At 44.8% G+C, this 142,496-nt stretch overlaps 3 protein-coding genes across 8 annotated transcripts in view; 2 read left to right on the top strand and 1 right to left on the bottom strand.

The window, feature by feature from the left end:
• Window positions 1-7,342, bottom strand: part of ENTPD3 (ectonucleoside triphosphate diphosphohydrolase 3) — a 41,986-nt gene extending 34,644 nt beyond the window's left edge. The window contains exons 1-3 of one of the 3 annotated variants that reach the window (XM_074266865.1): window positions 6,652-7,342; window positions 3,867-3,920; window positions 2,736-2,780 (exon numbers count right to left, since the gene is read on the bottom strand). In XM_074266865.1, the coding sequence (XP_074122966.1) occupies window positions 2,736-2,780; window positions 3,867-3,906 (85 nt within the window). In that variant the 5' untranslated portion in view covers window positions 3,907-3,920; window positions 6,652-7,342. The remainder of the gene's footprint in view (window positions 1-2,735; window positions 2,781-3,866; window positions 3,921-6,651) is intronic. The other 2 variants (XM_074266863.1, XM_074266866.1) reach the window with 2 other exon arrangements.
• A 61,492-nt stretch (window positions 7,343-68,834) lies between these two features.
• GGCT (gamma-glutamylcyclotransferase) lies at window positions 68,835-76,230 on the top strand. Its single transcript, XM_074266810.1, has 4 exons — window positions 68,835-69,223; window positions 70,604-70,749; window positions 72,274-72,409; window positions 75,537-76,230. The coding sequence occupies exons 1-4, from the start codon at window positions 69,095-69,097 to the stop codon at window positions 75,672-75,674; spliced, it is 549 nt and encodes a 182-aa protein (XP_074122911.1). The 5' UTR covers window positions 68,835-69,094; the 3' UTR covers window positions 75,675-76,230.
• Window positions 76,231-79,416: 3,186 nt separating this feature from the next.
• Window positions 79,417-131,052, top strand: NOD1 (nucleotide binding oligomerization domain containing 1). Of its 4 annotated transcripts, XM_074266804.1 has the most exons (13): window positions 79,975-80,584; window positions 105,287-105,385; window positions 105,618-105,922; window positions 111,049-111,223; window positions 113,646-115,464; window positions 116,660-116,743; window positions 118,379-118,462; window positions 119,748-119,831; window positions 121,495-121,578; window positions 122,186-122,269; window positions 122,653-122,736; window positions 125,066-125,149; window positions 129,881-131,052. In XM_074266804.1, the coding sequence occupies exons 3-13, from the start codon at window positions 105,722-105,724 to the stop codon at window positions 129,948-129,950; spliced, it is 2,853 nt and encodes a 950-aa protein (XP_074122905.1). In that variant the 5' UTR covers window positions 79,975-80,584; window positions 105,287-105,385; window positions 105,618-105,721; the 3' UTR covers window positions 129,951-131,052. The 4 variants fall into 4 exon arrangements, with proteins under 4 accessions (XP_074122907.1, XP_074122908.1, XP_074122905.1 ...); XM_074266806.1 differs by lacking the exons at window positions 79,975-80,584; window positions 105,287-105,385 and adding an exon at window positions 79,417-79,601; XM_074266807.1 differs by lacking the exon at window positions 105,287-105,385 and having other exon boundaries at window positions 79,972-80,584; window positions 111,121-111,223.
• Window positions 131,053-142,496: the final 11,444 nt, after the last annotated feature.

The following is a 142,496-nucleotide window of genomic DNA, read 5'->3' as shown; positions in this document are numbered from 1 at the left end:
GAATAAATTAGGATTCTAGAGTTCTATGGCTGGTGAAGTATATCTAAGTATGGTGGATTAAGGGCATGAAAAAGATCTTAGAAGGTCATCTAGACTCATCCTTTCGTTTTACAAAAGAAGAAACAGAGATCCGAGTTCACGGCTGTAAGTGGCAAGCAATGTCTTCAATCTTTTCTGGATATCCCATGGTACCTAGCTCCAAATGAGGCACGTAATGGCCATCAGTAAAACTATCAATGGAAATGAAGGATTTTAGCCTGCTTTTGTTAGGAAACAGACCATCTAAAAGACATTTCTATAAAGCTTTGTTAAAGTCTTCAATTCAGGAAGTCAGTCTGATCAGTTTTCACCTGAATTATCACCTAATGTTTTCTCAACATTTATCCCACTAGACAGCTAGAATTATTGGGAATGGTTCTTCTAAGGAATCAAGTCAAAATAGCGCTTAGGGCTCTTTGCTTAACTTCATCTTTCATTACCCTTCCTTTTCCTGATCTTCACTGTAAAGGGATCAAGGTATTTGAGCAAGGTTGGAAGTCCTTTCAACAGATAGATCAATGGAGTGAGGATGGAATATACTTTTTTTGTAAATATATTCAACAATTCTTGGCATGTAGTAGGTGCTTAATAAATGCTTGTGGGTTGGTTGATATCAAGTCAATGATCTTGAGCAAATCACTTCCTTCCTTTTCTAGAGCTCTGTTTCTTTAAAAGGTTGTAACATAAAGGTTGGACAAGGTGATTCCCTAGGGCACTAGAAAATTCAGATCTTTGAAATGATACAAAGAAAGTAATAATGATGGCAACTGAAAAATGGTTCCCTCATCTAGTGGTAGGATCATAGATTATGTCTATAGCAAACAATCAAGAATTGAACTTTCTTTTATCTCTTTTACTTTTTAAAAGAGATTCTTTATCTCTTTTTAAGATATGGTCTTTATAGCATGGCTCCTTGACAATGAAAGTTAGGGGGAAAGGGGAATAAAGGATGACGTTGAATAATGAGGCAGGAATGGATAAGTTGTGATTGTGAGGTTGGAGGACCTTGGAAACCAGCTGGACCAACTCACTCATTTTGAATTCCAGGAGATGCCCGAATCTTGCCCAAGGTCATATAACCAAATTGGTTTTTGCACATAGGCCCTTTGACTCCCAAACCAGTACTTTCTCCCATTGTATATATCACCTCCTTTCAAAATATAGTCTTTTAAATAAGAGTTGGGGAATCTTTGGAGAGGTCATTCATAAGCTCCTTGTTCCATCAGCTCTCTGTCCACTTACCCACCCCATCCCTACTTCTCCATGTCCTGGGGACCATTTCACAAATTTTTCCTGAGTTTCTCCTCAATCCAAGGCTCTGGACTTGACACCAATGCCAACTCTTGCCTTTGATTTTACGATTTTGATAATTATTTCAATAGAATTTATTTCCTCTGCAATCCTATACATTTTGTTTTATGCACTTAAAAACATTCTTCTGAGAAGGGGATCTAGACTTCTCTAGACTTCCAGGGGGCTCCATGACACATAGAAAAATTAAGATCCCTCACAACTGCCTCATTTTATCAATAAGGAAATGTTAAGTGACTTGGGATTTGAACCCAGGTCTTCTGACATCTAAATCACAGTTCTTTCCAAGACCATTCACTGCCTCTTAGATTGCCATATTCCAATGTAGCTATGCGCTCATCTAATTCTCATTGTCTCATATGATAACAGAAAGCAGGTCAATCCTTGGGATGAACCAGCCCTGGAGATGCCGCTCCCTGAATCCTCCCAAATTGGAAGACTCACTTACTAAAAGAAATAAACTCTAAATCATTTCCTAAGGTAAGGAAATCTCAATCAAAGACCAAAAGTACCAGAGAAAATTTGCTTAATGTGGAAGGTACTAGCATAGTATAATGGGGGATGGGGGAAAGTTGATCTGGGAGTCAGAACCTTTGGGTTCAAGTTTCAGGTTCTTGGGCAACTCACTCTGTGGGCCTCAGTTTATTTATGTGTCAAATGAGGAAACTGGAGTCCATGGTCTCTAAGATTAACCTCCAGACCCCTGATTCTGCCAGCTGACTTGCCCGGCCCGTCTCATGAGGAGAGCTACCAGTCCAGTAATGGGCAACATGAGGGGATAAAGGAATTGGGGGAATATTAGCTCAGAGAAGATTCAGGAGAGGCTTGACAGCTATGTTCTAGTAATTGAAGGGTTGTCTTTTGAAAAAGAGATTAGATTTGGTTGGTTGGTTTGTTGTGTTCATTCTCAAAGGGGACCAATGATGTTAGGAGGGTGCTGTCTAGACTTGCCAGTGAGTTGGATTTAAGTGAGGCAGATTTTATTTCACCTTAGAGGGAACAACTAAGAACAATGGGAGGAAGTGGAGGAGAGACAGATTTAGACTAATGTCAGAAAAAGCTTCCTAATCATCAGAGTTATCCCGAAGAAAAAGAGGCTGCCTGGGAAGGTGGACCTTCCTGGAGGTGCTCAAGCAAAGCCACTTGTCAGGTACCCCACTGGGGAGTCTTATATGTGCATGGATTAGGCTAGATGGCCACAGGGTCCTTCCCCAAACTCTCTGGTAAAAACTCCTCTTTTTAGCAATTTCCACAGAAGAGTAATTTTTTTTTCCCTTCTCTGGTTGAGAACATCTCACCAAAAAACTTCTATGTGGAAAGTGCCTTACAGGTTATGCAGATAAATGTGGAGGTTTAACCAAACATTTTAATTATATATTTCATACCTGACTGGGGCAGAGCTTGAGATTTCCATGATACTGGAACACCAACTGTAAAAAATAATAAATAAAAATAAAGAGCCATCTCCTATGCCGGACATACTCACGCCCAGCTCGGCACCTCTGGCCAAGTATTTTGTGTGAAGGATGTAGGTGTGCATTTATTTCCCATGGACTATGCAAATAACTTATTAAAAAAAACTGGGATTTAGCAAGTGCTCAAAAGTGTGAAAAGCTCCTTACATAAAGGGGAGTGTGTAATGATCTCATCTGAGCCTCACAACAATCTGGAAACTATGTTCTATTAGCTCCAGTTTACAAATGATAATAACTGACATCCACATATGATTTAAGGTATGAGAAACACCTTACAGACATTATCTCATTCGATGCTAAATAGGGAGGCCTCTTAGTACAGTGGGAAGTGTAGAGAGTTTAGAGCTTTAAAGAGGGTGTGGGTCCCAGCTCTGCCTCTTCTCTGGATCTCAGTTTAGTTCATCTGAACATGGGGTGATAATTGGACTTGCTGATTTTCAAGACTCCTGTCCTTTTTCAATGTGAAATCCTGTGAGTCTCATAATACCAAATTCAAGTAAATACCATTAGTATCATCAGTCTCATTTTACTGAAAAGGAAATTTAGGATTGAGCAAAACGAGAGGTTGAATGCTTTGCTTCTGGTCACACAGTTTTCAAGCTGGATTCAAAATCAGATCTTCCTGATTCCAAGTCCTATACTCTCTCTAATATTTCCTAAAAACTCTTTCACATCCCATTATCCTAAAGCACAGTATTCTAGAGCATAGTTTCTTACTCTGGAGTCAATAATTAATCAAGGGATCAATTAGATGGAAAATGTATGGATATCTTGATTTTCACTCATCTCTTTAGCATTTTCTTCAATTTTTAAAAACAGGACTTTGAGAAGTCTTAACTCTGCCAAAAAAGCTCATAATCCAAAAATCTGGAACTTCCTCCCTGTTCTTCAGCCACTTAAGCTAAAATTCATTCCCCTAAGGCTGAAAGAACTTTCTTTTATCTCTTTTAGGAATGGTCTTCATATTCTGGCTCCTTGACAATGAAAATTAGGGGAAAAGGGGAATAAAGGCTGAAGTCCTTCTGTCTCACAGATACTAACCTGCTTGTTCACAGGGCTGCCGAGAAAGAACAGTAAACATCTTCCCTTTTTAAGCTGTAAGTGAGACAAAAACACATCAAGACAATTTCCATTTATGTAGACATCAACTCAATGATAGTCAAAGTAACTTGCACACATTAAAAAAACACAAACACTCTGAGATTTCCCTCTAACCTCAAATCAAAGCATCAAGGAAATGTTTGGTGACGAGTTATCGGGACCAGGTGAAATAGATCAAGAATCAGTGCAGAAAGAATGTTTGTGGCAGCCGTCTTTGTGGTGTCCAGAAACTGGAAACTGAATGGATGCCCATCAATTAGAGAATGGCTGAATAAATTGTGGTTTATGAATATTATGGAATATTATTGTTCTGTAAGAAATGACCAGCAGGAGGATTTCAGAGAGGCCTGGAGAGACTTACATGGACTGATGCTGAGTGAAGTGAGCAGGACCAGGAGATCATTGTATACTTCAACAACAATATTGTATGAGGATCAATTCTGATGGACGTGGCCCTCTTCAACAATGAGATGAACCAAATCTGCTCCAATAGAGCAGTGATGAACTGAACCAGCTACACCCAGAGAAAGAACTCTGGGAGAAGACTATGAACCACTACATAGAATTTCCAATCCCTCTATTTTTGTCCACCTGCATTTTGGATTTCCTTCACAGGCTAACTGTACACTATTTCAAAGTCCTATTCTTTTTGTTCAGCAAAACAACTGTTGGTCATGTATATATATAGTATTTAATTTATACTCTAACATATTTAACATGTATGGGTCGACCTGCCATCTGGGGGGGGGGAGGAAGGGGAGAGATTGGAACAAAAGGTTTGGCAATTGTCAACGTTGTAAAATTAGCCATGCAAATATCTGGTAAACAAAAACTATTTTAAAAAAAGAAAAGAAGAAGAAGAATCAGTGCAGAGTCCTCAGGAGATCATCAAGTCAAACCCCTTTTCTTTTAAGAAGAAGCTGACTTACAGAGCTAGGGTCCCACCACCAACAGGTATCAGCGTCCAGGCCTTCTGAGTATTTTTGCTACCACTCCATGCTATTAGCACGCGTTGTAGGGTAAAGTCCTACCAGACAGGAGAGTTCAAAACTATTTGGAATACTTCATTTTCTGAAGCTGTTGTTCACCTCTCTGCTATTCATGGCTATTTTGTTTAAATTCCAAGCAATCACTAATTATAGTTTAAGAAATCAAGAACTTGTGATTTCAAACTCAGGGGAAGCTGAGTTCAAATTATCCTCGTTAACTGGGCAACCATGAATCAGTCATTGAGATCTCTGTTCACCTACATTCCTATAAATAGACCCCAAATTGGAGAATATCTCTCATTTTGACAGGGGACAAACCCGCACCCACTGGAATGTAAGCTACCTGGGGACTAGGATTTGTACATTTTGTGTTCCTTTCCAAAGTGCTTAGAACCAGGTAGACATTGAATCTTTTTTTTTTTCCCCTGAGGCTGGGGTTAAGTGACTTGCCCAGGGTCATACAGTTAGGAAGTGTTAAGTGTCTGAGACCAGATTTGAACTCGGGTCCTCCTGAATTCAAGGCTGGTGCTCTATGCACTGCGCCACCTAGCTGCCCCCCACATTGAATCTTTCTTAAAGAATTGACATTTAAGGAGAGCACTTGAATCTGGTCAAGAGTTTCTGAGTCCATCCCACTTTACCTCTTAACTCTTGTGAGCCAAGGCTTCAGTTTTCTCATCTATAAAATGGGGATAATAATAGTCCCGTCTCACTGGGTTGTCGGGAGGATAAAATTAGATACAATTTGTAAATCACCCGGCAAACTTTAAAGCATTATGTAAGTGCTAGCTGTTATTACAATTATTCACACAGATCGTGCTTCTGGAATTGAGGAAGATTCAGAGTATGTCCTTAGGGGAGCGCAGTGACCCTGTTAGCTCCCACCTCTGGGGGAGATTTGCAGATTGGAATCTCCCGCAAATCCTGAATTATTGTCAATGATTTAGAGCTAGGAAGTAGATTGGAAATGAGCAAGCCTCGGACCAGCCTTTTAAGAGTGAGAAACTCCTGCTCGGAAGGGAGTGACTAAAGCAGGAAGTCTGGGCTTTGAACCCAGAACTCCGAGTCCACGTGCCGCGGCCATCCTGGGCGCTCTCCCAGCGTCGATCTCTAAACTTCCTTCCCCCTCAGACGGTCCGGGGGGCTGGAATTTTAGGCAACGTCCAAAAACCTTCGAAAGCCTAAGGGGGGGGGGCGAGAAAACCCTTTCTCCTCGAAGGTTCCAGCGTCCTACAGGGAGACTGAGGCAAGACTTCTTTCCCGTCGGGAAGGGAGCGCAGCTTTTGCCTCTGTTGGTTCCCTGGCTCCCAGAAGGGCTTGGGAGCCGCGCTGGCCAGCGGCACTTGGGGCCGGGCTCAGATCTCAGCCGCTCCTCCCAGCTCAAGATGCAGGGAAGGACATTTTTTTCCATTTTTTTCCATTTTTTTTTCTCCGGGGGCAGAGGGCGCCGCAGTCCCCCCGGGCCGGAGACCTTTCTCCCACTTCTCACGCATCTAGCCAGCCTTTACGCATTCGGCAAAAGTCCTGATCTCCCTCCCCCGACCAGGACCCCCTTTCCCTCCCCCCCCCCGGGGCTCCGGTCTGCTCTGACCCCTTTCCCCTCCCCAGGACCCTCGGGGATCACGTTCACTTTCACTTGCTTTCCGGGGACGCTCCGAAGCCGAGGCCCAGCTCCGGAGCTCCCCCGCCCCGCGCCCAGAAGGCGCGCGCTCTCCGCCCCCCAGGGGCCGTCTGACCTTCCTTACCGGCCCGAAACGCGAGGAAGGTGCCGAAGGCTCTGCCGGGGCGGTCTGCTCTGCTGCTCCGCTCCCGGGCGGGCGGGGCGGAGGCGGCGTGGGAAAGCGAGGTCTGGCGGCCGGGCTGGGGGCTGCCTGCCTCGGGCCGGAGCGACTGCGAGCCGCCGGGAGTCGCTCTGCGGGGAGCGCGTGGCAGCCTCCGGGAAGAGGCTGGGGCTTCCGCGCCCCCTCGCTCTCGGGAGGCGCCCCAGGGGTTTCCTACAGACGGCCGGACCGGGCAGCCCACCGCCAACTCTCCGGCCCCAGCGCAGGGCGAGGCAGTGACCTCCCGAATTCCCCGCCCTCCCGAGCGGGCTGCACCTGGTCGTCCGGCCAGGGGCCGCGAGTGATTTTTTGGCAGCTTCTCGCCAGACTCCCTCGCCCCGGATCTCCTCAATGCGAGCGGCTGAGGATGCTCCCTGGCCCCGCCCCTACATCCCTGGCCCCGCCCCCACCTCCCTGGCCTGCCCTGGGAAGGCGCTGCATGAGTGCTGGGTGCGAGAGAATATGGCACCCAGGAGATGGGGGTGGGGGTGGGAGTGGAGGCCAGGCCAAGCGGAGGGCACCGGAGGACGCCCAGGGCATCAGCCAGGTGTGCGAGGAAGCGCCCCTCAGAGCCGTCTGACAGACTCTCCTGCTTTCCCCAATCTGAGGACCTCTGGGAAAGGCTCTCTGCCAGTCCCGCGGGCACGAAATCGCAGGGTTGGGCTTCAGACCCAAGTTCGCAGCCTCCAAAATCCCCTCCCCCCAGGCTGCCCTCCCTTCTCCCAGGGCACCCTTCCCCCAGCACTTTTATAGAAGTGGAATCGTGTTAGAAAAGCAGTGTCAAGTTAGAGCTTGAAAGGGAGATGTCAGAATGACAAGGGGGCTTGGAGGAAGGGCTGGGAGCTCCCCAACTCGCCCTACCAGGCTGGTTCCCAAGTGGGGATGGGGGATGGGAGGAAGGAGTCCCACTTCTAGTAACCCCTCCCCACTACGGCTTTACATTTCTACTTCTGGGTCCTAAGAGCCCAGAAACTCCTGTAGTCCCTGAACCATGTAGGTACAGGCCCACGGACATCTGAGCTCCCAAGGGAGGGGCATCCACTGCTCTCCTTTACAGAGAAGACAACCCTTGTTCAGAGAGAGGAAGGACTTTTCCCAAGGCTGCACAGCCAGGAAGTAGCGGGCCAGGTCTGAACCCAGACCCAAGCTGGGACCCCCGCAGTTGCACTTTGAGGCGGCTCTCCCAGCACTCCTCTGGGGGAGGTGGGCACAAACCTAGGGGAGGGATGGGAGACCTCTGGAAATAGCGGCCAGCCCCAGCTGAGGGTGCAGGTGAGAGCTCAGACACGGCTGTCCGCCTGGCTTCTCCGTGGCGGGTTCCTTTTAGGCAAATCCTTTCTCTCCTCTGTGACTCAGAATCAAACTGGTGTGAAAGAAAGACTAAAATATCTGTTTTCTGGGGAGGCTGCAGGATGGGGTCTGTAAGACACCTGGAGGAGCATGGGAAGGAGCGCCTCTCCCACTCCCCCTCTTCCTCCTCCCTCCCCCTCCCCCAAGTCCCTGCTAAAATCCTGCCTTCCAAAGGAAGCCTTTCCCCACCCCCCTTGGTGCTGGTCCCTCAGCCATTTCGTCTCACTCAGCCTCTCTGGCTCTTTGTCACTTTGTGAAGTGAAAGGGTCGGTTCCGGTGACCCCTGATGTCACTTTTAACTTGAAACCTCTGGTTTTAGGATTTCCCTCCAAAAGCCCCCACAGAGAGAGTTGACCACCATGCTGGAACCTGCCTCTGACTCCCCCAGAGTTGTGGGATAACCAGGGAACACACAGACTCCTCACTGTCTCCCTTTCACTACCTAACTTCTTTGAGGCAGACAATTCTTGAGAGAGAATTTGGTAGACATTTGCTCAGTTCTTTGTGACTACAAATGAGATAATATCTCTCTGTAATCACTCAGCACCGTATCTGGCACATTGTAGATTCTTTTTTTTCCCCCTGAGGCAATTGGAGTTAAGTGACTTACCCAGGGTCATACAGCTAGGAAGTGTTAAGTGTCTGAGACCAGATTTGAACTCAGGGCTGGTGCTCTAATCACTGCACCACTAGCTGCCTACATTGTAGATTCTTAATAAATGTTTCCTCTCTTTTCCATTTCTTTCCTCCCCTATTCCTTTCTTTCCTTCCCTCCTTTCTTTCCTTTCTACCTTCCCTTCCGTTCCCCTTTTCTACTTTCCTTCCTTCTTTCTCTCCTTCCTCTCTTCTTTCTCTCTTTTCTACTTTCTTTCCTACTTTCCTCCCTTCTTTCCTTTTTTTCTCCCTCCCTCCCTCTTTCTCGCCTTTCCTTTGTCTTCCTTCCCTTCCTCTCTCCCTTTCCTTTCTTCCTTCCTGTTCAGCTATTAAACAGTTTGCTCATGTTCACCCTATAGATTTTTATTGACTTCAGGTGACTCTCAATTTTAGACCTTTGGCGTCCATGGCATTGTGTGACTCAGTCACACATCGCCAAAAGAATGCTATTATTAAAAGGAAAGACCTTTCTTTTGAGGAAAAGCTTGGGATCATTAGCAGCACTGTGCAATTTCCCTAAGGTAATCCAGCCCATTTTCCTCCTTTTTTGGCCCCAGCTCATTGTTCGTCTGCCTTACTGTGTGATGACTGTCCAGGACTGAGGTACTGAGGGTTCATTACAGCAAATGTTCATCCATCATATCATTGTTGGACGACAAACGTTCTTCACACATTGGTTTCTCCTGTGTCTATTGTTGGATTGCCGTCTTCTGAGTGATTTTTTCAGGCAGCTGGATAGTGCAGTGAATAGAGCACTGGACCTCAAAGATCTGACTCAAATCTGCCCTCAGACACTTCCCAGCTGGGAGCTAAATCATTTGCCCCCAATCCTCCCTTGTAACAAAGAAAAACGAACACCATCTATGGTTACAACCTTTATATCTGTTCCCATCTACCATGTTAGTCATCCAGTATCATCTGTCCTTAGGATTCAGAACCAGTCACTGAATGTATTAATAATTCTATTGCCTGGAGCAGCTAGGTGATGCAGTGGAGAGAGCACCAGCCCTGAAATCAGAAGATCCTGAATTCAAATCTGACACTTTACACTCCCTAGCTGGGTGACCCTGGGCAAGTCACTTTTAACCCCAATCACCTCAGGAAAAAACAAAACAAAACAAAACAAAAAACTGCTGTCTTTTTGTGGCACTTTCCTTCATATCCCTGCAGGTATTATGTATATTGTTTACCAGTTATGCTTACTTTAATCAGCAGATCAACACAGATATATTAAGTATCCAACCAACCAATTTGCTAGGTGCCGAGAATGGAAAGATGAATAAGGCCATCTCTGCCCTCGGGGAGCTTATATTCTAGGAGAGAAGGCAACATGTACACATATAAGTATTTACAAAATATACACCCAAGAAAAAAAAAGCTAATTTTTTTTTTGGGGGGGGAATGCTTTCAAAGCTGTGGAAAATCAGAAAAGGTATCAAGTAGAAAGTAGGGTTTCACTTGAGTTGTAAAGGTCACTGGGAGACAGTGAATTCTAGGCATGGAGATACAGCTTATACAAAGGCATGGAAGGAAGAGGATGGAGTTTCCTATGTGAGGAAAAGTAAGATGGCTGAACAAAGAGCTGGGAAAGATCATTTAGAATCTGGCTGGGAAGGTCTTTAACTGTCCAACAGTCCTTCAGTCAGTCAACGCACATTTCTTAAGCACTATGTACTAGACACTGTGCTCCAAAGAAAGGCGAAAGACAACCCCTTGTTCTCAAAGAACTCGAGGTTTAGTGTGGGGAGACAACATGCAAAAAGCTATATTCAGGTTATATTGGAGGTGACCAGCAGAGGGAAGACACTGAAATTAAGAAGATCCAGGAAAGACTTCCCGTAAAGGTGTTTTAACCCAGATTTCATTCTAAGGTGATAGGAAGCCCCTGAGGTTCACCGGGCAGGAAAATGACATGGTCAGATCTATGTACCAATTCCTCCAAGTTTCCCCATATTTCTTTGAATTCCTCCTAGTCTTCTTTTCTTAGGAAAATATAATAAGACATCACATTCAAAGTCTATAAAGTCTTCAGCCTTTTGTAATCAACAGATTTCCCTCTAGATCTCTGTGATCACAAAATGTATTGCTATGGATATTGAGGGCAAATGAGACATGTTTAACCATGGAGTTTCAGTATTTTTTCATAGAATGTAATTGCTTTTATTTAAATGATTCCTGGCTTATAGTTTCTTCACTTAATTTGAATATTATTTAGAGGTCAAAGAGCAGCGTCTCTGCTGTGGATAAAATTAGTTGTCCCTTCTCTAGAAGTTACGAAAGAATCTAAGATTTTATTTTTATCATTGTTTTTGATGATGAAGTAGAACATTCCATGAAGTTTTTGGAGACCATTAGATTGAGAGAAGTCACTAACGAGTTAGAAAGAAATGGGAAGAAAATGTAAAAATAAATAAATATAAGAATTATTATCAGTTATGAGTCAAATGTTTTTTCCTATGAACATTTTTTAGAGTACATCTTTATTGAAGTATTTCATCTTTACATTACCTACATTTCACAACATATTGGTCCCCTCTTTCATTCCTGGAGATCTAATACTCAGAACACAGAATCAAAGATGGTTTTAGTAAAAGTATGATTCACTATTGGGCCGACCTAGAATACGCTTCTCCCTGGCCTCCCTAACACCCAGAGCTACAAATGACTAGCACTCTTCTATATTGTATGTTTCTGAATATTCTGTTGACATTTCCAAGTTGGTTGATTGGTTAATTGGTTGTTGTCCTTTGTACTTGAAGAGGACCAAAATGACATCACTACGTTAGAGTGGAGTTACACTGTGTCCAACTGTGGCTGATCAGACCAGTCCGAGCTCAGAATGCTCTGCCACAGGTCGGACACAAATGGTCCTTATGGGAGGCTTCCCTAACTTTGTGCATCTCACATTTCTTTTGGGCTAAACCAGTTCTGCTTTGCTCATAGAGTACAGCATAAGGACTAAAATAAATAGAATTCTAAGAATCATCTGGTTCAAAGTTTAGCAAACTACATCCGGGAACTAAATGTGCAGATGACTTTTTTCCCTAGGGAAATTTTATTATATCTGAATGTAAAAACCATTCTTAACTCTTGAATAACAAAAAAACAAGTTATTGGCCACATCTGGCTATAATTTCTAACACCTCTACTGGAGGAATATCAGTAATAATGGCAATAATTTTGTACTGCTTTAAGTTTTACAATGTACTTTAACAATAATAACAATATTTATGTACACTTTTAAGTTTCACAAAGCATTTTTTTAAGCAATCCTTTTTTCATTATAGATTTTTATTTACAAAACATATGAATGGGTAATTTTTCAGCACTGACCCTTACAAAACCTTCTGTTGCAACTTTTCCCCTCCTTCCCCCCACCCCCTCCCTTAGATGGCAGGTAGTCCAATATATGTAAAATATATTAAAGTATATGTTAAATCCAATATATATATATGCATATCTACACCATTATCTTGTTGCACAAAAATATTGGATCTAGAAAGTAAAAACAAAACAAAACAAAACAAAACTGAGAAGGAAAACAAAAATGCAAGCAGACAAGAACAGAAGGAGTGGAAATGCTATGTTGTGGTCCATATTCATTTCCCACAGTTCTCTCTCTGGGTGTAGATGACTCTCTTCATTACTGAACAATTGGAACTGATTTGGTTCATCTCATTGTTGAAGAGAGCCACATCCACCAGAATTGATCATGATATAATCTTGTTGCTGCCGTGTACAATGATCTCCTGGTTCTGCTCATTTCACTCAGCGTCAGTTCCTGTAAGTCTTTCCAGGTCTTTCTGAAATCATCCTGCTGATCATTTCTTACAGAATAATAATATTCCATAATATTCATAGACCATAACTTATTCAGCCATTCTCTAATGCATGGAATCCACTCAGTTTCCAGTTTCTGGCCACTATAAATAGGGCTGCCCCAAACATTTTTGCACATGTGGGTCCCTTTCCCTCCTTTAAGATCTCTTTGGGATATAAGTCCAGTAGAAACACTGCTGGGTCAAAGGTATGCAGTTTGATAACTTTTTGAGCATTGTTCCAAATTGCTCTCCACAATGGTTGGATACATTCACAATTTCACCAACAATGTATCAGTGTTCCTGTTTTCCCACATCCCCTCCAACATTTATTATTATTTTTTCCTGTCATCTTCGCCAATATGAGAGGTGTGTAGTGGTATCTCAGAGTTGTCTTAATTTGCATTTCTGTGATCAATAGTGATTTGGAGCACCTTTTCATATGACTAGAAATAGTTTCAATTTCTTCATCTGAAAATTGTCTGTTCCTATCCTTTGACCATTTATCAATTGGAGAATGGCTTAATTTCTTATAAATTTGGGTCAATTCTCTATATATTTTGGAAATGAGGCCTTTATGAGAATTTTTGACTGTAAAAATGTTTTCCCAATTTATTGCTTTCCTTCTAATTTTGTCTGCATTAGTTTTCACAAAGCATTTACAAATATTTATTTTATCCTTCAAATAATTCTAGGAAGTAAGTATTTTTAATCCCCATTTTCCAGACGACCCTAACTAGCCAGAGATGGGAAGTGCCTTTCTTTCCCAGGCCATATGACTCCATGACTCACGTGCAGAGCTACCACTAGCAGTTTAGTTCCAGAGAAGAGCAGCACAAGACATGATCTCCAATCAACTTTTAAAGATAAATTTAGTGGATTGGAAGGTCAGGGTTGGGGGAAAGAACTCAAGGTTAGGATGAACTAGTTGCTCTAGAGATAGCCATCTAAGAAAACTTCTTGAAGCAAGGACATTTCACTTCTCTATTGTATTATCACTGCTCAAACAGTACTTGAGATTTGATTGATACTTAGTCAATGCTTGTTTGGGAAGCAGGGAGCAACTAAAAAGAGGAAATGTGTCATCTTCTGGCTTCTTGTTTAGATGATTTATTCTTGTTAACTAGAGTTATGGGTGGGGTCATAGCTCACATACTTGATGATTTCAGTGAAATCATCCTGAAATCAAGGAGACCTGAGTTTAGATTTTACCTCTGACACTATAATAGTGTCTATAATAGTGGACAAGTCACATGTGCTCCTTCAGCTCCTGTGCTCTATCTGGAGAGAATGTCAAGTTCAGACTGGAGTGAAAATCCCTTGATATTATCTTCCTCACAACAAGTCTTCAAAGAGTTTTTCTGTTTCCCATGAAGCATTTGGATAGTTTCCCATTCTCTTTTATAGGCATCTGGATAATATTGTTTGGTGCTGTATACTTGAGAGTCCAGATAAATAGACAGCCAGTTTTCTTTTTTCCCCCCCTCTGTGGCAATTGGGGTTAAGTGACTCGCCCAGGGTCACACAGCTAGGAAGTGTGACGTGTCTGAGACCGGATTTGAACTCAGGTCCTCTTGACTTGAGGGCCAGCATCCTATCCACTGCGCCATCTAGCTGCCCCAGCCAGTTTTCTTTATAACTACACACTGATAAGAACATCTCATACAGCATTCGATTGATCTTTCCTAGAACATTAACTTCCTGTGTTTTCATCTCCCCTCCAAAGGGAGAGTTGGTTTTTCCCTAATACAAACAGCCATCCTCACAGTGTCATATCCTTATCATCCTTTTTTCCAGCAACCCTGCAACAAGTTTTCACTCATCATTTGCTTTGGATTTGTTCCTCCTTTGTGATAATGGTCAGTACACACCCCAACACATACTGTGTGTGGTAAAACACTGGATCTCTGGCATAATTTATGGACTACTTTTCAGAATATTGTTTTTAAATGTATAAAGTAAAATATAGAGGAATATAAAGGAAATCATACAAAGGAAATCAGTTTCATTAAATTACTATTACCTATATTTTTTAAAGAACAAGTTCATATACACAAGTCCTTTTCATACTTAAGCATTCTCCAATGCTCCAGTCCCTGAGATTTGAAGTTCACTTCACAAACTGTCTGCTTTTCCACTGTTCTCTGGCACAACAAAGTAAGCAATCAGAACTGACATGAATGTTTTCAGATCTCTTAATAAGTTGGGTTCTTTCATCATGGCAAATATTCCCTTAAGAATCTTTTTATTTGGCCAGATTTTCTTGGTTGGATAGGAAGATGGCAGTCTAAAAGATCACTGAAATCATCAACAAATATTTATTGAGCACTTTTAAGGTATGAATCTGAGGCTTATCTTTGATCCTTAAAAAAATAGGAAGAGGAAGCTCTTGTCCAAGTCTCCTAAGGACACAGAGTAGGTCTTTTACATCTTTTGTATCTCCTCCCCTATTGCACCTCCCCTCCGAATCCATTTAGCCATTGAAAGACAACCCAGCATCTGAATCCTCAGCTTGATAGGGCTGAGGACTCCCTTTTCCATCTCTTCTTTTACTTTTTGATGCCCTCAAATTTGTATATGCTAAAGTAAAAGTATGTCCTAGGAGACTTTAGCTAAAATCATGAAACCTAGATCTTGAATTCAGTTCAACAAGCATTTGTTAAATATCTACTGTGTTCCAGGGGCTGAGAACATAAAAACAAAAATGAGACCTCTGTGCTGCAAATAACAGAGAAGCTAGCAATAGCTAGTATTTAAACTAGCCTCTGAGGCCAGGACTTTAGATATGTTATTTCACTTATGCCTCAAGATAATCATAAACAAAAATTACTCTCACCCAGAAATTATTCCATATTTAGTTTTCTATCCAGATGCATGCCTTCACCTCCAATTTAGTAAGCTCCCGAAGTGCAGGGACTGGTGCATTTTTATCTGTATCTCCAATACCTTGAATAGTGCTTGGGCCATAGTTAATATTTATTCAATGAATGAAATAAGGTTAAGAGAGTAAAAATACAGAGATTAAAAACATGTTTTACCAAATGCTGTGCCTGTCTGAAAATCAGCATAAGAAATAAGCAATAGTTGCTTCTTTAATTAATAAATAAAGAATAAATAGTTAGCATGGAGGTAACATAATAGTTCTAACACACCATTATTAGGCGCCATATTGAGTTTGCAACTGATAAAATTGGAATATTACTTATTAAACTTCCTCTAAATTCCTTCCAAATTCTGCAAGAAGTGGCACTGTAAATACAAATGAATGCTGCTTTCTCTTGCCTCACCTAGCACAAACCATTAGCCTTTCAGCATGGTCAAGTTTATGAAGGGCTTCCCAGAACAGCTGTGCAAATGTCATTGCTCTATTTTACAAATGTGGAAAATGACTGCATTGCAAGACTCTCTGCAAAATTGTAACAAGGGAGTTTTTTCTAAGGTGGCACTTTACTAGATGCCTGAATTCTTGGCCTAGAGAAAGTTCACTGAGAAACAGGCACGTCCCATGTTCTAGTCCTAGCTCTTTAGTCTGCCCCGCCTGACAAAATTTTGTTGGATGTCTTGGAGAAACTTGGGGTCCCTCAACAGCATCTCCTCCCTTCTTCCTCTCTGGTCATGGACCCATCTGGGTCTCAGTCATTCTCCTGCAGAGAAATAAACAAAGCTAATGCCAAAAACAGAGATGGCCCTCTAAATCTGCAATAGCTCCCTAATTTCTCAAAGAAGAGGAGGAAGAACTTGGCTCCCTCTGATCTGAGAAGTTCTCCAACAAATGTTCTTAACAATTTCCTCCACCCTTTGGGAAATTAGTCTGAACCTGTCCAAGTTGGTTATAGTGGCTAAATCATTGAGAGGTGTACCTCTGGATTTCTTTTGCTTCTATTCACTCCCATCATTCCTTGCACTGCCCCATGCTTTAAACTCCTTCCTCTTTGTTAATGGCAAGTCTGATCAAGTTTTCTTATTATACTGTGGTTTATACACAATTCCTTTCTCTGAAGAACAGGGGATACATTTCACATTCCTCAAGGCAGAATAAAACAAAATGAACAGATGTAGAACACGTAGAAAAACCAGTTGGGTGTGCTAAGAAATTTAAGGATAATTGGCCTGTTTGACAGGTCTGCTTATGTAGACCCTTATGTTCAATTCTGGGCAAAACATCTTAGGAAAGAAAGAAATGAGTTGGTGTTGGCAACCAAGATGGCGGGAGGCCTGGAGTTTAGACCACATGAAAATTAGTTGGGGAAATTGGGAATGAGGAAACTTGGAAAGAAGAGACTCAAAAGAGATGATTATGATTGATCTTCAAGTATTTGAAAGATGATCATGTGGAAGAGAGATGAGACTTGTTCTTTTAAGCCCCAGAGGGAAGAACAATGAGGAAAAGTTAATAAAAGTAAGAAGTAAGGAAGAAAATTTCACCAATTACAACTAGTTGGAGGCAGGGATTGGGTTTGCCTTCTTTTGAGTTCTTTATAGAAAGGCTAGATGACCACCCAACAGAAATAATGTACAGGGGAATCTCTTTTCCAGGTGGGGCTGAAACACATGATTTTTAAGATCCTTTCTGAATTTCTATGTTTCAGTGATCCTGAGACTTTTCCCAACTGGATCTGGTCACAACTGAAATCTATAAGCACTTTTCTTCTGGAATAATTCTACTTTTAGCTATAGAATATCACCTTTCCCAGGCCTTCTAAATGCCCACATTGGGAATTGAATTTCTGAGTCTTAAAATTCACCTAGGTATTGTTTTTAATGCTTTGTTGCTTATTCCTAAGGAAATTGTTGCATGTGGAGTCTTAGTAGGTTTTATTTTCTTATTTACCTACAGTTTTTCCAGGATGTTCATTTCGTCAACAAGGAATTAGGAAGGAAGGAAGGAATTAAGCACCTATTATGTGCTAGTCACTGTGTTAGGGACTAGGGATACAAAGAATAATCCCTGGCTCCAAAGAGTTTACATTTTACTTCAAATGGCAGGGGCATGGACACAAGTAAGTAAATTTTAAAATGTGTACAATAATCTGAGGGAGGGAGCACACTAACAAATGGGGAATCGGGAAAGGCTTCCTGTAAGAAGAGGCATCTGAGCCATGAAGGAAACTAAGATTCAGAAGTAAAGGAGAACGTTGTAGGCAGCTTGTACAAAAATACAAAGATGGGAGATAGGGGCATTTTGTACAAGTAACCCCCTACCAAAAGAGAAAAAAGAAAAGAAAAAAATGACCTCTTTATACAAAAATATTAATAAAAAAAACCTTCTCTGGGATCAGAGAATTGGAAATTGAGGGATTCCCATCAATTGGGGAATGACTGAACAAAATACAGTATGAGATTATGATGGAATACTATTGTGCTATAAGAAATGATGAGCAGGATGCTCTCAGAAAAACTCAGAAAGAGTTCCATGAGTTGATGCAAAGTGACATGTATTGTGCACAAAGTAACAACAATGCTGTAAAATGATCTTCTACAGATGACTTAGCAATATAATGATCCAAGACAACTCTGAAGGATTTAGTATGAAAAAATGCTCTCCAGCCCCAGAAAAAGAAGTGATGTGTGTGAAAACAGATTGAAGCAGACGTAAAAAAAAACATTTTAAAAAAGCTTTATTTTTCTTGAGGTTTTTTTAGGGGGAGGTCTGTTTTCTTTCACATGACTACACATGTACAACATATCATATTGCTTGCCTTCTCAATGAGTGAGAATGGGGAGAAAGGAAGGGAGAGAATTAGAAATTCAAAATTTAAAAAAATGTTATTTATTTACATGTAAGTAGGGGAAAAGAATATACTATGTAAAGTTAAAAAAATAACATTAATATCCCTTCTTTAGAGTAATAGTCTCATTTATATAGAATTAGAAGGCGCTTCAGCAGTCAACTTCAACTGATCCCCTCATTTTACAGATGAGCTCTAGAAATCTTATTTAACTTGTCCAAAGTTGCAAGGAAATAAATAGCAGAGGAAGAATTTGAACTCAGGTCCTCCAATTCTAAATTCAGTGTCCTTCCATTCTCTGATTGGCAAATGGTCAGAGGTTAAGAACAGGCAGTTTTCTAATGAAGAAATCCAAGCTATCTACAGCCTTTTGAAAAACTGCTCTCAATCACTTCTAACCAGAAAAAAATGCAAATTAAATAATACCAAAGTTCTATCTCAAATCCATCAATTTGCAGCAGAAAATGACCAAAAGAAAAACAACAACAACAACAGGGAGGGGGTGAGGGAAAGGAAGGGAAACTTTGGAACACAAGGTTTTGCAGAGGTCAGTGTTGAAAAGTTATCCAAGCATATATTTTGAAAATAAAAGGCTTTAATAAAAAAAAGCAATTTGAGAATATGCAAATAAAGTGACTAAAATTTCCAGAAAAAAGAAAAGAAAGAGAGAGAGGAAGGAAGGAAGGAAGGAAGGAAGGAAGGAAGGAAGGAAGGAAGGAAGGAAGGAAGGAAGGAAGGAAGGAAGGAAGGGAGGGAGGGAGGGAGGGAGGGAGGGAGGGAGGGAGGAGAGAGAGAGAGAGAGAGAGAGAGAGAGAGAGAGAGAGAGAGAGAGAGAGAGAGAGAGAGAGAGAAAGAGAGAAAGAAAGAAAGAAAGAAAGAAAGAAAGAAAGAAAGAAAGAAAGAAAGAAAGAAAGAAAGAAAGAAAGAAAGAAAGAAAGAAAGAAAGAAAGAAAGAAAGAAAGAAAGAAGGAAGCATGGGCTGTAGGACAATAGGCATCTTAATGGGACTGTTGATAAAGCTGTGAAGTGGTCCAGCTCTTTTGGAAAGCAATTGGGAACTCTACTCCAAATCTAAACCATGCGTACTCTTTGACCCAACGATACCATTACTAAGACTGTATCCCAAACTGGTTAAAGAGGGGAAAGATCCATATGTATTATAATGTGTATATATATATATATATATATATATATATATATGCATATGTACACATACACATATACACATTATATATATATATATATATATATATAATACATATGCACCTACACATGCACATCACCTGTATGTGGATAAACTCTTTTTGTGATGGCAAAGAATTGGAAGCCGAGAAGGTGCCGTCAGTGGGGAGAAGCTGAACAAATTGTGGGATGGGAATGTAAGGGAACACCCATGTGCTGGAAGGAATGGGGAGGGGGATGGTTTCAAAGAAACGCAAGAAGACGAGAACTGATGCGGATTGAGGTAAGCAGAACCAGGAGAGTGGTTTATACAATAGCAATGGCACTGCAAAGGCGGGTCACTTTGAAAGACTCAAGAATACTGACTGGCGCGATGACCAATCATGATTCCAAGGGACTGATGAGGAAGTGTGCTACCTATTCACCTCCTTACACAGAGAGGATGGATTCAGGCTGCAGACTGAGATGTTTTTCCGGCTAGGGAGACTTGACTTCCTATGTTTGTTATGAGGGTTTTGCTTTCTTCCCTCCCCCCCTTTTTTTAATAGGAGAGGGAAGGTAGGTTGAAGGGAAAATAGATTTATGTTCATTGAAAAAAATTAACAGAGGGATCCCCATTTATCTATGTATTGTGTGTGGTTTTTTAAAATTTTAATCCCTGATGTTTCCAGAGAAGGTAAATATTGTCTCAGATGCACAGATTCCACCTATAAAATAGAAGTGAGTCACTGGTATGTAATAGTTTAACTTTAAAGAACACTCTGCATGGGAGACTGCAATGAGTTTGTTTGCTAATAGGAAGCAAAGGTCACCAGCTTTGCAGCATCCATTGGCCCTATCTGGACCCTTTCAGTCTTTCTCCCAAGTTGATTTGCATGTCAACCAGGGGGCATTATGGGACTTAAAAATCTCTTCACCCCACCCCCACCTAGCACCTTTCTGCCAGGTAGTTAGTGATGAGAGGAGTTCAAAGGAATTTTGGATTATAATTCAGTTGACTCCGGACTGAGAAACTGAGCAGCTGCCAAGAAGAGCTGAGCCCTTCCCCTGAGAGGGAGCAGTTCCATGACCTGTAATATCCAGCAGGTGGCAGCAGAGCTCAGCAGAGCAGCCCAGCCACAGAGCTGAAGAGAGCAGCAGCCCATCACTGTTCACTGGCCAGAGCCAGAGCCCATCGCAGTTCACCGGCCAGAGCCAGAGCCCATCGCAGTTCACCGGCCAGAGCCAGAGCCCATCGCAGTTCACTGGCCAGAGCCTGTCCTCAATGGGAACGAAGCTACATCAGATCTGGAGTCAGGAGAGCTGAGTTTAAGTCTAATCTCAGAAACTCACGAGCTGTGAGGCCCTGAGCAAGTCACCTCAAGTTCTTCATCCGCAAAATGGGCTGGGGAAGGCAACGGCAAACTTCTCTTTGCCAAGAAAATCCCACATGAGATCATGAAGTCAGCCATGACAGAAACCACGGCACAACCACAGAATTTTACTTTTTGACTTTTTCTGCCATTTACTTGCCATGTTGTTGTTTTAAATGTCTGACTTTTTACTAAGTCAAAGAGAAATTCCTTGAGAACAATTTTCTTCTGCCTTCACACTCTCAGTACTTAGAATAGTGTCTGGGACCCAGCAACTATTTTACATGACATGGAAATGATGGAATCAACACGATGGCAGACTGGACGCTTTCTCTGAGCCGCAGTAACTCTCAAAAATTTCCCCCAAAGAATTATGGCTCACTTATGGTACAGTTACAGCTCTGTCCACGTTGCCATAAGAGGGAACCCTGAGAAGGCAAAATCCAGAGGGTGCTGCTGCTTGAAGTGTCGGTTCAGATCCTCCATCATCACCCTGCACTTTCTCCTCCGTGGGTATAACTGAAACACAATGTTGGATGGGGCTCACATTGGGATCCCCTCTCCTACATATACTTATATATATATATATATATATATATATAAAACTAGATATGTTACTAGTTACTAGATATAGATACTAATATATATATATACTCAATAATCTAATAAAACCCACGGGAGGCCCTCCAAAGTCTGTTATTTACAAGAAACACATCTAAAATTCTAAAATTTACATTGAATTAAAATGAGAAGCTAGGACAAAATTGAGAGTAAATCAGGTAAGTCCAAAAGACCTGCCATTGTGCCTATAAAGCAAAGATAAATATTCATGATAGCAATAAAAAAGCAAGGAAATTAAATTATCCCTAAAATAACCTAGAACAATGAACAAATATCAATATAAAGTGCCTAGACTACTCAACATTGTCTTATCCACAAGATAGATGAGGGGGAGATAGGAGATAGTAGAAGTTCCTCCCTGTGTGTGTGGACATTGTGTTCCATTTCTCACTGGCTGCATAGAACTCCCTGGGCTTTTTTGGAGCCTTTTGCTTTCAGCAGGTGACTCTATGCACTAAGGGGGGGGGGGGTTGACTTGAAGGCAACCCACCATCTGTTCCTGAGAGACAGCCCTGAGAAAATGCACTAAGGGTTTTTGGGCCTCTTTTTGTTTGTCCTTTCCAATTGTAATCATTTATCAAGTGTTCAACCTGGAAGCTCCAGCCATAGGGATACTGGAGTCTAGGAATCCAGACCAGACAACTGAAAGTGGGGGTCATGAAATTATGATCGATTATCAGTAAATGTTTGATTTGTTTGCCTATTTTATTTACCTACATTCTCAGGTTGTGTAAAAATTTCTTGAGCAAAAAGGGATTGCAAGTGGAAAAAGTTTGAGCTTCTTAAACTTCTTAAACGGTTGTATCACCCAGAGTGCCACACCCAGAAGACAGGTCCCTCAGATCTGATTAACTGTGTGATTCTGGGCAAGTCACTGTCCGCCTCCATTTCCTCATCTGTCAAATGAGTTGCAGAAAGAAATGACAAATCATTCCAGTATCTCTGCCAAGAAAACCCCAGATGGGGTCATGGAGAGTCAAACATGATTAAAACTCAAGAAAAATCCAAAATATACTTCATTCCTTAGGTAGCTTTTTGGGGATCCAGGCCCTTGATGTCCTACTGGAGAATCCTAGAGAGCTCCGGCCATCATTCTCCCTGCAGCTGATTTCTTGAGTATTTAGGAACTGCCATATCATAGGAAAAGATGCCAGGAAATCGTGTTATGGTTGATCAGTGGAGACTTGCGTGGGTGAGGAGACCGAATGGTCTTAGAGCATTTTGTGAGGCTGTGCCAATGATTTTTGGTCTTGGGTATTTTCCTGTTGTCATTCTGAAGACATTTGCCTGTGGGGAGGATGTATTCACAAAGTGTTTACATTTGTTCTTGACTTATGGGGCTGCAATACTCACAAACACCCGTGTGCTCCCAGAAGGAGGGAAGCCACTTAGGATAACTTTGGCCACGCCCTAGCCCATTCTGACTCTTGTTAGACTTGCTTCCAGCTTCCTGACCATAAGCAGGACAAAGTGACCCAGGACCCTAGGCCATCTGATACGTATTATCTCATTGGATTTTCACAACAACCCAGTCATATGGATATTATATATCCCTAACACACACACACACTCTCTCTCTTTCTTTCTCTCTGTGTGTGTGTGTGTGTGTATATATATAATGATTCTTACATAAACCATGAGGAAATCAAAGCCCCAAGAAACTAAATGCTTTGCTCAGTGTCCTATAATTTGTCATTGGCAAGCAGCAGAACAGGCTTTCTGACTTCCTACTCCAGTGCATTTTCTCCTATTCTAGATGACCTTTTAATATTCCCACCATTGAGCTAGAGTTAACCATCATCGTGGCCACGGCATCATTAAAAATTGAATTTCAAATGCTGAATTACAAAGGAAACAGGAATGGATTTGTATTTGGCAGCTGAAATGGAATATTAATTATAGCACTTAGAGATAATGCAAAATTCTTCAGTGACATTCTTCAAGCACTTTCCATGAGTTCCCGGAATCTCCAAATTAAAGAATCACAGAAGCCCAGAATTGGAAGGGAATTCTCAATTTCAGATTCCTTCTACACCATGTTCAGTTGAGTTGGATTGAGTCAACAAGCATTTATTAAACACCTATTATTTGTCAGATACTGTGATAAGTGATGGGGATTTAAAAGATGGTAAAACCAGTCCCTCCCTCAGGGAGCTTATAGTCTAATGGGAGAGACAACACATAAACAACTATGTACAAGCAAGATCTAGAAAGGAGAAACTGGAGATAATTTAGGAGGGAAGTGGCCAATTCATTTATCTGCATGGGCAACACATTGTACTTTTATTTATTTTATTTTATTTTATTTTTTTCTGAGGCTGGGGTTAAGTGACTTGCCCAGGGTCACACAGCTAGGAAGTGTTAAGTGTCTGAGACCAGATTTGAACTCAGGTCCTCCTGAATTCAGGGCTGGTGCTCTATCCACTGCACCACCTAGCTGCCCCCCCCCCCCCCACCCACACATTGTACTTTAAATAGTTCTAAATGAGGAAGTTTTCCCTCAGGTCTAAATCCAAGTGTATGGTATATAGAATTGTGCTAGGAAACAGGAAGATCAAATCCAGCCTCAGACACTTGCTAGTCAGGTGATTATGGGCAAATTATCTCTATGAGATCACCCCTTAAAAGACTATAAAATGCTGCCTGGATCTGAGTCTATGGAACTTCCACCCATTATTCCAATGGGACAACACTAAAACCAAGTAGAACAATAATACCATTTATGTGGGTAAGGTCTGCGAAACACTCTTCATGCATTGTCTAATTTAACCTGTAGAACCAGTGAAGCAGGTTACATTACTGTTCCCATTTTAGAGTTGAGAAAATTGAGACTCACATAGGGAAGCATGAATTCACAGCTGGTAAGCATTGGAAGCAGGATTTGAATCCATGTCTCTCTGGCTCAAAGAGAGGAGCCTCTGACATCAGGGGGAAGTGGGGTGGTGGTGGTATGTTTGTGTATTATGGAGGAAAGACAACTGTGCTGAAATAGGGTCTGTGGGGGAGAGGGGAAAGGCTCAGCCCTAAGACACGGGCCAAAGCAGCTCAGTAGCTGAATGCTCTCCCAGGTGGAATATAATCCCTGGGGGGCTAAATTAGAGGGGGGGCCTTTCCCATCATTAACTCCTAAATAAACTGGTGACTCTTCTCACAAAGATCTAGAAATAATGGTCTTTTTTTTTCTTTTTAAGATCTTAAAAGATGAAAAGGGAACCAGAGTAGCAGGAGACCAGTCCTGCTATTGATGAGCTCTGGGAACTGGGCCAAACCTCTTCTATCTCTGGGCCTGGGTATGCACTTATAAAATGGTCAGTGGTAGGGGGCTGGGCTGGACCAACAGCTGCTAAGATCTTCTTCCACAGGCTAAGTCTCTGTCTCTAGGATTTCTTCTTAGGCACTCTGGGCAGACCATGTGTGTGTGGGGATGGATGATGGCAGCGATGTGGCAGAGGGCCATAGACAAGACAGTCTGTGAAGAAGAAATTGGTCAAGGAGGGTCAGGCTGGCAGTCCTCAGGCCTGGTAGAGGCTCCAGGTACTGTGGGACTGGGAAGTTTCCTTGCTCTGTGAAAAGGCAAGGACAGGACCAGGTATCTAATAGATGCTTACTAAATGCTTTTCGAAAGACTAGAGAGGATGAAGGAAAGAAAGAAGAAGGGGAAAGAGCAAGAGAGAGGGAGAGAGAGAGAAAAGGGAGAAAAAAAGAAAAAAGAAAAGGAGAAGGAAGGGAGTAGGGAAGAAAGGAAGGAAAAAAAGAAAGAAGGAAATAAGAAAGGGAGGAATGAGGGAGGAAGGAGAGGGAAAGAGATGGAGGAAGAAAGGAAAGGAGGGAGAAAAAAGAAAAGAAAGAAGGAAGGAGGGAGAAAAGAAGGAAGAAAGGGAGAGAGGAAGAAACAAAGAATGAAGGCAGGGAGGAAAGAAGGAATGGAACAAAGTATAAAAAAAGAAAGGAAGAAGAAAAGGAGAGAGGAAGGGAGGAGAAAGGAGAGAAGGAAGAAAAGGAAGGAGAGAGGAAAAAGCCGTATATTAGAAGGCAGTGGAGAGAGGGTTCTATGTGGAGTCAGGAGTAAGGGGGCCTTCTAATGCTCAGCTCTTAGGTGACAGGCTGGTAAGACAGGAGGAAAGGCAGGTACAGGATGAAGACAAAACCAGGTGGAGCCGGGGAAGGGGGGTTAGGAGGCACTTCAGACCATTCAAGATCGACCAAGCAGGTTTCCTTCTGGCACTGTTTCCATGGTAACCTCATACTTCTGATGGAGAGGCAGCCACTCGCTTAGGGAGTCTCATCTATTCCGAGAAGCACACTTCCCTCATCAAGTGAGAAATGAAAAATTCAATCTACTTCAAAAACCAGGAGGAGGAGCCTTTTTTTTTTTTTTCTTTTTCTGTTGAGGGCCACAGACCCATAAAAAAACTAGTGTTTCAAGGCCATGAAACTAAATGTGTGTGTGTGTGTGTGTGTGTGTGTGTGTGTGTTCGGGAGGAGGAGGAGTTTTCTTTGTTTTAAGAGAGGAAAAAAATTTCCACTTTTAAAATTAAGAATTGAGAACACAAAATAGTATGTAATAAATATAATAAAACATGCAACGTCTTTGGCAATTTTCAGCCGTAATAGCATGCCTTGGATACTCTTCCCCGCCCCCTCTTCCTCTACCTTGGAGATTTTCCAGATCTCTCACCTGTGTGGTATTTTAAGATTAGCCAAGCCCTAGTCACATGTAATCTTCCTCTGACCTTCTCAATAACCCTGTTTTTTTTACAGATAAAGAAGTGGAGACTGAGAGATTAAGTGAACTGACATGGGGAACGTGGTACGTGGTAGACACAGGATCTGGAACTTGGAACTCTCTCCTCACTGACTCCACTCTTTCTGTGACTTCATTCATTGATCTCTGCTAATAAAAAGAAAGTCCTGGGCCAATGGTTGGGACTGAGATTACAGATTATTACACAAAAGACCAAAATGAATATTGAATTGTCCGTAAACTCATTTATCCAAGAAGATAACAGATAGAAATCAGATCTCTACAGATTGGGCTATACCAGAACATACAGAAAGTGAAGGGAGAAGTTGAGATCTCTGCCCCAAAAGAGAGAATGTTTGGGGGAAATTACCTGAAATCTTTAGGGAAGCAAGCTAGATCTAGGGATCCAGTTTCCTCCTACGTGTTTGCCTCCCATGTCTGAGCTCTCCCTGCACAGATCTTTCCCGGAAGATAGCCTGAAACCATACATGATCTCTCCAGGGGGAATAATGGAGAACTTCTCTCTTTTCCAAAGCTTTCTGGCCAAGTCCACCCATCATACAGGCAAGCATTGGAAGGTCATCGTTGCTTCCACTAATAAACAATATTTGATGCAAATGCTACAGGATTGAAGCCTTTGGTGGATATTGAAATAAAGATGTAATTAATTCCTTATCCAAGTTCAAGGGACTTCTGGAATCTTTCTGGGGATTATGGATCGTACTTTAAAGTATCACTAGAAATCATCTAGTCCAGCCCCCATCTGATAGTAATGAGGGAAAGGAAAGGGGGAACCCCATTTCTCGGCGCATAGATAATCCCATGAGGCGCAGTGTCCCCTGTAAAATGAATTTACAGGCCCGAAAACCTAGATTGATAAATAAATGGTTAATTGTAGGAATTTGGAAGTAAAGCTCAGTTAGAAAGACACCAGGGCCAGAGGTGGCCGCTGGGCGGGCAGGGACCCTTACATGGCTGGAAGGATACCATGTGTTGGCTGGGAGGGCTCCTGCAATGAGGGCGTTCTGGCTCACCTCTTTTATACCCAAAAGATGGTGGGCAGTTCCCAGTTCTGGCGGGCTTTTCAGCTAGCTCAGATCAGGTGAGGGCTGGGGGAAGCTGAGCTGATAGTGGGGCTGGGCCCGGATATTCAAAGGGTGCCTGTGACCAGGATTTGTGAATCAAGGTCAGTCATGGGTTGGGCAATTAGGAGTCTTAAAGGGACCCCAACCCTCATCAATAGGAATCCTTTTAATAAAAATGGCTACTAGAAGGTGGAAAAAAAGTGAATTGTGTCGAAGAAGGAACCCAGTTTTGATTTAAGTTGGGGAGGAACATGGAATGGAGTAGGGTTTTCCCTCTGCTGTCAATTCTCGTCTTGCTCCAATACTAAAGGAGAAAAATTGGTGGGAAAAAAGCACAGAAAGAAGGAAGGAGGGAGTGTGGAGGACACATATCGAACCAGTAAAGGCTTATTGCACATTACTGAGAGGTCCTGAATGGTGTTTTGGACCAAGACAAACTAAAGAATTGATCTCTCCTGCTTGCTTCAGGCAAGAAGAGAAGGGAGAAGGCACTGAGGGAGATGAGTTTAGTTCCCCAGTCCCACCCTCTGGGGAGGTTGTTCAGTCTGAAATTCAAGTCACTGAGAATGACATCCTGAAAGTTTTCTTCTGTGAGGGAACATTATAAGTTAGTAGCAGATCTGGGACACTCAAAACCACATGTTCTAAAAGTGCCTTATACATTTATTGTATCCCTTCATTTTATAAAGAGAATGGCCATTGTGAGTTCTTCACGTGACCATGTCCCAATATTTGGTGCCTACGTTATCCACGTCATTTTGGTCCTGGGACTACATCATGACCACGTGTAAGGGGAAGGGCAGCTAGATGGTGCGGTGGATGGAGTGCCAGGAATCAGGAGCACTCTTCTTCCTGAGTTTAAACCTGCCCTCAGACCTTCCTGGCTGTGCAGCCTTGGGCAAGTCACTTAACTCTGCTTGCCTTGGTTTTCTCATGTATACAAATAAGCTGAAAAGGGAAATGGCAAACCCCTCCAGCATCTCTGTCGAGAAAACCCCAACTGGGGTCACCAAGGGTTGGCCATGACTGAAAAGACTAAACAGCCTAAGGAAAGATGCTGACCATGATGGAGGCCGGAGGGCACAAAGAAGAATAAGACACAATACCTGCCCTCAAGGAGCTAATAATTCAGTTTCAAGCTTCAAAGAAAAGCAAGAGAATTAAAGCCCCTGTCAAGCAAAAATGCCCTAATGCATCCTTGTCTCCCTTTCTCCTATGTCAAAGAGGGAGGGGATGATGAAGGACAGGAAGAGGAAGAAAGAGAGGGAAGAAAAGTGAATAAAAAATAAGGAAGAGGGAAGGAGGGAGGGAAGGGAGAGAGGATGTCACTCTGGCAGCCACATCCAAGAGCCACTTTCCCTTCTGAGTGCACAGCTGATGTTCTCCCTAGCCCTCATGAGCTTACTGTTGATTGTGATAGATGAAGTAGCCATTTGTGATGAATAAAAATCTTCCAACAGAGTGAAAGGAAGTGAAAGGGGAAAAAGGCTCAACCTGGCCTTAGAGCCTAATCCTGTCCCCTCGGTCATCATCTTTTCATCACTGACTTGCCAATTATACGGGGAGCTTTCACCTCTGATTTTATTCAGTTACCTATGATTAAAAGCTTTTTTTTTTTTTTTTTTTTTTTGAAACCTCATTTAAAAGCTAATTTTCCAGACCACCAGAGAGCTTTTTCAGTTTCAAAAAAGCAAAGCGGATCAGCTTTCTTGGCAGATATGGTAATTCCCCCTCTGCTTTCCACAGTTCACAGCTCCCAACATCATTGTGCTGACAGACTCTGACAGGGCAGAGATGTGAAAGAATAGGTGAGCAGCATGACTGAGACAATTTGACATTTGGTGTAGAAAATGGTATCCAAGATCCGAAATAGAAGCAGGGAATAATAATAAGGTTTTTAATGATGAAAAGGAGGAGGAGGAGGAGGAGGAGGAGGAGGAGGAGGAGGAGGAGGAGGAGGAGGAGGAGGAGGAGGAGGAGGAGGAGGAGGAGGAGGAGGAGGAGGGGGGATATTGCTGATTTTAACTCTCAAAGGATATGATTTCATAAGCATGAAAACATCTCTCCATCAAGGCAAACAGCAACCCTCCCAAGACTTAGTAGATAATATCTCCATAGTTATCTGGGGCATCAGGGTTTGCAAAGTACTTTACATGAATTATCTCATTTGATTTAATTATTGTAACAACTCTGTGAGGTTGGTGCTATTATTATCCCCATTTTCCAGATGAAGAAACTGAGGCTGATGAAGGTCAAATGATTCAAGGCTAGCTCTTTCTGATCTTCCTACCAAATTTCCACTCAAGTCCTTGGGAGCTGCTTGAGGCATGTGGAAATTAAAAGACTTACCAGATGACATGATGGTATACTTAGAGAACCCCAAAGACTCTGCTAAAAAGCTATTAGAAATAATTCAGAATTTTAGCAAAGTCGCAGGATACAAAATAAATCCACATAAATCCTCAGGATTTTTGTACATTACCAACACAATCCAACAGCAAGAGATACAAAAAGAAATTCCATTCAAAATAACAGTCGATAGTATCAAATATTTGGGAATATATCTACCAAAGGAGAGTCAGGAATTATATGAGCAAAATTACAAAACACTTGCCACAAAAATAAAGTCAGATTTAAATAATTGGAAAGACATTCAGTGTTCTTGGATAGGCCGAGCGAATATAATAAAGATGACAATACTCCCCAAACTAATCTATTTATTTAGTGCTATACCAATCAGACTCCCAAGAAACTATTTTAATGACCTAGAAAAAATAACAACAAAATTCATATGGAAGAATAAAAGGTCGAGAATTGCAAGGGAACTAATGAAAAAAAAGTCAGAGGAAGGTGGTCTAAGTGTACCTGATTTAAAGCTATATTATAAAGCAACAATCACCAAAACCATTTGGTATTGGCTAAGAAATAGACTAGTTGATCAGTGGCATAGGTTAGGTTTACAGGGCAAGATAGTGAATAAAAATAGCAATCTAATCTTTGACAAACCCAAAGATCCCAAATTTTGGGATAAGAATTCATTATTTGACAAAAACTGCTGGGAAAACTGGAAATTAGTATGGCAGAAATTAGGCAGGGACCCACATTTAACACCACATACTAAGATTAGATCAAAATGGGTCCAAGATTTAGGCATAAAGAACGAAATCATAAATAAATTGGAGGAACATGGGATGGTTTACCTCTCAGACTTGTGGAGGAGGAAGGAGTTTATGTCCAAGGGAGAACTAGAGACCATTATTGATCACAAAATAGAACATTTTGATTACACCAAATTAAAAAGTTTCTGCACAAATAAAACTAATGCAAACAAGATTAGAAGGGAAGTAACAAATTGGGAAAAAATTTTTACAGTTAAAGGTTCTGATAAAGGCCTCATCTCCAAAATATACAGAGAATTGACTTTAATTTATAAGAAATCAAGCCATTCTCCAATTGATAAATGGTCAAAGGATATGAACAGACAATTTTCAGATGATGAAATTAAAACTATTTCCACTCATATGAAAGAGTGTTCCAAATCACTATTGATCAGAGAAATGCAAATTAAGACAACTCTGAGGTATCATTACACACCTGTCAGATTGGCTAAGATGACAGGAACAAATAACGATGAATGTTGGAGGGGCTGTGGGAAAACTGGGACACTGATGCATTGTTGGTGGAGTTGTGAAAGAATCCAACCATTCTGGAGAGCAATCTGGAATTATGCCCAAAAAGTTATCAAAATGTGCATACCCTTTGAACCAGCCATACTACTACTGGGCTTATACCCCAAGGAACTACTAAAGAAGGGAAAGGGTCCTGTATGTGCCAAAATGTTTGTGGCAGCCCTTTTCATAGTGGCTAGAAGCTGGAAGATGAATGGATGTCCATCAATTGGAGAATGGTTGGGTAAACTATGGTATAGGAATGTTATGGAATATTATTGTTCTATAAGAAATGACCAACAGGAGAAATACAGAGAGGCTTGGAGAGACTTACATCAACTGATGCTGAGTGAAACGAGCAGAACCAAAAGATCATTATACACTTCAACAATGATACTGTACGAGGATGTATGCTGATGGAAGTGGATTTCTTCAACATAGAGAAGAGCTAATCCAATTCCAATTGATTAATGATGGACAGAACCAGCTACATCCAGAAAAGGAACACTGGGAAATGAATGTAAACTGTTATTTTTACCTTCTGAATCCAATTCTTCCTGTGCAACAAAAAATTCGGTTCTACACACATATATTGAATCTAAATTATACTGTAATATATTTAACATATATAAGACTGCTTGCCATCTGGGGGAGGGGGTTGGGGGAGGAAGGGAAAAAATCTGAATAGAAGTAAGTGTAAGGGATAATGTTGTAAAAAATTACCCATGCATATGTACTGTCAAAAAAATGTTATAATTATAGAATAAAATAAAAAATTAAAAAAAAAAAAAAAAAAAAAAAGACTTACCAGAGCTCCACATTAATTAAGGAGGAAAGGGCATTTGAGTCCCCACCTTCCTAGACCAAACCCTGGACCCTCTCCTCTGTGGATTCTCTCCCTATTACTTTATTTCCTATTCAGAGTTGGCAAGCAGTCTCCACATTTGTACCTGCGATAACAGACATATTAACTATGTAGCCAGACATTTGAAGTGTCAAGTGATGGAAAGGAATCGTTTCTGCTTTTTCATCCTATTCATTGTTGTGGATGGATTTTTACTTTTGTTTTCAAAGCTAAAACAGGATTTTCTAAGTCAGGTTTGAGGAGGGGTCAAATACTCTATAAGCATGGAGTGTTAATAGTTAAACCAGCCAGCATTTTTTCCCTGAGGCAATTGAAGTTAAGTGACTTGTTCAGGGTCACACAGTTAAGTGTTAAGTGTCTGAGGCGAGATTTGAACTCATGTCCTCCTGACTTCAGGGCTGGTGCTTTAGCCACTGCGCCACCTAACTGCCCTGGGTCAGATCTAGGAGTATGGGAAAAACACAAAAGTCCCTGCCTTTAAGGAACTCACAATCTATCATGGAGGACTGCATGCAGACAAGTATTCACTAACAAGATGGAGGAGATGAATTGTCGCTGACAGAAGGAAGGCACTAGGATTAAGGGAGACAAAAAAAAAAAAAGACTTGTGTAGACAGGCTTTACCTGAGACTAGAAATGAGTGAACAGAGAATTCCAGGCACAGGAAGAAGGGCAGCCAGGGAAGACCCCTGGAATTGGGAGGTGGGACATTTTGTTCAGGGAACAGTTGGAAGCCCATAGTCACCAGATTGGAGAACTCTAGTGGACATTCAATAGTTGATTGGAAACACCTCGTGGTCAAGGGACCTCCAGGAAGGAGGCAAGGCATTTCTGGATTGGGGCCAGTTCCAGATACCATGCTCCGAGTCCAAAGCTGGAAGAGAAGAGAGAAGGGACATCTCTGGCCCGTTTAGTAGCAGAGCAGGGGAGGAGGAGGGATGACTCCCACAGTCATGATTCCCTCCCTCGATGGATATTTCCCATATCTGTTACTGACCTCATTTAGGCAAAGCTAGCGAGGGGAAGGCTTATCTCTCGTGTCTCGTGATTCATTGAAATGGAACACCAGGCGGTAATTAGGGAGTGTTTGGAAAACAATTAGATGTTTAGAAGATGTTGATTAAGAATGTCCAATCCCACCTGTCATCTAGGGGAGGGAGTAGAGGGAGGGAGGGAGGGGAAAATCTGGAAAAATGAATACAAGGGATAATGTTATAAAAAAATTACTCATGCATATATACTGTCAAAAAATTTATAATTATAAAATTAATTTTAAAAAAGAGATTAAAAAAAAAAAAGAATGTCAATCCCCTTTGGAGTGAATTCAGAGGATACTAGCATCTCTTTGTACAGGCAGATTTTTTAGCCTTGAATTCTCTTTGTTTCTATCTCTGTCTCTTGTCTCTGCCTCTCCCTATCTCTCTATCTCTGTCTTCCTGTGTGTCTTCTCTTTCTGTCTGTTTCTCTGTCTTTGTTTCTCTCTTTCTGTCTCTGTCTCTCCCTCTCTTTATATCTCTTTGTTTCTCCCTCCCTCTCTTTCCCTCCCTCCCTCCCTTCCTCCTTCTCTCCCTTCCTTCTTCTCTCCCCTTCCCTCTCTCTCTGTGTCTATGTGTGTCTCTTCTCCCCATTTTATTTTTTTCAATTAACAAGCATTTAATTTTTCTCTATTTCCCACCCATCAATTTATTCCCAAATTAAAAAGAAAAAAAAATCATGTAACAAAAACCACACAAACAAAATAAATTTCCACAAGAAGTATGTTAAAAAAATATTTTGCATCTTGAATTCACCTCTGTTCTTTCTGAAGATGGATAGCTATTTTCATGAATTCTCTGGAAAAAATGGTTGGTCAAAGCTCTAAAATCCTTTAGAAAGACTGTTTTTCCCTTTCCTTTCTTCTTTCTCTTCCCTTCCCTCTGTCTAGATAGAGTCTCATATCTTACCTGTGAGTGCTCTACTTAAAGGAAAGTAATTTTAGATCACCGAAACCTCACAAGGTATTTTAGGGTTTAATTGCTAAATGGTCAAAAGATATGAGCAGACAATTTTCAAATGAAGAAATTAAGCTATCTAAAGTCATTGATAAATTCTCTAAATCCCCATTGATAAGAGAAATGAAAATTAAAACAACTCTGTAGTACTACCTCTCCCCTATCAGATTGTCTAAGATAGCAGGAAGAGATAATGATAAATGTTGGGAGGGATGTGGGAAAACTGGAACACTAATACACTGTTGGTGGAGTTGTGAACTGATCTAGCCATTCTAGAGAACAATATGGAACTATGCCCAAAGGGCTATCAAATTATGCATATCCTTTGATCCAGCAGTGTCTCTACTAGGTCTGTATCTCCAAAAGATTATAAAAAAGAGAAAGGAACCACATGTGCAAAAATGTTTGTGGCAGCCTTCTTTGTAGTGGCCAGAAACTGGAAACTGAGTGGATGCCCATCAGCTGGGGAACGGCTGAATAAATTATAGGATATAAATGCTATGGAATATTATTGCTCTGTAAGGAATGGCCAGCAGGATGAATACAGAGAGGCCTGGAGAGACTGACAGGAACTGATGCTGAGGGAAATGAGAAGGGCCAGGAGATCGTTGTACACGGCAAGAACAAGATTATGTGGTGATCAGCAACTTGGTGATCCTAGACAATCCCAATAGACTTGGGACTTGGCCAATTGCATCCAGAGAGAGAACTATGGAGAATGAATTCAAATCCAAGCATAGTGTTTTCACCTTTTTTTGTTGTTTTGTTTGCTTTTTATTTCTCGTGGTTTTTCCCTTTTGTTTTGATTTTTCTTTCACAACACAATTAATGTAGAAATATGTCTAACTGTATGAGATTGCTTAGTTCTTGGGGAGGGGGAGAAGATAAGGGAGGGAGAAAATTAAAATCAAAATCTTACAAAAATGAATGTTAAAAATTACTTTTACATGTAATTGGGAGGGGAAAAAAAGATGTTTGGGAGTTTGGGGGCTAGATTTCTTACCTTAAACCCAAATTTCTTTGGCTCTTATTGATTGGCCAACAATAGGATGCAGACCAAGCCCCATGGAACCTAATTGGCTCAGAGTAAATAAAAATAATAATCATTTTTGTTTTGGCCAGAAACCTGGAAGTTCTTTTTCTCTTAGATTGATTTTTTTGGACTAGGTAAAAGAGTCCATTCTCTGCCTCTTTTCTTATCTTACCTATCTTTATCACAGATTGGGCATTGCCTCAGTTGAACTGAGACCTGTTTAAGACCTTGCCTTAAAAAGGGTAAGGTTTCCCACTGCATCGGAGGCCACTGGACGGCTCCAAGAGGGGAGAATAAGGCTGGTGACTTTGCACAGCCCCCCTCACTTAAATCCAATACACTTGCATATCATGACATCACCTCCCTGATGTCATGTTCCCCCCTCAAGAATGAAGGACCAACAACAAAGTCTTTTAAAGTTGTTCATCTTTAAAATGTTAATAATGTATAAATTTTACTCCTGGTTCACTCTGCATTAATTCATTTCAATCTTCCCAGGTTTTCTTTGAGATCCTCTTTTTTTGATCATTTCTTGCAGCATGATAATATTCTATCGCCTTCTTACACCATGATTTGTTCAGCTAATCTCTGATTTATAGGTCCCTCCTCCTTAGTCCCTGCATTTATTTATTGCATTGCAAAAAGGGATGCTATAAATATTTTGGTACTTAAAAGGACCTTCTCCTCCTGTTTTGCTCTCTTTGGGGGCACCGGTCTGGTAGAGCTATTCTTGTAAGGTCAGAGTTTAGGGACTTGGAAGGCATAATTCCACATTGCTTTTCAAAATGGTTGTGCTAATTCATAGCTCCAGCCACCGTATTAATGTGCCTGCTTTCCCACAGCCCCTCCAACATTTGTCATTTTCCTTATTTGTTGTTGGTGTTAATGAGATGGGTCTGAGACTGCATCCCCTTCTCTTAGGAGTCTGAAGTTCTTTCAAAGGAGGGCTTAGGACCCAGCCACCACACAAGTTTTGTTTTACTTTCTTTTGGCTCTTCCCCCCCCAGCTGCTAATAACCTCCCAGACTCCCCAAATTTATTTGTGTCTATTTTGTATAACTTCATATTTGAGAAGTAGCAGGGAATAGTGGGTAGAGGTAGCCGTCAAACCAGGAAGATCTGGGTCCAAGCCTTACCTCCATTACAGACATTACAGATAACTGTGTTACCTTGGCCAAGTCATTTAACCTCTTGATGTTTTGGGGAGTTCTCTAAGCCTCTGCACAGTTGCCAATCTGCCTTGGTGAAGGATGTGTTTCTCCCTGGGAGTTCTCTATACAGATGAAATTATAGATTTATTCCCATAAACTGGACACTCATGGGTCCTGCTGAGCAACGGTCTCACCTTCAATACCTACAGTGTCTGTGGCCTGGGAACAAGTGCTCTGCTGTTTCTTCGTTTCCTCCTTTTTCTCCTCTGCCTTCTAGCTTGGCCCAGGGAGTATGGGCTCCCTCCATCAGTCACCTCAACAACAGCCCAAGCCCAGGATCCTCTGTGGACTTAGCCAGGAGATGATGTTTAGCTTGTGAGAGACAATGTGACTCTCCAGGCAACAAGTCTGTCTTTTGAGCTAAATTCACAGAAAACGCACTGGATCCAGAATCCAGAAGAATAGGTTCGAATCCTGCCTCCTACTCCTCCCAGTTGTGTGACTGGACAAGTCTTCTTGTCTCCAAGGACTCAGGCTCCCCATTTCTAACACCGAAATAATGGTTCTCTCCAGGCTGTCACCCAGGAAGTGCTTGTGGACTGTTACAGAGATGGAGCCCTTGTTCTCGTTTCCACATTGTCATAGAGGGCTTCTTCATTGATTCCCAAAGATTTGTCCAAGCAGATGAGGGCACATAGGCCCTTGCTGATTCATCCATCGCACTAATACAGCTGGGGAAGGGTTCCATTTCGGAGCCCCCCCCCCCTTCATGCCCTCCCCCAGTTTCTCCCATTTCCTCTAAGGACCTTTAAAGAGATGGGCAATAGGTACCCCTGTTCCCATTTGAGTCCAGGTGCCTGAAACAATTAGGCAGCTATAACTGGGAGTCCTTGCTTGAGCTCAGGCAATGGAGGATAATATTCTCATAGAGAGAAAAGGGCTATTTTTACTGCTTCAGGCCTCCATGTTTTCTTTTGGGACTCTGCTGGCAAGAACCCAGAGGGCTAATAGTCCCATTCCCCGCCAGTAGGAACCCTTCTCACCAGGGCCTGGTAAACTTCACTTACCTTTTGTGGACAAGTTCCATGGGAAGCCGAGGGACTCCAAGTCCCTTTTTTGGGTGATGATTTCACTCTCATCTGCTCTCCAAAGGTTTGGCCTTGAATGCACCCAGCCTAAGTCAAGGCCCCTCCAAGCTGCCATGTTTTGCTTTGTAGAAACCGTGTTTGCTGCTGATTTCTAAGAGCAAAGTTAACAGAAACAAAAACAACAAAGACAATATCAGCAGGGAGGAGGACTAGCATTTATATAGGGCTTTGTAGTTAGGAAATGCTTTACATAATAAGAATGAAAACTAATAACATTATCAGACAGGGAGCCTTATAAAGTTTCAAACATATGCTGATCTGATCTGCAGAACAACCCTGTGAGAGAGGGATTATTATTATCCCTGTGTTACAGAAGAGAAAGCTGGGATACAGAGAAGTTACCTGACTTATTCAAGATTACCTGAGGCTAGATTTAAACTCAGATCCTGCTGATTCCAGGGTTATCCTGGAGACCACCCTTGAATAAAATCCAATAGCTAAGGGGTCTAATAGATAGAATCCTAGCCTTGCAGTCACAAGCATACACAGTCCCTTTTGTTCTGAGATTCCCAACATCATTCATAAGGAAATATGCCAGAAAAAGAATGTAGGTGTGTAACCAAACAATGTGATTGAGGAAAATTAAAATACCCCCCCCCCCAAACCAAGAGCAAACATGGGCAGCTCTATGGGAAAGTGAGTAAAGAGCAGTACCAGAGGTTAGAGGAGGGTCCTGGCAGGAACACCACCTTACCAGGATGAGCTTCCCAGCTATGTATAATTTTCTTTCTTTCTTCCTTTCTTCCTTTTTTCCTTTCTTCCTTCTTTCCTTCCTCCCTCCCTCCCTCCCCCCTCTTTCCTTCCTTCCTTCCTTCCTTCCTTCCTTCCTTCCTTCCTTCCTTCCTTCCTTCCTTCCTTCCTTCCTTCCTTCCTTCCTTCCTTCCTTCCTTCCTCCCTCCCTTCCTTCCTTCTTTTCCTTCCTTCCTTCCTTCCTTCCTTCCTTCCTTCCTTCCTTCCTTCCTTCCTTCCTTCCTTCCTTCCTTCCTTCCTTCCTTCCTTCCTTCCTTCCTTCCTTCCTTCCTTCCTTCCTTCCTTCCTTTCTTTCTTTCTTTCTTTCTTTCTTTCTTTCTTTCTTTCTTTCTTTCTTTCTTTCTTTCTTTTTCTTTCTTTTTCTCTCTTTCTTTCTGTTTCTTTGTTTCTTTCTCTCTTTCTTTCTTTCTGTTTCTCTGTTCCTTTGTTTCTTTCTCTCTTTCTTTTTCTTTCTTTCTCTCTCTCTTTCTTCCTTTCTGTTTCTTTCTTTCTCTCTTTCTCTCTTTCTTTCTCTCTTTCTCTCTTTCTTTCTTTCTTTCTTTCTTTCTTTCTTTCTTTCTTTCTTTCTTTCTTTCTTTCTTTCTTTCTTTCTTTCTTTCTTTCTTTCTTTCTTTCTTTCTTTCTTTCTTTCTTTCTTTCTTCTTCCTTCCTTCCTTCCTTCCTTCCTTCCTTCCTTCCTTCCTTCCTTCCTTCCTTTCTTTCTTTTTCTTTTTTCCCCCTGAGACAATTGGGGTTAAGTGACATGCCCAGGGTCACACAGCTAGGAAGTGTTAAGTGTCTGAGATCAGATTTGAATTCAAGTCCTCCTAAATTCAGGGCTGGTGCCACCCAGCTGCCCCTCCGTGTATTTTCTAAGCTTTGCCAAACTCAAATAGAAATGGGGTCCATCTCTAACAATCCCCATGGACTAAATATTGTCTTAATTTTAAATTGTAATCTTATCTGTGTTTTATTGAATTTGTGTTTATTTTGTTAAATGCTTCCCAATTACATTTTGATCTGATTTGGGCTGCTCTGGAGAGTATTATAGGCCCGTGCAGTCAGTGGGTGGCTACAGATTTGATATCAATGCTCTAAATCTTTATCTCCTCATCTACATTTACGATTTTGTGTGTGTGTGTGTGTGTGAGTGTGTGCGTGTGAGTGTGTGCGTGAGTGTGAGTGTGTGTGTGTGTGTGTGTGTGTGTGTGTGTGTGAGTGTGTGTGAGTGTATGCGTGTGAGTGTTCTGATGTTTGTTTGGAAATACTTTTGAGTATTAAGTTCAGAATAACTGAGGATCTTCCCTTGTAGTTTTGTGGAGAGGAAGTTCTTTTTTATCACTTATATTGTGATGTTATTGAATAGTTCCATTTTGCTCTGAGCTAACATACCCTCTGGTTGGCTTACGAAATATTCACTAGTGGGGGCTCAAGGACCTACACTGTTCCTCCACTCTGGGGCTAACTGTCAGGGCAGCGTGTGAGGGGCATTAGCTAGTAGAGAACATGAGCATGGGAGTTAACTGCCCTGTACTCCTCGTCCGGCCCCAAATGATTATGGGAATTGAATTTCAATCAGGTTAAAGTCACCCAGCATGGATTTGTGCAGAAAAAACTTCAAGGAATTGTTTTTCTATAGGCTGTTTTGGATAAAAGGAGCAACAGCAGGAAGGGCTCGTGTAGAAGGATGAATGGGGGAAAGACTCATTAAAGGTGAAGCTCCTGAAGTGAGGAGATAAAGGCGCAGATCTCTCCATTCCCTGGTGGATAATTAGTGGAGGGAGAAGTCGAGAGCCTCTCTGCTGTCTGATCCCCGTCCTAGGATGCTCCTGTGAGGATCGGCACTCTGGGATGTATTTATCGTGTCCTCGGCCCAGCCCTAGGCCCACCCTCCATCAATAGCCAGAACAAGGGAGAAGCTGAGCACAAAGGCACTGGCCCTGCTGGAGGGGTCTCCAGGATAAGGGGGAGCAGACGTAGGGCAGCTTCCTCTGGGTTTTTAATGAGATTTTTGGCAATCTCTGCTTCCAAGTCTCTCTAAGCCGTAGCCTGTGTTTAAATCCTCAATCCCCTGGGCGGTGACAGTTAAAAGGCCTTCACTGAAAAATGAAAAGCAGTTCTCGTGAAGCTGTAGCTCCATAAAGCAAGGTCTACACCTGGGTCTGAGTGCTTTTCCCCAGGATAATCACTGGAGCAGGAGTCAAGGGAGCTGGGCTTCTCTCCTGCCCCAGAGGCCTTGGCCAAGCCACCCACCTTTCCAGGCCTCAGTTTCTCTATCTGTGAAACGAAGGGATGGGACTTGATGCCACTCTCTAAATCTGCTCCTTATGGCTAAAAGGGGGAGAAACACTTGTGTGTTTCTGTTCCTGGGCGCTCATATATTATGGGCTTGCTTTGTTGGTGTTTTGGGGTTTTTTGTTGCATTTGTAATAATGGGGATGCCGCCAGCTCCCTCCTCTTCCTCCTGCAGCTTTTAGCCCCAGAAAATCCCTGGAGACAGTCCCACAGGCCCCGGTCCACCACAGGGATGTGTTTCCCTGGCCTTGGCGATGGGTCCTTGCCTTTGAGGAGCTTCCACTCTTCTAAGGAGATCCAGTGCATCCAGAGAAGTGAATCAGAGCATCCAGGAGGGCTTGACACAAGAGGGGCCCTGAGCACAGCAGGGAGGTCGAGGAAGGCCCCTCTGAGATGCAGATGAGTTTGGGACCTTGGTGAGGAGGAGGAGGAGGAGGAGGAGGAGGAGGAGGAGGAGGAGGAGGAGGAGGAGGAGGAGGCAGAAGCATAGGAGTTGTTTTTATGGATGGGTTTTGTTTTTATACATAGGACACTCACTGACAAAGAAAACTACTGCCCCCACCCCTATATTTTGGGTGTTCTCTGACTCTGCCCTCCCAATTCGCTCTGCTCTCCTCAGCTCCCATGGGTTTAATTATCAGCTCTTTGCAGCTAATGCTCCATCTCTCTATCCAGTCCTGGTCTCTCCTAGAGTTTAATCCCATATCACCAATTATCCACTGAATAGTTCAAAGAGAATGTTCCACAGACAGACATCTCAAATTTGGAATAACAAAAGTGGAATTCGTCCTCCTTCTCCCCAAGCCTCCTTTCTTTCCAAATTTCCCCGTTTCTCTCAAAGGCTCTGCCCAGGGCTGTCTCTTCATCCACTCCTCCCTCTTACTCACCTATATTTCCATTCATCGGCCCAGACTTGCTGTTGTTAACTCCACAAACTCTCTCAAATGCAGTCTCTTGCCTCGGCTTCTGGCTTAGACTGTCAGCTAAAATCCCTCCTTCTGTAAGAAGTCCCCTGGCTGCTGGAGCCTTCCCTCCAGGACTGTCTGCCAGCTCTTCTCACTCTGGCTTCTTCCCAGAGTCCTTTCTGCCCTGACCTCGGCTCTCCTGGAGCTTATTCTTCTTACTCAAAGGCCCAGGCTCTTTCCATTGGACAACTCCCTATCAAGAGGCCACCAGGTGAACACATCCAATCATGGAATTGTTGATTTGGGGCTAGAAAAGGCCTTAGAAATGAGCATGTCTGACCCTCTTATTTTTAAAATAAGGAAACTGAGTCTCAGATGGCTAAAGGGACTTCTCCAGGGTTATAAGGTCATGTTGATCTTCTTCAGGAACAAAGGAGAGCCATATGCTGGAGGATTTGACCTTGGGTCTTCTTGATTCCCGGGAGAGCCTCTTCAAGGTAAGGAAACTGTCCCGCTAACTTAGCAGGCCCCTGGCCCCCAGGGTCTCAGCACGCCACATTCTCCTCTTCTTTGGGTGCTCCAAATAACCCACCTTTTCCATTTGGATTATGTGATCCATCTCCAGGTATCACAAATCTTCAGGTAGAATCCCTGGGAAGTGCCAGACTCTGCTTTGGTATTTTGTCCCTCATCATGGAGGATGGGGCTCCTAATTTTACCATCTTGGGTGAAGGTGACACAAGAGCTTATACTTGGGACCCAGACCAATCAAACCTTGTCACCCACCTGCTCCCAGGAAGGTCTAAGAGGGAAAAATCGGATAACGAGATGAAGCCTTGAAAAGGGATTTGGAGTCAAGAAGCTAGGTTTGAAATCCTGCGTCTAAAGGTCACTTCTTAGCCTTCTCTTTTCTGGCCTGTTTCCTCATCTGGAAAATGAAGTTTGACAAGCTAGCCTGTGAAATCTCAGGGATGGCATTTCTTCCCAAGATGGCTTACCAGCTGCCTTTAAGGACGTACAGGCTTGTGATGGAGAAGGACGTAACCAGTTTTCTTCAGTGAACAAAGGGCACTGAATTCCAATATGGGCAATTTCAATTAGAGTCCAATTCTTCCTTCAAGGCCCATCCTGAGCTCCGCTTCCTCTAAGAAGCCTTCCCTTCCTCTTCCTGGGAATCTCTTCCTCACCCAGTTTGTCGTAAGGCTTTATTTGAAACTTTCCTCTTATTTCTTAGTCCTTCAGAGCAGAATTAGAACTGTAGGCTCTAGAACCAGATAGGACTTTGTAGTCCAGATTTCTATCATGCATTAAGGTTGACAAAATACCTTTCTCACAATAACCCGGTAAGATAAAAGCAAACTTTATTACCCTCGTTTTATAGATGAGAAAGCAGAGACCTCCATGAGATGACTTGGCTAAGGTCATGCTGAATGGTGCTCTGATTTTAGATGAGGAGGGATCTTAGGTTGTTCCAGTCCTGTGGTTTCTTTGGTGGGGAAACTTCCTGCCCCAATGCACATTGCAACCCTCTACACTTATAGACCAAGAGAGTTGTCTAGGCTCAGGGGGCGTAACAGATCCAGGCCCACCCCATGGTCATGGAATTGTAAAACAAGTCTTTCTGACTCCAGAGTTCTTCCCATTTTCAGTCATGTCTGACTTTTCGTGACCTTGTCAGGATCTTCTTGGCAAATATCCTGGTTTATTTTTCCCTTCTCCAGCTCATCTTACAGATGAGGAAACAGAAGCAAATGGGATTAAATGACTTGCCCAGGTTAGAGTTGAACTCACCGATGCAAAAAATCTAAATAAAATATTAGCAAAGAGATTCCAGCAACTTATCAGCAGGACAATACACTATGAATGACCAAGTGGGATTTGTACCAGGAAGGCAGGGCCTGCTCAACATCAGGAAAACCATTAGCATAATTGACCATATCACTAACAAAACCAACAGAAATCACATGATAATCTCAATAGATGCAGGATTTGAACTCCCAGAGATGAATCTTGCTCACTCCAGGGCCAGTGCTCTCTCCAGTGGCTGCCCGTTACTTCAGCAAACACTTATTAAATGCGAAGCAGAAGGGCACTATTCTCTAGTGGAGGAAGAGCCAGCCTGGAAACCAGAAAGTCCTGGGTTCAAGTATTTCTACATTATCCCAGCAAGTGACTGTAAGCAAGTGAACCTGTTAGATTCCTAGTTACGGGGAAGGTGCCCATCTGTGTCGGAAGAAGGCATTCCCTCACTTGGGAATTCCCTATACCAATGAAACCCCCAGCCCCGTCTCCAAGCCTATCTGTTCTAGACTCCCAATCCAGTACCCTGCACTGCTCTCCCTCTGCCTCATGCACAGTATTTTGTAAATGCCTGTGGACTGACATACAAGGACATGTGTCTCAACTTGAAAAGTTACTAAGCCCAGGACAGACTTCCAGGGCAGGAACGCTTCTACTTTGGGACATCATACAGATGTGGGACAAGCCCTGCTCTTAGTTCTAGATAACGGGGAGGGGAGCGAGGTTGAACGGGAAGGAAGGCCCTTCCAGTCAGTTGTTTGCCGGCCTGCTTGACCCACTGCCATTGCGGCATTTTCCAGCCTTAGCTGGTGAGGTTCTTCAGCGGCTCCTCTGTGCTGATGTTTATTTTCCTTCAGGGTCCCTGGGGTATTGGAATCCCAGGAAAAGGGGCTGATGTCATGGGGTAACTTCATGCTTATTTTTACTTCATCTTATCTGCAGGACCCAGGAGCACAGCTCAGCCTGAGGACCCTCAGAATCATACCATATTTAGATGCAAGAGTGACCGAAGGCGAACTTTCCCACATGCCTTTGCTCCAAACAAGAACCTTTCTCCGACATGGCTGTATTAGGGATTTCAAAATCTTTTTTTTTTTTTTTTATCCTGTACTAAAACTAAGTTGGTCTTTTTGCAAAAGATTAGCCTCCTTGCAGTTCCCTCACACAATATTCCATCTCTCACCTCCATGACTTAGTACCAGTTGTACTTGCTATGTCTCATTTCTGTCTCCCTCTAAGATCACTTCAAGTGACACCTCCTACCTGAAGCCTTCCCTGATACCTCCAGAGTCCCTCTAGAACCCCCCAACAAATTACTTTGTGTATATATATGAAAATTATAAATCCATCTGATAGAATGTAAGCTCCTTGGGGGCAAGGCCCGATGCATTTTTGTCTTCCCATTGCCGCACCTAACACGGAAGTCATCAATCAGGGCTTATTTAGGCAGCTGGGGGTCCATAGTGCAGAGTGCCAGCTCTAAAGTCAGAAAGACTCAGTTTCCTGAGTTCAAATCTGTCCTCAGACACTTTTTAGCTGTGTGATCCTGGGCAAGTCACTTTAACCTGTTTGCCTCCGTTTCCTCATCTGTAAAATGAGCTGCACACAGAAATGGCGAACCGCTTCGGTATCTCTGCCAAGAAAACCCCAGATGGGGGTCACAAAGAGCCAGACTTGACTAAAATAACTGAACAACAATGACTTTCCTGAGTTCAGCTTTAAGAAAGTCACAAAGAGAAGACAATGCCCTCATTAGTTTAGCCTTATTTGATTTTGATTCCTAGTTGATTCATTTAGACCATAATGGAGCCTTAAGCCTGTGGTTATAGCTCCAGATCCAGAGTGACAACTGAAATGTTATTAGTGGAGACTATTTCAGGGCTCTCAGTCACCTAGCTACCTTGGAAACTCAATTATGCTCCCTGCAGGCTCTCAGGAAACAGTATTAGTCAGAGAAAATGCTCCCCATTCAAGGCTCTGAGACACATACTGAGGGGTAAGAGTGTTACTAAAAACTCATCCTTCCATCTAGAAGAATCTTCTTAACAACATATGGATGGGGTGGTGTCCATGGTGGGGAGTGGGATGGTATATTTTTTACAGTTCCAGTCTACCCAGCCTAAAAATGTTAGTCTTTATTCAAGAGCCCGTTTGCCTGCAATCTCCCTTCTCCAGATAATAGATTTTGATGAGTCTGATTCTACTTCAGGGGTTTAAAAAAAAAAAAAAAAAAAGAACCCATCCAGTTCACCAGAGTCGAGCATCGTGTTTAAACATACTTGGTTTTAATGACTGCGTGTCCAAAGTGCGTGTGCTGGGCTCCGTTGGGTGGAGCAGTGGAGAGAACATGCTAGATTTGAAGTGAGGAAGACCTGATTTCAAATCCTGCCTTAAATACTTAGCTAAGTGACCCTAGGCAAGTCACTTAAACTTTAGCCATTTCAGTTTCCTCATGGGGATCTCATGGGGACCAACTTGCTATTGCTTGCCTCTCCCATCTCTGTGTTTTTGCATTTTCCTATAATGCACTTCCTCTTCATCTCCATTCCTATCTTGTTTCTTTAGAGCTCAGCTCAAGTGCCATCAACTACACAGGCCTTCCTGTTTCCTATAATGCCTGAAAAATCATAATTACTGATGATGCGAGAGAGACATGGGACTGGGTTAAGCAGACTGCAGCATGTCCCCGGTGATGATCTGGGCCTAAGAAGGGGTATAAACAATTTCATCTGAGGAATAAGTGGTAGGAGAATGAGTTGGACCACTCACATAGGAAAGTGAGAGATAAGAGTGAACCCTACAAGCCCAGTACAGATGCCTATGAAACGTTAAGGGATGCAAAGGGAGGCCCCCAGAAAGGTGATGGAATCATCCATAGTCTTGTGGGAGGTCAGGGACGTAAGTCACAGAGAATGAAAGGTGTGGATAAATAGCAGTTTGTCCTTCCCACACTCTTTGGCTCAGCCCAAGGGGCTATCTGATTCTCTTCCCACATAACTTCACCTCCATACCTTTATCCAAGCTCTTCCCTCTTTTGGGATGGCACCCCTTCCTCACTTCTGCCTCCTAAAATCCAGAATTTCCTCTAAGGTTCAGCTCAGCCCAAATGCTAGCTTCTACATGAAGCCTTTCCCGCTCTTCCCAGTTGCTACAGTCTCCCCTCTTCCCCAAAGTTACCTTCTTTAAAGGGGGAAGATTTAGTTCTCCCACCCACTTGTTTTAAGATAAAATCACAAGATGACATAAAGGTCAACCCCTGGATTGTCCAGTCATATCTGACTCTTTGTGACTCCCGGGACCATAGCTGTCCATGGAGATTTCTTGGCAAACCTTGGGATTATGGCCCAGGATAAAATCACAAGATAATAAAGAAAATTTTTTAGGAGTCTGAAAACCTTAAGAAAGTTAAACAGCCAGATCTCCATTCACTGGCTGAAGAGAGTCATGTACTTGGGGCATACATTTAAAAGTCAGGCCACTTAATTTGAGGATGAGCAGCAGCTGAAGGGACTCAGTAAGATGGAAACCAGCAGTCCAGGAAGAGTCTGGACCTTGGGGGAAGGGAGAGGAGGATACAGGAAAGAGAAATACCCTTCCCCACTCCCTGCCATTGACCATGGCACTGTTCACCCAAGAGGAGACCCTTACTCTACAGTTGTAAAGTCAATTCAAGAAATTTCAAGGCACAGTTGAGGACTCTAGAAAGCCAAGAATGCAGAAAAGTAGTCACTCTGGGACAGAAATGGCTTCTAAGCATCCAAACACTTCAAGTCAAAAAGAGCTGGTTGTGGACCAGAGAGAAAGCTAGCATTGGATAACAAGACTAGAGCTCTCAAGGACTCCAGAATTGTAGTAGCTCAAAAGAAATGAGATACTGGCTGAGTGACCCTGGGCAAGTCACTTAACCCCAACTGCCTCAGGGAAAAAAACAAGAAAGAAATGAAAAGAAATGAGATGCATAAACTTAGAGACACGTCCACTTCCAAAGTTCACGTGGACTACTTATGCCCAGATGTGGTAGAGTCTTTTGAGCTTGTATTGGTCTGATCAGCCATAGCCAAATATATTGTACCTTGACTCCAACTCAGTCTTGCCATTTTGGTTCTCTTGGAGAACAAAGGACAACAACCAACCATAAGTTTATCTAGCTAAGAGATAATCAGAACTTGGCTCAGAAATGCCCCTTTTCAACAATCACACAAGTATCTCCATAACACAGCCAAGGGCTTTTGTGTTCCCTCTCCTATCTTTTCCTCTCTTATTGTTATCCCTTCTGTCCTGGAAAATAAATATATTCATAATCGTTTTGGCTTCTCCTTCTATTTGGCTCAGGCAGATGGAGGCAACTGGAAATAGCAGCCCTTGGGATGTCTCTGTGGCTTGGAAACCCAGGCAACGAATGGAAAACCAGTCCAAAATGAACTAGACAGAGTTGGTCATGAGGAAAGTGATCCCAAAGGGCTTCCTAGTTAATCCAATTTAATGCTTCATTTTTAAAATTAATGATAAGAGGAAGAAATAAAAATATGTACTGTATGCTGGATCTGTTTGCCAACTTCTATTAGCCTCTTTTTAGACTTTCATGTAGAAGTATCAAGACAATTCTTCTTGTGACCATCCTTCATGCCCCTCACTTATCATTTCTAACTCTATTATTCCTCATTGTCCTTTAAGGCTCAGCTAAGGTTCTTTGAAGCCTTTCACGACCCTCCCCCCCCCATGGAATTATCTTCTTCAAATTATCTCTAAGTTACCAGTTGAAGTTACAAACTGCAGCCCCCATTACCCTATATGCCTTAAGGATAGAGACAGTCCCATTCCATCCATGTATCTCTAATGCCTGGCAAAGAATTAATGATTTATAAGTTGTATCTGCCTACTTGGTCCTATTTTATTCTGTGTCACTATTTGCCCCAAATAAAAGACAAAGAAACATACCTCCCTCCTCTTGAAGACAAGTGGGGGATTACTAGAGCCATCTACATTGTCAGATGGGTTCACTGTCTGATTTTGCTTTATTCTTTTTCTTTGTTAAAAGATAGGGCTTAAACTCACTTCCAGTTGATCAATGATGGACAGAGGTAGCTACACCCAGAGAAGAAACACTGGGAAGTGAATGTAAATTGTTAGCACTAATATCTGTCTGCCCAGGTTACATGTACCTTCGGATTCTAATGCTTATTGTGCAACAAGAAAATGGTATTTACACACATGTATTGTATCTAGGTTATATTGTAACACATGTAAAATGTATGAGATTGCCTGTCATCGGGGGGAGGGAATACAGGGAGGGGGGGATAATTTGGAAAAATGAATACAAGGGATAATATTATAAATATATATATATATAATAAAAAATTATTAAAAAAAAAAAAGATAGGGCTTAGTCTGGAAGTTGGCTTTAGTCTGTTTCCAGAAATGATTGGGATGCAAAACCAAACCCCACTAATAGAAACACTAAAAGAGAAAAATGAAACTGGAAGATACCAATGAAATAAGCTATCAAGACTTTCTCTTACCTGTCTCTGAGAATGACGATCAACCACCCTCATTTTCAGCCTTTCCATTTTTCCATTTTCCATTTCCACTTAAAAATTGGGATTGTTTGTGCAAATGCAATTTCCATCAATGTTCAGTAATTTTTAAAACTTCATGCTATATCCTGGTGACTCTCCTGGATGCCTTGGGGGATGCAGAGATGGATGAGCCACAGTCATTATCGTTAGGGCTTGTATTTTTATCACCCTAGGAGTCAACATAAGTTGTCCAGTCCAGGTCATCTTAATTTACATTCAGTTACCGACACCAGTTCAATTCAACACCAGAAATACAACTTCAACCCCATGCACAGCTCCGGGCTTAGCTAGAATTTTTATCCTTTCTAGGCAGCTCTCTCTCTTTTGGGGGGAATGTATTTTCTGGAGCTCAGGGGATCTCATCTGTAAGATCAGTAAACAGAAAGGGACCAAGATGGAATAAGATTTAGAGAAGTCTTAGAAGAAAAAACTAATGTGATGAAAGACTCCAAAAACATGATCCACCTGGAGGAGAATGAAAGGAAATTGAAGCTCCTGATTCACTTAGCCTGGGGTACCCTGTGTAGAAATGGATCCTAGAGCTGGAATTAGAAGTCATCTCAGAGGGACAAGGGAAGGGAATAAGCATTTCTTTGTCACATATTGTGCTAAATGCTTGGCAAATATTATCCCGTAGCAGTAAGTGCTATTATCATAATAACATTTTACAGTTGGGGAACCAAGGCAGAGGTTAAATGATTTGTCCAAGGATATCATATAGCTAGGAAGTGTCTGAGGGTAGACTTGAACTCAGGTAATCCTGACCCCAGGTCTAGCACTCTATCTACTCTATCACCTATCTGCCTCCAAGGACGGTCTGGTGTAACATCTCTCATTTTACAGATGAGGACACAGACACAGAAAGGTCAGAGACATCCAAGATTACAGATGACTCCAGAATTGCACCAGGCTTTATGGGAAGAGGAACCCTAAGACAATGGGATGGAACATCCAAGCAAAGGGACTAAATTCTTTGGACAGCAAAGGATCAAACAAAAGTGGTCAACAAAGAGCTCACATGCAAGACATCCAAGAGACAACTGGGCAATTGAGCTCCATTCACTAAGCTTGGATGGACTGCCCTTAAGGGAACTGAAAAATAGATAGGACTGCTGAGCTGCTGTCAGCGAGCTCTGAAACAAAGATGAAGAACAGGAGATGTACTCCAGAGCTGAAGAGGGGCAAATCTGCTCCACATTCTCATAGAGGGGAAGAAGGGAGTGTCTGCCAGGGAGCTTGACCATAAATCCTGGGAACCCTGGGATTTATGAGGGAGTTACTTGTTTTGTGAGAATTTAGAGAGGGAAGCTGCTATCACTAGAAGTTTTATCAGGGATGGGCCAAGCCAGACTCAACTCATCCAATTTTGTCAGTGTTACTTGAGCAGGAAAATGTCAGCTCTCACAAATATGTAGTTTTTAGCAAAGTTTTGACAAAGTTCCTCTGATTATTCTTGTGAACAAGGAGAAATGCAAGCCAAATGATAGTCCAACTAGTGGATTCCAAGGTGGTTGAATGGTGAGACCCAACGAGTAGCTATTCATGGATTTCAGAGAAGATCCCTCGGAGTGTTTCCAGAATCCATACACGGCTCTTGGCTTGGCTTATCAGAGCCAGGAGGGGTGAGTAACTCATCGGCTGGCTGAGGCAGGATCCAAAAAATTCTCAACAGACTAGAATGTTGGCTCAACTCTTAAAAATAAAACAACTAGATAGCATAATTGGTTTCCAGTTTAGAATTGCAATTGTGTGTGTGTGTGTTTGTGCATATAACTTTCTCCAGTCAATATGAACTTTATTTTTTTTTTCAGCCAAGATGAACTTAGAAGCAAGGAAACCTGAGCTTAAATTCTGCCTCAGACTAATGATTCTGGATAAATCATTTAACTTTTCTCAGCCTCAGTTTCTTCATTTGTAAAATGGGGAACCTACCTCACAAGGTTGTATGATCAAGTGAGATCATCTCAGGAAAGTGCTTTGCAAGCCTAAATTGCAATCTAAGTATTAGCTGTTATTATGATAAGAGGAGAAGGTCACTGATTTAGAGATCTTAGGGGTCATCCAATGACAGGGATCGGTATAAAGTCTTAAACCTCGCTTCAAAAAAATCAATTCCCAAGTCACAAAAAAGTGGTGGTGTCTCAATAGCAGTTCATGTTTTAAAAATACAGGGATTGTTAGTAATCTGCAAAGGCCAACCCAGTAAAAGTCTTCCCCCTGGGACTCTTAATTTTGTGGGTATACCAGTACCTATCTTCCTCCCTCCCTCCCTTCCTTCCTTCCTTCCTCCCTCCCTCCCTCTCTCCTTCTCTTTCTTTCTTTCTTTCTTTCTTTCTTTCTTTCTTTCTTTCTTTCTTTCTTTCTTTCTTTCTTTCTTTCTTTCTTTCTTTCTTTCTTTCTTTCTTTCTTTCTTTCTTTCTTTTCTTTCTTTTTTACTCTTGCTCTCAAGGGGTGTCACCTCTTTTCTTCTCATTTATGTATTGATGATGACTTTGTTTTTTTTTTTTTCTTTTTTCTTGTTCTTTCTCTCTTTTTAAAAATGATAGTTTTTATTTTTAAGTGACTGGGCAAGTCATTTAACCCCAATTGCCTCAGAAAAAAAAAAAAAAGCTATTTATTTTCAAAATACATTGCAAAGCTAGTTTCCAGCATTTACCTTTGCAAAACCCTGTGTTCTGAATCTTTCTCCCTCCCTTCCTCTTAGCCCCACCCCTAGACAGCAGGTGATCCAATATATGTTAAACATGTATAATTCTTCCACACATATTTCCACAATTTTCATGTCACACACGAGAAAAATCATTCTAAAAAGAGAAGAAATGATAAGGGGAAAAAAAGCAAGCGAACAACAGTAGAAAAGGTGAAAACCTTGCGTTGTGATCCCCACTTGGTCCCCAGAGCTCTCTGTCTGGATGCAGATGGCTCTCCCCGTTCCAAGTCTATCGGAATTAGCCTGAATCAGCTCTCTGCCGAAAGAGCCGCGTCTGACGAGGACTTTTATTTGCTCGCAGACACGACTTCTTTGGGTACAAGACAGGGCCTGCCCCGCTCTCTGGTCCAATGTCACCAGCCTCCCTTCAGAGATCCCAGGCTGCCTCTGGAACCCAGCGGGAAGCTCACGGAACCCAACCAGACGGAGGACGGCGGCCACGGTTCTTGTGGGACAAGCAGGACACTAGGGACGATGTGGGTTTGAAAGCAGAGGGGCTTTTTTCACGCTCCCCTTAGGGCTGCTGGATCCTCTTAAGAATAAAGACGAGAATTAGTGGCTCATCTGGGTGTTCAGTGGGATTATGACCATTTTATGGCTCTAGGACTGGAAGGACTAAGGAGTCATCTAGTCCAGTTCTCTCATGTTACAGAATAGGAAACTGAGGCCCAGTGTGGTGATGTTACTAGAGTCCCAGGAGCAGAGGCATCCCCCTGTGGAGATGGGACAAGTCATTATTGGGGAGGGGGTCTCTTGTTCTCATGGAGCAATCTTCCTGAGAATACCTCCCCCCCCCCCCGCCCCAGCCCTCCCACCAGGTCCTAAGAGAAGCAACTAATGATGATGGATTCTCTCCGCAGCAAATCCAATCCAACCTTTAGGCTTTCAAATGGCTTTCTGAATTTAAAAAAAAAAAAAAAAAAAAAAGATTTAAAAAGAACATGGATGCTCTTTATTTCACAGTGGAGTGCGGGCACCCCCTGGTGGCCGCAGGGTATTAAGGCAAACTCTGCTGGTTGGCGAGTCTCCTGGTCAGGGTCCCCTGCTCCAGCAGTGTCCCCCCAGAAAACGGCCCCCTTCACGACGCCTCCTTGTAGTGAGTGCACATTTGGTGCACCAGCCCCAGCTGTTCCCCCTGCCTTCCTCCCAGACTCAGCTCGGAGCCTTTCTGCAGGAAACCTTTCCTGGTCCCGGCCTCCTTCGCTTTCTGGGACTGGCTTTTCTTTCTGTTCTCCACGGTCCAGGCTTGGCGCCTGCTGGGTGGGAAGGGCAGGTGCTTGTCGGTACCCTGAGTCACTGGGTCCGCTCTGCTGCGGAACACAGTCAGGCCCAGGTGCCGGAGTCTCCGCAGTCCAGGATTTGAATTTAAGAGCAGATCACCCAGAGCGTGGCCACGGGAGGCAGCCGGGCCATTTCTGGGTCATGCTCCTTCCGCCGGGACCAGGTAGGCTCTCCCTGCCCCAGTCTGAAACTGCGTTTCCTGCAACTATTTGAAATGTGACATAGTGTGGTGCAGTGGTTAGCGCTAATCCTGGAGTCAGGAAATCCTGGGGTTAAATCCCGTCTTGGAGAAGAGATCTTTCCCTACTCCACTGCCCCAACACAAAGTCCTTTACTCTTCTGCATCATTCCAGTCCCAGCGCTATTTGTAGTGATTAATACTAACAGCCAGAGAGGCAATGGGGAGTCGTGCACAGAACACTGGGGGGAGGGAGACCTGAATTCACGTTTACAGTCCCCCATACTCCCTGGCTGTGTGATTCTGGACAAGTCATTGAGCTTCTGCCCGCCTCAGTTACTTCAGCTATAGAATGGGAATAATAATATCAGCTGCCACAAAGGTGGATGTGAAAATCAAATGAGATAATACATAAAAAAGTTTAGCACACTGCCTGGCATATAAGAACATAATAATTTCTTCCTATGTTGATGAAATCATAGATTCTGGGTTTTTTTTTTTAAACCACAATTAGCTAACTACTATATAAAATACTCTCCAAAAAAAAAATACTCTGGTTTTTCCCCAGCTTAAATTCATAGGTGTGACATTCTCCCTGGTACTCAGCTTTTTCATCTGGTTAGTGTCTGAGTCTCCTAAGCCAAGCAGACCAAGTTCCTGGACTTCTGGCATTTTGCATGTCCCATGCATAATAAATCATCCCTCCGGCAAACTGACTCTCAAATCTGAAAAAAGCCAGTAAAAGATTCTGTGATAAAGCAAGGTTTGTGGTTCAGAGAGAAAAGAGAAAGTTAGAGTCATTAAAAATAGACCCAACAGGGCTGAGTGATGCTCTCCTTTCCTATCCCACATCAGTAAAATTTGCCGTGACACAGGCAGATTATGGGGACGGGGAAGAATCTGAACTTGTTTCCTTCATTCCCCTTTTAAAGCTCTGGTTTCCTCTGCGCTCAGCACAAAGTATACTTTCTCTGGGAGGCTTTTCTTGATCTGCTACAGCGCCAGTGTATTCCACCACCCCAGAATCTTCTATGGACTCTGTCTATCTTTTGAATATAACTGTGTAAGGTCAGGGGCAGGGGGGTGTTGATAGAGAAAATCAACCAAATTACCTCTAGAGCTCAAAATAACTAAGAATAAGTGAAATCTTTGAACAACTGAATTAATCCATCAAATATCAGCTGACTGTGAAGGGGGTCTAGCTTTCTCCCTTCAAGGGTGTTTTCATTAGATGACAGAAATCTTTTTGGATTGATCAGGAAATTTGGTCTCCTGGGTCTGTTTAAAACAGGAGTCTAGTTTGGACTCAAGATATCCAGGGGAGGGTAGCTGAAGATGGAGGCTCCAGCCAAGTTCCTGAGAAGGGGCTTTGATCTTCTTCCAGTTTTCCTTGTCCGGAAGGACCTTGGGAACTTCAAAGAACCAGAGGATTTATTCTTTTTGTTGGCATTCTTTGTGGTTGTGCTTGCACCCAAGCTAAACATAGACTAGATATAGGGAGGAAAAGTAGATTCAAGACTCTAAAGGGGGGGGGGCAGTGAGGTAGTGCAGTGGATAGAGCACCAGCCTTGAAGGACCGGAGTTCAAATCTGGTCTCAGACACTTAACACTTCCTAGCTGTGTGACCCTGGGCAAGTCACTTAACCCCAGACTAAAAAAAAAAAAAGAAAAGAAAAAAAGACTCTACATGGGATGCAGCAGGAAAGCTATGCTGTATCTAAAGAGAGCACTCAACTCCCGATAGAAGGACTTCTAAGAACCATGTTACTCTTTTACTATATGTGCTCTCTAAGCTAGAATCTACTTTCCTCTGCATGGACTGGTGGGAAAGTGTGCTACAGACTTTGAGATAGCGATGGGTGATTGCTCCAGCTTTCCATTTAGTAAATAACCTTTTTAAACTCTAAGTAAGTCTGATTAATTGATATTCTCAAACAATCAAACTGGGGAAACACACCACTGGGGGCTCAGGACATACAGCATCAGAAAATCTCATGCCCTTAAACTCTGAAGAGTTCTCGAGGAGGCAGAGCAGCCTCCTCTGGAGGCTCAGCTTACGCTAAATGGGAGCTGGCAAAATCCACTCCAGTGTGTAATGTTGCTTCTCCTGATATAGTGTAAGCTCCTGAAATAGAAGTTGTTCATTCTTGTCTTTGTAGTGTCAGTGCCTAACCCATAAGGATTCTGATTGCTAATTGGCAAATAAGTGAAAACAAAAAGCTTTGCAAAGCCAATCTCCGCTCTTCCTTTCTTCATTTCCTCCCCCCTTCCAATGTCCATTCACTTGTCAAATTTGTGATTCTGCTTCCACAACATATCAGTACTTTTCTCTCCACTCTCATACTCACCACCCTAGTTCAATCTCTTACCTATTCCCCACTAAACTATTTAAAAATACACCTTTTACTCATCTTTTTTATTTTTACTATGCCAAAGTTTCCCCCATATTCCCTTCCTTCTCCTCCCTCCCAAAGAACCATCCTTTAAACAGAAAATTTCCCTAGATTATTAACTAGCACATCATACTTTTTTGCAGAAGGAAACATAATAGGAATTTCACTGACTACTTCTAGAAACTGCCCTCTCCAAACCATTCCCAACCAGCTGACAAAAGAATATTCCTCAAGAACAAATCTGGCCTTCAAAGGTTTGCTATTGGCTCAAGGACAACACATAATCTCCCTTATTTGCCATGTTATCTTGTAACAATTTCCAACTTGGGTTTCTAAGTTTATCTTATATTGTTCCCATCAAACGTTCTATGCTGCAGCCATATTAGCTTGCTTGATGTTCCCCCAACTTGGCTTTCTACCCCTGGTCAGCCCATGACTTTGCACCAGCAGCCCATCAGGGAGCTCTGCTTTAGAAAGGTCTCAGCTCATAGATATCCTACGAGGAACCTTTGCTGATCCCACTCGGTGACTGTTTCCCCCAAACCCCTCTTCAATTTTTTTGAGGCAATCAGAATAAGTGACTTGCCCAATGTCATAAAGCGGATAAAGGTCTAAGATCAGATTTGAACTCAGGTCCTCCTGACTCCAGGAGGGTCATTGCTCTCTCCTAGCCACCTAGCTGCCTTACCCCTCTTCAATTAAAAAAAAAAATTATTGTGAATCTATCATCAAAAAATACAACTTCAAGACACAACGAATAATAAGAAGATTCTATAAGAAATTTCGAACCTTTGTGACATTTACCTTTGTTTTGTTTTAAAGAAATACATATATGTATTGTGTTTATGTTTTTATGTATGTATGCACGCATGTATTTGTGAAATGCTCTTGCTTGGTAATGTTTGTCAAGCCAGAATAACAAAACATTGAAAAGTCATAGACATAATCAAGACTGAAGTTGGAAAAAATAGACCATTGGCTAAAACTCTTTGTCTCCAAGAGAACCATGACATCAGGGAGGTGACACCGTGACATGTAAGGTGAGTTGGATTTGAGGGAGGGAGGGAGGGCTGGGCAGGATTACCTGCCTCACTTTCCCCTCCAGAGGCATCTGGGTCCAGTGGCCAGAGATAGAGCAGGAAGACTGGAAATGGCTCCCAGTGGGAGACCTTGATCTTTTTAAGCTCAGGTCTTCAAGTCTGAGGCAACACCCATTTAGTGATTAAGGCTAAGTAGTAATTGAGGCAAAGAATCTCCTCTTTCACCCAGTCCCCCCCCAAAAAAAAAAATCTAAATAAATAAATCTGGGAGGGTGACTCTGGGTTTCTGGCCAAAGCAGAAATGATTGCTATTTACTAAATTGCCAAAAGCAATAAAAAGTGTGGCTCCCTAACAAAGCCCTAAAGACGGGTCCAAATCTTGGGAACTCAATGCTGACACATATTACGGCCAGAGATTGCAGGACAGGACACATCACATAGTGAGTCGGCTTTTTTTAATGTAAAAAAAAAAAAAAGAGATATACATCTAGCTTCTTCATATATATGTATGTGTGTATCGTATATATTTAGGTAATGTATATGTATAAAATGTCTGCATATGACATAAATATATGTATAGATTCTTATATAATATAATATAATATTCTATCATAAATATTATATAATATATTCTATAAATAATATAACATATTATACACATGTTATACAATATAAATATATACATTATGCAATATAGAAATATTATAAATATTTCCCCAAATATTATATTATACAATATAATAAATAAAATATGTGTGTATATAAAGTACCCAGATAGCCACAAAATGGCTCTGTTATGTTCCCCTCTGAGACTTAGGCCACAATGGATAGAATATGGGCCAACCTCAGGGCAGGGGCAGATGGAACCTCTGAATGGTTCCTTCTGGCCATGATGTCAAGTTGCTTTGGCTACTGAGGCAGAACTCCATTTATCTATTAAAGACAATCTCCTCCTCTCAGGCTTCTTCTTTCTGCTGATGTCAGGGAATAAGGAGGCCCTGGGGGTGGGAGGAGTGGGCAGGGAGGGGTGTGCCCTTCTCCCCATCACGTCCTCAGGTACTTGGCTTCCTAGACAAGTCTGTACCTGAGATCCAGCCATATCCTGTGGTATCCGCTTTCCTTTGGTACATGGTTCTTGTGAGATCCCACACTGGACACCGTCCTCCCTTCCAGGCACCTGAGCAGCAGATTATTGGTTACCAGAACCAAACTGGCAGCTGAACAAGAAGCAATTATATATCTCCTACTGTATACCAGGCACTGTGCTAAGCTCTCTACCAATATTGATCCTCATGCTAGCACTTCGAGGTCAGCAGAACAGCAAACCAGGAAAGACACTCACACAGAGAGAACCAGCAGAAAGAAAAAAGTCCACTTAGTGTTGACCAGGATGCATTTAGAAGCAATGAAAGGGAAAATGGCTAGCCAGCAGCCCTCCAAAGAACCCCACAGGGTTTGAATACAAGTCTCCATTTGACTATAATAATTTTATGGTTCTTTACTTAGGCTTCTCTTTTCTGCATGGGAATAAAACTGTTTCTTCCACACCTGACTCATGTGAAACCTCTGGATACCTTTCTTCCTTCCTCTTCCCCTGCTGAAGGGACCTCTCAGACCAGAACCAAAACCAGAATCGTTCCCAAGAATCTGAGTCGGGGAAGGGTGTGGAGGCAGGGGACTAGTTTCCCTATTGAGAAACCAAGCAATCTCCAAGAAATGATTTAAAGCAAATTGGGGGTGGGGGAAAAGGACAAGGATTGGTGAAGAACTCCAGTTCCTGTGGCCTCAGTTTGCTGAATATGCAAACATAGGAAAAGAAAAGTTTTTTTTTTCTATGTCAGTGCAATAATTTATAATCATTAGAAGCAGCAAATACAACTGATACTCCCAAGAATCAAGTTTCTCTGAAGGCTGGTATTCTTATTAGAAAGCCTTAAAAAACCCCAAACCAGTCTGTTCATGATTATATTATGTAACTCATCTAAATGTCAGTCTCATATTACCTGGCTGGAGACTGCACCCCAAATTCTGGAAAATAATTCCATTGGACAGCCTAATAAACTGGCTTCCTCATTGGCAAAAATACAACCATAATATATTCAAAAGAAGATTTACCAAAAGAAAAATCAACATATCTAATATATAGCAATAAGAAAATTCTTGTTCAGTTATATCTGACTCTGCCTAATTCCATTTGGGGTTTTCTTGGCAGAGATACTGGAATAGTCTGCTATTTTTTTCTCCAGCTCATTTTACAGATGAAGAAACTGAGGCAGAGTTCAGTAACTTATTCATGGTCACACAGCTGGTAAGTATTTGTGGCCACATTTGAATTCAGGTTTTTCTGACTTCAGGTATTCTATCTATTATGTTACCTAGCTGTCCTAACCAGAAAATCACTAGACCCTAAACTCTCAGTTTCTTTGGTCCTATATTTTCCCTTAAGGAGGAGATATGGTTATTGTTGTTGTTATTAATAAAATGCCTCATTGTGGGAATAAGATCATAGAGAAGACATTCTCTATGCTTGAGGACATCACCCTTCCCACCTTTGGAGGATGGTGAGGGAGAGGCTGGCAGGGGCAGCTCTAAATTCTAGATAACATTGTCTATCCTCCCACAGGCTCTAGCTCACTTTGCTCTTGTCTTGGGTCACCTGAGATCTCTGCCTACCCTGCATTTCTTTCATCTGGACATCTCTTCCCCACTTGTTCAAGGCTTGATGTGAGCCCTACTACAATCTGTTTATTCTCATTAGACTGTGGACAGGAATAATTATGTTACTTGGGGATCTTGAGGCCTAGTATTGGTCAAAACCTCTGCCCCAGCTTTTTAAATAACTCCAAAAAACAGAAATGGCCCGGAAACTTGCCTGTATTTTTACTAATCAGAATAGCTGCTGTGGAGGAGGCCCAGAATAGCTCAGTTAAAAAAGTCCTACCCGGCCATTGCTGGAGGGGAATTCTCGGAACTTTCTTTTCTAGCAAGATCTTTCCTGTTGGGTTAGTCTAGAATAGTCTGGTGTCTTGCAGCAGGTGATATAGCAGATAGACATCCTGGGCCCAGTCAGGAAGACTCCAAACTTACACCTACACGACTCCTTCAGCTACTAGTTACACAAAAGACCATCACAAACAGTGAGTAGTAAGGAAACACATTTATTCCAGTAAATTAAAAAATGTAGGGCAGCTAGGTGGTGCAGTGGATAGAGCACCAGCCTTGAATTCAGGAAGACCCGAGTTCAAATCTGGTCTCAGACACTTAACGCTTCCTAGCTGTGTGACCCTGGGCAAGTCTCTTAACCCCAGCCTCAAAAAAAAAAAAAAAAAAAATGTATATAGACAGCAGAAAATAAAGTGAAAGAGCTCTCCCATTGAGAGAAAGCTCTCAGCCCCAACAAAAAAGCCCCCTCATCTACAGAGGAACAAGCTGCATATGGTGGAGGTTCAGTTTCACATGCAGTCAAGGTTTTCTTTTCTTCCTACAGAGAAATGCTCATGTTTGCAACATTCATAATAATAAAAGGGAATTTTTTTTTTAAAGAAAAAAGCTAGGGGAAATATGGGACTTCTTTAAGGTAGAATTTTTTTAAAAGAAAATAAATGTTTCATTAGAAATTTAATAATGGGGGGCACCTAGGTGGCGCGGTGGATAGAGCACCAGCCTTGAATTCAGGAGGACCTGAGTTCAAATCTGATCTCAGACACTTAACACTTCCTGGCTGTGTGACCCTGGGCAAGTCACTTAACCCCAGCCTGGGGGGGGGGGGGAAGAAAAGAAATTTAATAATGAAAATCAGTATGACTAAATATGATTAGTGTCTATTTATATTTAAATAAGTTCACTTCATTTATAAAATAATAGTGAAATATTTCAGTCACTCTTTCTAAATCCCAATTAGGATTCTTTGTTTGTTCATTTCTCTTTTATTTTTCTTCATATTTGGGTCAAGTATAATTTTTTAAAGATTTCCAAAACGTTGGTTATTTTCCAAGCCAGGTAAAGGAAGCCTTTTCCAAGTATAAGCTATCCTATTGACTTTAATCCATACAGTCCTGGCCCCTAGAAGTTATCACTCACTCAATCCAGGCCTGCTTAAAGTTCACTGTTCTCCCAAGACTTTCAGCAGAATGGAAAACTATCAAATGTTACATACTAAGTCCAAAGGGCACATCATCGTTTAATTTGCCATGTCAATGCATTAGTAACTAAATCTAATTTAAAAAGCTAATTTGCTTGGAAGTACTCAAAATCAAGTTACAGTGAAGGAAAAGGAATTGTCCCATGGACCAACACTCTAAAGAGGAAGTTTGGAAGGAAAAAAAATTCTTTAGGCCGAAGAATTATTCATTAGAACTTTCAGGCACTAAAAACGCCAGTATTCAAATGTTAAAAGTTTACTGGTCTAACAAGATCTACCAGTATTGCTAAAGACAGTTGGGAAGGTTTCCATGTGGTTGCCTAATCATTAAACATGTAAACTACTTTAGTGATTCTTTGGATTGGGGATGGGACATAATGAACATCTGTGATTTCATCATCATGATAAACTCTTGGTATTGGAGGGAAGTTTCTGGTGCATGACCTGGAAATGGTGTGGAAATCTTGTTCTGGACAATAGAAAAGTTCATTTCTCAGAGCCAGAGAGCAAAATGGGGTGGTTCTGACAGGAGATGATTGAGGAAAATGGCAGGAGCAGAGGTGGTATGATCCAGAAGATCCAGTTACAAAGGATCTTCTACACTGGATCAGGATCCAGTGATTCTGGAAGCAGCAGTTCCCCCCAAAAGCATGCATTTCTAGGTGACCATAAGGGACAATTAGACTTGAAGTGATAACTGCTACCTCTTGGTTTCCAGGGATACTGCCAACTCAAAACAAAGTGTGGGATTGGAGGCAGGTTTTTTTTAGTTGCCAGATCTGTAGAAATCCTTCTCCATCTGCATTACCCCGCTTGATTTCTTGTGACCTGACATACATTCTTGAAACTGTTGTATTGCCCCTGTGTAGGAAGCACAGTAGCTAAGGTGTTCCCTTCTCCATTCAAACCCTGACACATTGCCTTCTTAGGCTCCTGTCAGACAGGGCTGATGGAGAGAGTAGGAGGTCATTCTCTGGATGTTTTAGAGATTTCTTTTCCATGAGCACACCAGCTCTGATACTCATTTGTCCACTGCCTTGTCATGACAAAGATGAAGACTGATGTACTTGACTCATTATGCAACTGAAGGCTGAATCATAGGAGAACCACAAAAATCAAAAATGTGTAATTCTCTGCCATACTCTTCTGCAATCCATCTAGATGATCGACAGGCAAATGACAAATACATGATAGCATTTTAAGGTCAGACCCAATATTATAAAAGTCAGCTACCATGATAATGATGAAAACCTTTGCAGCTAAGTTGTTCAAAGGGTAAGACATCGGGGGAGAAACCCCCCAAGAGGTCCAACTTGGAGGGAATGGTAGATTGCTGGTACATTGGAGATGAGTCTATAGCTACAATGAACACCTGTATATCTAGGACTGAAATCAGCCCAGCAACAGTAGAAATCATTTATTATGCACTTACTATGCACCCAGAACATACTGTGCTAAGCACTAGAGACACAAAGAGAAGCAAAAACAATCTCAAGGAGCTTACCTTCTAATGAGCAAAATAATGTGCAAAGAACTATATCCAACATCCCTTCTGTTTTTTGAAGGGAAGATCCATTTAGGAAGTTTGTGTGTGTGTGTGTGTGTGTGTGTGTGTGTGTGTGTGTGTGTGTGTGTGTGTTTAACATTTTCACACCTTTATTTCCCCAAAACATTTATTATGAACATTTCTTTTTTAATAGTATTTTCCCCAGTTAATATATCAAAAAAATTTTAGCATGGCAAAAATATTTTAGCCTTCATTTTTACAAAGTTTTAAGTTCCAGTTTTTTCTTTCTCCCTCCCTCCCCTCCCCTTTTCTGAAGATGGTAGGTTATACATACATTATCATGCAAACATATTTCCATAATAGTCACTGTTGTGAAAGAGGAAACAAATCAAAAGGGGAAAAAACATGAAAAAGAGTAAAGTAAGTGGGAAAAAGTGTGCTTTGATTTACATCCAAAGCCTATCAGTTCTTTATCTGGTCATGGATAGCATTTTCCTTCATGAGTTCTTTGTACTTGTCTTGGATCATCGTCTTGCTGAGAAGAGCAGAGTTATACATAATTGATAATTACACAATGTTTTCCTGGTTCGCTCACTTCACTTTGCATCAGTTGAGACAAGCCTTTCCAAAATCCACATGTTTGTGATTTCTTCTGGAGCAATGTTTTTATCAGATGTAAAAGAAAAGTGAGTATTCATAAACTGCTTTAGCTTTCAAGTAATTGTTGCATCCTATAAAATTAATAGTTAACATTTAGATAATGCCCACTATGAGTCGAGCACTGTGCTAAGTAGTTTAAGCCCCTAGATGCTAAGGGGTGCTAGGAGAGTGCCAGGTTTGGAGAAAGAAAAAAGTGAGTTCAAATCCAGTCTCAGATACTGACTATATGACCCTGAACAAGCCATTTAACCGATTTCTCTCAGTTTTTCCTCATCTGTAAAATGGGGATAATACTATAGCACCTATCTGCCAGAGTTGTTGTGAGGATCAAATGAGATCATCATAAAGTGCTAAGCACACAGTGACTGGTGCATATTGGTGCTTAATAAATGTTAACTATATGTATATGGAGAATTTACTGAGATCTCTGAGGAAAGAAATGAGGAGGAATGGTGAAACCCTTTTTAGAAAGGTGGTTATCTGTTCCCTCCTCTCAAAGGCTCATCAATCAGTCATCAGATTGGCTGCCCTTGCTCCTGCAACCCTACAACTTTCCTTGGGATCCTATAGTAGGAAGGTTCTGCTTGAGGGAAATTAATAAGTGCACAGTGGGTTTGAATCAACTTCCTGACTTTAAATATGGCCTCAGACACTTACCAGCTGTGTGAGCCCGGGCAAGTCACTTAACCCCTTTTCCTCAGTTTCCTCATCTGTCAAATGATCTGGAGAAAGAAATGGCAAACCAGTCTAGCCTCTTTGCCAAGAAAACCTCACAAGGGGTCACACAGAGTTGGACACGACTGACCAACAACAACAAAATAAATGAACAAGAGTAGTGCTTTTCAGTCAGAAAAACCAGCAGGGGATGTGCTGGATTGAGCTCCAATCAGAAAGGCACAAACTAGAAAGGGAACAACAAATAAGATGAAGATGGTCCAAAGAAAAAGGAGAGATGGTAGGAGGATCTCTAATGGCTTTAAACTCATCAACAAGCTTTTATTAAAAAGCCTACTATGTGCCAGGCACAGGGATGCAGATACAAGAGGTGGTACCAGACTTTGAGGCGTTCTGCTTACATTCTACTGATGAACTAGGTCGTCTCTAAGGTCCTTTCTTAGAGAAGGAAATGGCAAACCAGGCCAGGCTCGCTGCCAAGAAAACCCCAAATGGATTCACGGAAAGTTGGTCACAACTAGAAACCCACTCAACAAGAGAGTCTTTGGGGCTGTTATGAGGATAATTTTTTTTTCCCCTGAGGCTGGGGTTAAGTGACTTGCCCAGGGTCACACAGCAAGGAAGTGTTAAGTGTCTGAGACCAGATTTGAACTCTGGTCCTCCTGAATTCAAGGCTGGTGCTCTATCCACTGTGCCACCTAGCTGCCCCGAGGATGATTCTTAATGATTCATTATCATGTTTTTTTTTTTAGCAGACCTATGATTTCATTGGCAGAGGAAGATCCTGGTAGGGAACTTCTACAAATGGGGATCAAGCATTGCCTCAGTCAAACTGAGACTTGTTGAAGACTTCTCTCTCCATCTGGGGCCATCTCCCAGCATCCTGGCCTATATCTGGCCACTGGACCAAGATGGCTCTGGAGGGGAAAGTGAGGCAACCCTCCTTCACTTCTTTTTACTGAGGCAATTGGGGTTAAGTGACTTGTCCAGGTTCCCACAGCTAGGAAGTGTTAAGTGTCTAGGGATGGATTTGAACTCGGGTCCTTCTGACTTCAGGGCTGGTGCTCTATCCATCTAGCTGCCCCAGCCCTCCCTCACTTCCATCCAATTCACTGACATATGATGGCATCACCTCCCTGATATCATGATCCTCTGCCAGAAAGAAAGGCAAGTGCACCAGGCCTGCAACCTATAATCTTGGATATGTCTTAGTGTACCATGTGCCAGACACTGTGCTAAGTGCTTTACAAATATCCTCATAACAACTCTGGGAAAGTAGGTGCTATTGTACACAGCTAGTGTCTAAGACTCTCACTGCACCCACAAATGAAATAAATGAATAAAGTGCTTATTAAGTGCTTACTATGTACAATGCACATTGTTATACACTGGGAATATACAGAGAAAAGGCAGTCCCTGCTCACACTGTAATCACACAGATAATAATAATAGTAATAAGAATAGTAAACATTGACATGGTCTTTCATATTTTGCAAGGCTCTTCCAAGCATAATCCCAGTTGACCCTCACAAGCCTGTAAGGAAAATGCTAGAGGTCTTACTTTTCATATTTTATAGATGAGGAAACCAAGTCTGAGGGAGGTTGACTGACTTGCCTACAATATCACAACCCTAAGAGTAGGAGAACTCAGTTCTACTTGACCCAAAGTCCCCTAATGAGCTTCTGTGACTTAACTGTTAACAGTTGAAATGAATGAAAAATTTACTTTTAATGACTACACCTCCCCAGATTCAAATGCCTTACATCCTAGTGAATCTTGCATGTGTGATCACAGAACCTGTTGATATTATAGAAATAAGGACAGACCTAAATAATTGGGGAAAATATTCATAATTCATGAGACAATATCATAAAATCAGTCTATTACCTAAATTAACTCAGACTGTTCGTACCAAACCACTAACAGATTCTCTCACAGAGCTGGGAAATAGAACAACAAAATTATTTGGAAGAACAAAAGGTCAAACATCAAAAGGTCAAGGATTAAGAATGAGAAGTGGCAAGAAGTGGTCTGTCTATACCATCTCAAACTGCATTATAAAGCAGACATGATTAAACATGATATAGAATTGGTTAAAAACAGACACCAAGGACTGGAACAGGTTAGGGATGTACCATGCAGAAGCAAGCGAATATATATTTCAAGGTTCAGTAAATGAAAAGACCTCACTTAATGGAGCAAGTATTCAATATGTGACAAAGACTTCTGGAAAATGGAAAAGCAGTTTGGCAGAAACTGGGGATATGCAGAGACTCACACTGTATGCCAAGATAAACTCCAAAGGGGTATATGACTTACATCTAAAAGATGACATCATGAGCAAATAAGATTGAGGAAGAAATTACCTTTCAGATCTATGAATGGGAACAACAACGGAAGGAGAAAATCACAGACTATATATAAAATGGGTAATTTATTAATATAAAACTGAAAAAAAAAGTTTGCACAAATAAATCTAAAGCTACAGGAATTAGAAGGAAAACAGTTAATTTGTTTAAAAAAATGGCAATAAGTCTCTGATAAAAGCTTTCATCTCCAACATTTATATGGATATGATTCAAACTTATAAGAAAAAGAGTCATTCCCCCAAAACATAAATAGCCAAAAGATATGAATAGGCGGTTTGTAAAGGAAGAAGTCCAAGTATCAACAACCATGTGAAAAAATACTCCAAGTCATTAATCATTACAGAAATGCAAATTAAAACAAGTCTGAGGCTCCTCCTCCCACCCCTTACATAGGCAATTCATTGCTCTGTACTTCCTGGATTCCACTATTTACCCCTTTTGTAGAATGGGCAAATCTCTTCCAACAGGCCTTGAAATATGTTTTGTAGAAGTGTTGATCAGCAGAAGCTGTCTTACATTCACTAAGAACAGGTCAAGCTAAACAAACCTCATTAGCTTTTCCGAGGGCTACCAGGATGTTGAGCAGGGACATGGCATAGAAATCATGTACAGTTAAACAACTATAGTCCAATCATATCAGTGTCTATGTGGAGGGAAACCACTAGTGACTTGCAGAAGGCTCTGTCTTTGACCCTTGCCTGTTTAATATTTTGATTAATGACAAAGACACAGAATACAGTGGAAAGAACATTGTTCAGGGACTCAGAGGGTGTCGTTCAAATCTTATCTCTCCTGCTTACCACCTATGTCATCCCCAGGGAAATTTTTAAAGCCTTTTGAGACTCAGCTCCTCATCCAAAAAGTTGTAAATTGGATAACGTGTCACTTGAGGTCCTTCTAATTCTACATCTGTGAAACATGCAGGCAACAGAAAACTGGGAGGAATGGATAATGCATTGCATGACGCAGTCATGGCCTTCAAAGGTCTACAATGGAATATTGCGCCACCATAAAGATCCAATGTGATGTCTGAAATTAAATCTAAAAAATCAACTCTGTGAGTACAGTTTGGTTCAAGGTTACTCTTAGGATGGGTGGGTTTCAGTCCTATAGAGAAAGAGCCTGGATCAGTGTAGTCAAGAGCTTTCTTGTGACTGGAATTAGCAGTGTCATATAGGAAGGTTTCCATCACTGACCATACAGCCATCTAGCTTCACCTTACATATTTCCTGGAACGAGGAAGTTCAGCTTAGTTTGGATGTCTCTACTTAATAGAAATTTCTTCCTTCTCTTTGGGGAAAAAAATAGTCTTTCTGAAACTTCTACCCCTCAGCCTTAAGGACTCTGTCCTCTTTGAAAAAAACAAAACAAAACAAAACAAAAAATGTTTCTTCTCACAAAAATACACTAAGTATTTGAAGTCATCTCCCCCGCTCTTCCTATATTCATTTTTCCATGATCAACATTTTCTCCTATTACGGTTTTTTGACCTTTAATCTTGACCACAACTCTAGACATGTTTTGATTTGTCACTGTCTCTTTTAAAATGTATCCCCTCCCCAACCAAACTGAGTATTGTAAATATTTGATGAAGGCAGAATGACATACTTCAAACATCTCCCTTGACCTGAACTCCATTTTAGCTTAAAATCATATTTAATAGTAAAAAAAAAAAAAAAAATCTGGGCTATGCTGATATTTCCTGTTGATATCTTGGTCGTATAAAGCCTTTTTTTTTTTTTAATCTTTTTTTTTTTTTTTTTTTTTTAATATAAAGCCTTTTTCATATGAGCTGCTGGTAAGCCAGATCTTTACCGCTCCTTTATTTTGTATATTTGAGTCTGAACCTCAGGTGCTTCAGGTCACTTCAGGTCCCATTCCTTCATCCAGCGATTCCATTTCCCAACCCGGTGTTATTTGTGAACTGGGTAACCTCACCCTCTGTTCAGTCATGTCTCCCTCTCCCGTGACCCCATTTTGGGCTTTCTTGGTAAAGATACTGGAGTGTCCGCCATTTCCTTCTCCAACTCATCGGACTGACCAGGAAACTGAGCCAAACAGGGGGAAGTGTCTTGCCCAGAGTCAGGTGGCCAGGAAGTGTCTAAGGCTGGATTTAAGTTGAGTCTTCCTGACTGGCTCCCACTTATTGTAGATCTGGGGCTGAAACGGGCCTTTCTAGGCCAAGGTGGCTGAAACCCCTTGTTTTATAGATCAGAAAAATGAGGCCCTGAGAGGTCGCAGGCGCTGTGGCAGGCAGAGCTGGCCTCCGGGAGGGAGGGGCCCATTCTCTGCCACACACTGCATGGCCAGTCACTTCATCTCTTCCTCTCTCGGCTTCTTCATCTGCACAAGGGGGGGGGGGGGGCTCTACTGCTTGGATATCCTATTAAATCTGAGATGAATTGGAAAAAAATTAGCTCAGGAAGCTTTGTCCTCTCCCCTTGATGGCCAACAAGGGTCAGGATCAAAGAGAATAGCACCTGGTGGCTGGGAGGGAACCTGGGAAGAAGCTCTAAGACTCCCGTTCAGTGGAGGGAGGACGATGGGCAAGAGGGGACCTGGAGTCAGGCAGGTCCAAGTTCAAATTCAACGGTGACCCGGGGCCTCAGTTTGTTCATCTGTAAAACTGGCTGTTTTGCATTTGCCTTGGCATCTAAATGGCCGCTGATGGATCTCCTGAGTTTTTAGACGTTTCCATGACAACGCAGGGGAATTCCTACACTAGCTCCTATTGACCGCTTGAAGGGGCTGGGATTTTCTAAACGGGATTATTCTCTGCGGATGCTGGCAACCCCTCACTGCAACCTAGAGCGAGGCCTTCGAGGGGCCGGTCACCCCGGCAGGGTCGGCTGCCCTTGGCCTTGGCCCCCGCTCGGAATCACTGCGCCTTCGTGGCGCGGGCACCATCCTTGGTTTGGGCTCGGGGCAGACGCGCAGGGGCTGCCCAGGGTCAGCTCGGCCTCCGCCTCGCCCCTCCCCCGCTCACTCTGGGGCAGACCCCGAGGGGCTCTCCCTTCCCCCTCCTCCTCCTCCCTCCGGCTGCACGGGCTGGACCCGCCATCGCCCGCCTCTGCCCCACGTGCCGGAGATGTTTGCCCTGGCCTCCTTTCTCGGTCAGCCCGGAATCCGCCTCCTACGCGAAGCCCTTCTAGGCACTCGGGTGGCCCGCCCGCCTCGGACCGAGCCCCTGAACCCTCGGACCAGGTCCCGGACCGCCCGGCCGGCTCCTCCCTCCTCTTCCATTTGCCCGCGTTTCCCAGGAAGGCCACGCCCCTTCACTCTCCCACCAATGAAAGGAAAAAGGAGGAGGGGCTTTATATTTATTAGACCAATCAAAAAACAGCTTGGGAACAGCTGTGTTTGAGAGGGGTTAAAAGAGAGGGCCGAGAGTCCGGAGGGGGGGAAAAGGAGGAGCCGGCGCCGGGGCGGCCAATCAGAGGGCGCAGCAAGAAGGAACCGAGGGCCGGCGGCCAATTAGGAGAGGCGTTGCTTTCGTCACGTCGTGTTGCCGGTCCGAGGCGGGAGCGGGACTGCTGAGGGCCAAGGACTAGGCGCGTGGGAGCCGGAGGGCTCCGGATCGGCCCAGCCGGGGACGGCGAGGGCGGCGCGGGCGGCGCGAGGCATCCTCCGATCTCCCGGGCCTTGGCCCGGAGGCCTTTGTCCTCCGCTTACTCGTGCTCCGGCGGCTGCGCATGCGCCCGGCGCTCCATGGAGTCCGGGGGTCCCGGGGAGTCCGGGGAGCACTTCCTCTACTTTGCCTACGGCAGCAACTTGCTGAAGGAGCGGCTGCAGCTGCGGAACCCCTCGGCCGAGTTCTACTGCGTGGCCCGGCTGCAGGTCAGAGAGCCGCGGGGGGCGGGCGGGGAAACTGAGGCACGCGAAGGGGGGGAGCGGCCATTGCAGCGGGGATCACCCGGGGCCCGTAGTGCATCCAAGTGGGCAGAGTGAGGCAAGGCCCCTCCCCCAGCCAAGCACCTGAGGAGACTCAGGGAGTGTACAGCCTTGTGGTCCGACCCTCCCCCTTTAACAGGTGGGGAAACTGAGGCACGGAGCACTGGCTCACCTAGTGCGGGACACCCACCCGAAGAGGGCGCGGGGCCCTGTGAATGCTCTGATATCACCGGCTACACTGCCGCCTCACACACGATGAGGGACCCCCTCTCCCATCCCCGGAGCTAGTGTTGACCCCTGCCCCTCCCCCCCAGTGCTGGGAGAGGGTCCTGTGCCGCCCCCACACCTCCTACTTCTGGGGATCGGATGTCAGCCGGGTCGGGTGGGGGGGTGTGCCAGGCCCTAAGCCCTTGCCCTGGGGGAGGGCAGCAGCATCCTCGTCCCCACTTTACCGGAAGGCAGGTCAGGGACCAGGGTCAGACACTCCCCAGCTGGGAAGCGTTTGTGGCCGCATTTGAACCCGGACCTCCTGCCTCCGGGTCCAACGCCGCACCCGCTGCAGCCCCTGACCTGGGGACCAGGCCTGTGCGGCTAAAGAAGCCTTTAGTGGGGGCCAACGAGGCCGGCTCCAGAAAGGGCCGCCAGGTGTAGAACTATCAAAAAAGTCATTGTTGTCATTATTAAAGTGGGAGGGCTGTGACCCGGGAAGCATCCAGGCCCGATGAAACCCAGATTTAGTGATGTTACAAAACAGATTTATGTGAGTGTCAGACGGAGACCCCCTGGGCCAGCGGCTCCCGACAGGATCAACTTTTCGTATAATATCCAACCCACCGAATGGGCCGTTTCTGGGGCCCAGCAGAAATCCTCTGTGGAGACCAGAGCTGTGTCCCCCTTTCCAGAAAAGCCTGCCAGAGAATGGGCCGCGAGGACAATTGGCAGCCGATTGTGGCAGAGTCCTGCAGACCGATTGTCCGCTTCCCCCGTGTTTATTCAGAATGTGGGCACAAAAATCCACTAGGGAAGCGAAATCTTTAGAGGTGGCAAAAAAGATATCGGTGTCGAGCTGAGGGCTTGATGGGTGAAAAGTGTGTGTAATGCAGAGCCCCCTCATAATGAAGGCCCAACGGGGAGAGAACAAACTAACCCCGGGGGTGTTCCACCAGGAGGATGCTCCAGACGGTACATGGCCCTGGCGGTGCCCACGCCGTTCACCGGGGATGGGAAAATGCTAACTTGTGCACAGCCTTAAAACAAACTCTTGATATTGAGAGGTCTCCGAAGTGAAGCAAAGACTGACCTTGATTTCACTGGTTTTCTTTACAGGATTTCAAACTTGACTTTGGAAATTTTCAGGGTAAAACAAGTACCTCTTGGCATGGAGGCATAGCTACTATTTTTCAGAGCCCTGGAGATGTAGTTTGGGGAGTCGTATGGAAATTGCACGTGAAAAATATAAGTTCTCTGGATGAGTAAGTGGCTCCTAGTTACAATTTAAGTGATACTAATTTAGAAAGGATATGTGTGTATGTTGGGTTCTTAGTGGTGCTCAGCCCAGTCCCTGGCACTTATCAGGCGCTTAATATCAGGCTTGTTGACTTCCCCACTTAATGCTATGTAGCATTAAAGAAAAGAAAAGAAAGGAAAATACTACACAGAATTTAAAAGTGGTTTTGGTTTTTTTACTAAGGAGATGATTTTGTTTTCAAAATTATGGTATACTTTGAAATTCATCAGGCTTGTTTCAGCAGAATATATTTTCCTTTTTAGAACCTGTGGAGGGGGAACCCTTTGCATCTGAAGATAAATGCCTTTCTTTTTCTTTTTTTCATAGTTATTTGATATTTTAACAATAAATAAACACTAAGAAATTTTTTACTTTAAATTCTGAAAAATGAATATTTTAAAAGTACCTTATTGCCCATTTCTTAAAAATTCCAGAAGATATTTTAGCTTTATTAGAACTAGTCTTATAAAATGCCATTTATTTATTCTGATGGGAATGGTCTAGGACGGTAATGTTCTTTGATCAAAACATTAAGGGAAGATTCTAATAAGCTGGGATGGGTGAGATGGGTAAAAGGAGTGTATTAATTGTTCTTGATAAACTGTCGAATAAGGCAATGGGAATTGGAGATATCTTTTGTTTTTTGGTCTCTAGAAGAGGTATGTAATGTTCTTTTCTCTAAATTGTAATCGTTCTCTGGGAGCAGATCTCTTGGGGAGCTTCTGGGAGCAGCCTTCGTTTCAGTTCAGTTCAGTAATCCCTAATGCAGCCAGGAGTTAAAGTCCAGATCCTTTATTGTGTCCTTCAAAGTCCTGAATCTTTTCCTGGGCCCGGTTAGCTTTAATAGAGGCCTATCTCTTTCCTTGGTTCCAATTATTGTCTCTGTCCATTCCAGTGACTTAGCACCTTGTAAGAATCCTAACAGAGGTAGATATTTTTGCCATACATTTCACAGCACACAGAGTAGTAATATTGTAAGTGTGCATAGATTGAAACAGTTACTTAGTAGCGTGGTGCTGATATATTATTTTTCTGATAACAGAAGCTGAGAGTTACAAGTGAAATCATTTTCACTTGTAGGATTATCTAGTCTAAATCATTTACTTTTAAGGAAAGGGCTGCTATCCCAGTACTCCTAATTATTTTTGCAAACATTTAGAACATAAATGTGCCAAAAACATCTTGAGCAAAGGGTTTTGAACCCAAACTGTGAGCTTTGTAAAAAACAACCAAAAAAATCCCAACACTCTCCAGCTGTAATTGAGTTTCTTTTTAATCCTCTGTATTTTATTTGCTGCATTTAACAACATGGTTCTGAGAAGGGGCCCAGGCACAGCAAAGGTGAAGAACCCTGGGCTAAAAGAATCAATGGTTTTTATATCATTGGACATTTATTCTGTGTGTGTGTTGCACTTTGAACAAAGGAACTTGCAGAACACATGAAATTGGGGAAATCTGCTTACAGAGACTATCTGGTTTTGGGTTTCAGACAAGAAGGAGTTGCAAATGGCACATATATTCCAATTCAAGTTAAGGTTTCCACTCAAGAAGGGAAAGTATTAACCTGCCGAAGTTACCAGATGACAGATTACGAATCTGCACCCCCCTCACCACAGTATAAAAAGGTAAGACCAATGGAACTCAGACCTCAGATAAATATCTGTTTTGAGGGAAATAAGATTAACTTTTATGGGGAAATTTGTCTCTAGAGAGTCAGCAGAGTACTGTGGAAACTCAAGAGGATTTCACAGCATTTGCTGCTGCTTTAACTTGTGTCTCCTTAGGAAATATAACTTATTCTCAACCGGCCTCAGTTTCCTAATCTGTAAAATGTAGGAGTTGCAATAGATGATATTAGAAGCTCTTGGCAGCTTTAAATTTATTATCCTCTAAACTTCCTTTTTTTTTTTTGGTTATAGCCTGGGTTGCTCATGCTCTTTTTTTTTTTTTTTTAATTAATTTTATAATTATAACATTTTTTGACAGTACATATGCATAGGTAATTTTTTTTTACAACATTATCCCTTGTACTCCCCTTCTGTTCTGAATTTTCCCCCTCCTTTCCTCTACCCCCTCCCCTAGGTGGCAGGCATTCCCATACATATTAAATATGTTATAGTATATCCTAGGTACAATATATATGTGCAGAACCGAATTTTGTTGTTGTTGTTGTTGTTGCAAAGAAAGAATTGGATTCGGAAGGTAAAAATAACCTGGGGAGAAAAACAAAAAATGCTAACAGTTTACACTCATTTCCCAGTGTTCCTTCTCTGGGTGTAGCTGATTCTGTCCATCATTGATCAATTAGATCTTCTCTATGTTGAAGATATCCACTTCCATCAGAATACATCCTCAAATAATATTGTTGAAAAATTATCCGTTCATATGTTTTGAAAATAAAAAGCCTTAATTAAAAAAAAAAAAGAAAGAAAGAAAGAAACCCTAGTGAAAACATTTCACTTGTCTCATAGTTAAATGTTATAATCAATTAACAATCATATAATCATAACAATTACTACATAGCACTATTCAGCAGAGAATGAAGAAGAGAATTTCTATTTAAAAACTCTTTAAAGAAAATCCTAGTGGAATTTCACAGATCTCAAAGAGATGAGGGAAAGGAAAGGGGGAACCCCATTTCTCGGCGCTTAGATAATCCCATGAGGCTCAGTGTCCCCTGAAAAATGAATTTACAGGTCCGAAAACCTAGATTGATAAATAAAAGGTTTATTGTAGAAATTTGGAAGTAAAGTTCAGTTATAAAGATGCTAGGGCTGAAGGTGGCCGATAGGCGGACAGGAACCCCTACATGGCTGGAAGGATACCATGTGTTGGCTGGGAGGGCTCCTGCAATGAGGACGTTCCGGCTCACCTCTTTGATACCCAAAAGATGATAGGCGGTACCCCTAAGTTCTCGGCGGGCTTTTCAGTTAGCTCAGATCAGGTGAGGGCTGGGGGAAGCTGAGCTGATGATGGTGGGGGCTGCCCCCAGATATTCAAAGGGTGCCTTTGATCAGGATTTGTGAATCAAGGTCAGTCATGGGTTGGGCAATTAGAAAGGAATCTTAAAGGGACACCAACCCTCATCACTAGGGTCTAGATGCTGGGTCTCTTGAACCCCAATGAGGAAAATGCCATTAAATTAGCAAAGCTATTTTGGGAACATTCTTCTGTTTCTGTCCTAAATAGGAAACATTTCTTGTGTATTTGTGCCTTCTTGGAGAATGAAATCTTTGAGTGCCAGGATAGTCTTGGATTTTGTTTGTGACCTCACTGCACAAAAGCAATGCTTGAGAAATGATTGGGTTTGAATTGAATTTTTTTTTTTTTTTTTTTTTTTTTTTTGCTGAGGCAATTGAGGTTAAGTGACTTGCTCAAAGTCACACAGCTAGAAAGTGTTAAGTGTCTGAGATCACATTTGAACTGGGGTCCTCCTGACTTTAGGGCTGGTGCTCTATCCATTGCGCCACCTAGTTGCCTCCCAGAGCAATCTCTTAAAACAAAAAAATTTTTTAAAGGGAAAGAGGGAAAAATCAATTCAAATTTACCAACATTTTAACCTAGTCCGCTCATAAATGCTCTATTTCTGCGTGCTCTCCAAAGAAGAGAGGGGAAATTTAATCATTACAGGATTTAAATTTGGCATTTAATTCTCATTTTATAATTACATGTAGGCATTTTTTTTTTTTTTTTTTTTTAAATTTTTTATTATATATATTTTTTATAATATTATCCCTTGTATTCATTTTTCCAAATTATCCCCCCCTCCCTCTATTCCCTCCCCCCGATGACAGGCAATCCCATACATTTTACATGTGTTACAATATAGTCTAGGTACAATACATGTGTGTGAATATCATTTTCTTGTTGCACAATAAACATTAGAATCCGAAGGTACATGCAACCTGGGCAGACAGATATTAGTGCTAACAATTTACATTCACTTCCCAATGTTTCTTCTCTGGGTGTAGCTACCTCTGTCCATCATTGATCAACTGGAAGTGAGTTGGATCTTCTTTATGTTGAAGATTTCCACTTCCATCAGAATACATCCTCATACAGTATTGTTGTTGAAGTGTACAGTGATCTTCTGGTTCTGCTCATTTCACTCAGCATCAGTTGATTTAAGTCTTTCCAGGCCTCTCTGTATTCCTCCTGCTGGTCATTTCTTACAGAACAATAATATTCCATAACCTTCATATACCACAATTTACCCAACCATTCTCCAACTGATGGACATCCATTCATCTTCCAGTTTCTAGCTACAACAAAAAGAGCTGCCACAAACATTTTGGCACATATATGTCTCTTTCCGCTCTTTAGTATTTCTTTGGGATATAATCCCAGTAGTAGCGCTGCTGGGTCAAAGGGGATGCACAGTTTGATAACTTTTTGGGCATAATTCCAGATTGCTCTCCAGAATGGCTGGATTCTTTCGCAACTCCACCAGCAATGTATTAGTGTCCCAGTTTCCCCACATCCCCTCCAACATTTATCATTATTTGTTCCTGTCATCTTAGCCAATCTGACAGGTGTGTAGTGGTATCTCAGAGTGGTCTTAATTTGCATTTCTCTGATCAGTAGTGATTTGGAACACTCTTTCATGTGAGTGGATATAGTTTCAATTTCTTCCTCTGAGAATGCATGTAGGCATTTTTTTTAAGGGCCACATAAGCCTCAAAGCTGCAGCATTTGGCTCTTTGAACAGTCACGTTTTGTAAAAACCTTGTTTGGTTTTCTGTCCATTTCCAGGTCATCTGCAAGGGTGCCAAACAGAACGGCCTTCCCGCTGACTATCAGAAGAAGTTAGAAGAAATCGAAACAAATCACTACAAAGGCTCCATGGAAATCCTTAAAGAAATTGAAGCAATCATCAACGAACCGTTATAGCAGATATCCATTAGAATTTTAGGATGTATATCTAACCTGATTTTTTGCCTCTTAATTTATTTTCATTACTGTCTCTCCTCGCCACTTTTGCATTTTTTAATATCTGATAGGATGAATCCCAAATTGTCCATAGGAACTTATTCAGGTGATATCACTGCATTCCTATCTTTATCACCATTTTCTAAAATGCTGCTACCCATTGATAGTTTCTCTGGTTTCCAGCTTCCCACAGGCATTGAGGTCAAGGCTGGGCCCTCAGTATAAAGACACTGTAAGAACTGTGCCGAGTGAGATCCTTCTTTGGACACAGGCCATGATTTTAGGTGTGCTCCCTCACTAGAGAAGGGGACGCCAACCATCTTCTCCTGGAGTCCATGGGAGGCTACTTCATTTTGTTTAGCCAGGGCGGGGAAAGTGGAGATTGCTTTAGCTAGAAGGTAATTTGGATAATAAAATGAATGTGAATGACCTGTTAACAATTAGAGGAAAAAATGTACCTTAAGCTTCCATATTGATTTGATTCTGTTCTAGGAAGAAGTAAAAGTTTTTATCTGAACCATCTGTGGTTGTGGCTCTGGCTAAGAACATTTCCTCATTTTTTACCATCCTTTTTTTTTTTTATACTGTGTAACCCCCAAAATGAAAGAGGGCTTTTGAAGATTCAACCAATAAGGTTGAGAAGAGGGAGGATTACAGCTTCTCCCTGGAGGGAAGTTGAAGCTGAGGTCTTGACCCTCTGGGGCCTGATAAAGAGCTGCCTCCCTGGGAGGCTCATCAGCTCTCAGGCATTCCAGGTCAGTGATCTTGGGCAAGGCAACCGAACCTTCCTCAGTGTCATCTGTAACATGGAGATATGCATAACCCCCACCTTCCGGGGTCCTTGTGAGGACCAAAGCGGGGAATTTAAGCGCTCTCCAATTGGAGCTCCAAAATCAAGGTGGCTTTAAAGGAGGGACGTCCCCTGCAGAAGAAACTACATTCCTCAAAAAAGCTACCTTTTCTTGAGGATTGCTTCTTTCAACAATCATCACAACCGGTTGTTTGGAGGAGTCCTGCCAATTTATGTGGAAAAATCATCCCAGTTGCGGTGGAGAACAATCAACTGTATTTAAAACAAGTCTCTGAGAAAAAGGAATCCTGGGATCAGTAGTCTAGAACTGCAAGGGTCCCCGATCATTGAGTCCAATGCCCCTTACTTGGCCCATACTGGGTCTCCATCAGGGATCTGCTAGTCTAACCTTTTACTGTTAAATCCAGGAAGGGTGCAAATTAAGTAATTTCCTCACAGTCACACAACTAGTGTGACTAGAATTTCGAGCTTTCCAATGTAAACAACAGGCTTTTGAGGTCCAGCCGTGAATCTCTGGCAGGACCAGGACTCACAGTTGACTGGACAGACCACGCTTTGTGATTTTCAGACTAGAAACTTCCAACCTCTCCTCCCACTATCAGGAGTGATACTGATACTATCGGGGCCCCAAGACCTGGTGGGATGTTCCTGTGGATACTAGAAGTTAAATGTCATTCCCATAAATTAATTGCACCACCCACCACTCTACTATTTTACCTCAAAGGTTCCAAGGGTTGACCCTTATTGACATTTTCCTTGGTCCCTGCCTTGGAAGGAGCCAGTTTCCATATTCCTAACTGCTACCAAAGTCACTGTCATTTCCAAAGCAGAAAAAAAAAAAAATATTTATAGTTATTGCTTTAGAACATCTTAAATGAAGGATTTGGAAATCAGACTTGCCACTTGTAAGTTTAAGGAAAAATTTTAACACTTAAACCACTATGTAACTTTCCAGTTTCAGCATCTCCCAAAAGACCATTTTATGGTACATTGGTCAATGTGCCAGGGTCTCTTCCTGGGGGATGTCAGTGGCTTTGGGTCCTCCTAGTGCTGTATAAAGGATAATCCTGAGCGTGCTTTGTTAGGAGCTTCAGATAAGGGTAAACTGAGTGAGTCACTCTACCTTTCGGATTAACAAATTCACATTTGTCTTGTTTGTTATGTATCTGTCTTCATGAAATCGTAGGATTAAGAGCTTGGTGTGTGATTCTGGGCAAGTCACTTAACCCCAATTGCTTCAGCAAAAAAACATAAATAAGTGAAAAAGAGCTTGGAACTCTAGTCAGTCTCCAAATCTAGTAAGGAAATAGGCCCCCATTGGTGAAGTCACTTGCCCAAGCTCTTACAGCTAATAATAATTTGAATAAAACCAAGAGTTAGTGCCCCAGCTGCTCAGCCTCTGACTGAGGGGAACAGCTTCTAAATTGTGACTCTGGCTATGGGGCAAAGCTTCCTTTTGCAGGAGTGAAACATGCTTGTGTTATCATAGGAACCAAGCTTTCGTGGGGGTTTTAATTTTTTAACATTTGAAATTTCTTTAAAAATATTTCGCTTTTATTAGTGACCTATTAGTGACCCCCCAGTGTCACAGGGACAGCCTTGGACCCAGGCTCAGGCCTAATGCTTGCAGCCTCTGGTTTCCTAATGCTCACATTGGTGTTCTAGTATTTTACAGGTATTATCATCTTAGATCTGAGTTCAAAGGAATACAGACATCATGAAATCTGACCTCAGTTTATAGATAACTTGTCCAAGGTTCCACAGATTGTGGGAGATAGGGGATTTAAAGGGTGTCGTTTTATTCTCACAACCCCAGGAGGTAGGAGGTAAAAGGATCCCCATTTAACAGATGAGGAAACTGAGGTGATTTCCCGAGTCACCTACTAGTGAGTATTTGAGGCTGGATTTGAACTCCTGACTCCAAAGCCAGGCACTAGACTAAGGTGTCCTTTCTCAATAACTTATTTTCAGTTTTTATATATATATATATATATATATATATATAAAACTTTTGATTTGCCCTCTCCAATGTGGAACCACGAGGTATTTATGCCTTTAACACTAACAGACCATTCACAAGCTGAGACTCCTCCGCCTTCCCCTACCGGCACTCCCCTTTCCTCCCCACCCTCCCTCCCACCACCGCCTTGGCTCCTTCCAGATTTGGCTCAAATCTTCCCTCGTACTGGATGGCTCTCCCAGCCTCCCGCTTACTCCGAGTGCTGAGACTTATTGATTCTGTATCCAGCAGTCAGTAAACATTTATTAAGCACCTATTATGTGTCATGCACTGTGCAATATTCACAAAGCAAAAGGGGAGCTGTCCCTGCGCCCGAGGAGCTCCCAGTCTCTTGGGGAATATAATCAGGCAGCAGAGGGAAGGCACTAGAAATAAGGCATCGAGGAAAGGTTTCCTGTACAAGGGGAGTTTTCGCTGGGGAACCAGGAGGGAAGTGAAGAGCGAGGGGAGCATGGAGGGAAAGCGTCCGGGAGATGGGCTCCGAAGAGAGACCCACGTGAGGAGGACCGAGTCAGAGGACGTTGGCTGGATGGGGGGGGTGTGTGTGTGTGAGAGAACCGGAAAGGGCCCGGCGTGGGCAGGGGAAGAGGGCTTTGAATGCCAAGCCCAGGAATTGGGTCTGCTGGAAGCTGTGGGGAGCCTGGAGTTTATCGTGGGGGATTGGGACGGGAATGCGTGACGTGGGCACGTTTGCTTTCAGAAGCTCAGGGCCCACTGAAGGGAGGGTGTGAGAATAATCGAAAGTGGGGAGAGTGAGGAGGCGCTGGAGGCGGGCGGACCCCATCCCCGCCCCCCAAGCCATTGCCTCAGGCCGGGCTGTGGAGAGGAGGGCCTGCTCCAGGGGGGAGACGGGAATCCCGCTGCAGCCGAGGCGCGGTACCTGGCCAACGAAGCAGGCCTCGGCACCGCGGAGGAGGCGGAGGCTGTCCCCCTGGCCACAGTCCGGGTGGGGGAGCGTGGGGCTGCCTCTGTAGAGCAGGGAAGTTAAGAAGGAGTTTTGGCGGGGAAAGTGAACGTACTTGAACAGAGAAATTTTACTTGGCTGCTGCATTAGAATGTGAGCTTCTTGAGGGCAAGAAAAGTGGTTTGTTAGTTTGTTTGTTTTTAATCTTTTTAGTATCCCCAATGCTTAGCACAGTGCCTGAGATCCTTTAATGAATGGCTGTCGGCTTTCTGGGTCTCAGTTTCCTCATCTGCAAAGTGGGGGGAGGGAGGTTGGCTCGGAGGCCTCCGGAGTTCGGCCCAATTCTAGAGTTTGGACCTTGGGACAACATATCCCACGTAGCGTACCCGTAATCCCACCAGCTCTGAGGGAAGGGAGGGAGGGAGAACCCAGGGCTCCTATTTTATCCCTCCTTCAGGACGAAGCGCGTCCGCGGTTCCGGCGGGTCCGGGCCAGACAGCCTTTTAGTGCCGCGCCCCAGTTCCCTCCAGCCCACTCTCATTTTGCAAACTTTTTGCTGACTCCGCGGAGCCTTCCAGGCTCATTTCCACCGAAAGGAAAAAGAACGAGGGACGCCTTTGGGGCGAGGCCCGGTTCCGAACTCCCTCTGGCCGCAGTGGGCACGCTGGGAGGCCCCACGGTCTGGCCCGGGCTGGCTGGCTTCACCCCCCCCCCATCCCCGCAGGGTAGGGGGCAGGAGGAGTCCCGAGGACCCCAGGGCGGTGCAGCGCGGCGGGCTCCTAGCCCTCGACCCGCCCCTCGGCCCCCTCTCCTCCCCCTCCCCACTTCCGGCTCTCAGCCGCCGCCAGCCCCAGTCTCCGTGAGGCTGAAGCCGCAACTTTGTGGCCGCTTGTGGCGCGCTCCGCTGTCGCTGCCGAACTCGGCCGGAGCCTGTCCTCTCGGTGGCCTGCAGGGGCGGCCGCGGCGGGCTCCGGCTGCTTCGGGGCGGGGCGGAGGGCGGCCGCGGTCCGGGGCGGTCCGGAGGGCTCTCCGCGCTCTCGGCCCGTCCCCGCCACGGCGCTCACGTCCCCTTGGGCCTCTCCGCCCTCGGCTCGCGGATGCTCCGCTGGGCCCTCTCTTGATCCTCCGTGTTGGACGTAAGTAGCGAGGGACTGAGCCCCCCGGGAGGGAGGGGGGAGACTGCGCTGGCGGCGTTCCCAGGGGCTCCTCGGGCTTCTGACTGGGGTCCAGGAGAGGAGAGGAGACGAGGGGGCGGGACGCCCGGGCCACCTTCCCCCCTGGGCCGTCCTGGGACCGGATCGGACCTAGCCGGGGCTCGTATTTCTCACCTGGGTTCAGGCTTGGGTGCTCCCGAGATCCCAGTTGGCATAACTCTCAGAGATGGGAAAAAGGGGGCGCAGAGTGGGGGGGGGAATGAAACAGACGAGAGCCCCTTGGGAGTGCCGCCCGTCTGCCCGGGGTCCTGCTCTTGGAGTCTCTTCCGGGGGTAGATTGGGGGTCTGCAGGCGGGCCCGCGCTCCCTGTCCGCGTGGCTCGCTCGGCTATGGGATGAAGCGGACCTGCTGTCTCCGTTCCCCCGGGGGCTCCGTCGTCGAGGTGGGGGCGGGGAAAGGAGACAATGTCTGGCAGAGATCCCCGATCCTTGGGATCCGGAGAGCAGGGGATGTGCGGGCTTGGCTGACGGTGTGGCAAACAGGGACTTCCAGCTAAAGCCCGGGCGGTCCTCATTCCGGGAAATGCAGCCCACGCGTGACTCTTGCAGAGGTCCCTTCCTGTGAGGCGGACCGGTGTAAGGATGAAGCTTGATGGTGTCGGGCACGGGGAGGAAGGGCATGAGGGCAGTTGCCGTTGGGCTTCCTTTGGAAATGTGATTCTAGTACTTGGAGGGCTGAAGGGCACCGTTGGGCACGGACTGGTTCTCAGGCTCTCTCATGCCAGGTGCCGACGGTGGGATCCCAAGCAGATGAGCCGGGAGAGCAGGCCCGTCCTATCTGGGAGGCAGGGCTCCGAGTCTATCGGTTCTCTGATGCTTGCTGCCTTGGGGGCAGGTCAGTTCCCTGGAAACAAGCAATCGCTTGAGAATCCGAGGACTCGGCTTCCAGTATTGACTCGGAAGTCGCCGGTGTGACTTTGACTTCTCCCGTTAGAGACTAGTCGGGATGAGAGAGATCTGTGATAAGACCGAAGGGGACCCAGAAAGAAGCGTTTCAAAGGTTCAAATCAGGATCCGCTCTACTTTCATTTTGGAATTTGGTTTCCAGCAGCTAGCCAGAGTTCTGGACAAAGGTTTACTGGGGGACTTTCCCCAGGAAATTTTTTCTTCCAAAAATCTTTTACTAGAAGCCGTTCTTCCTTCTGTATTTCTTTTCCCTTTAGCTAAAGGCCCTCTCCATCATTTCCTTTTCTTTCTCAAGGTTTTCTGGTACCTTGCCATATGCTTGCTTAAGGGAAGCTTGGTGGGGGAGGGGACAGTTCTTTGGTGACTCCGTGCCTGTCAGCCTCTTCTTCAGGGGACCCACGTGGCCTGCTTCCCCACCCTGCTCTCAGTCCTCTGATGTTCCCAACTCTCCTGCCCCCATGAAAGCGACTTGTAGTTACCTTCTATCTATTTGATATAAAAGAGAGACAGTCCAGCATGGGGGATAACGTTGACCTTGAAGCTTGAAAGTGCTGCCCTCAAGTTTCTCTGAGAAAGCCTCATTTCTCAAACATAGAGGGAACTGAGTCAAATTTATAAAAAATAAGAGCCGTGTCCCAGTTAATAAATGATCAAAAGATATGATCAGTGCCCCAAAGGGCTGCAAATTTATGCAGATCCTTTGATCTAACAATACTGCTACTTGGGGAAAAAAAAAAAACAGAAAAAGGGAAAAAAAAAAGGAAAATGACATATATGTACAAAAACTATTCTTAGCAGCTTTCTTCTCAGGACAAAAAAAAATTAGAATTTGAGAGGGTGCCCATCATTTGGGGAATGGCTCAATAAACTGTGGTATGCCTTTGTGATAGAATGTTATTGCTCCCTGGGAAATGATGAGCAAGATGCTCTCAGGAAAAACAAACAAACAAACAAAAAACCCCACAAACAAACAAACCTGGAAAGTCCTCTGTAAACTAAGTGAAATATACAAATATATTGTATACAAAATAACAGCAAAGTTCTGGGATGACCATCTGTAAATGACTTTATTATTCTCAGTAGTACAATCGTGCACAACTACTCTGTAGGATTTATGATGAAAAATTCTATCCCTACCCAGAGAAGGAATGGATTGTGTCTGAATACAGATTGAAGCATTCTCTATTTCTTTCTCTCTCTTTTTAACTTGATTTTTCTTGAGGGTTTTTATTTTCATTAGGGTGGGAGATCTACATTTTCTTTCACAACTTGACTTCTATGGAAATGTTTTTCTTTTTTATTTTATTTTATTTATAAGGGTTTTTTTGACAGTATATATACATGAGTAATTTTTTTTTATAACATTATCCCTTGTATTCATTTTTCCAAATTATCCCCTCCCTCCCTCTAATTCCCTCCCCTAGATGACAGGCAATCCCATACATTTTACATGTGTTACAGTATAACCTAGATACAATATATGTGTGTAAATGCCATTTATATGGAAATGTTTTTCATAACTTCACATGGGGTTTCTTAATTGTGGGTGGGGATAAGGAAGAGAACTCAAATATTTTAAAAATTGTTTTGAATGTAACTGGGGGAAAATACTAAATAAATAATTTTTAAAAGAGAAAAAGATAAATAAAATTAAAAGAGAAGAAAAGAAAGAAATTACTGCCCCTGTTATATTCCAGTTATAACCCTGAGCAAATCACTTAAACCCCAAGTATAGCTCTCTAAGAATATACAAAGGAGAAGGAAGAAGCAGTTATTAGGCGCCTACTGGATGTCAGGTTTTATGCTAAGTTTACAAATAAGATGTTAAACTGCAGAGAGTGAGTTTCCTTATCAGGGTGCTAACTATGTCATTGAAATCACTGATTCAGTTCCTATACACCAATGTTTTGCACATATTTATATGTATGCATGTTGGCTTCATCAGTTGAACATCTCATTTTTGCCTTTTTGTTCCCAGGGCCCAGTAGGAGCTCAATAAATGCTTGTTGATTGTTTGATTGCAGGCTCCCCTGCAACCAGTCATTTCCCTTCTTTGGTAGGGGAGAGGTAGAAGGAACAGGCATTTTTTAAGTATCTGCTATGGGCCAGGCATTGTGCTAAGTGATTTATAGCTATTTGATTTCATCCTCCCAACAGCCCTGGAAGGTAGGTACTATTATCCCATTTTATAGCTAAGATAATTGAGACACACTGAAGTAAAGTGACTTTTCCCTGTGTTTTAGAAAAAAGATTTCTTTTAGCTTTTGAGCATACCCCATTCATTACCAGACACATCTTGAGGATAGGGTTTTGGGAAGTCAAGGGCTGTTTGGAGGGACGTTTGATTTATTTTGAAATGGATGTCAGGTCCTGAGCCTGTACTTGAATGGTGACCCTTTCATGCTCCTCCCTCCCCCAGCCAGGTCCTGGGAGCCAGAGCTTCAGAGAGCTGGGTACCTTGGGGCATAGGGTAGGAATTCTGCAGCTGTTTATATTCAAGCCCTGGCTGAACCTTTCACCTGTACACTCATCCTCTGTGGCATTCATGATTAATAATTGCACCCAAGCATTTCTTTAGCAGTGGTGCTGTTTATATTAGAAACTTAAGTAGTGAGGCAACCCAGACATAACTTTTGTGTTTGATCATCTTACTTGCTTAATCAAACAACTGAAGCCCAGTCTCTTTCTCTAAGACTGAAGGAACCTCTTGAATCTAGCTCATAAGCATCTAGTAAGCACCTACTGTATACTCTGCAATTCTACCACCCAGCAACTGTATTGTATCTGCTCCCAGTTAGTTTATAATCCAACTTCAGGGAAGATTGAGCAGGGTAGTCCAAGGGAAAATGTACTCATGCAGAGGATCCATGTTCAAATCTCCCTCCCGCTGGTATGATTTTAGACAATCTGGGTTGGACCAAATGGAAAGAACTCCGGAAACTAATAAACCCCGTTGTTTTACAGGTAAGAAGGCTTAGGACTAGGAGGCACCTTAATCATACTCATAGTGAGTCTCAGAGGTAGGATTTGAATACAACTCCTCTGACTCTAGAATGAAAGCTCTTTTTCACTATACCAAGCTATACCAATAATGGGAGGCTTAAAAATGCCATACGTGCACAGGTTGGGCTCTAAACTGTTCTCATAATTTACAAGAATACTGTTTTCTCTTCTGGGCAAATTCACTTGTTTGCAATATGCAATACTCATTTCTTTTTTACTGTCTTCAGTAAAGGTCTAGACTTGTCTCCTGCAAAATGCCCCTTGGGCTCATCAGAGGCTAGTTTGATGGCAATCGTGCCTTCCTGCCTTGACTCGTGTCTTAGGAAGAAAAGAGTTTGATAAGTTGGCATTGTAGTTAATGAATGGTTAAGCCCACTGCCAAACACTCAGCTATTCTCTTGGCACTAGAATCTGCAGAGACTCTTTTGCATAGAAAAACCTTCACCATCTCCTAGACTGGGGGTTTCAGAGATGGCTGGATCAGGGAAGTCTCTCACACTGTCCTGTTTGTGTAATCGCTGGGAAAGTGCATTGGATCTGGGGTCAGTAGAGCATGTGCAATGACATTTTACTTACACGAAGTGTAATTTCCCCTCTCCATGCCTCAGTTTCTTCTCTGTAAAATCAAGGAAATTACACTGAACTAGGAGTTCTTGGGGTCCATGGAACCCCCATACATGAATAGATTTCAGGGAATCTTTGAACTTGGATGGGCTTTGATCATAAATTTTAGGATTTAGAGAACAGATCTAGAGGCTAATCTAGACTATTGCCAAAAAAAAAAAAAAAAAAAAAAAAAAGTGGAAAAGCCTGTTCTGAGCTATTTCACAGATCTCTTTTTACTCTAATCTTTAGAGAAATGAGCAATATTGCCACAAAAAGTGGTAAAGCCTGTCTTGAGGTATCTCACAGATCTCTTCTTACTCTAATCTTTAGAGAGGAGCAAACTTGATTTCAGTTACTACTGCCAGATTCTCGGGTCCTAAGTAGTCCAACATTTCCCATCACCCTTGGAGCATCTTCCTAATAATTCATTTCCAAAGCACTTTCAGTACCCCAAATAAACAAGCATTCGTTATTTACAGAAACCCTGTGAAATGGTGCAAATAGGAGCATCCTTGTTTTGCAGGAAAGGAAACTGATCCTCAGAGAGGTGAAATGGTCCACTGAGGGTCACAGGATTCCAAGTCAAGCATTCCTTCCACTCTGTTAGAAATGAACAAAGGAATGAATGGATAAAAGAAAGAAAGAAGAAGAAAAAAGAAAATAAAAAGGCCATAGCTGTAGATTACTGTGTGCCAGGCTCTGTGCTATACTGGGGATATATAGATAAAATTGAGTCTCTTTTTGCTTTCAGAGTTTGCATTCTGAGAGGGGGAAACATGTCTAGGGGAATAGTGTACAAGGAAGTCACTCACTATCGAGGAATTGACTGCCCCCCTCGCTCTTTCCAGGAACCGATGATAGAATAGTAATGTTGATTTGATTTCTGAGCCCAAAGCTAGAAGTAGAAAGTGAGAGTGGGGGTGGTCAGGACTATACTAAGGGGAATAGCAATCTGGACAGAGTGGATAGAGGGAGAGCACATGACTACAAATAAGATGGGAGGATGGGAGTTAAGGTCAAGTTGGTCAAAAGAAATAAGGTTGGGGAGAGGAGCAGCTCAAAAATTTCCCCCCAGACTTCAACTATTTACCATTAGTGTGTGAGTGTGTCTGTATAGGAAGGAAGGAAACAAATATTATTAAGTACCTACTGTTTCCCAGGCATTATTTAAGTGCTCTACAAATATTATCTCTGATTCTTAGCAACCCTATTAAGTAGGCTGTTATCTATAGTTTTATAGGTGAGGAAACTGAGGCTGAGAGACATGAGATAACTTGTCCAAGGTCAAACATCAAGTATCTGATGTTAAATTTGAATCTTTCAGTCTCCCCATCCTGTGCTCTACCAAACGTAGTAGATACACAACATATACACACATCCCCCCACCATTGTATAGAAGTACAGGGGGAAATATTCGTGGTTTATATTTTGGGGTAGTTCTTTTTTGCTTCTCTACATAAAACTGGAAGCAGAGTGAAGCCATATCTTGGCTTGCCTTGGAGTCTGGAAACCCAAGTGTCTGCATCCTGCCCCTGCCTCCTTACTTTGTGACCTGCAGCAGGTGAAATGAAACTTCCTGGGATGAGTGGAAATCAGTGGTCTGGACCCCCCAAAAGCAGAGTTTTGTAACATGGCCATCAGGAAAGAAAATCCTTCTGTAACTTTGCCCTTTGAGTTTGTGGGATCAGAGATCTAGATCTAGAATGGATACATCTCAGGCTTTTCATTTTTCAGAGAAGAAAACTGAGGCCCAGAGAAGTCACAAGTCTCATGAAGACACATAAGAAATAAAGTGACTTATAAGGTGCTTTCCCACAGTATTTTGCTCACTGTACAGAAGAAGAAACTGAGGCTCAGAAAAATTAACTGAATTATTCAGGATCGCAAAACTGGCAAATGGCAATCCAAGTTCTTTGACATCTTGTTTTTCTCATGTAACCTTCATATGGTAGGAGAGCAAGCAAGCAGACCATCTGATTTCTTAGCTAGTGTCAATCTGGATGATACTGTATTGGAATCTTCATGGTAGGATGGAAAAAGACCCAGATTTGGAAATGAAGGGCTCAGATTTGAATCCTGCTTCTATCTCTTATGACATGTGAGTCTTTGGGCAAATTTCTTAAATTCTCTGGCCTCAGTTTCCTTATCTGTAAAATGGGAGAATAGACTAGATGATTTCTGAAAGCCCTTCAGGTTCTAAATCTACAGATCCATTAACAAAGAGTTTTTAACCCAAGGATTCCTTTCGTTCATTTAAACACATTTTAAAAGTACTGTCTGTGAACCCCAAACTAGAAATTCAGTAAGAGAAACTGTGGAAAACAAGCCTGTTCTTTGTCCTTGCCATTGCTATCCCTCCCTCCCCTTTCTGTTTACGGGCTTGAGAAAAATGAATCTTTTCATGGAGATGGCAGTGCTTCCTTGGGCTCCTTTTGAAGGTAGCCATTGTTTTGTACATTTCTTGACACTTATGAAAGGCAGCCTAACTTGGTGTGGAGAGCACAGGGGCAGGAAAATTTGTCTCTGACACTTATTGGGAAAGATACTTGGCCTTTCGGTGTCTCAGGCACTTCTCTTTCTTCATAGTTGTCACACACACACACACACACACACACACACACAATTAGGAATATACTCTCTGCTGTGTTGAGAGAGAATACACAGCACTAGAGAAGAGTCCCAGTTTCTCAATACCCAAACTGCAATTTTTCAGACTTTCCCCTTTAACCCTCCCCTAGAACCTATTGTCTAAAAAGCTTCATATCAAAAGAAAAGAAAACAAAATGTGAGACTGTTATTGGAAAAGACGATTAGGGTGGATGTACAATATTTATTTGGACATATATGTAGTTCTCCAGTGCTAAAATTGCTAGCTAGGACAAAAGGAAGACTGCCAGTGGTTGGTAATTAAGGTCCTTCAGACCACAGGTGTGTGGCTGTTGTTTGCCAAGCATGTTTCTAGGTGTGCTGAAGCAAAGGAAGCATTTAGATAAAATGAAGCACCGAGCCTTATGGAGCCTGTGTTCCAGGAAGATGATTTATTGGCATTGGGGAATTACAGTGTGGAAAATCCTACTAATGCAGATTGCCACCTGTTACCCAGGACACTGAAAAAGTAAGAAACTTGCTCAGGACCACAGAGCCAACATGTGTCAGAGTGAGTCTTGAACACAGGTCTCCTGACTCTGGGATGAGCTCTAGGGAGGAGGCCTAGAATTGCTTGATTCATGAATTAGCTGAAAGAAATCTCTGAAATCACAGAGGTAGTATCTCTAACAATGGAGGGAACCAGTGAAGGCTTCCTGGAGGAGATGGCATTTGCTTTCAAAGGTGGGTTAGTAGGGTACAGTGGAGAGAGGCTCTAGCAGGGTGAAATGTCTATCTGTGAGACTACTTTTAACTACTCCAGGCCTCAGTTTCCTCTTCTGTAAGGTGAGGAGATTGGACTAGACTACTTCTGGGGTCCTTCCCAGTTCTAAATCTATGATCCTCAAGGCAATATTAGGAGGGAGGGGCAGGGGCAATGATGAGAGGATGTAGGACATTCCTAGCAAATAAAGGTAGGGAGGTGAGAGATTGTTTTGTATTTCAGAATTTCAGGTATGTGTGTGTGCTTAGAGAGTGGCCCCATTGGTCTAGATTGGCCGGGGTATAGATATGAAACAAGAACTTGAGATAAGCTAGTATTATATTCCGGGCAGCTAGGGGATACAGTGGAGAGACTGCTGAATCTGGATTCAAGAAGACCTGAGTTCAAATTTGACCTTAGACACTTCCTAGCTGCATGAGCCTGGGCAGGTCACTTCACCCTGTTTACTTCAGTTTTCTCTTCTGTCACATGATCTGGAAAAGAAAATGACAAATCCCTCTAGTATCTCTTTGCCAAGAAAACCTCAAATTTGTTTCAGATATGACTGAAACAAATGAACAATAAAGTGCTAGATTGTGTGGGGACTTGAATACCAGGTAGAGGAGTTTAAACTTTACAAAGTAGGCAGAAGAGAACCTATGAAAGATTTTGATCTGAAAAGTAAGTTTATCTGATCATAGATTCAAAGCTGGATGAGATCTCACCCTATCTAGCCCACCTTCCCCACTTTTGATGAGGAAACTGAGGCACAGAGAGTTTAAGTGACGTGCCTAATGACATGTAGTAAACTCCAGGAGCAGCTCTTGAACCCAGGCCCTCGGACTCCAGAAATAACACTCTCCATGGGATGGTGGGAGTGACAGGACCAGCTTGATTTGTAAGAAAGCTGAATCTGATTACAGTTAGAGAGATACATATTGGAGGTGAGAGATGGAACTGGAATAAATGTGATTAGTTCTGGAAAACTTTGGGACTCTTTAACAGCCCTTAACAGCTCTGAGTCTTGAAGGTCTGAGGATCAGTCAGTCAGGAAGCATTTATTAAGCTCCTACTATGTGCCAGGCACTGTGCCAAGGGCTGCTGATCCAAAAGGGACAAAATACAGTCCCCTCCCTCAAGAAGAAAGCTCCCTATTTCCTGGAATTGGTATTCATATACACAGCTGCATTCTTTAAATGACATTTAATTTATAGCAGGGTGTGTAATTCCTTACCCTTTGCCATATATTTTCTATTCATTACTTGTCTTTTCTCCCCACCCTCCTTTCTCTTTCTCTCTCCTCCTCTTTCTTCTTTCTCTCTTTCCTCCTGTTCCTCCCTTTTTTCTTCTCTCTTCTTTCTCTTCTCCTCTTCTTCTACTTCCTCCTCCTCTTCCTTCTTCTTCTTCTCTCTCTTTCTCATTCTCTCTCTCATTCTCTTTCTCTTTCCCCTCCCCCTCCTCCACCTCCTCTTTTTTTCTTTTCTCTTCTCCTTCTCTTTCTAATTCTTTTTCTTCTTCCCCTTTTTTCTCTCCCTCCTCCTTTTTTCCTCTTCTTGTTTTTCTCCTCATCTTCCTCCACTTCTTTTTTCTCTCTACCTCTCTCTTGTCTTTTTCTTTCTTTCTCTTTCCTGCTATTCCTTCCTTTTTTCTTCTTCTGTCTCCTTTTTCTCTTCTTTCTCCTCTTCGTTTCTTCCACTGCCTCCTCTTCCTTTTCTCCCCCCCTTTTCTCTCTCCTCTTCCACCTCCTTTTCTCTTTCCTCTTCCCCTCCTCTTCTCTCTCATCCTTCTTTTCTTCTTCTCCTTTTTTTCCTCTCTCATCCTCCTTTTCTTCTCCTTTTTTCTTTCTCCCTCCTCCTCTTCTTTCTCTCTCCTCATCTTCCTCCACTTATTTTTCCTCTCTTTCCTTCTCCCATCTCCCTCTTTCTTCTTTCCTTTCTTCTTTTCATTAGTTCCCACTAGCTTCCAGGAAGGCACATATCAGTTAAGTTCTTGTCAAGATTATATAGGAGGAACAGCACATCCTCTAAGGAGGGATCTGTGGATACTTTAGGAAATACAAAACACAACAGAGCGGGCTGATGGAGCCTTATATTGGTTTGGTGGCTTTCCTCCAGTGTGAAGGACTCTGCTGGATTGCCAACCAACCAAACGTCAAGAATAGTTTGAGAGATCTGTTGGTTATTAAATTTTCTTTTGGCACCGAACAATTCGCCACCTTCCTTGCTGCAAATCTGCAGTCATAGTGTCAATAAATGCTGCAGCTGCTGCTAGCTTTTAGGAACTAGAGATGCCTGGCCTGAACAGAGAAAACTTGGTGGGGAGGACCATATGTTGGGAATTTTCCAGGCTCTTGTGTCAATGAGAGTGAGAGCTGCTCTCATTCAATCCAGTGGGAGAACTGAGCCCATCTCCTCTGGACTCATCCTAGCTTCTTAGGGTCCTTCCAAAATATAGCTCTCAGACTGAGTGTGGTGGTCCATATGTGATCAGATCAGTCTCAGCATGGTGATCAGAACATCGTTCCTCTTACCACAGACTGATTCTACATTAAATGTCTTGGCTGCCTTGTCCCAGGATGACTCCTTGAGCTTGTGGCCCGGGTCCTTTTTGACATGACATGCTATCTAGTAACAGCAACCACAATAATAGCTAGCATTTATATAGCCCTCTAAGGTTTGCAAAGTGCTTTATACATATTATTTCATTTTATCCTAACAACTCCATCTTACAGATGAGGAAACTGAGCGTGACAGAGCACATGACCTGCACATAGGTAATGAGACAAGATTCACATTCATCTGACTTCAAGGTAATGAGACAAGATTCACATTCATCCAGACTTCAAGTGCAGAGCTCTATTCACATAACAACACAGCTTCCTCAATAAGAAAAATAATTGCTGCTGTAGCTTGTTTGAGCTTACAGACTTCATAACAACTCTGGGATTTAGGTATTCTAGGCATTATTATTCCAACTTTACAAACAAGGAAACTGAGGCTCAGAGAGATCCATATTCTTTTTCTTTTTGTATTTTGTTTTTTTCAATTATATGTAAAGACAAACTTTTAACATTCATCTTTATAAAATTTTGAGTTCAAAATTTTTCTTTCTCCGCCTTTCCAAAAACAGTAAGCAATATAATAAAGGTTATTTATGTGTACTCGTGTAAAACATATTTTCATGTTAGTCATGTTGTGAATAAAGAAACAGACCAAAAGAGAGGAAATCAAAAAATAATGAAGAAAGTTGTACTATGCTTCCATCTGCTTTCAGATTCTTTTCCTAGATGTCAGCATTTTTCATCATGAGTTCTTTGGAATTGTCTTGAGTTATTGCATTGTAAGAGGAGCTAAGTCTGTTACTGCACAATGTTGCTGTTATTGTGTACAATGTTCTCCTGGTTCTGCTTAGCTCACTTTGTATCAATTCATGTTAAGTCTTTCCAGGTTTTCTGAAATCCACCTGCTCATTTCTTTGAGCACAATAGTATTTCATTACATTCGTATACCACAGCTTGTTCAACCATTCTTCAATCGATGGACTTCCCTTCAAATTCTAATTTTTCCCCTCCCATAAAGAACTATCAGTATTTTTTGTGCATGTAAGTCTTGTCCCCTTTTTTATGATCTCTTTGGTATACAGTTGTAATAGTGGTGATGCTGGATCAAAAGGTATGCATAGTTTAATTGCCCTTTGGGCATAGTTCTAAATTGCTCTCCTGGATGGTTGGATCAGTTCACAACTTCACCAATAATGTATAAGGGTCCCAAGGTTCTCACATTATCTCTTACATTTATCATTTTCCTTTTCTTTCATATTAGCCAATTTGATAGGTGTGAGGCGATACCTAACAGCTGTTTTAAATTGTATTTCTCTAATCAATAATTATTTAGAGCATTTTTATATGACTATAGATAGCTTTGATTTTTTTTTTAAATTTGAAAACTGCCCATTTATATCCTTTGACCATTTATAAATTTGACTCAATTGTCTGTATATTTGAGAAATGAGGCCTTTATCAGAGACACTTGTTATAAATATTGTTTCCCAGCTTTCTACTTTTTTTCTTTCTTTTTTTCCTTTTGGAATATATATTTTTTAATAGCTTTTTATTTACAAGATATATGTATGGGTAATTTTTCAGCATTGACAGTTGTAAAATCTTTTGTTCCAACTTTTTCCCTCCTTCCCCCCACCCCATCCCCCAGATGGCAGGTTGACCAATACATGTTAAATATGTGAAAGTATAAGATAAATACAATATATGTATAAATGTCCAAACAGTTATTTTGCTGTACAAAAAGAATTGGTCTTTGAAATAGTGTACAATTAGCCTGTGAAGGAAATAAAAAATGTAGGTGGACAAAAATTTCTACTTTATAATCTTAGTTATATTAGATTTGTTTGTGTAAAAACTTTTTAGTTTAATATAATCAGAATTATTCATTTTACATTTCATAATACTCTCTATCTCTTGTTTGATCATGAATTCTTCCCTTCTTTATAAATCCAACAGTAAACAATTTCTTGCTCAAAAAGGTCTACATTCATCCATCATCCCCTAGAGACAGAATTAAGACTTGAATTCAGTTCTTCCTGACACCAAGCCTGGCACTCTCTTTTCTGGGTCTCACTATCTACCTCGTCATCCAGCACCACATCCCTCACCCTATATTGAGGTCATTTGATTTTTGAATCCAAGTGCAGGAGTGTATATTTTATCTTTTCCAAACTTTCATCCCATTAGATTCTGGCTGGGATTCTAATCTCCCTAAATGTCTTTGGCTCCTGACTTTGCTTTCTTTTCATTTGTAAATATGGCACATTTGTCATCAATATTGTGGTAAGACATTTTTTAAAAATGTTTTAAAAACAGTCTGAGATCAAGTACACATCCCTAGAGTTCTGTAGTGGAGACCTTCCTCTAATATTGCTCTAAATTCCAATCACTTTACTTTGGGTTATTCTACTTTCCACACCCATTACACTCTCATATTCTCCCTCTTGTCCACAAAGCTATCTTGAGAAATTTTTCTTTTTAAAAATCTAGAATTGCTATGCTCATGATATTTCTCTGATATGCCAGTTGAGTAACCCTGTTTAAAAAAGGAAGTATGGTTAAAATAACTTGTTTTTGATAACCCCTCCCAGTTTCTAGTGATCATCACTTCCCTTTTTAAAAAGTATATTTTTTTTTGTTAAAATGATTGTAAATAGTAAACCCATATTAAATTCCTTGCTATCTTGGGGAGGAGATAGGTAAGGGAGAAAGAAAAAAAAATTTGAAACTCAAATCTTACAAAAATGAACATTGAAAATTATCTTTACATGTAATTGGAAAAATAAAATACCAGAAATTTTAAAAATGTATTTTATTGATAGCTTTTGTTTTCATATTGCTTCATTTCATATCATATTTCATATTCCATAATTTGTTTAGTCATTCCCCAATTGATGGGCATCTTACTTTGTTTCCATTTCTTGGTTAACACCAAAAGTGCTCCTAGAAATAAAAAATAAATATAAATACTATTTCTTTTCATCAATTATCCCCTTAAGGAATAATCTAGCAGAAGAATCAGTAGGATCAAAGATTATGACCATAATTCCAAATTTCTTTCTCAAAGGTTTATGTCTTAAAGACTTAATCACTAGTTGCCTTTTTCCCCTAAATCCCTTTAATTTGACTATTCCTGTGATTTCTGCTTCCCTTTTAAAATATTCATCAGGCATCCCTTTTAAAAAAATATATTCTAAAGGACAACTAGATGGCTCCATGAATAGGCAACTGATCATGAAGTCAGGAGGACCTGAGTTCAAATCTAGCCTCACATACTTAATAGTTCCTAACTGTGTAATCCTAGGCAAGTCACTTAACCCCAATTGTCTTAGCAAAAGAAAAAGGAAAAAAAAAAAAGAAAGAAAGACAAAATAATAATTTTTACAAATGCATTCTAAACTTTTTCTAGGAATGGAAGTAAAATCTATTGGCCTACAGTTTAAAGACTCTTTTAAGTTGCTGTATCCAGGCCTATAGTACACCTTGTTTGCCATGGTTTTAAAAGAACTCTGACATCATCTTAAAAATCAGTCACGGTTTCTTTCTCCCGGTGATAGATCTTATGTGGGCCTTGACTTTATTGAGAACAGGCAACAAGGCACAAGAATCTGACTCAGAAAGACTGTACCTAGTCCAACCTACATCTGACCAAGAATCCCTTCTAAAGTCTCATTTAAAACCCTACTGTCGATTGGGTTGGACACAATGGCTGCTGAGGGGCTTTCCAACTCTCACCTTGGCTGATCCCTGCAAGAGGTATTCTGGCCTCCCCTTGAATATTTCTTGTAGAGGGAATCTCTTCTCAATTCCATATTTAAATAGCTCTAAGTGTTAGGAATTTTGTCCTTCCAACCAAAACTGCTTCTTTATAACTTCCCCTCCCTTTTGTCACTCCCAACCAAATAAACTCTAATCTTCTTCCTTGTGAGAGCCCTTCAAATACAAAAAGAAACTTAACTATACCTCAAAGAAGACGGAAATCTTCTCTTATCTAAACAGTTGATATTCTGGGAGCTGATCTCCCCTCCTCTTACCATCTATCTTAATTACTCTCTTCTGAACATATTCCAACAAGTGGATGTCTTCCTCATTTCCCACAATTGGGCACATGTGGTCTAACTAGGATATAGAGTGTTAGCTTGGTAGTGTTAGCTTTATAAGGGCTGCCATATTTCATTGTTAACTGATAGTATAAGCTTGCAGTCCATTTAGACCCCACAATCCTTTTCAGAGGATCTATTGTATAGCCACACCTCCCCTTATCTCCAAGATCTTTCAAAGATCTGGACTGGTTTCCTCTTTGTTTAAATGATTTGTGATATGGTTCCTATTGGCCTGGGGACTTGAACTAACCAAAAACAGTTAGATGTTGTCAGGTGAAGAAACTGAGGTGCAGAGAAGTGAAGGATTTTTCCAGTCTCCCACAGCTAATCAGTGTCTGAAATGAGATTTTATCTTAGGTCTACTCATTGCTCCATCCTTCCCTCTTGCTTTTTGGAATAGTATCCTGTTTTAGAAGCCGTAGAGTTTCCCATAGATGAGGGATGGGAATATCTGACCTGAGGGCCATACAAGGCCCGGGAAATCATTTGCTAAGGTAATTGCAGGCAATAATAACCTGAAAGGTTATTAAAGGAAGCCAGGGATTACTCTAGTTGGAAAGTTGAGAAGGAAATAGCATTCTAGGAATGGGGATGACTTCTGAAACAAATTGAAAAATCGAGAAATGGGGAAAAGCAGATAGGCAGCATGGTCAGACTGTAGCATCATAGAGGAGAGTTACATGGAAGAACAGAAAGGTAGCAAAGACCCGGCTCATAAAAAGCTTTAAATACTAAATAAAGGAGTTTATTTGATCCTAAGGGATGAGGACATCAGATCTACACTTTGGGAAAATCACGTTGACAGCTCTCTGGAGGGTAGAGTGGAATGGAGAGAAGAGGAGAGGAGAGGGATCAATGGTCCTGAGGAAAGGACTTAGCTAGGGTGATGGCTGTGTGAGGATTGAGAAGAGGAATCCTAGAAATGTGTAGAAAGAAATGACAAGATCTGGCAACATGTGATCCTGGTCAAGTCATTTGCCTCAGTTTCCTCATCTGCATAATGAGCTGGAGAAAAAAATGGCAAATCACTCCAGCATCTCTGCCAAGAAAACCTCACATGAGGCACAGAAAGTCAGACACTATTGAAATGACTTTCCAACAGATGTGTGCCATGAGTGAGCGTAAGAAGTAGAGAATGACATCTGGGGGACTGAAAGGATTCTGGTATCTTCAAAAGTAAGAAGGGAGGAAGAGAAGTATAGAAGTAAGCAAAGAAAGAAGTAGGGCTGTTTCTGAGGAAAAAAATAATGAATTCCGGCTTTGCCATGTTGAATCTGAGCTGCCTAAGTCCAATTGAAAATGTGAGGCTCACCACCAGCATTTACAGGACCTCTCAAATATATCTCAAATAAGCACTGAATAAATAATAGTAATAATGATAATAGTAATATTAATAATAGTAAGAATGATAACTGGTATTTATATAGTCTTTGAATTTTACAAAAGCTATCTCATTTTACCTTCATAATGACTAAGAAGTAAGTGCTATAATTATACCCATTTTACAGATAAGAAAACAGAGACAGAGTGAGATTAACTCTTTCCCAGGGTCACACAGTAAGTATCTGATGCTGGATTTGAACTAAAGCCTTCTTGTCACCAAGTCCAAAGCTCTAACTGTTGTACCACCTAATAAATGTTGACCTCCCTCAACATTGTCCTGAACACGGCATTCCCTCACTCCGCGTGGCCGGTCCAGTGTCAGATCTCTCTGTCCCTAGCCCAGTTCCCCTCCAGACAGACACTGCCTTAGTTTTGCAATAGTTTCCTAACTAGTCTCCTGGCCCAGAGTCTCTTGTGGCCACAGCCCGTCCCCGACACTGCTGCCAAAGTGAAGTTACCCATTCAGGCAAGGCCGGTGCTGGCTTCCTGTGGCCTCTGGCCCACAGCAGAAATCTCTGCTTCACTTTGAAAGCCCTGCAGAATGACCCTGGCCAGCCCTTCCAGCCTCAGTGGAGAGCTCTCCCCTGTCACGTGGCAGTCCTGCCAACTGGTCTTCTGTTTTCCCTTGTCTGCCCTAGGCCCGGGGCCTGGCTGACCATCCTTTCAGGGACTCCGTACCTGTCTCTCAGACCCCACTCTGCCCTTTTGGAGAAGCTCAAACATCCATCTTTTGTATGTAGCCCTTTCTGAGCCCCCACACCTGTTAAAGCTCTTCCTCCTTCCCTTGCTTGTCTTTTACAACATTTCTCTTCACATTTATTCACTTTATAATTAAGGTAAAGGTGCTTCTGTGGGTCTCCCTTGCAATATAGACTCCTTGAAAGTGGGGACTGTTCATTCCTTGTATTTGTGACTCTAGCACCAACCAGAATACTTGGCACTAGGAGGTGTCTAATAAATGCTTGATGATTGATTGATCAATTGATGCAGCATTGGAGTTTAAAAGAGAGACAAGGGCTATCAAAGATGATCACTGAACACAGGGAAATCAATGATTGCCACTTGAGAGGGTGCAGGAGAGGGGAGGAGGGCCAGGGACGACTCCCTCTAATTAGTGGCCTGGACCTGAAGCACGAGGAAGGGGATGGTGGTCAGCAGCGCCATGTGTTGCCAAGGGGCCCCCAAACATGAACCAGAACCCTCTTTCAAGGAGTCTCTGTTCTAATCCGGCCCTACAGAAGCATCTCTACTTTAAATATAAAGTGAATAAATAGAAAAGAAATCTTCTTAAAGACAAGCCAGGAGGGGCGGAAGGGTCTGAGAAAAGGGCACGAGATTGGGCAATCTCCACATGCTTGGTAACGGGAGAAGTTGGTTGGAGTTGGCGGGAAGCCAGTTTTCGGATGCTGTGCTTTCTAAAAAGTCCCAATCAGTGGCCAGCTCTGCTGCTCCGCCGGCTGGCTTTCCCTGCCAGAGCTTTCTATCACTGAGCGATTCTCGGAAGTCTCCTGATTTGCCAAAGCTCCCTTGGCTTCTCGCCCTGCCTCAGACATCGGGGAGATTCTGCTTCACTGAGGGGCTCTCCGGCTTCCTACAAGAGAAGGGCCTTCATCAGTGACGAGCTGCACTGGGAAGTTTGCCGTCACCTCACCAAAGCTCTCCCACAGGTAATACAGGGGTCCTAGCTCTATTTCAGAGAAGAGGATCCTGAGTTTGAGGAATAATAAGAGAGGCGCAGGGTCCCAGGACTAGTGAATGTCACAGGCAAAAGCTTTGAGCCCAGGCCCTCTGGTGGGGCTTTATATAGACCTCATATCTGCTTGTCTGCATACGCTGGGATTTGGATTTGAATTCAGGCCTTCCGGGCCAGGGCTTTATCTGTTATTCCATGCATAAAACTTGTATCTGCTTCCTGAATTCACGGAACCATCCACAACTCCATGATGACAGAACTAGGATTTGTATCCAGGCTCTTTGCCTTTACGGAAGTCCTTTGTACCCTATTGTCTCTGCAGCTGCCCCAGTTTTCCCTACAGGTTTCAGGTGATACCCAAGGTAAACGCGTATGTGGGTGAATGGGATGCACGCCAGCCAAAATGGCAGCCGGCCGGCTTTTCCATTAGCACCTGTCCTGGGTCACAGCGATGCTGTATTTGAGTGACAGTCGGGTTTGATGGGCGTCAGCCTCATGCTGAGTCACAGCTGTGAATGCTCTAGACCCTGCCCAGGGTTGCTGGGTAATCCACGCTGCCTTGGGGCTTGCCATGGCAGGAACACTAAAGCATTTTGATCAGCAGAGAACACTGCTGGAGAAGCCGGGCAGAGGGAGCTCTCCCACTCAGGACCTGGGTGACTCAGCTTCACCACGCTGGGGGTTTCTCATCCATAAAGTGACCTCCTAGAGCTCTTCTTCATGATGACTCTGGCAGCTTCAAACTCTGTTGTGATCATCTCCATTTTACAGATTAAGAAACTGAGGCTGGGAAAAATGGCATAGCTCATGCATTTCGGAGGCAGGCTGGTTCATGATGATAGGATATTCCCCTGGGCAGAGTGCTCTCAGCCCTCCTTCCATCAAGAGGATAAGAGCTTGGAGGGGACCTGGACTTAACTGCCTTATTAGCCTCCCTTCTGCCAACCAGTGGGCAGCTAGTTCCAGACCCAGAGCCAGAAGACCTGAATTCAAATTTGACCTCAAACGTGAGCTGTGTGACCCCAGGCAGGTCACTTCACCCTGTCTGCCTCAGTTTCCTCATCTGTAAAATGAGCTGGAGAAGAAAATGGCCAAGTCTCTGCCAAGAAAACCCCAAATGGGTCACGAGGAGCTGGATATCGCTGGGAAACCACTGGACAACTGCTGCCGACGGCTCTGGCAGCAGGCTCATAGCTTAGAGCATGTCTAAGACTCACCACCCCCAAGACTCCACACTGACTGAGGCATCTCCTTCCCTCCCGCCATCCCCTTGGCTCTTCCTGGGATGGCCCTTCCCCCAGTGCTGAGACCAGACGCACCTGGAGCAGGTCCAGGACAGGTTCCGCTGCTGGTGCCCTGTTCTGATTTAATTGGCACTCTGGCACAGGCCTCCCAAACCCCACCCAAGCTTGGGACTTTCTGAAAGGACTCCACTGGGTCTTCTCGACCTGTTCCTGACTGTTTGGCATTCCCAAGGGCTTCTGGGAAACAGGCTGCCGCATTCTGTGCTTCCGCCTCCTGTTGCTGCCCCACAACTCCCCTTTCCTTCTGCATTTCCAGAGAGAACCTGCTTACAAAAAACATCAAGTCTAGACAGTCCATGCTAAGCTCCTACTGGCCAGGGTTAAGTTCTTAAACCACAGAAATCATCCTGAGTTCATCCGAGGTTCTTGACTGGCCCCTCCTGGTTGGTCCCCTCCTGGTCCTTTCTTGGCTTCTGGCCACACTTTCTGCAGGCCAGCGCCTTGGTTTGCCCACACTAGTTCTCAACAGAAGAGACCTTGCAGATCATTTCATTTGACAGATGACAAAAATGAAAACTGAAGGGTTAATATCTGCTGCCCAGATCCATTTAAGCCTGGTCTCTGATGGTCTGGTTGCCTTGAAATCTGGAGGTATTTGATCCCTGGGAGAGCCTGGGACCATACTAGGCACTCGTCTCTGTAAGCTCTATAAAATTTGGGCCATAACCCAGTGGGTTCCTTAAGAAAGAACTGTAAGGGCTAATTGTACACTGTTTCAAAGTCCAATTCTGTTTGTATGGACATGTATACATAGATTGTATTTAACGTATACTTTCACATATTTAACGTGTATTGGTCTACCTGCCATCTGGGGGAAGGGCTGGGGAGAAGGAGGGGAAAAGTTGAAACAAAAGGTTTTGCAATTGGCAATGCTGGAAAATTACCTGTGTGTAAAATTTTTGTAAAAATTAATTTAATTAATTAAAAAGAAAAGAAAGAATTGTAAGGGGCAGCTAGGTGGCGTAGTGGATAGAGCACCATCCCTGAAGTCCGGAGGACCTGAGTTCAAATCTGACCTCAGACACAATAGCTGTGTGACCCTGGGCAAGTCACTTAACCCCAAGTGCCTCAGCACAAAAACAAAAATGAAAAAACTAAGTTAATGGATTGATTTGGAGGTTAGAGTGTGAGAGATTCTGGAGGACTCTGGAGATTCCAGAGCCTTACTTGGAGCCCCAGACCCAACATACTGTCAGCCAAGGCTACCTTCATTCTTATATCCAGCAACAAGAGCTAGAATAAAAGGAATAATGATAATTATGATTATTACTATAAGCATCTATAATTGGCTCAATGGATAAGGTGCTGGATCTGGCATGGGACAATTTGTTATCTATGCAACCCTGGGCAAAGTACTTAACCTCTCTGCCTCAGTTTCCTCATTTATAAAACGGGGATAATAAAAGCACCAACCTTCCATGTTTATTATGAGACAGAAAATATCTATAAAGCACTTTGCAAATCCTAAAGGGCTCTATAAATGCTAACTCATTGATATTACTGGCCCCTGTTATCAATTATTGATAATTAATCTATATTGTATGTAGCTATATACTGTATAACGAGCTGTTTTTTTTCAAATTAAAGGAACTTATTTTTTAATATAAAGCTTTTTTATTTTCAAAACATAGTTTGCAACATTCACCCCTGCAAAACCTTGTCTTCTACATTTTTCTCCCTCCCTTCCCACCCGCTCCCTCCCCTAGACAAGTAATCCAATATATGTTAAACATGTGCAGTTCTTCTATCTGTATTTCCACAATTATCATAACCTGTAGCTCTTTTGAGTTTGCAATGCGCTACGTGTGTGTGTATTCATACAAGAAATCTCATTTGATGTTTGCAACAATATACTGAGGTGATTGCTGTTGTTATCCCCATTTTACAGATTACAAAATGCAATGTAAGAAGGGCCGAGTGTCTCGCCCGGGGTCACCCAGCTAATCCATAGCTGAGACCAGATTCCTTCTTCCCGGCCTGGCTTTCTCAGAATCCCAAACTGACCGGAGTTTTAAAAAGTAGCTTCTGTCACCTGGCGCCTGCAGGAAGAGGGCTTGAATTCAGACAGGATTCTTGGCTAGAAATGGAGTGGAGGATTGTGGGTGTGGAACATCCTGCATGCTGGCACTCACCTGAGGTTTTGATACGTTTTGCTGAGTTGGATTTTTTTTTTTTTTTTAATGTTTTCTCTCTTAAAGAACAATTCTGGGTACAGAAAGAGGAGGGACGTGTCTGGCAATGAAGGAGATGTAAAAACCAGAGCTGTCTGGAGCATTTTTTAAAAGGGGGGTGTACACATGGGAATGTGGGGGGCATCTAGCCCTTTTAAAAACTTGGTCTAGATCTAGGATGCCATCCCTGGGCAACAATGAAGATGGGCAGCTCTCTGCCATTCAGCATCTTGGACGACCATCTAATGCACTGCTTGGTCATTCGGTGACTTTGCTCAGGGACCCAAAGCCAGCGTGTGTCAGATGTGGGAACCCCCATCTTTCGTTCCCCCCCCCCCAGCTGGCTGGAAGAGTCAGAACGCTCTGGGCCCAGCTTCCGTTCCCCTGGGAAGGCACTGGGCCCTGAGAGACTGTCTCTTACTTAGGGCCACAGCCGACAGGATTCAAAGCCAGGTCTTCGAGTCCCCAAATTGAGCGCTGTCCATTTTGCCATCCCATCTCTAGGTAACACACACCAGGAGGTTAAGCTTACTCACCATTGTGAAGCAAAGCCTGAGAGAAAAAGGCCTTTCTTGTGCGTCACAACCCAGATACTCCAGCTGTGGAGAGCCTGGGATGGGGAAAGAGAGCAGGGGCCTTGTAGGTCAAGAAGGAAGGCGGGAAGGAAAGAGAGAAAGCTGGAGAGAGCCTCTCTGGGACTCTAAGGCCTTTCTCAGGGGATCTCCTGGTCACGTACCAAGCAAAAGCTTCTTGCAAGGGCCCCGAGAAGCTAGAGCAAAGGGGAGGGCGAGAGGAGGGGCATGGTTCCCCTCTTGGGGGAGAAGGAGCCTCATGACATGTCTGACTGAGCCCAGGCTGCAATAGGAGAGCCGGGACTTGGGAGGCCACGCCCCCATTTCTGCTGCAGACCACTTTCTCCTGAAGGGAACAGATCCCAAAGTGAGAGGTCCTGACCTTGCTCAAAAGGTGGGAGGGAGCTCAGAGGTTTTCATTTTACAGATGGGAACACTGAGGCTCAGGAGACTAGCTCACCTTAAGCTTTACAAAGAGCATGTATCAAATGGAGCGAAAGAAATAATGAGACAGTCATCATCCTCAATTAACCAGTAAAGCAGCTGAGGCTTAGGGAGGCAAAACTGCTTGTCCACGGTCATAGAGTTCGTAGAAGCAGAATTTGAACCCAAGACCACGTCTCCTGCCTCCAGAGACATGATAAGGACATGCCGGCTGGGCCCAGTGCCTGACAGTGGGAGGCACCGAGCCAAATGGCCAGGAGCAGGAAGAAATACTAGAACTTGGGCCCCAGCTTCGTTGGTCACACATTTTAACCAGTTGGTCCGACTGGTCCAACATAAAGTTTGCTGACTGACTGTCTGACTGCCTAATGCTGTTGGCTATTCAGAAACCATGTGATTATTCATTAGCAGGCTCCTGCCATTCAGGCAAGCTCCAATGGAGCAGCCCAGCCAGTGTCCCAACCCACCCCTTCCTGGTCTCACCTGGGAGTCAAGAAACATGGTTTCTCATCTCAGTTTCAGAATTGACCTTAGGCATATTAACTCTCTATCTTAAGTTCCTAATCTGTAAAATGGGAGCACTGACCTACATGACCCCTAAAAGTCCTAGTGCTAACATTCAAGGCTCTGTAGTCCTAGGATGCTGATGTTTCCAAGACCTCCCCAACCTGTAAATCGCCAGACCACACAATTGTTGTTCTTCTACCTGCAGAATGCCAAGAATTTGTGCTTCTTTCTTTCTTTGTTTTTTTGTTTTTGTTTTTGTTATGAGGCAGTGAGGGTTAAATGACTTGTCCAGGGTCACACAGCAAGTGTCAAGTGTCTGAGGCTGGATTTGCACTCAGGGCTGATGCTGTATCCACTGCGCCACTGAGCTGCCTCAGTCCTTCTCTGTGATAATCTCTATCTCCATGCAGCCCTTTCCTCTGCTGACTTTTGTAATGTTCCTTCCAGTTCTTTGATTTGTTCTGTATCATACCGAGGAGGAAGATGGTAACAATTATTCACATTTATATAAGTTTTACAAAATCCTTCCTGTAGACTATCTCATCTGATCCTCTCCACTGCCCTGGAAGCTAGGGATTCTTCACAGATGAAGAAATGGAGGCAGACAGTCTTAAGCGTTTTGCCCAAGACCACACAGCTTGTAAGTGTGCCAGGCAGGATTCGAAGCCGGGACTTCTGGATTCATGGTTCAGAACTCAGTCCGTGCACCACACTGCCTATGGACTGGCTGCTGTTATTAAAACCCTCCTCCCTAAGAGCCCCATCACTGTAGGAAAGTGAGCCTCGGTTCTCTGGACACTAGTCTTGACTGTGTGTATCTATATGAATGTAAGCTCCTCGAGGGTAGGGACTCTTTTGCCTCCTTCTATCTGTCCAGAGCCTTGCCTAGTACCTGACCCATCATGGATTGTTTGATTGATTATCCATTAAAGGGCCAGCCTGGGGATCAGAGGGCAGCATTTTCAGAGGCCCCATGGCATGAGTCTACAGCAGCACAGAAGGAAGGGGAGAACTGACCTTCATTAGTGAACAAGACACAACTATGGAACCCCCAGGTCCCCATGTGTGTTCTCCAAGCACAAATCCTTATATTCATAACTTCTTACTAAACCAGAAGTGACTAAAATCAAGAAGGATGCAAAAAAGAAGGGATGCCGAAGGGCTTCTATTTCCTGAAATTTATAACTTCTTACTAAATCAAAATTAACTAAAATCAATAAAGATCCAAAAAAGAAGAATGCTGGGGGGCTTCTTTCTCCTGAATTTATAGCTTCTTAGTAAACCAGAAGTGACTAAAATCAATGAGGATCCAAAAAAGAAGGATGCTGGGGGGGCTCCTATTTTTGCTTGGTTTCCTCTTGTTGTTCCTCATGAACTCTTCCCACTCCTGCTTAGAAAATTTTTCTTATTAACTTTATAATTATAATTTTTGACAGTATATATGCATGAGTAATTTTTTTTCATTTTGTATTGTATTCATTTTTCCAAATTTTCCCCTCCCTCCTTCTATCCCTCCCTTAGATGACAGGCAGTCCCATACATGTTAAATGTGTTACAGTATAACCTAGATACAATATATGTGTGTAAATCCAAATTTCTTGTTGCACAGTAAGAATTGGATTCTGAAGGTCAAGGTAACCTGGGTAGACAGACAATAGTACAAACAGTTTACATTTACTTCCCAGTGTTCCTTCTCTGGGTGTAGTTGTCTCTGTCCATCATTGATCAGCTGGAAGTGAGCTGGATCTTCTTTATGTTGAAGATTCCACTTCCATCAGAATATATCTTCATACAGTATTGTTGTTGAAGTGTACAGTGATCTTCTGGTTCTGCTCATTTCACTCCCTGCTTATAAAATGAAACTGCCCAGTTTGAAGTGATTTTTTGGAGTCCGAGCAGGCAAAACTGTTAAATGAATACGCATCCTTTGTAGGATTTTACCTTTTGAAAACAAAGTCGAGCTAATTGTGTCTCTCAAGCAAAATCCTTACTCATAACCTAACCAGTGCCTCTCCTTTTCCCAGAGAGGACTATGGGAGGCAGAACATGGGAAGAGTGCTCGCTTGGAGGAGAGAGCCTTGAGTGCCGATCCTGCCCCGTACACACTAGCTGTGTGACCCCAGGCAAGGGATTTAATCCACCTGTTTTCTCAAACTGTAAAATGGAGCTAGAATAGCACCCAGCTACCAGAGTTGTAATGAGGATTGAGTAAGGTACTGTCTGTCAAGGCTGTGCCTGGAACATAGTAGGTGCTTAATAAATGCTTATTCTCTTTTCTAATTTGGGTTCAGCAGAAGAAAACGGGCGCGGTGGTTGCTTGGTTTTACTGACAGCTTACGGCCTTTATTCTTCTAGGCCTTTGGTGAGGAAGGGGAAGCCACAGGCATGAAGGGTCTGCTTGCCAAAAGACCTGAGAGGCAGATGCGGCCAGAGGTGAAACTGGGGAAGGTCCCTTAGCCATGGACGGCCAGGCCCTCCCTGAGGCGAGGGCAGCGCCCGGGGACGCCCGCTCGTGCATCCGGCTGCTGCGGGTGGAGCGAGAGCGCCTGGTCACGCACCTGCACAACGTCCAGTGTCTCCTCGACAACCTGCTGGTCAACGAGTACTTCTCCGGGGAAGACGCCGAGATCGTGGGCGCCTGCCCCACTCTGCCCGACAAGGTGCGCGGTTTCATGGGAGAGCCCTCCTCCAGCCCAGAGACCCCTGGGAACTGGATGGAACAGCCAAGAGGGCAAGCTCCCCCCCCCCCCCCCCCATCGACTCAGAGCAGGAGGGCTCTGGCTGGTTTTCTTATTAGACACTTTGGAAATGCCGGAGAAGGAACCTTGGCTCCGGAGTCGGAAATTTGGGATTAATGATGCTTTGTGTGTGTGAGTGTGAGTGTATGTGAGTCTGTGTGTGTGTGTATAAATGTGAGTCTGTTTGTGTGTGAGTGTGTCTGTGTGTGTGTATGTGAGTCTGTGTGTGTATGAGTGTCTGTGTGTCTTTGTCTCTGAGTGTGTGCATGTGTGTGTGTATAAATGTGAGTCTGTGTGAGTCTGTGTGTGTATGTGTCTGTGTGTTTCTGTCTCTGAGTGTGTGCATGTGTGTGTGTATAAATGTGAGTCTGTGTGAGTCTGTGTGTGTATGTGTCTGTGTGTTTCTGTCTCTGAGTGTGTGCATGTGTGTGTGTATAAATATGAGTCTGTGTGAGTCTGTGTGTGTATGTGTCTGTGTGTTTCTGTCTCTGAGTGTGTGCATGTGTGTGTGTATAAATGTGAGTCTGTGTGTATGAGTGTGTCTGTGTGTTTCTGTCTCTGAGTGTGTGCATGTGTGTGTGTATAAATGTGAGTCTGTGCGAGTCTGTGTGTGTATGAGTGTGTCTGTGTGTGTATAAATGTGAGTCTGTGTGTGTATGAGTGTGTCTGTGTGTTTCTGTCTCTGAGTGTGTGCATGTGTGTGTGTATAAATGTGAGTCTGTGTGAGTCTGTGTGTGTATGTGTCTGTGTGTTTCTGTCTCTGAGTGTGTGCATGTGTGTGTGTATAAATATGAGTCTGTGTGAGTCTGTGTGTGTATGTGTCTGTGTGTTTCTGTCTCTGAGTGTGTGCATGTGTGTGTGTATAAATATGAGTCTGTGTGAGTCTGTGTGTGTATGTGTCTGTGTGTTTCTGTCTCTGAGTGTGTGCATGTGTGTGTGTATAAATGTGAGTCTGTGTGTATGAGTGTGTCTGTGTGTTTCTGTCTCTGAGTGTGTGCATGTGTGTGTGTATAAATGTGAGTCTGTGCGAGTCTGTGTGTGTATGAGTGTGTCTGTGTGTGTATAAATGTGAGTCTGTGTGTGTATGAGTGTGTCTGTGTGTTTCTGTCTCTGAGTGTGTGCATGTGTGTGTGTATAAATGTGAGTCTGTGTGAGTCTGTGTGTGTATGTGTCTGTGTGTTTCTGTCTCTGAGTGTGTGCATGTGTGTGTGTATAAATATGAGTCTGTGTGAGTCTGTGTGTGTATGTGTCTGTGTGTTTCTGTCTCTGAGTGTGTGCATGTGTGTGTGTATAAATGTGAGTCTGTGTGTATGAGTGTGTCTGTGTGTTTCTGTCTCTGAGTGTGTGCATGTGTGTGTGTATAAATGTGAGTCTGTGCGAGTCTGTGTGTGTATGAGTGTGTCTGTGTGTGTATAAATGTGAGTCTGTGTGTGTATGAGTGTGTCTGTGTGTTTCTGTCTCTGAGTGTGTGCATGTGTGTGTGTATGTGAGTCTGTGTGTCTGTGTGTTTGAGTCTGTGTTTATGAGTGTGTCTGTGTGTGTATTTGTCTCTGAGTGTGTGCATGTGTGTGTGTATAAATGTGAGTCTGTGCGAGTCTGTGTGTGTATGAGTGTGTCTGTGGGTGTATAAATGTGAGTCTGTGTGAGTCTGTGTGTATGAGTGTGTCTGTGTGTTTCTGTCTCTGAGTGTGTGCATGTGTGTGTGTATAAATGTGAGTCTGTGTGAGTCTGTGTGTGTATGAGTGTGTCTGTGTGTTTCTGTCTCTGAGTGTGTGCATGTGTGTGTGTATAAATGTGAGTCTGTGCGAGTCTGTGTGTGTATGAGTGTGTCTGTGTGTGTATAAATGTGAGTCTGTGTGTGTATGAGTGTGTCTGTGTGTTTCTGTCTCTGAGTGTGTGCATGTGTGTGTGTATAAATGTGAGTCTGTGCGAGTCTGTGTGTGTATGAGTGTGTCTGTGTGTGTATAAATGTGAGTCTGTGTGAGTCTGTGTGTGTATGAGTGTGTCTGTGTGTGTATAAATGTGAGTCTGTGTGTGTATGAGTGTGTCTGTGTGTTTCTGTCTCTGAGTGTGTGCATGTGTGTGTATAAATGTGAGTCTGTGCGAGTCTGTGTGTGTATGAGTGTCTGTGTGTGTCTTTGTCTCTGAGTGTGTGCATGTGTGTGTGTATAAATGTGAGTCTGTGTGAGTCTGTGTGTATGAGTGTGTCTGTGTGTGTATAAATGTGAGTCTGTGTGAGTCTGTGTGTGTATGAGTGTGTCTGTGTGTGTATAAATGTGAGTCTGTGTGTGTATGAGTGTGTCTGTGTGTTTCTGTCTCTGAGTGTGTGCATGTGTGTGTATAAATGTGAGTCTGTGCGAGTCTGTGTGTGTATGAGTGTCTGTGTGTGTCTTTGTCTCTGAGTGTGTGCATGTGTGTGTGTATAAATGTGAGTCTGTGTGAGTCTGTGTGTATGAGTGTGTCTGTGTGTTTCTGTCTCTGAGTGCATGCATGTGTGTGTGTATAAATGCGAGTCTGTGTGTGTATGAGTGTGTCTATGTGTGTCTGTCTCTGAGTGCATGCATGTGTGTGTGTATAAATGTGAGTCTGTGTGTTTCTGTCTCTGAGTGTGTGCATGTGTGTGTGTATGTGAGTCTGTGTGTCTGTGTGTTTGAGTCTGTGTTTATGAGTGTGTGTGTGTATTTGTCTCTGAGTGTGTGCATGTGTGTGTGTATAAATGTGAGTCTGTGCGAGTCTGTGTGTGTATGAGTGTGTCTATGTGTGTCTGTCTCTGAGTGCATGCATGTGTGTGTGTATAAATGTGAGTCTGTGTGTTTCTGTCTCTGAGTGTGTGCATGTGTGTGTGTATGTGAGTCTGTGTGTCTGTGTGTTTGAGTCTGTGTTTATGAGTGTGTGTGTGTATTTGTCTCTGAGTGTGTGCATGTGTGTGTGTATAAATGTGAGTCTGTGCGAGTCTGTGTGTGTATGAGTGTGTCTGTGTGTGTATAAATGTGAGTCTGTGCGAGTCTGTGTGTGTATGAGTGTGTCTGTGGGTGTCTTTGTCTCTGAGTGCGTGTGTGTAAATTTGGGTAAATCCCTGCCCTCCGGGCCCATTTTTAGATTAGGTGGCTTCCAGCTCCTTCCCCTCGGGATAAATGGTTCTATAATCAATATTCCCCGCAAAGTCCAGCAGGGACCCAGCCGCTAGGCCGGGCTCCGGGGGCCACTTCCCACTTTCACTGCCGCTTATTAGCAAGTGGGGGTTTTCACTTTCACAAGTGAGTAGCCAGGGCTGCTGTATCTGCGGGGAGTCCTGGAGCCACAAAGTACTGTTTTTATTCATGTTGAAGCCCCAGAATCGTAGGGCAGGACCTCCAAGTAAAGCCCCCTGTGCATCTCTGAGGTACCAAGTCCTGGGGAGGCGCGCTGGGGCTGCCCAAGGCTGCCCCCTCTGCTCCCCGGCCTCCTGGCCACAAGCCGCCTCCCCAGCGCTCGGCTGTGCTTCTGCAGGCTCAGAGCTTTGCCTGGGGGAGCTCCCTATCACAATACTAATCCCTGCCTTGCTACTCCTCCCCTTCCCGCCTTTTTGTGGGAAAATGAGCCAAAGACAAACATTCAGTCCTGGCCAAGGGGAGCTGGGCGGCTGCTGGGCAAGGAAGGGATGAACCTGAGCAAGCCCGTCAGGTGTAGGCCACACAACTGTCTGCATCCTAAACTGTCTACACACAAGGGGGCAGGATGGGAATGGGGGAGGGGACATACCCCTCTACAGGGGTGGTGAGTCCAAGCACTGGAGTATCACCTCGAGTATCTCATCTTTTTTCCATGTATTGATCAATTACTGGGGCTTTTCCCCCCTCTTCTTCCTCTTTTCCTTTTTCTTTTGTTTTTCATTTAATTTTTTTTTTCCTCAGTTACCCGTAAAACATTTTTTTGGCTACACATATACATTCACTTTTTACATTTTTCTGTATGAATCATGTCAAGAGAGAAAAATCAGAGCAAACCTCTTTTTCTTTTTAAAACAATCTTTCAGCAGCCCTGAAGTTCAAATCCGGTCTCAGACACTGAACACTTCCTAGCTGTGTGACCCTGGGCAAGTCACTTAACCCCAAGTGCCTCAGCCAAATATATATGTGTATGTGTGTATATATAATGTGTGTGTGTGTATACATACATACACGCACACATACACACAATCTTTGTTATAAAGGATGATTCTGTAGAACAGAGAGGGATACAGTGAGACCTTTAGACAAGGTCTAAAAAAAAAAAAAAAAACCTCAATAAAATTTTGTGTTAAAAAATTGGAGACAAACACATTTCTCTTCCTAGAATCCTTCACTTATCGGTGGAGAATTGTGAAGAGTTTCTCACTATCTGGGGGCCAGAGGGCACTCCCCACTGGGACCCTAAAGACCATCCTAAAATTTGTCAGAGATGTTCATTCTCAGTCTGATGTGGATTTGACTCAGGGGTCACTGAGGTTCTGGTGAGCTCTGAGCATTTTGATGCAGTTTTTAAAAAGTAAAAATACTTCAACAGCAACAAGTTGTTTTGGGGAAGTGAAGACACATGGCTCTTTTGTAGAAAATTTCCCATGGATCAGATAGTCCAGGGAGTTACCCATAGCCCCAGTGGTCTTGTTCTTTGTCTCCCTTAAGCTGGTGCAGGTGTTATCCCTGGAGGGGAGGGATGCACTGTGTTATTGCTAAACTGACCAGCTCTGAGTCAGTCATTTCTCCCGTGATGCTCCGCCAGCGCTGTGCCTCAGGGGTTGGTCCCAGAGGGTTAACAGTTTCCTGACCTTTCTGAGAAGATCTTAGAACATCCCATTCATTCGTACTCTTAGGGCAAGAGCAGAGCTCCTGGGGAAAGAGAAAGTTCTCAGGAGGTGGCACCTCCGGAGGTCCTCCAGCTTAGTTCTTGGGCACTCCCAATTCCGACAAGCCGATGCAGGCAACAGCTTCACTGGGCCATCACCATGGATCCCTTCTAAGTACCCAAGCACCAAGAGAACTGGGGGGGAGGGGTGGGCTGATGCCCTGCCTGTTTGTCACCACCCCTAGGTCCGTAAGATGCTGGACCTGGTTCAGAGCAAAGGGGAGGAAGTGTGCGAGTATCTCATCTATGTGCTGCAGCAAATCCCGGACGCGTTCGTCGATCTGCAGCCCTGGCTGGAGGAGATTCGCTTCTCGTCCTCTGAGCTCGTGAGGGGCAGAACAGTCGTGAACACTGATCCTGGTAAGCCAGGGAGTGGCTGCCACACCGAGTCACCGGGTATTGATTTGCCAGGAACTCTGGGAGTTCCCGCAGCGTTCCTGATTCCGGGCCATCCCCTCTCATCTTTTGTAGGAAGCACTCATTGTTTTCCTTTTCAGTCAATCAATGAGCATTTAGTAAGCTCTGTTAGAGCTCAGCTCACAAATACAGTAAATAATTCCTGCTCATAAGGAACACAGGATCCAGGTGAGGCGCCCTCAGGCACCAAGCACCTATTATGTGTCCTCCTTATATAATATGTAATATTATATATAATATAATAACTTGTAATATTATATATATGTATTATTATATATAATATAATAATTGGTGTTATTATATAATAACACTATATTATAATGCATATAATATAAACTTATATAATTGTGTACATACCCACAGAAATGTAAATTAAATGAACCTGGCGTTGCTTGGGAGGGAGGCTGCTAGCAGCAGGGGCCGTCAGCAAAGACTTCCTGGAAAAGGGGGTGGGGGATTTGCTCGTGGAAGAGCCTTCCAGCCCCGTGGGACCGGCAGAAAGGAGGATGAAGAGCCAGCTTCTCCCGGCCCAGCTGGTCAGCTTTGCCAACTGCTCTCTCATTCTTTGTGACCAAGAAGCCTCGCCCCACGTATCCAGTCTGCTCTCAAGTCTTGTTGGCACCTTTATATCCTCTCTCAAATATGCCCCCTTTCCTCCCAACCCTGCTGCCCGGTGCCCACATCACCCCACGCCTGGACCACTGCAGTAGCCTCCGGAGGGTCTGCCCCCCCCCTCATGGGCCACTCGGTTGCCAAGGTGATCTTGTCAAAGCAGGTCTGACACCGTCACCCCACTTCCAGTAAATTCCGTAGCTCCTTCTCACCGCTGGGATCCAATACAAAATCTCCCATCCGGCTCTTAAAGCTCTTTCTTAAAAAGTCCACATACTCTGGGTTCCAGAGCCATCAGCTTCCCCCCCACAGGACATTTCATCTCCCAACACTTTCCCTGCTGTTCTCCCTCGTGCCCCCCTCGGCCTCGAGTCCCAGTCCAAATCCCCCTTGATCCTGGAGCCTTTCCTCAAAAACTACCTCCAATTGATCCCGTGTATCAAGCTTGTTCCTGCGGGAACGTTTGCGTGCTTTCTTGTTCGCTAGAATGGAAATTGCTGGAGAGCGGGAGCCATCTCTGGCCTTTCTTTGTATCCCCCGGACCTTAGCACCTGGCACACAATAGGTACTTAATAACTGCCTATTAACTGGACTTGATTTGACTAGGGATGCTCTCTGGGTAAGGCAAGAGGATAGAGACAGTCGGCTGTGAAGATTAATGAAATACTTTTTTTTTTTTTTTTTTTTTAAATAAAAAAGCACGTTATAGTGAAAAGTTCTGGTAATTTCTTCTCAATCACAGTAGGGTGCTCCTGCCCCTTCTCTGCACAAAGTATATGAAGCCAGGCTTCTCCTTCTTGGAAATAAATTTGCTCTCATCTTTCTTCCTCTGTCTCCCTCTCCTGTTCTCTGCCACGCTCCCTTCCTCTCCTCCTTTTCCTCCTCCCTTTTCTTCTCTCTCTGTCTCTGTCTGTCTTTCTTTCCTTTCTCTTTGACTCTCTTGTCTCTCCTCTCTCCTTCCTTTTTGTCTCTTCTGTGTGTCTCTCCTCTCTTTCCTTTTTCTCTCTGTGTGTCTGTCTGTCTCCCTCTCTCTCCCTCCCCCCTTCTCTCCCTCCCCCCCTCTCTGTACCTCCATCCTCCGTTCCCCCCCTCTTTTCTGTGTGTCTCTCTGTCTCCCTCTCTCTCCCTCCCCCCCTCTCTGTACCTCCATCCTCCGTTCCCCCCCTCTTTTCTGTGTGTCTCTGTCTCCCTCTCTCTCCCTCCCCCCTCTCTCTCCCTCCCCCCCTCTCTGTACCTCCATCCTCCGTTCCCCCCCTCTTTTCTGTGTGTCTCTCTGTCTCCCTCTCTCTCCCTCCCCCCCTCTCTGTACCTCCATCCTCCGTTCCCCCCCTCTTTTCTGTGTGTCTCTGTCTCCCTCTCTCTCCCTCCCCCCTCTCTCTCCCTCCCCCCTCTCTGTACCTCCATCCTCCGTTCCCCCCCTCTTTTCTGTGTGTCTCTCTGTCTCCCTCTCTCTCCCTCCCCCCCTCTCTGTACCTCCATCCTCCGTTCCCCCCCTCTTTTCTGTGTGTCTCTGTCTCCCTCTCTCTCCCTCCCCCCTCTCTCTCCCTCCCCCCTCTCTGTACCTCCATCCTCCGTTCCCCCCCTCTTTTCTGTGTGTCTCTCTGTCTCCCTCTCTCTCCCTCCCCCCCTCTCTGTACCTCCATCCTCCGTTCCCCCCCTCTTTTCTGTGTGTCTCTGTCTCCCTCTCTCTCCCTCCCCCTCTCTCTCTCCCCCCTCCTTCTCTCTCCATCCTCCGTCCCCCCCTCCCCCGCAGTGAGCAGGTACACGCAGAAGCTGCGCTCCGAGTGGGCCCGGGACTCCAAGTTCCTCACGTGCTACAGCCAGAAGGAGGAGATGCTGCTGGCGGACGCGTACACCGAGAACCTCATGGAGCTGGTGGACTTCGGCAACGAGAGCCTGGGCGGCGTGGGCGGCCTGGGCTCCCTGCTGGACGACTCCACGGGGGTCATCAATCCGGAGGGCGAGACGGTCTTCGTGTTCGGCGACGCGGGCGTGGGCAAGTCGGTGCTGCTGCAGAAGCTGCAGAGCCTGTGGGCGCGCGAGGAGCTGGCGGCGGGGGCCAAGTTCTTGTTCCCCTTCCGCTGCCGCACGTTCAGCTGCTTCCCGGCCGGCGCGGCGCTCACGCTGCGGGAGCTGCTCTTCGCGCACAGCTGCTGCCCGGAGCTCGAGCCCGACGCCGTGTTCGCCTTCCTGCTGCGCTTCCCGCGCTCCGTCCTCTTTACCTTCGACGGTTTCGACGAGCTGCACTCGGACTTCGACCTGAGCCGCGTGCCGGACGCGGCCTCCCCGCTGCAGGCCGCCCACCCCCTGGCGCTGCTGGCCGGCCTGCTCCGGGGCAAGCTGCTCCCGGGCGCGGGGAAGGTGCTGACGGCCCGCACGGGCGTCGAGGTCCCCCGCGCCTTCGTCCGCAAGAAGGTGCAGCTGCGGGGCTTCTCGCCCAGCCACCTGCGGGCCTACACCTGCAAGTTCTTCCCGGACCGGGCGCTGCAGGTGCGAGTGCTGAACCAGCTGGACGCCAGCCCCCACCTGTGCACGCTGTGCTCCGTGCCCTTGTTCTGCTGGATCATCTTCAGGTGCTTCCGCCACTTCCACGGCGCCCACGAGGGCGGCCAGCCCCTGCCCGGCCTCACGCTCACGCTCACGGACATCTTCCTGCTCATGACCGAGGCCCACCTGAACCGGGCGCTGCCCACCAGCCTCGTGCAGCGCAACACGCGGAGCCAGGCCGAGACGCTGCGCGCCGGCCGGGAGACGCTGCGCGCCCTGGGCCGCCTCGCCTACTGGGGCATGCTGAAGAACCTCTTCGTCTTCAGCCAGGAGGAGGTGGAGGCGGCCGACGTGCAGGAGGGGGACCTCCAGCTGGGCTTCGTCCGGGCCGCGCCCGAGCAGGGGCCCCTCGGGGACCAGCCCGCCCACGAGTTCCTGCACATCACCCTGCAGTCCTTCTTCACCGCTCTCTTCCTCGTGGCCGACGACAAGGTGAGCACCAAGGAGCTGCTGAAGTTCTTCGGGGAGTGGACGCCCAGGGGCCGGACGGCCGCCCTCGCGCTCCCCTTGTTGGGCCTGGGCTGCCTCGGGGGGAGCAACCCCGACAAAGGGGACCCCTTCCGGAACAACGACCACGTCCAGTTCACCAACCTCTTCCTGTGCGGGCTGCTGTCCAAGGCCAAGCAGCGGCTGCTGCGGCACCTGGTGCCCGCCGTGGCGCTGCGCCGGAAGCGCAAGGCCCTCTGGAGGCACCTGTTCGCCAGCCTGCGCTCCTACCTGAAGAGCCTGCCCCGCACCCACACGGGCGAGTTCAGCCAGGTGCAGGCCATGCCCACCTTCATCTGGATGCTGCGCTGCATCTTCGAGACGCAGAGCCAGAGGGTGGGCCGCCTGGCCGCCAGGGGCATCTGCGCCAACTACATCAAGCTCACCTACTGCAACGCCTGCTCGGCCGACTGCTCGGCGCTCGCCTTCGTCCTGCACCACTTCCGCAAGCAGCTGGCGCTCGATCTGGACAACAACAACCTCAACGACTACGGCGTGAAGGAGCTGCGGCCCTGCTTCGGCCGCCTCACGGTCATCAGGTGAGAGCCGCCGCCCAGGGGCTGCAGAGGCCCAGGCTGCTTCCTGCCTCTGGGTGCCCAGGGCCTCCAGCCACTGCTCGCTTCTTTACTCAGTCAGCAAACACTTTTTAAAAATTTTAAATTAACATTAATTTAGATATTAATTATAATTTTATATATAATTATTAATTTTAATATCAATTTTAAATTAATACTTTTTTTTAATTATTGTTTGGCCCTGAGCAGTCCCAGAGTGAGTGACAGGAGTGGGAGCAGAGTTGATTGACAGGTGCCTTCTGGGAGGAGTGGCAGGTGTCATTAATGTTTCAGAGCTGGACAGAGAGAAGTCAAAGGTGGGAGGGGAGCCAGCAACATGGTGGCCAGAGTAGATTCAGAAGAAGAGCCAATAGCCGAGTACTCCCCAGGGGAGAGCTCCAGAGCTGAATGGCTAAAGTCCCCTGGGAAGGTGCCCATCTCTCTTTTGATTCTTTCTGATTTTTCTTATCTGTATCTTATTGATATGTAGTTGTTTGCACATCATTTCCCCATTAGACTGAGATCTCTTTGTGAGCAGAGACCGCTTTGCCTTTCTTTATATCCCCTGCGCTTAGCACTCTGCCTGGTATACAGCAGGTGCTTAATAAATGCTGGCTGACCAGCTGCACTTGCGGTGACTTCCTCTCTGCAGCAGGGGGGATCATGTTTGAACCCAGGTTTTCCTGGCTCTAAGTCCAGCCTTGTCTGCATTTCTCCATCCATTCCTTATAGAATGGGCAAATCTTGGAAAAATAAGAGGTTCTGTGGGCATCTAGGCGGCACCATAGAGCCAGCAAGACCTGAATTCAGATCCTGCCTCAGACATTTACCTGGATAAATCATTCTTCAAGTTACTCATCTATAAAATGGGAATAATAACAGCACCCACTTCACAAGGTTGTGGTGAGGATCAAGAAAGATAATGTTTCTTAAAAGTCCTTGGCATGGTGCCTGGCACTTAGTGGGTACTTAATAAGTGCTCCTTCCTGTCCCTTGCCCCTTGAGTTAGTGAGTAGCTCAATATTTGAGGGTCTGTGACAGCCAGCAAGGCTGTACCTCTCAGTGCCCGAGAGAACCATCAGGCTCGTCCCTCTGGGCAGAACCACCGGGCAGGGACCCAGGCTGGTGAGAAATAGCCAGACTGTGTTCTCCATTGTGTGGATTTCCTGTTTCCTTTCAGACTCAGTGTGAATCAGATCACCGACTGTGGCGTCAAGGTGCTGTATGAAGAGCTAACAAAATACAACATTTTGACCTTCTTGGGGTATGTATTTTGGAGTATGGATGGGGACAGTCAGTGTGAAGCCTCCATTTTGGGGGTCAACGCCCTGGGGGGAAGTGAGCCCAGTCTTCTAGTTTTGAGTCTGCTGTGACCCTGGATAAGTCACTTCTCTTCTTCAAGACCTTGGTTTTCTTAGTCTGTGAAATGGGGGAGGCAGCCAGATGACTTCCAAGGTATCTTTGATGTCTGGCAGTCTAAGCTTCTCTAAAAGCCCTACAATCTTACTTGAAGCTCCAAGGCACTGATCTACCATTAAGGAGCATAATGGCCCAGTGTAGGGGATGATGATGTGTGATGGGCATCTGGAGGGGACAAGACTGACTCTGGTGACCCTGCTGACATGTGGGGGGCTGGAAGACCTTGCTAAGAGACTCCCCAAATTAGGACTATCCCTGAGGAGGACTGTGTGATGGTTGTCCAAAAGTGTCTTGCCTAAGTTGGGGAGGGGGTCAGTTTTGTAGTCACACCTCAGGGTTCTGTAGTGAAAAAAGCACAGCTTTGGGGTCGAGGCAACGTTCAAATCTTTTCTCTTACACTTATTCCCTAGGTGATCTAGGCCTTGATCCCTTGCTAGTTATAGAGGGGTTTCTCTAGCTGTATCTGTCAGAGGAAGGGGACACAGTTAACAGTAGGGACAATTTCTGGATTGGTTTTAATTTCCTTCTGGCCTTTGGGATCTCTTTTCTGGCCTTGTCACCCCATGTTAAGGGACCCACATTCTTTCAAAAGAAGAGAACCTAACAAATTTGCCCTAAAAACCTATGAAAAGACATCTCCCCGTATTCCTTTGTGGAACAGTGAGTGTGCGGGACAGTCCATGGGTGGGGAACATTGGATGTTTTGGAAGATTGTGCTGATGCTTTAATCAATTTCACTGATTTTTCTCTTTTAAAATCTTCATTTTAACAAATAGTTCTCTGGGAAGGGGGTGAGGAGAGGGATATTGAATAGGTAGAAACAAAAGAGACCAAGAGTTACTTAAAATGATCTTGATTTCAAGTTGAAAGAAATCTCAGAAGTCATTCAGTCTAACTCTCTCATTTTACAGATGGGGAATATGAGGGGAACTATGTTACCACTAAGGTTGAGCAGGGGTTGAGCACTAAACTAGAAGACCTGAGTTCAAATTTGGCCTCAGATACTGTGTGAGCCCAGGCACATTTGCCTCAGTTTACTCATCTGTGAAACAGGATCATAATAGCACCAACCTTCTGGGATTGTTTTGAGGAAGGAGTAAAGTGGAATAAAATATTTACAGAGTGCTTTGAAGTGTTAAAGCATCACAAAATTCCAGGTAGTAGTATTATACTTATAGTAAGTGATGAAGCCAGAATTTGAATCTGCAAACTTTAGGTCTACAGCTTTTTTTCTTTTTTCTTTTTTCTTTTCTTTCTTTCTTTTTTTTTTCTTGAGGCAGTTGGAGTTAAGTGACTTGCCCAAGGTCTGAGTGTTGAGTGTCTGAGGCCAAATTTGAACTCACCTCCTCCTGACTTCAGGGCTGACGTTCTATCCACCTAGCTGCCCCCTACAGCTTTTTTTTTTTTTTTTCAACTCATTAAATCCCCCAGCCCACACCAAGACATCATAAGTTTTGCCTGAAACTGATTTCTCTCCAAGGTTATACAACAACCAGATTACCAACATTGGAGCCAAATACGTTGCTAAGATTGTGGAGGAGTGCACAAACCTCACGCACTTGAAGTGAGTTAAACTGCTTTGGGGTAGGGGAGAAGGAGGGAGGGAGAGAGAAGGGGGGAGAAGGAGGGAGGGAGAGAGGATGAGATGGGGAGAAGAAAGGGGAGGGAATGGAAGGAATGATGGGAAAGGGAGGAGGAAGAGGGAGACAGGAACCAGGAGGGAGAGGAGAGAAGAGATTGGGAGGGGGAAGGAGAGAGGAGAAATGATGGAAAGAGGAGGAGGGGAGAACAGAAAGGGGAGGAGGGAAGAGATGGTGAGGAGGGATGGGATCCATTTTCTTCCTTCCCTTAGCTTTATGAAGCCACATTAAAACTCGGAATGAAGGAGGAGGCCTCCAGGGTGGTGGAAAGTCAGCCTCAGCCTCAGGAAGGCCTGGGCCCTGGCCCTGGCCCCTAAGCTCATCTAGTGTGATTGCCTGCCCCCCCCCCTTCCTCATTCGATTTACAGATAAAGAAACAAGCCTGAGGAGAGGCCGGGGCTTCTCTGAGAGCCAGCAGGCAGGAGAACCGGACGGGGCAGCAGCTCCTCTGGCTCTCCAGGTTCAGTGCTCTGTCACTGTAGTCTCTCCAGAGGAAGGCTGGATGGTCAGTGCTCAGGGATGTTGTCAGGGAGACAGCTGTTTAGATACAAGTCAGATTCCCTGGAATCCACGTCCCTGCTGATTCTGAGATTCTATGATGTATGCAGAGGATAGAGCTCTGGGCTGCCGAGTTCAAATCCAGCCTCGGACCTTCACCAGCAGTGTGATCTTGGGCAAGTCTAAGCTTGGTCTGCCTCAGTTTCCTCTATAGAATGAGGATACTAATTGCACCCACCCCCCAGCATTGTTGTGAGGATCAAATGATATTTATTTATTTGCTGAGGCAGTTGGGATTAAGTGACTTGCCCAGGGTCACACAGCCAGGAAGTGCTAAGTGTCTGAGGCCAGATTTGAACTCAGGTCCTCCTGACTTCAGGGGTGCTGCCCTGAATGATACATTATTTGTAAAGTGCTTTAGCACAGCTCCCAGCACTAGTGAGAACACATCGGTGTGAGCTGTTATGCCACAGCACTATCGTAATTACGAGGCACCTATGGGACAGACCTATCCTGGCACAGGCCGGCGTTCTAGAAATGCCGCGAGGAAGAGGAAGAGATCCGTTGGGGGTTCTCGTTGCCCTAGTGCCCCAGCTGCTTTCTGATTGGTCAGCCGATCCCCCGATGACCAGAACAGTAGGGCCGGTCGGGGCCGCGACACTTCTGGTCATTGCTTGTTTCCCATCATGACACCCGTAACTTTCTCCACAGACTGGGCTCAAACTACATAACGAGTGAAGGAGGAAAGTGCCTGGCTTTGGCCATTAAGAAGAGCAAGTCAATTGTGGACGTTGGGTGAGTGGAGCCTTCTCAGCCCAGGCCCTTGGATGAGAGGTGAGCGGCCCTCTGGGACATAGGCTGCCCCCTGAGCCGTCCTGGGCGCTCCAGGAGAGGGGAGCTCTTGGAGGGCCTTTCTGGTGTCCCCAGAAGTTACCTGTGGTAGGCACTTAATACGTGTGGATCAGTTGATGAGCTATCAGAGCATTAATGTCCCAGCCTTTTTGACTTGTGGGGTTGGCACCTGTGACCCTGTCACCCTTGCCTCTGTGTCTGATGAGTTGTCAGAGCATTAACATCCCAGCCTTTTGTGCTCGTGCCATCTTGTGGGGTTGGCACCTGTGATCCTATGACTTTCACCTCTGTGTCTGATGAGCTATTAGAGCACTAATGTCCCAGCCTTTTCATGCTCGTGCCATCTTGTAAGGTTGGCACTTGCAATCCTGTGACTTTTACTCCTGTTTCTGATTAGCTGTCAGAGCACTAAGGTCCCGGCCTTTTCATGCTTGTGCCATCTTGTGGGGATGGCACCTGTGACCCTGTCACCCTCGCCTCTGTGCCTAATGAGTTGTCAGAGCATTAACATCCCAGCCTTTTCGTGCTCGTGCCATCTTGTGGGGTTGGCACCTGTGACCCTGTGACTCTCCCCTCTGTGTCTGATGAGCTGTCTGAGCATTAATGTCCCAGCCTTTCGGGCTCGTGGAGACGGCACCTGTGACCCTGTCTCCCTCGCCCCGGTCTGTCCCAGTTATTACCACCTGGAATGGAGCTGGGGCACTGGTTTCCGGCCATGTGACTTCACTCCTCATGGGTTCACCTCTTCCTCTGTTCCCAGAGCTCCTGAGGCTCTAGATCCAGCCCCGGGCCCTCCCGTGAGCTCCTATCCCTTCTCTAACTCACAGTGATCTTCAGCATTTATGGAACGTTCAAAGTGCTTTACACTGTTTTCTTAACCTGCCCTCACCCACCACCTCGGTGACTTGCCTAGAGGCAGGCAGATAATAAATATCTGGGGCTGGATTTGAATTCAGGTCCTTCTCTAAATCTAGCCCCCCACCCACGTGCCACCCAGCCCCTGTAACTTCCTGTTAGAAGTCTCCCCCCTTCCCCGGTGTCTGAGACCCAGCTCGGGCTCCACCTCCCCCCCCAGGAAGACCTCCTGAAACCTCCTCCAGACAAGCGTGTTCTCTCTTCCGCTTCCTCCTGGACTCCTAGGTCCTCGGCTCTCCACTGGGGGGTTTTATTTGTGCCCGTTATTCTTCCTGCAGTGACCCCTGAAGGCGGGCCGGGCAGCCTGGTCTCCCCATCCCTCCTGCCCAACCCACAGGCCTCTGGGACACGTTGGAAGCCTCTCTCTCCACCCCCTGAGTTTCCAGTCTCTGGCTTTCTTTGTGCTGGCGGAGTGAGACGGCTTGGGGTCTCTGGTCCGCTGTCTCAAGCCCAGGTCCTTTCACACGCTTGCTCTGTGAGCAGGTAACTTCCCCAGCGTCCCTCAGCTTGTCTCGGAGCAGGTCCAGAATGCACAGGCAACAAAGCTGGGGGTTTCTCCATTGGGCCACACTGCCTCTCGGGGCCCTCTCAGCTCTTAGGCAAGTCTGCTAAGGCTCTGGGGCTCCGAGGGACCGGAGGGAATGGCTGTGGTGAGCTGGGGGATACTGAACTCCCTTTGTTTTCTCTGCAGGATGTGGGGCAATAAGATAGGGGATGAAGGGGCCAAGGCTTTTGCGGAGGCACTGAGGAATCACCCCAGCTTGTGCAACTTGAGGTAACCAGGAGCCCTTGGTACCTGTGGGTAACTTGTTCTTGGGAAGCGGGGGCAGCCCCCACTCCTGGCCCATCCTGCTTCCTTCCTCCTTTGCAGGGGAAGAGAGATGGCTTGTGTCAGGGTTCCCCCCTTCTCCCTTCTCTCATTTCTCATTCTCTGAATGCTGGGGGTGGGTGAGCTGCCCGCCTCTTCTCCCTTCACATCTGTCCCCCTTCTCCATCCCAGTTCCTTCCTAGTCCTGCCTTTGGGTCCTGGGCCTTCCTGTTACACAAACCTAAGGAGATGGGACCTGAGCCCGGCGGCCTTGTCCCGGGAGCCCACCAAAGCATTTCCCCTGGCCTGCCGTTGGCACGTGGCCACAAGATGGTCCAAAAGACCTTAGGAGAGTGCGCTTTGAGGGCTCTGGAGTACTTTGCTGAAGGTTTCCCTGGCTGCGTCCTGGGCTCTGGACACGGGCCATTAGCCGAGCTCAGAGGGAGGCTTCTCCCCTAGGCCAGGAGATTCAGCCGCCCTGACTGGGAAGGTACCCAAGGGTGGCTCCCTGGTCACTGCCCAGGGACAGTGGCTGGCGGCCCCAGGGAAACATCCCTTGTGGTTCCCTCCCCAGTCTTGCCTTCAACGGCATCTCCACGGAAGGAGGAAAAAGCCTCGCGAAAGCGCTCCAGCAAAACAGCTCGGTGAAGATCTTCTGGTAAGGGGCGCGGGGGCCTGGTCCTGGGAAATCCCAAAGGGCGGGTGCCTCAGCCAGCGAGCTTTCAGTTGGTGCTATGGAGAGTGTGTGGGGCCGGAAGTCGGGAAGCCCTGGGTTCAAACTCTGCCTTGGGCGTTTAACAGCTGTGTGATCCTGGGCAGTTAGTGTTCATCCCTCAGCCTCCATTTTATCATCTGTGAAATGGGGATAAAATAGCACCTGCTCCCTGGTATTGGACCATACAAATAAATACAACACCAGAGGGGAAGGGCTAATGACTGCGGGAAGCAGGAAGGCCTCTGGGAGGGTGGGGAGACATACTCAAGTCCACTGAGCTTTTCCTTTGCCTCCCAGGATAAGCTAACCACATCCTGTCTGTCCAGGTTGACCAAAAATAACCTTGATGATGAAGTAGCCGAGAGCTTGGCAGAGATGCTGGAAGTCAATCAGACGCTGAGGGATTTGTGGTAATTTTATCTTCCATAGCCCTGCTTCTTTAGACCAGGGACGGCTAGCTCCTACAGGAACAGGGGGGACTATACCGCAGCCACACGCTGACTTGGAAAGCCTCACGTGACCAGGAGCTTTGTCCTGCAGTATTTGTTTTGTTGTTTTGTTAAACATCGCCCAATTAAGTTTTAAGTCTGGTCTGGGCTGTGGCTGGCAACTTTGCTCTCCATCATTTTTACATCTGTGGGATGGAGGGGTGTGTGTGTGTGTGTGTGTGTGTGTGTGTGTGTGTGTGTGTGTGCACCTGCCCTGGGCTGAATATTATGTGACACAAGTGCACCAGTGCCATTTAGGGGAGAAGAGTAGGGCCAGGGGGTTTTACAGCCTGACACTTGGGGCCTGGTGACGTTGGACAAGTTCCTCACCCTGCCCCCGCTCCATTCCTGCCCCTGCCCAACGAGGAGGCTGGACAAGGTGACCTCTAAAACCTCGACTGTCTTGTCTGCTCTGTAGCTTGTGGGGATTTACCATACATATGTGCAAATTGTTGCCCTTCTTAGAATATGAGCTCCTTGAGACTAGCAAATGTTTTGCTTTTGTCTTTGTAATCTCAGCATCCCCAGCACATAGTGGGTCCTTTACAAATGGTTGACTGATTAAGTCCATGACAGTCTGATGATCTCTGCCAGGGCTGACTGAGCTAGAAATCAGGCCGGGGTCAGAGGGCAGAAGGAGGGGCTCCTCCCCTAGGAGACACCCTTCTTTCCTCCATTTCCCCACCTTATTCTTTAAGAGAAACGGCATAAAGGGTGGAGGAAGGGGGACAAAGTGGAGGCAGTGGGGCTAATGGTGGCAGGTGTCCACTTTCAAGGATGGATCTCTTGGCCTTGTCCAAGGGCCCCAGTTTGCCACTGGTAACTTTGGTCCTGGCACTGACCTTCCTTCCTGGGCCAAGGTGAACAAATCCAAGCTCACCAATGGTTGTCACCGCCATTTTATGACAGAAAAAGCACCCACCAAAAATTCAGAGACTGGTGTTTCTAATGAAGAGAGCTGGGTTTCTAACAATGAGGCCTTGGTCAAGTCATTTTCCTATTGAGTAAAAAGCCTTTATTAAGGACCCCTAGAGCAGATGGTCCCCGATCCAAAGCCAGTGATAGAGATGGGGCAGGCCCAGCCTCTCCCCCACCTCCACCTCAGCCCCCACCCGGTTTTCCAAAGCAGTTGCCTGTTGGGAATGTGAGCTATAAGCCAAATAAAACACCAGCCGGCCTCTCCTCCCTGCTCCTGTTGGCCCCTTGCTCCAAGCCAGAAGAGTGTGTGGGGGAGGGGAGGGAACTTGTAGGGGGCGAGGCTTTCAGAAACGCGCGTTCCTCTGGGCCACGTCCTGACCCCAGTCGCCTTTGGCCCCTTCCTTCCTTCCTGGAGGACAAAGTGATTTCTGCATGGGCCCCGGGCGGGACATGTCCAAAATAATTCCTACCAGGCCATGAATGTTTTATGTCATGAGTCTTCATGGTGCAGAGCTGTCTGTCTTGTGTCAAGTCACGCGGGTTCTGGGAAAGACTCGGGACCCCAAGCGAGCGGTAATGCACCCGGCACAAGCTCCAGGCACATTTCCTGTCCGACTCCGAGTCTTTACTAAAGAAGACTTTCAGATCCTGACAGATGAAAGCTGACTCCTCTCTCAGAATGTAGAAAGGGTCAGATGTGAATCTATGGAAGAAACCTCAGAGGCTGTCCATCTGGTCCAATCCCCCCATTTTTCAGATGGGGAAACTGAGGCTAGGCAGTGCTATTGTAACTTGAAAGTTTTCTAAAGTTTAAGTTAGAGGCCGAACAGAGCCGCCCCTCGTTTACAGAGGGGGAAGGAGGCCTAGACTTGCCCAGTGTCACACATGGGACAAGTTGGGACCGTCTTTGTCTCAACAGTGGACCCCATCTGCCCCTCTAGAAACCATTCTAAAATCTCTACCTTTAACTTTAAGAAACTTTCGATCTGAAAGTCTTCACGGGTCCTGGCAGGATAGCCGCTGCGGGTCCTTTGGCTTCTACTGGCACACGTCCAGTACAGGGGGGACTCTGAGGCAGAATGTACCATGAGTCCCCTTGGTCACGGCTTAACCTCACCTAACACTTGAAACCCACCCATGCTCCTTCCCCATACAGCAAAGTGAGTAAGTATAGCAGCCCTGGGACGGGTCTTTGAGACTAGAAGCAGCTCTGGGAAAAGTGCATTTTGGCCATGAAAATTGCTCGTGTCCCTGGGTGCTGACCGTGTCCACTGCCCTTCAGCCCTCATACCACCAGGAGAGGTGTTTAACATGTGGCCCCTTCTTTTTTCAGGCTCATTCAGAACCAGATCACGGCCAAGGGGGTCTCTTGCCTGGCAGATGCTCTCCAGAAGAACTCCACCATCCTCGATATTTGGTAAGGCCCTTCCCTGCCTTGTGGGCGGGGATGGAAACACTTCCCTTGCACAAGATGAATCCCCTCTCTGGGACTGCGTTCTCCTCCTCCTCCCAATTCCTTGGATTCCAGATTTCCAGATACGTTTTGACTTTCCCAGATCACCTAATGGTTTGCTCCTCTTGTGTTAATGGAATTAATGATTCTACATAAGGGTTGACCTCTGACCCTTTCAGCCCCTCCCATGTCCACCTAGGGCACCATGGCTACAATAGCACCAAAAAAGCCAGCTGTAAGGACCCGTTTGGTCCAGTAGAGTAAATGACGACACAGATTTCCCTCTGCAGGGAAACGGGTAACCACGGTAACAGAAGTGTAGCCCAGGCCCTCAGACGCCATGGCGGCATCCGTTGATTTTGTCGCATCCCAGCTGGACTCGCTTTATTCATTGTCACAGGGAGCTCTGTGACAGAGGGTGATGACTAGGGCTTCTACCACTGGGTAACTAACAGCTGGGACTCTCCAACCCTACTGCTCATGAGTCCCCATCTAGGATGCTTCCACACGCTATCAGTGGACCAGCTGATATCCATTAGCTTTGACAAAGGATTATTTATTAGAAAGGTAAAACAAGGAAAGAATCCCCCAAAACTCAGACTTTTTCACCCACTCGATCTAATTTAAAGGGGATACAAAACATCTCCAGCCCAACCCAGGGCTGCAGTGCCGCCAGAATTCTTTGTTAAGGAGACTTCAGATGGCTTTGGGGAATGTCTCGGGCTTAGTGTTCCCTGGATGTAACTCAGAAAACTTAACTTTGCTAAGATTGGCAGAGAGGAAATAAAATGCAGCAGCCGCTCCATGTGTTCACAGGCACATAGCGGCCAGCTAGGAGTAGAGCTCCCCTACCTGGCAGCCCACAGCAGTCTCCCCCGCTGCTAGATAAGAGAATGAGAGCTCACCTGCTCAGAATTTTTTATCCGTATTCAATTACAGCTTAGTCCCAGCTGGGGTCATTTGGCTTTCCAACTTTTCCACTAAGAATACTTTTCAATTTTTATCCTCAGACCAAAAAGCCCAACATTTATCCTCAAAACAACTTTTAAAAACATTCTTGGAAAGGGGGAGGTTATGGGTGAATAGGGAAGGGAGGAACATGGAAGGTTTTTGGTTTTTTTAGGGTACAGTCATAAAGTAGGAAATGAGGCCATTTGTTAGATTCAAATAATGATCCTTACTAATTATGCACTAAAGTAATTTGTTTTGGGTTATTCTTGAAGATATACACCCTCTACATTTCAGTGCTCTGAGGCAAAGCCCTAAGTGTCCTACCCTAGGTCAGTCTGCTATAGACATGGGAAGCACTTAGATTGAAAACACTGGGAGCAGAATAGATAGTTCCTAAAGAACTAAACTCCTCGGCAATAGGGAAGGGGCAGCTTGAGCAGGAGAGGGGCTGGTTAAGTTTCCTCATGTGCACAAACAGTCCTTGTCACACAAATTTCTGCAACAACTCAGGCATGAAGCTACCCTTCGGAATGCAGGAGGGTCCCCTGAGAACTGGGAGGATCAGAGGAGCGCTTGGTAATGCTGAAAGTCTGGTCTTGACTGTCAGTTCAGGTCCTCACGCCCTTGTTCTGGGCTGTAGAGGGCGGGAATTCTGGACCTCCAGAAAGCTAGCCAGAACCTTACACTTCAGGGTGCAGGAGGCTGTCTCAGGGGGGGCCAAAGGGCCAGATTGTTGACTGCTCGGTCAGTGGCCGGGGAGGCAGGCTCCAGTTCAGGGAACACACAGATAATCCTGGCTGAGCTTCCACCCCCTAAAGCCGGTCAAGGACCTTGTAGTATTAGCAGCTGCAAAGTAGCACCCACCCCTTCGGTCTGAACGGTGGGTGGGTGTAAGTTAGCAGAGGTTTTGTTTGTTTTAAAAGGGAAAAAAGAACACACGCCCTTTCCTTCTAATTCCCAGCCTGACTGCCCACTCCCTCTTGCTGGTCAGACAGATCAGCCAGGAAGCCAGACCATACCTTGGGGCTGTGTCAGACAGGCCCCATTCAGGGGCTGGGGTGTGGGGTTCCACAATTTAGGAAAGGCATCAAATGATCTGAAGAATGGTGGGAAAGAGCAGCCAGGGGAGGGGAGAGCCATCGCTAACAGGCTGATGCGTCGCTATGCACTGACTGCGCCAAGTACTCTGCCAAGGCTGGTGGTGCGAATTAGCAGCAAACACGGCTCTGCCCTCAAGAGGCCTCTGTTCTGGTGGGAGACAGACTCATGGGTGATTATATAGGAGATAAAAGGGAAGGAAAAGACCTGCAGGAAGTGACATTTGGGCGGAATCCAAAAGAAGTCACAGTGGAGAATAAGAAACGGCATTCTAGGCAGGAAGAACTGCCAGAGAAAAGACCTGGAGGTGGGAGACACCACATAGAAGAACAGCCAATAAAGCGTCTGTCTGGAGAGTGTGAGAGCAGGAGTAATGTATGAAAAGAAGAGTCCAGGTGGAGAAAAGCTTTAACTGGAATGGTAAAGAAGGGATGTGGAGCCTGGAGATGTCCTGATCTGGGGACATGGTGGCTGTCTTGGGATATTTGATGGCCCGGGGCTTTGACTCGTTCTGCTTAAGCTTGAAGCAGGGTTCTTGTCCTTCCTTGTGTCCCGCGCCCCTGATCCTCCCTGCTCCCCCCAATGGAGGCAGGCAGCTGAAGCTCTGGACTCTTCCCAGAACCAAGTTTGCTGCTCACGTTCAGGGTGGAGGAAGATGCTCAATGAAATTAACAAGGTCATTTCCCCTTCCCAAATGCACCGGCCCCCTGAAATCTCTTCCCAGACCCTTGAACCTCAGAAGCGGGTCCTCATCAGCGCCAGGGAAGGAGGAGGTCAATAACTAGACATTTCCACGGGATTGATTTAGGCTTGTTAGAAGAAAAACTGCCTAAGGAAGCTCGGAAAAGTGGATTGAGCTTGTACTTAAAGGGGTGGGGAGGTCTTGGACTGAAGGGTGGCACTTGAGAGAGAACTCCTGGGGCCGCTAGGTGGTGCCGTAGTGCACGGATCATCTGCTCTGGAGGCAGGAAGATGGGTTCAAATCCAGTTTCAGACCCTTGCCTCAGTTTCCTCATTTGTGAAACGAGTAGAAAAGGAAATGGCAAACCACTCTAGAATCTTTGCCAAGAAAACTCCAAATGGGGTCACAAAGAATCAGACACAATTGAAATAACTAAATAAACAATAGAGGGGGAAAGATGCCCCGGTACAGATTGGATCGGATGGCCCTCAAGTTCCCTTCTAGGGACAAGTAGCAGCCAGAATCCCCCGCTTACAACAACTGCTTATGTTGAGACTATGGAAAGGCTTAGAGGTACAAACCTAGTACAAAAGAGCTCGGGGAGTCCCGGCTCGTTGTTCATAAAGCACACCTTGTTGAGGACCACACGTAAAAGTGTGGAACCCAGAAAAGCCTGTAAAAAGGCTCAAAGCAACTGCACCTTTAAGAAAATGACTTGGTTCTCCAAAGTCACCCCCCCACCTTTTTTTTTTTAATTAAAGCTTTTTATTTTTCAAAACATGTGCATGGATAATTCTTCAACATTAACCCTTGCAAAACCCTGTGTTCCAATCGCCCCCCTTTATCCACCCCCTCCCCTAGATGGCAAGTAGTCCAATATTTGTTAAACAAATAGAAGTACATGTTAAATCTAGTATATATATATTTATCCAGTTATCTTACTGCACAAGGAAAATCTAATCAGGAAAAAAAAAAGAGAAAGAAAATAAAATGCAAGCAAAACAACAATAAAAAGAGTTGCAATGTTATGTTGTGAACCACACTCAGTTCCCACAGGCCTCTCTGTGGGTGTGGACGGCTTTCTCCATCACAAGATCATTGGAACTGGCCTGAATCATCTTAATAGTTAAAGAGAGCCATGTCCATTAGGACTGATCTTCACAAGATCTAACTCAGTTCCAATTGGTCAGTGATGGACAGAATCAGCTACACCCAGAGAAGGAACGCTGGGAAATGAGTGGAAACTGTTTGCATTTTTGTTTTTCTTCCCAGGTTATTTTTACCTTCTTCCTGTGCAACAAGAAATTCGGTTCTGCGCACATATATTGCATCTAGGATGTACTATAATATAATTAACATGTGTGGGATTGCCTGCCATCTAGGGAGGGGGTGGAGGGAGAGAAGAGAAAAGTCGGAACAGAAGTGAATGCAAGGAATAATGTTATAAAAAATTACCCATGCATATGTTCTGTCAATAAAAAGTTATAATAAAATTTTTTTTAAAAAGATTGATCTTCACATAATCTTGTTGAAGTGTACAATGATCTCTTGGTTCTGCTCACTTCACTCAGCATCAGTTGATGTAAGTCTCTCCAAGCCTCTCTGTATTCCTCCTGCTGGTCATTTCTTACAGAACAATAATATTCCATAACCTTCATACACCATAATTTACCCAACCATTCTCCAACTGATGGACATCCATTCAGCTTCCAGTTTCTTGTGTGGCCACTTAACGGTGCAGTTCCCTTTTTATAGGCTTTTCAGTGTTCCACACTTAAGTGTGGTCCTCAACAATACCCCTTTATTTCAATAGTGTTGAGCTGTCAGATGGGAGTCACTTGGTGGGAGTCTCAGCCACTTAGATCCTGTCCAGGCACCTTGAAAAATAGTCACCGGAGCTCCCCTCCCCTCCTAAGTCACCCTGTGCCCCAATTAACTTCCTTCATCTTCTGCTTCCCCAACAGCTTAAATGGGAATCCAATCAAGCCTGAGGAAGTCAGAGTTTTTCAAGATGAGAAGAGGTTCCATTTTTGAGGAGCTGCGTCTGTCAGCACTGCCTCCGGTTCCGAAAAGAAATGTGCCGTCGGAGCCAGAGATGCAGCCTCCCGGGCTTGGGATGAGGGCCTGGGCCAGCAGTCGGGCGGAGCTTCGGGACATCGGTGGTCCCCATGGTGCAGACCCCGGGGAACCAGGCAGATGATGCCACTGAGAGAAGCCCATTTTGCCTTTTCCGATAAAGGACCGTGGGACGGACTGGGCTTTTCTTGTAGCAGAATCCATTTTTTGGACATTTTAGAATCATGTATATGTCACCGGAGGCTCGTGTACAGAGCCCTAATTTTCTGCACATGTCCATTAGCAGTGTTGTGCACACACTAAGCACTTCAGTAGCAATAAGGGAAAGAATTTATTTTTCTATGTAATGGAAGGAAAAAAAGTTTCCAAGAAAATTCAGAGCTGGCCAAGCTTGGTTCCTACCAGTGCCTGAACCTCCCCTGAACCCCGAAGGCTGCTAAGCGGTGCAGTGGATCAGGGCATGGGGGGACTTAGAGACAGGAAGACCTGAATTCAAATCCTGCTTCAGATACTAGCTGAATGAAACTTGGCAGGTTTCCTCATCTGTAAAATGGGAATAATGCTAGAACTTCCCTCACGGGGTGGTTGGGAGGATCAAATGAGACACAGAATGCCTTGAAAACCTAAAGTGATGCTTTTAAAAAATTATTGTGATTATTATTATCGTGGAAACGAATCACTACCAACATCAAGGAACTGAGAACCACAATGGCATGGGACCATAGATTGAGAGTGGAAGGGACTCCACAGGGGGGAGGAATAAGCACTTATGTGGCACCTACTGCCTCTGAGCCAGGCCCTTTTTACAAATATCATCCCATTTGATCTTTATCTCACCCCTGTGAGGTTGGTGCTGTTATTATCCCCATTCTGCAGATGAGGAGACCGAGGCAGACAAGTGCTCTTGGCCCTGGTGCCATCTAGTCCAGCCCCTTCAGTAGACACATGAGGAGACAGGTCTGGAGACGTTGCTGAGCCTGACTCCTGGTCTCCATGCTGGCGGGGTCACCGGGCATGCTTCTGGGGCAAAGTGCTCAATAAATACGAGTGCTTCATCAAACCATCTCTGTTGTCCTCGTTTCACAGTACTACAATTAAGGAGTGTTATTATACCCACTCCCCAGGCGGGGAGACCGATCCCCAGACACTCAGGGCCCCTGGAAATTGTTAGAAGCGGTGCTTTGTGCTTCGAGGGCGAGCAGAAGCTTTGGGTCTCTCGAATCCAGGACTTGTGAGCTGAAGCCTCCATAAGTGCCCTCAGAGCTCCCATAGGCTGGAAGGAGGAGAAAGCTCAAGCCCCCGTGACAATTCGTACTGGGCTCGGGATTGTGGGCGGCTCTCCATTTTAGCCGGGTGATTGGGGGGACCCAACCTCAAACCCAAACGGCTAAGAGGAATTACCCAGAATGCACAGGGCGGCAAAGGAGATGGCCCGCGAGGGCAAGGGGAGGCGGCAGTGTTGGCCACGGGCTAATGGGAAAGTTAGACTCGGGGCTCAGCAGCTTGTGGGAGCCCAGGACCTTCTCAGAATCCTGGCTTTAAAATGCATAAAGGACATGGGTCCCAAAGGAAGCCAATTATGTTGAAAAATAACCAACATGTTTCTTACAACCCAGTTCTTAGTCTCCAGGTTCTGGATTTGGAGGAGACTCCCAGAGTGTGGGCTTACTTCCTGCTGAAGAATCCTGGGCCCTCCCCAGACTTCCAGGCTCGTGCCATCACTCAGCACCCACCGGTCGGACGGAGGGAGAAGCGCTGCTTTGTGGCCTCCCTCCCTTCCTGGCCTGGGGGCGGCCCCTGTCTGAGAACTTCTGGAAGGAGGCCAGATCCCCCCAGCGCCCCTGAGATGTCGCCTTCTTCCCTTCTCAGGCTGAAGCTTGGAGGCAGAAAGCCAGGCTGAGAGCCCAGCGAAGAGCGGGCCCCGGACTCCCGGGGCCCTGGAGGCAGTAGCCTCGCCTCTGCCCCTCCTGTGGCCGTGCTGTCTGGTCCAGTGCTGGGCAAACAGGACGGCATCCCCTACAAGGCAGGCTTCGAGGCCCGCTGCTGGACGTGGAACATGTGCTATTCAAGGCTTTGGGGGCAGGTTTGAGGGATGGGAAGGCCCCTTGGATCCAGTAGAGATGCCCACCTGGGGAGGCGGGAGGGACATGGGGAGGGAGGAATGCTACCTGGAGAGGCTTAACCTGGAATATTAGCAAGGAGCCTGGAGCAGGAGAAGGGCATTCTTGGGTCCGCTTCAGGACTGGGAGGCCATGATGGCTTGACTGTTTTATGTGATGGGGTTGGAATAAAGGGGCCCTGTTCAGGCACTGATCCTCTGGGAAACAAAACTTTTACATTTCCTGGTTTTAAATATAAGGAGCTTCCTGAAAGGGGCAGGGTCCAGACCTGGTCACTTTCTCCTGATTGCCTCAGTTTCCTCATCTGTCAAATGAGTTGGAAAAGGCAAAGGCAAACTACTGTAGGATCTTTGCCAAGAGAACCTCAAATGGGGTCATGAAGTTGGATACAACTGAAAAATAACTGCGCAAACATAAGAATTGATTAAAAGAACTGGGAAAGTCTAGCTAAAAAAAGAATCTTGAAAAGAGAGAAAGGACACACTGAGAAATGTAGGTGACAAAAAAAAAAATCCACAAATAAAAGTTCATTTTTAAAAGAAGGAAGTCCAGGGAGGAGAGAACAGGCTGGGGGACGGCCCACTGTTCAAAAAAGACTTAAGTCAGCAACCAAAAAAGAGGTTTATGGGGCTAAATAAGGCAAGCTCTGAGCGCCCAGCATGGCATCTCTTTGGGCCTCATAATCCCATAGTCCCCTAGGGAGGGGCACAAGAGGTGGCCCAAGGGGTTTCAAATGCCAGACAGACTCGCTCTGCCCACACATGCCAGGGAGAAGCATGTGGGCAGAGCTGCCCTGGAGGAGGCCCTAAAGGGGGAAAAGAGCCCAAACGTAGCCTGGAAACCCTTCTCACTGCCCGCGACTGTAAACTGCAGAGAAGCGCTGACCTGCACCATATCTCCCTCCTAAGCCGGTCATCCCACATGAATCAAAGGATTTGTCCAAGAGTCGAGAGTATTGGGCTGGACTCGAGCCTCCTGGGAGGAACGCCACTGGCCGCCAGATCCTCCTCTGCCCCCAAAGCACATCTGCTGTCCACTCAGCCCAGTCACTGACCCCGGCCGTATGAACTCACAACACAAAGCACTGCAAAGGACAGCTCGGAGGGCCCCCTGGAGCTGGGGGAACGGGCCGCCCGTCAGCACCCCCCAGGCGGCCGGTCAGCAATCTCTCCCCACCTTTGCAGGGACAGGCTCTGTGGAAGTCCTGCCTTTAACTAACTCATTGTTCAGTGCTCAGAGAGAGGAAATAAGACTCCTGCCCCCCTTGGAAGACAGCCCGGAAAGCTGGTGTTCCAAAGGTCCTTTTCCACACGGCCTCCAAACCTGCTGCCGGAGGCGAACGGCCCCTAAGTAGGCCAAAAGGACCAGCCTGGGACAGCGAGAAAAAATGGCAAGTTCTTAGTTCTACAAAACAAATTGAATAAAAGAGGAGAAATTTTAAGCACCAAACCAAGGCTTGTCAAGAAGGGCAGGTAGGGCACAAGTTATCGGCCAGTGTTCTAAGCTCTGAGGATGGAAATAGGAGCCAAAAAGTGGGCAGTTGCTGTCCTCAGGGAGCTTATGGTCTAATGGGAGAAGATAATTCATGAAAGGGAGCTGAGTGTGTGAGTGTGAGTGTGAGTGTGTGTGTGTGTGAGTGAGTGTATGTATATGTATGAGTGTGAGTATGAGTGTGAGTATGTGAGTGTGAGTGTGAGTGTGTGTATATGTGAGTATGAGTGTGAGTGTGAGTGTGTGTGTGAGTGAGAGTGTGTGTGTGTGTGAATATGTATGTATGAGTGTGAGTGTGTGGGTGTGAGTGTGTGTGAGTGTGTGTGTGTGAGTGTGAAGGTGTGTGTATATGTATGAGTGTGAGTATGAGTGTGAGTGTGAGTATGTGAGTGTGAGTGTGTATATGTGAGTATGAGTGTGAGTGTATGAGTGTGAGTGTGTGTGTATGTGAGTGTGAGTGTGTGTGAATATGTGAATGTGAGTGTGAGTGTGTATATGTGAGTATGAGTGTGAGTATGAGTGTGAGTGTGTGGGTGTGAGTGTGTGTTGTGTGTGTATGTGTGTGTGAGTGTGAGTATGTGAGTATGAGTGTGAGTGTATGAGTGTGAGTGTGTGTGTGTGTGTGTGTGTGAGTGTGTGTGTGCAGGATCAAATAAAGTTCTTGACAGCCTATAATATTGGGCCACATCAAGTTGCTTTCCAGAGCGAGTACAAGAGAGTATGAGTGTGACCCCATTTTAGGGAGTGTTTGACAGTCGCAGAGGGACAACTGCGAGGGGATTTTTAGATATGTCACATGAGAGTGGGCAGCAAGGGAGTACCACAGTGGAAAGAGCATTGAGAATCAGGAAGACTCATCTTCCTGGGTTCAAATCATACAATTGAGGTATGACCCTGGACAGGTCTCATAATCCTGTTTGCCTCAGTTTTCTCACCTGTAAAATGAACAAATGGTAAACTGCTTTAGTATCTTTGCCAAAAGAACCTCAACTGGGGTCATGAAGAGGCAGATACAACTACAAAAGGACTGAACAACAAAGGTGAGAATTGGTTGAAAGAACTGGGAAGATTCAACTAAAAAAAGAGACTTGAAGAAATTGGGGGAAAGAAAGAATACATTGAGAAATGCGAGTGATAAAGAAAGATTTACAAATGAATGAAATTAATAAAAAAAAAAAAAAAAAAAAAACAGAGGTGGAATTATTAGACAAGGTCAACTCCCCGATAAGGTATGAATTCCTGACCTGGTCCCATGAGCACTGTTGATACCACAGTTGAAGATGATTCATTGCTTCACCACTTGGGCTCCACCCTTGGATTTGCCCTCTGAAAGGGAGGGTGGGGAGGCCAAACGGAGAGAACACCGGCCTGAGAGACCTCACAGAGCAAGTTAGTCAGACACGAGGGACCTCGGCTCCCCAGAGAAGAGCTCACGGAGGTAATCCAGCCACCACCAAGTCCCAGGCCCGAGGGGGACAGAAGGCAGACTGGCTGCAAGGCACAGAGCCCCAGCTTGGAAGAGCAAACCTTGCCTCAACCCAGGGCAATGTAGAGAAATACAGAGATTTCTTAGTGTCTGTCTTGCTGGCTGTTTCTGAGCTCCAGGACAAAGCATGGCATTTTCTCCTCTCCTACGTTCACCTGAGTGCTTACAAGGGAACTGAGGTCCCACTTTCTTTTTCTGTGGATATGAAGAAAACAAGCCAAAGTCTGATGTTTCCAAGGAAAATCCTGCCCAGGAACGTAAGTCAGAAAAAGAGAACAAAAGCTGGTAAACCTAGAACCTTGGTTCTAGACCACACAAAAAAGCACTCAATATTCAGAAAGAATCTCAGAAGTGGAAGGGAATAGGTGATGTAGAGCAAGATCCTCATCTTACAAAGGAGAAAACTGAGAGACAAGGATGGTATATCACGAGTCTGTCCCATTATTCGAACTGAGCTGCTGTTCTCTGGACCCCACTCTGAATAGTTTTCCTTTCTACGCTAAGAATCTCTACAGTGTAGACATTCCCTTCCCCTCCAGATCGCAGCCCTCCCTTCCCTTCCATCCAGATCGCAGCCCTCCCTTCCCTTCCCCTCCAGATCGCAGCCCTCCCTTCCCTTCCCCTCCAGATCGCAGCCCTCCCTTCCCTTCCATCCAGATCGCAGCCCTCCCTTCCCTTCCATCCAGATCGCAGCCCTCCCTTCCCTTCCATCCAGATCGCAGCCCTCCCTTCCCTTCCCCTCCAGATCGCAGCCCTCCCTTCCCTTCCATCCAGATCGCAGCCCTCCCTTCCCTTCCATCCAGATCGCAGCCCTCCCTTCCCTTCCCCTCCAGATCGCAGCCCTCCCTTCCCTTCCATCCAGATCGCAGCCCTCCCTTCCCTTCCATCCAGATCGCAGCCCTCCCTTCCCTTCCATCCAGATCGCAGCCCTCCCGGGCCCTCCATCCTGTGTAAGTCTGGCCCACACTGTCCCATAAATGTAAGAGAGCCGGAGGGGAAGGGAGAAGGCGCACACACCCGGTGCCCGAGGGCTTCTTTGCCTTCTCTGGAGATCGCCCGTGGAGGGCCGAGCGAGCCCCTCTTTGAGATGGGAAGCTGAGGCCCCCGCCCCGGAGAGGCGCCTTTTCTTCCGTCCCTTCCATACCAAGCGGTTCTGCAGAGACCCTTCAAAGCTGTAGAAGGAGCTCCCGAAATTGGCCACGAGAGGGCAGAAGGCGTCCATTGTGGAAATGCAGCCCGCACCCTGGACTCCAGGGAAGGAGCAAATTCCCATCCCCTCGCCCTCTTTAAATAAAACACAACCCAGGCGGGTGGGCGCGGACCCCAAAAGAGGCAGCGTGGGTGATCGGGGTTCATAGCTCAGCTCTCTTGTGAACTCAGGGAAATCCCTCCCTGTGCCTCAGTTTCTCCTCCGTCAAATGAAGGGGTCGGATTCCGAGGTCCCGGTCAGCTCCGGTGCTATGATCCACTGAGCCTGGGAGACCCGAGCTCCAGGAACCACAGTCAGAGCCAAGTGTGTAAAGTACAGTTTTCTCTGGGCCACCTTTCTTCAGGAGATGAAACAGATAAGGAGTCCAAGACTCCCAGACTGCTCCTCCAGCTTCCCCTCGGTCTCAGAGACCACTATTTGTCTACAGGAGCACTGCTTCAGTGTCCAGGGTTCCCTTTGCTAGCTCATGAGCTGTCTGTCTGTCTGTCTCTGTATTTTTCTCTTTCTCTATCTCTGTCTCACTCTGTGTGTGTGTGTGTGTGTGTGTGTCTGTCTGTCTGTCTGTCTCTGTCTCTACCTGTATCTGTCTCTTTCTCAATTGTCAATTGAAGGGCAGGTAGGTCACATATTTCAAGCTATCTCTGTGTGTCTGTCTGTCTCTCTGTTTCTCTCTGTCTCTCTTGTCTCTGTGTCTGTCCCAGTTTCAGTCTCTTTTTCTATCTCTGTGTATATCTCTTTCTGTCTCTGTTTTTATTTCTCTTCGTCTCAGACTCTCTGTTTATACGTCTGTCCCTGTTCCCCTCTCTCTTGTCCGTTTTTGTCTGGGTCTCTGTCCCAGTTTCAGTCTCTGTCTCTGCCTTTTTCTCTTTGTCTCTTTCTCAGTCTATATTTCTTTCTCTCTGTCTTAGTCTGTCGCTGTGTTTGTGTGTCTGTGTCCGTCTCTCTTGTCTGTTTTTGTCTATCTCAGTCCTAGTTTCAGTCTCTCTCTGTCTGTTTCTCTGTCTCTATCTCTATTTCTCTCTCATTTTCTATCTCTGTATTTGTGTGTGTATGTTTGTCTCTGTCCCTGTCTCTCTGCATCTCTGTTCCAGTTTCAGTCTCTCTCTGTGTCCGTCTGTGACTTTTTCTGTCTGTTTCTGTTTTTGTGTGTGTGTGTCTGTCTCTATCTCAGTCCCAATTTCAGCCTCTTTTTCTGGTTCTCTGTCTCTATTTCTCTCTCACTTTCTCTGTGTGTGTCTGTCAGTCTCTGTCCTTCTCTGTGCCTCTTGCCTGTTTTTGTCTCTCTGTCTCTGTCCCAGTTTTAGTCTCTCTGTCTTTTTCTGTCTCTGTCCCTGTCTTTATCTTTGATTCTGTCTCTAGGTCTCTGTCTTTCTGTCTGTCTCTCTCCCTCTGTCTCTGTCTCTCTCTCTTTGTCTCTCTCTCTGTGTCTCTTCCCCTCTTTGTCTCTCTCTCTCTGTCTCTGTCTCTCTTTGTCTCTCTGTCTCTGTCTCTCTCTGTCTCTTCCCCTCTTTGTCTCTCTGTCTCTGTCTCTGTCTGTCTGTCTCTCTCCCTCTCTCTCTCTCCCACGTTCCACTCCCTCATCAAGTTCATTCACATCCGCCCATCAGCTTCCAGACATAATATCTTTTCCCACCCCCAGAAGCCCTGTCTCTCCGACTGCTAGAGAATGCTCCATGTGGATGGCCCAGCTCTGCTTGAAATGCAACATGTCCCGGTGTGAGTTCCTCCTTCCTCTGCTTCCCGGGCCTCCTCTTCCTTCCCAAGGGACTGTTGGGCTCAGGGACATCACGCATTCATTCCCTCCATCTCTCTAGGTATGTTCTCTTCCTAACTGTCTGGCCCATTCGTCTCCTATCTAATCAGTTAGCAGTTTCAGCCTTTCTTCCCTACCTATGGGGCCTTCCTTTTCTCCAATTTGCCCTCTCCACAAGGGTCAGACGAATTGTCCTTATGCAAAGATCTAATCCCGTTTCTGTCCATAGTCCCTAGTTTCCTTCTGGCTTCCCAGAAGCCCAAATCCCACCGCCAGACCCCTTGAGAGATCCCGCTCTGGTGCTCCCTTTATTTGTCCAATGTTATTTCTGACCTCGGAGATCTGGCCAGGCCCCGGCAGGACCCCCACTAAGTTCCTGTTGTTTACATGGAATCTGGATAAGGAAGTACCCCTAAGGCAGCAGGCAGCCCGGTGGAAAATTAACTTTGTGAAAAACAAGATTATAAAACAGGGGAGGGCCAGGAGTCCATCGACATGCAGCCCAAGCCATGTAGACTTTGGAAAATTGAGTGACGCTCCCCCCCCCCAATACACCCCAGCTGCTAACCTGATGCAGTGTTTAGCCTTCGGGGATAGTTTTTTTTTTTTGGGGGGGGACCATTGCTGCTCTTCTGACCAGGAAAGGACCCCCCCCCCTCCATCGGACTGCTCTAAGGGATTGTGGGAAGGAGTGAGGGGAGCTCCATTTTGATTGCAATCACTATCAGGCCTGACCTTATCCCCTGCTTGATTGTGGGAGAGAGCAGCATCAGCACTCAATAGTCCAGGCTGTTCACTCAGGGCTAACTGGGTCTCTCCTGGTGTTTTCCTCCAGGAACTCTGGGGAATTTACTCAAACTGGGCCCATCATTTTCCCAGCACATTCTGCACTTTTCCTTGGCCAGCGCCATTCCCCGGCCTTAAGACGCCCTCTTCCAACGCAGTTTGAGTTTGGTCCATTCCAACTCGAGCCTACCTTGCCCGTCCCTTAAAGTTCTGCTCCAGTTCTAGTTTCTAGAGGAAGCCCTTCCTGAGCCCACAAGTCGGAACAACCATTTGGCCTTTGTCTCTTGGTTCCCGAGTGTGTATTCTGTAACCTAAGTGTTCTGTCCTCTGCTATCTCTTGTGTCTCTTTGTTCAGTCCCTGGCAAAGGTTCTGTAAAAATGGAGAATTTGGGGCAGTTAGGATAGAGCGCCAGCCCTGAAGTCGAGAGGACCCCAGTTCAAATCCAACCTCAGACACTTCACACTTCCTAGCTGTGTGATCCTGCGCAAGTCACTTAACCCCAGTTGCCTCAGCAAACAAAACAAAACTGAGGACGTAAGTGGTTTTTAAACTGATTATGACCTGAAGAGCTTTCTCACTTAGTGCTAGTGCTGTTTTGAGGCTAATTAGGACTACAGGAGGGAGGAGGGAAGGTCCTCTCTCTCAATATCTTTCCAGAGGTCTCAATAAAATCATATTGCATTTCAGTGTTTGAAAGATGGAGGCACGTAGCCAGCCTAGGGAGGAATTCCAGCTACCACTCAAGTTGAGCACTTGTTTTATACAAGTGTGGGGGAGATCCTTGTATCAGTCCCAGCCTCAGAACACTTGCTAGCTAGGAGACTCTGGGCAAGTCACCATCACCTGTTTACCTCAGTTTCCTCAGCTGTGAAATGAGGATAATAACAGCATTGCGAGGACCAGATGAGTCATTTGTAAAGTGTCTTAGTACGTGTCTGGTACACAGTAAGCATTGTACTCGGCTCACAGGAGTTCAAACAAAGGCTGGCCCAGCCCTGATCAGGGATCAGAGGGGATGCTTGGGCAGGTCTGGGTCTGACCCAGACGGAGAGCTTCCAGAGTTCCTTCTCAGGCTGCAGTCCTAAGACTGTAAAGAGCTGAAATTAATTTCCATTATTATTTGCATTTTAAGATAAGCAGATTAGCTGTCTGTCGTTTCAAGCAGAAGTCGGGCCTTTTCTGGATTTGTCGGCTCTGTTATGCTTCCCAATCCCTTCCCTTTTCCAGAAATTTATGCAAGGGGCATCAAGGGCCGGGAAGAAATCAGAGCCAGATTGGGGTGGTGGGGTCAGATCACGGTGAGGGAATGTCTGAGAGCACGCTTGGAATTCTCCTTGTCTAGCCTCCCCAGATACCCACCCGGGCGGGGATCCAGGGGCTGAGGTAGGCCGGGGAACTTTGGCCCTGTGGTCCCAGGAGCCTCGGTAACATTAGGAGGCAGCGGGCAGCGAGCCAGTCTGACCCTCCCGGAGCAGCTTCCCAACATAGGCAGGCTGCCAGTGTGCTTAGACTTCCCCCACAGCACATTCACAGGACCACAAATCCGGATGGAGCCCGGGGGAATCGGCGAATGGGTGCAGGGATGCTTTAAACACTTCCTGGGTGCTCAGCACCGGCTCTGAGAAGCTGGCAGTCCTTACTTTCAGAGATCCCACACAATCTGGGGGAGTCGGTGCTTAAAAGTTCAGTTGCCAGACAGATAGACCCTGGGAAAGCAAAGGGTTGGAGGGCAAGGCCCAGAGGAAAGCAATACAAGGACAGGCTCAAGGTCTCTTAAGAACTTTAGAATTGAACGTATGACATGGGAGACTCTGCCCAGGACCGGGCGACATGGCATGCCCTCCTCCAGGAGCACAGCAGGATTGAATTATCCAGAAGAAAATGTGAGAGGCACAAAACTAGAGAGTCCTCCCCAAATGTTTATAAGGACGGTTGTGGCCAGCATTCCCAGCTTGTACTGGTCTGATCAACTATAGCGGGACACACTGAAACAACTCCGACAGTCGTGTCATTTTGGTCTTCTTCGAGAATGGACAGCAATCAGCCATCCTAGGTGACCCAATCTGCCTGTCTCATTTTCCTTCTTTGTGAAATCAGAACAATAATATCTGTTTCCCAGGAACAGAGGAAGATAAAATAAGATTCACACTTTTCACATCTTAAATCGCTATATAACTACTGGCTGTGATTACTAATATTTTGCCAAGTATATTTCAATAGAATTGTTTTCTTGTCGATCCTAACTTAGCCATCATTCTGTCCCTAGGTTTCAGCAGGTTTACAAAAAAGTCCATGATCCCAGAAAGGTTCCCAATCCCTGCCTTAGTCCAAATGCTCCTCCTAGTACACCAGGGGATAGATTGTCCTTGGACACAGAATCTTTCCAGTCAAGCAGGAGCGAGTTCTGTCTTTGGACAGAAGAGACCATCCTTTCCTTCATAATTTCCGAAAGCTCCAGAATCTTCCAGACACTTGTGAAAACATTTCAATTTAACATTCGAATTGGGTTTCTTTCCACTATGGGATCCACAGTGAGCCCAACTGCAATCCAGGCTGAAAAATTGTACTTAGGTTTGGTTCTGAATTTGGGATCTGGGTAAAGAATGTGGGGATTTTGTTTGGTTTTGTTGCTGGCGGCAGTTTGTTATGGAAGGCACTATCTCAAGCCTCTGCAAAAAGATGGATTGCCCAAGAGGATATTCTGGATGGACCAGCAATTAGGGGGAGGGAGAAGGATGGGAGTGTCCAAGGCAAACCTTCCTAGCCAAGGAAGTCATGACCTCCCACCTCCTTAGCAGCATTCTTGGCCCATCTCCTCAGAGCCCTACACCTAATCATGCCCTCCCACAGGGAAAGCTCTTCAGGCGGGTCCTTCTCCAAAAATCCCACCCAAAAAGGAAAAGATACTGTTCTAGTTAAAGAGATGGGTATTATAACCTGATTGATAAGGATATTACTTTTGCTTAATTATGTTTATTATTTGGCACTAGGGCTTTGTACTCCTTTTTTCTTGTGGGGATAAGAGGAAAGGGAAGGGAGATAGGAAGAAAAATAAAGGTTTTATAATTTTTTTAAAAATAAAGGTTAAAAAATTACAACTGAGGATACCTCTCCTAAATTTTCTTAAAATTGTCTGATGAAAAGCAATTTTAAAATAAGCCTGTTCCTGTTTGAGTACCAAAATGTTATGTCCAGGCTAGCTCACTTAAGGGCTCAGAATCAGCCAGAGTCAGGATAAGCAAAAGTCTTTGCCCCACATTGGGCGCCAAAAGTATTAAATCTGAAAGTCACTCATTTAAATAAAACTTGGTAATCTCAGGGACTATGAATGAGCAAAAATACTAGTTTTGAGAAGGGTCTCAGTAACCCTCACTGTCTGTCTCCTTCCCACCCTCCTTTCTATTCCTAAGAAATTAATAATTTATTATTCCATTTTTGAGGGGTTGGTGCAGTGGATAGAGTGTCAGGCCTGAAATCAGAAAAACTCATCTTCCTGACTTAAAATCTGGATATAGTTGCTCACTAGCTGTGTGACCCTGGGCAAGTCATCTGACCCTATTTGCCTTGGTTTCCTCTTCTGTAAAAGGAGCTGGAGAAGAAATGACAAGCCACTCTAGTATATTTGCCAAGAAAACCCCAAAGGGGGTCAGACTTGAC

The sequence above is a fragment of the Sminthopsis crassicaudata genome, chromosome 5 (genome assembly GCF_048593235.1).
Source record: "Sminthopsis crassicaudata isolate SCR6 chromosome 5, ASM4859323v1, whole genome shotgun sequence".
Taxonomy (NCBI): Eukaryota; Metazoa; Chordata; class Mammalia; order Dasyuromorphia; family Dasyuridae; genus Sminthopsis; species Sminthopsis crassicaudata.
The sequence above is the reverse complement of the archived record's forward strand: the minus strand, read 5'-3'. Positions and strand labels throughout refer to the sequence as shown.

What these genes read in the sequence shown, in the direction of transcription:
- GGCT (XM_074266810.1), top strand. Translation starts at nt 69,095, where the DNA reads ATGGAGTCCGGGGGTCCCGGGGAGTCCGGGGAGCACTTCCTCTACTTT. An exon ending in ACTGCGTGGCCCGGCTGCAG is followed by an intron (nt 69,224 to 70,603) that starts GTCAGAGAGCCG and finishes TTTTCTTTACAG; the next exon opens with GATTTCAAACTTGACTTTGG. An exon ending in CCTCACCACAGTATAAAAAG is followed by an intron (nt 72,410 to 75,536) that starts GTAAGACCAATG and finishes GTCCATTTCCAG; the next exon opens with GTCATCTGCAAGGGTGCCAA.
- NOD1 (XM_074266806.1), top strand. Translation starts at nt 105,722, where the DNA reads ATGGACGGCCAGGCCCTCCCTGAGGCGAGGGCAGCGCCCGGGGACGCC. An exon ending in ACAAACCTCACGCACTTGAA is followed by an intron (nt 118,463 to 119,747) that starts GTGAGTTAAACT and finishes CTTTCTCCACAG; the next exon opens with ACTGGGCTCAAACTACATAA. An exon ending in TCCACCATCCTCGATATTTG is followed by an intron (nt 125,150 to 129,880) that starts GTAAGGCCCTTC and finishes CTTCCCCAACAG; the next exon opens with CTTAAATGGGAATCCAATCA.